Source organism: Medicago sativa, chromosome 3, assembly GCF_051527215.1.
Source record: "Medicago sativa cultivar Bolivia chromosome 3, Bolivia_mono, whole genome shotgun sequence".
Taxonomy (NCBI): domain Eukaryota; kingdom Viridiplantae; phylum Streptophyta; class Magnoliopsida; order Fabales; family Fabaceae; genus Medicago; species Medicago sativa.
This window is the reverse complement of record NC_140751.1, coordinates 62598607-62741910: the sequence shown is the minus strand read 5'-3', so window position 1 is coordinate 62741910 and position 143304 is coordinate 62598607. Positions and strand designations below refer to the sequence as shown.

Below are 143304 nucleotides of genomic sequence, written 5' to 3'. Positions count from 1 at the left end.
TTCAAATATTAAAATAACGATAGTACAATCAAATTGGCTATGAGTTGGAACATTTTCCATCCACATTATGAATAAGTTTTTTTCTTAAATCGTTTTGTTAAGGGATAAAACATTCTTATGATGAAAATCAAAAGTTACTTGGATTAGCTTTTGAACAAACACAAAATAACATACTTAATTTTCTTAAGAATCTGTAAATTATGTATATCAAATCAAAATGATTTTATAAAAAAAGAAAAATGAAAAAAAGCTAACACACAAACATAACAAAAACAACTCAAGCAAGAACACTTGGATAAAATGACATAGGATCAGCTTAATCAAATGTATTAAGTTTGAATCTAACGCTAGAAATAGTGACTTGGTTCAAACAAATAAACACATAACTTAAATATTGAAAATGAGTTTTAAGGATGTTAAACAATGTGCCAAATTGGATGTTAAAATTAAGTTAAGATAAGAACATATAGCTAAGTTTCAATTTTGGAGTTTTACTTTATATCAAAGTAGCCCAACTTGGGAGTTAAATATCAAAGGTCCTTTTTGGGAGTTAAATATCCTAATCGTACGTAATAAAATGGTGTTATGTACTATGAATATTACAAAAAACAGACATGTAGAACACATGTTAGAAAATAAAAAAAAATTAAGTTGGAAAAACAATAACCATATAATGGAGTACTGAACTCATTGTAATTGGTTACTACAAAATTGTCCTCCATGGTCGGCCGGCTACATGATAAATTGATAATGTATTCATTTTCTCTTGTGTACTTCTTTTTAGTCTATGGGTCCCTTCAAGTGGATGACGTAAGACCCTCAGATTAATCGGTCTTTACGTCGGATATCATGTTTTTTTTTAAAAAAGTATTATGTGATCACTCTCAAAACAATATCTTCCACTTAACTTATATTTATGATAACGATGAATGCATTAATAGTACTTACTAAAGATAATTTGTTACAATCTTTGTAAGTATAAATCAGTTGATATAAACATTGCAATATGCAGGTTCAGAGTTTAAACTCGAGATTTTTCACTTTTTTTTTTTATCTTAAGGAGTGAAATTCTTACAACTAAGCTGCTTAAAAAAAAAAGTTAATTTGTTAAAATTATTATTCTCTTTTTTTATTCATAGTTTTTTTTTTAAAAAAAATTGTACAAAATAATTATGTGTCATAATTACTAGAGAGCAAAGTAGAGAATTTGAATTACCACGTTTTTTTTGGGAAGGATTACCACATTATAGGTACAAATTTTCCATGTCTGAATTTTCTTTGTACGCAAGAGTTAGAGAACACATCCCTAACCACCTACTTTACTTAACAAGTGTAAGTCTCTTACCACTTAAATAAACTATGGACAATTGTTCTTTATTAGGCCAAGAAGATAAGATCACATGTTTATCATTTGAATCTTTTTTTTTTTCATTTAATATTTTCCCAGGTCCATAACAACTTCTCCTTAATTAAATTATTCTTGATTTGTCATATTTTTTATGGAATCCTTTTTTGTCATTTCCATCGTTCTTTTCTTTATAATTAAAAATGTTTCGCAATTTCTCATCTTCAACTCATAAACTAAGGGCGAATCCAACAAATTTAAGTAGTGAGGACAATATATATTTGTAACATTACATATTAAATATAAATACATTCTCCAATTTAATCTTTAAATTATATAAATATAATAAACAGTTCTGTAAAAAAATATAATAAATAGTCTTTGAAATATATAAAATTCATCCCTATCAAAAAAAGTCAATATACATCAATCCTTGTTATTAAGTAGTTAGAGACTAAATTGAAGAATTTTCATATACCTTTGAAATTAAATTGACGGATTTCTAAGACTCAAAAAAAAAAAAAAGACATTTTTTTTTGACAAAGAAAAAAAAAATATTGACATATTTCTTATACTTTATAGACGGTTTATTATTATATTTTTAGTCAAAAAAATAAACTACTTATTATATTTATATAGTTTAAGAACTAAATTGGAGAGAATATGTTAACTTAGAAACTGAATTTATGATTTATTCCACAAAATTTTATATTAAACTTAATTGCAGTTGTGGTCCTCTTATTTTCACCAAAAATAGTTTATGCAAAACTGTGATATTATTTTAAATAGGGGGACCAATTATGAAAAAAATAAACTTGGTTTAAGGACCAATTTAGTTTAATATTAAATTTAGTTTAAGAACCAATTTATTTGACACAAAGTATATTTTTAGTCCAAAAAAAAATACTTATTGATAGTTTTGGTCCCTCCATCAAATATTTGGTCTAAAATAATATATCATAGTTTTAAATGAAATTTTTAAGGAAATTTTATCACATAATTTAAAATATACCACATGACCAAATTTAGTTCAAGAATATGATGGAGGGACAGGGGCGGACCTGAGTAGGGCAGGGTGTGGCAATAGCCACACCAGCCCACGCCCAGCCCATACCTTTTTTTTTTTTTTTTATACAAAGCCTATCTTAAATAATATATAGCTTGTATTTAGTAACATATAGAATTCTACAGCCATAGCTTGGTGGTGTGAGTTTTGAGTACAAACTTGAATGTTTCAGGTTCATGTTTCTTCAGGTTCAACTCTCACTTTTCGCATTTTTTCTTAATTTTTTTCAAGTTCAACTCTCAACTCTCCTCTCGTTTGCAATTTTCTTTCTTAATTTTTTTAGTTAATAATATAAACAATATAAATTATATTTGAATATATATTAAGATTTTATTTTGCAACTTATGTCATGCATTATCTAATCTATAAATATATATATAAATGGGAGACCCATTTTTGGATTGAGATTTTTTACTCCGAATTTCACTTTTTGCATTTTTTCTTAATTTTTTTCAAGTTCAACTCTCAACTCTCCTCTCGTTTGCAATTTTCTTTCTTAATTTTTTTAGTTAATAATATAAACAATATAAATTATATTTGAATATATATATTAAGATTTTATTTTGCAACTTATGTCATGCATTATCTAATCTATAAATATATATATATATAAATGGGAGACCCATTTTTGGATTGAGATTTTTTACTCCGAATTTATTTAAATTATTTTATCGTTTTTATGATGTCATTTAAATTATAATTAGAAAGTTAAATTCACTAAAATATAAACAACTATACTACACAAGGAACAAAATGATTGACGATTTATTACGATTAATACAAATGTTATTATTTGTATAATTTATTTCATCAAAATTTTAGTCATACTTCTTTAAAAAAAAAAAAATAGCCCCACTAATAATTTAATCCTAGATCCGCCCCCGTGGAGGGACCAAATCTGTTAAACTATAAATAGGAGAATGCACTAGTATTATCAAGGAAATATTGTTGAAAAGAAAGTGGAGGCACCTGCACCCACAATTGACAATACTCTACATAGGTTCGTCCTTGTCCTCACAAGGGGTGCAAGTTGCAAGTTCAAATGAGTATCATCATAGTAAAACCCTTAACAAAGTGAACAAAGTGGTGTACCATCCTCACCAACATGGCGTTTATGTGAGAGTGTTTTAGCAAAGCTACACCTTAAGGTGTATTTAACCACTTTTTTTAGTTATTCACTTGCTAAAATACTCCTTCTAAAAAATAAGTAGGTGTATTCTAGCAAATGCCTATAGGATTTGCTAGAACACACCCACTTGTTTTTTTAGAAGGTGTGTTATAGCATCATACACCTTAAAGTGTATTTATTAACTTTTTAGTTATAACTTGCTAAAACACTTCCGTAAAAACTAGTGGGTGTGTTCTAGTAAATCTCAATATATATATATATATATATATATATATATATATATATATATATATATATATATATATGAGGACATATCTTATGAGAATGCTATTCTTATGAGAATGATGAGAATAGTTTTCAGCCTTCAGATTAAAATAGACGGTTTGGATTAAAAGCTTTATTTTAAATAACACATGTGGATCTCCACACTCTATCCAATCTTGTGAACCATTCCAATTCTCATCTTCTCCAATCCAAACCGTCACTATTGTTTCATCTTCTCCCGTCCACCATTTTTTTTCACTCTCTTCTCGAGAACACCTTCATCAGATTGTAAATCTCCAGAACACCTTCATCAGATTGTAAATGTAACATCAATTTCCCCTTTTCTAATTCTCAAATTTCTCCAATCCAAAAAGAAATAAAATTGTTTTTTAAACTACTAAAATTGAATTGAAATTGTATGGATCTCAATGTCAATCTATCAATTGGTAAATTTGTGTATTTGATGAGAGTATTAGACAGGCACTCAATTACTTCCCCTATTTTATTTACGATGTCTAACAAGTGGAAGTGGAAGAAGAAAATAAAATCTCATGATTCCAATGTTTATTACGATGCCAAGGGACGATTCAAAGATGTTTGCAAGTCTTTGCGAAAATTACAGGTTTAGATTCAGAAAGTGTGGAGAGCAGTGACGGTTTGGATTGGAGAAGATGAGAATTGGAATGGTTCACAAGATTGGATAGAGTGTGGAGATCCACATGTGTTATTTAAAATAAAGATTTTAATCCAAACTGTCTATTTTAATCTAAAGGCTGAAAACTATTCTCATCATTCTCATAAGATATGTCCTATATATATATATATATATATATATATATATATATATATATATATATATATATATATATATATATATATATATTCGTTGGCCTAAACCCTCTTTGAACTAGTGTTGGAGAAGAAAGATTTGTGTAAACTTCTGACGGAAAAAATGGAGCATTAACGTCATGTACCACTCTCTTCATAAAAGAACCAAACTAAAGTGTGCATCAAAGCCAGAAATTCCAGATTATATATCAGAATATTGAATAATGTTGCTGCACGTGGTTCATCAACATTGTTACTCAAAGTTAGTCTTTAGTCAATGAAAGTTATTTATTTGTTAACTCCAATTTCTAATTGGAATGAATATATAGCAATTTCTATTATTTTTTAATTTTCATTTTTTTAAATTTTTAATTTTCATATAATTGTATAAAATGGCATAATGAATGCATGCATAGGTGGAATGTGATAGTTTCTGCAATCAGCGTTTGACTGAACTTTAAGAGTGCAATTTTGCTAGGTTTTAGGTGATCAATATAAAGAGTACTATATTTGGTATGCAATTTCATTCTTCTTAGGTTGAATCATTTTCTGTGTTAGGCATAATCAACATATAACCATGTGTGTGTTGTGGTGTGCAATGACTTTGACATATTGACCTGTCGCTTTGATAACTTATTATGACTCTGGTCCCTATATGTAGTCACTTACCGAAGTTACTACCATTTCAGTCTTCAACATTTTGTTCTCAAATTCAAGCAAAATATAAGGTAGTATTAGTAGCACTAAAACCAACCGTATTCTAAGGCAATATCAGAACATCAAAACATAAAACTAGACAATAAATCAACAATACAGACTATTATCCATTAACTACCAACCAATGACACTAAACTAATAAACCAATAACACTGTAAAAACCAGTGACATACCAAGGCAATAGTCTCTTCAAATTTAGGGTTTTAATGAATTTTTTAAGATAGATTAACTTAAAACACAAAAATAAAGAAAAGGAAAAACAAAAAAAAAAATTGGTCATGAAAGAAGAAGAGGGGAGAGTGCAAAGGAGAAAAGGGGAGAAAAGAGTTTTCGAAAAAAAATTATGGATTTTACCATTGGAGGGAGACTTTCATTTTAGACTCCAAAATTGGGCATATGACATGATAACCCCATCCAGGACTCCACTTTGGTGTCATAGCTTGTGTGCCAGGATTTTCACACATCCCCACACACATCCACACACATCAATGGCTAGGATTTTCCCAATGGCACCAATGGCACACAAGCTATGTCATGGAAGTATTTTCCCCCATCAATGAGTCCACTTGAAGTTCAACAGGGCGTTTAGTGGCCGCATCAGCAGTTCAGACTGTGTCAGGTCAAGAGATATTACAGATAGACTAACTTGAGTACATTTAAGAGACCCGGAGTTATTTTAAATTTTTGTAACCTTAGGTACTAATTTCAGACCGCCTATATGGTCAAAGACCAATTTGGTGATTAACTCCTAAACACAACCTTAAATAACATAGGCAACTTTATATTATTTTCTAAAAATATTTCTACAACCATTTACATAACTTGGAATGTAAAGGAAAAAAAAATGCATGTTCTTTTCTCTTCAAAGAGTGTAACCAACATGCTGTTGATCCAAATGGTAAGGGGCTTTGACACCTCATGAGTTTGATTCCTGAGGCTTGGCATAAGGTGAAAACTCAGTTGAGAGGGGAGAATACAATGCCTAGGAGCAAATTTAAAAGACGGTGTTCATAAAGAATGCAGGCCAAACAATGTTTCATACAAGTTTTATCTGGCTAGGTGATCCATAGGACTTCAAATCAAAATAGGTAATATATCAGTCTAGAATAATGATATCTTACTAAAATACCTTTTTTATATACATATCTAACTTTAAATGCCAACAAAGGGCAGTCGAAAGATTAACATACCAGAGGATGCCAAAAGTCTGTTGTTATTAGAGTGTGTTAAGATTGCTTTTTAATTTAATTATTAAATGGCATCAAACAAGGAAGATACCAAAGGGATTACACAGCTCATTACTCTGATTATCATCTTACAGTAGGCAAATACAAACTCTTGGGGCAGAGATCAATCTGATCGAATTCCACCCATGAAGGTCCTCGGATCAGGACAGTTCCCACTAAATTGAGCTTGTGAAAAATCAAAACCCGGGTTCTGCAAAAGGCACAACATAATCAATAGAAATAGTAGATAGAGGCAATAACAATATCTAACTTTTAACCCATAGAATATAATGTGATTAATGGTTACTATGGTAATCTAACACAAGTTATAACTGTTGCTACAGACAGTTATTAACTTCACCATTGAATATGAATCCAGCGGTCCAGCCAAATTAATTCAGAAGCAACTATTGTAAATTTGTAATTTAACATCAAAAAGACTTTTTTTTTTTTGGTTGGGGGAGGGTAAAAATCTAACAATAATTCACCTTAAAAGGAGAATAATTCCAGTGGTGTCCAAAACAAAATGATAATAATACATCAATTCGGAATTCCCATTATCAACAAAGTTAGAAGTTATTAATATCGAAATAGTTATAGTGAAATTATCTGTCAAGTTCAAGGACTTCCTTCACATGAGCATGGCAAATTGGTTAACACAACCCATGCTAATAATATTCAAAAAAAGTTGACAACTGTAGGTGAGAAGAAACAAACAATAAATGGGAGCAGACCAACTTGCCAAACTGCACAAAGTGTAGGTAATCTTTAATATTAAGCAGAATTTCCATCTTAACATCAACCGTGTCTACCCACAGTAATCACCACATTAAAAGAAAGAAAAAATGAGTAAAAGTGACTTAAAAGAGATTAGAAACCTATGGTTACTGTAGAGAATGAGCGTCCTCTGACAAAAGGCTAAAAATAGCTACATCCTTAACTATCCCTTTGACATACGAATACTTTCTGAGTATACCCTCCCTAAGGAACCCAACCTTTTCCAAGACCCTCTGAGAAGCTTGATTCTCCACAGAAACAAAAGCTTGTATCCTAACCAAATCAGGGATATCCTTGAAAACTTGTGATACAGCAACTTTCACTGCTTGGGTGCATATACCTTGACCCCAATAGTTAGCAGCTAAAGCATAGCCAATCTCAGCCCTACACCTATCATCATCGTCACCAGATCCAGCTGGAGAAATTGATATGAATCCGATAGTTTGATTGTCAATGCATATGGATCGAGTCCAAGGGTGAGGAATGCCCACATCTTGGATGTAACACAAAGCCTGTTCCCTTGAAACAAAACTTTTCCGTCTAGTATAGTTTGTCACTCTATCATCACCTGCTACTAACATGAAATCGTCTACGTCACTCAATTCGAATGGCCGCAAGGTGATTCTTGACAAGTTCATCGCCATAGCTAGTATACTGAATGAATCCAATCAACCAATCATGTGTTTCTTTCTACCCTGTTTAGAAGGGATAACTACCTTATTTATTAAAATAATGTATTAATAAAATGGAGTATGGGACAGTGAATAAAAGCAAACAATAGGCGGAATCTTGTACAACTACAAAATATTCTTGGATTAGTTGGGCAGTATTTTGTATTGGCTCACTGCGCCCATGTTGCCTTGCCTGTCACCTCACCATATAATTGATTATTAGTGTATGATATCCTTATCTTCATTATACATATGGACCACATATATAGTTTATGATTTAATTTTTTAAGATATAGTTTATGTTGAATAAATCATTTAATAATTTACATATGATTATGTTAAACCATTACTAAGGCCATTGTATACAACCAACCCAATTATTATATACATCCTCCGGTCACTATTATAAGCAAAACTTTGCATTTTAGATTCATTCATTAAATGATGTATGTAGTCTATAATAAAGACCATATACATTATTAATTGAATGTATCTAAAATGCAAAGTTTTGCTTATAATAGTGACCAGAGGGTGTACTATAGAGGAACTTAAATTATCCGCAAGGAACTAGAATCAACCAAATTCAGACACATCCCTTCGTATCATGACCGAGTCCATTGAATCATCAGATCCCCCTCTCGTGTCAATATTATACAAATTTTAAGTAAAAGCTAATAATATCAACAATTAAAAAAAACGGTGAATTCATTTGTAACAGCCTTGACAGTTTAAAATCTAAAGTACAATTCAATAACACAATAAAAGAAACTTTGTTTCCTTGTGTCTTGACCAAGTTTGTTGAAAAAAAAGGGTATAAAATATGGATATCATCCATAATGAATATACTCTGGATATAGAGAAACAAAGCTTAGCAGCTAGACAAACAGATGCAATAGCAATACATGAATATAATAAGCATACTGACTAGTAATACAACAAATACTTGAAACAAAATGGAAAATGCTAAAGCTTATGAAAGAATGGTTGCAAGACAGTGAAGAAAATGAGGTGGCATATTGTGATTAGGTGAATCATTTTGTTAACCACATGTATGGTTATCGATTCACAACAGACACGTTGATATTCTTTCATTTCGTATGGGGTTTTCATCATAGAGAATAGTATTACTCAAACAAAGTTCATTATTTTTCATCAGCGTGTAGGATATACAACAATTGTATAACTTGTATTGCCTTAGCCCTTAAGACTTTGTTTGCAAGTTTGGAGGGGAGGGGAGGGCTTTGGAAAAGAAAAAAAAAAGGAACAAGTGGAAAGAATAGAGAGTTTTGGAAAGGGAAAGGCTTTGAGGGCTTTAGTTTTCTTCATAATACAAAATACCCCTAATCTGGGGGAGCTCAAAACATATACTGGAGGAGGATTTTAGAGGGTTTCGGAGGGTTTATATGCATTTTTCAAATTCAATCTATGTTGTTATAATATTCTTCAAATTAAAAATATATTAATTATAAGCATTAATTTACAGTCCTCTAAAGCAATACTCTATCAAAAAATGTGAAAGATTTCTCCATTTTTTCCTATATTTCTCACCACTCATAACCCTACCCTCCCCTTCAAACTGCCAAACAGAGCTTAAGTACACAAATTATTATCATCACAAAGGAATGATCGTAACTGGAACTCAAGATGATATAGCGGGAAATGAACAGGGTTAAAGTTAAACAAAAGAGTATCAGAATCAAGTTTCAGACAAAGGTTGTTTAGAAGCATATACTAAAGACATCATAAAATGCAAATGGATCGACTTCCTAATCCCATCACACGAAAAATATTACATTGAAAGTAAACCTTACCTCCTCTTGAAATCTCTGAAGCATGAGGCGTTTCTGTTCAAGATCGGTAGAGTAAGCATCCAACTGACCTTGACCTAATATGGGAGAAGGCCATGTTTGACCCTTGTCTCTCTTATTCAAAGTTATATGCATTATGTCGTCCTCTGCAGTTCAAGTTCGAAAATCAGAATCAATCAGCGAACATAACTTTTTTTTGAGAAGGCAAATAATATTACTAACAACTACACTAAGTACAAGGTGTACAAAGTGTAGATAAAAGGATTACAGCGAGCTAGTACAGGATCATTACAACATTAATCACCATATAAACCTTAAATACACAAAGCTTCCTAATCACCACCTGTTTCCTTTTCCAAACAAAGTAACAGAGCTTTCTAGCTTTTGATAACACATATAATACTACTGAAAATCGATTATACCAAGCAAGGTCACTCTCAACCCACCACAAGACTGGACCTCAATCACCCAAAACTTGTTCATATGCTGCAAAGTTCTGCAGGTTATGCCTCAGAAGATTGCAAGCCTTGTCTCATTGGTGCACAGTGCTAAATTCTGCAGTTTCCATCCAATCCAAACCAGCCACAATGATACAAAGGCAGACCACAGGCATATCAAGTTATGAACTTAAAATTACAGAAGAGGAACACCAAAATCTCTCTAGCACTCGAGAGAATAATTCAGTTCCAAACAAAGAAAGCTTAGCACCATCATTGATCTTCGATCTGATATAAATCCTACAACCATTCCAATACACCTCTAAAAAAATTCTCAGAACAGAAACGCTAAATCCAGCCTCCAGGTTCAAAACGCTCCAACATTTACACTATTAAACAATTTGATTCTGTTCCCCACCAACTATTTATCGCTTACCACCCCCAAACAACTCAGTGGATCCTCAAGCCGCTGATTTATTTCATAAATGAAATCCTCTTGATTTGGTTTTAAGAACCTTCCAAGATAGAATCTTTGTCCCCCAAACAACTTTCTCGTAATCAAAACCTTTCTAAGAAAAAACCAACGAACTAAACTTAACCAAACCCAAACTATCATATTATTTCATTTTCAATTTCATAAACAAAAACTTACCCCAATTAATTCGAAAACCAACTTATCATCATTCATAACACAAAAACAGTCACAAATATGAATATATTAGTTAAAGCAAAAACTTATGCATACCTAAAGTCCAAAAAGAAGAATCTGTCTTCACAGGGGAAGTAAGATCATGCTGAAAAATCAAATCAAATCAAATGAGCAACAATCATGACAAATTATGCAACAAAAAAAATTAAAGGAGAGTGAAATTAGGGTTACATTGAGAAATGGAGGATTGCCTTTGATACCAAGTTCAATATGCTTGGACTGAATCGTACAGTAAAATAGCTTGGAATGAACATTTGGAGGAAGATTGATGTAAATATTGACCTCATCTAGGGTTTGATCCCATTCGAACACTTTTTGACCTAAATTGAAGAAGAATAGGTTAGTTTGATTGAAGAGAAATGGAATGGAATGAAATTGGAAAGATGGAAAAAAAAGTACCGTTGTGGAGGAATATATGACGTTTTTCCGGTGCCAATTTTTCTGCCATTTTTGTAAACTCGTCTTTGATTTCTTCTTCTTCTGTGTTCAGTATCGATGATGGTGAAAAGAAGAAGAAAGAAAGAAGAAGAGCGTAGTGATTTTCTGGTAAACAAATGCTTCTTTTCAACTTGTAATATCAACCCTTGGTTTTTGTTTTTTCCACGTGTCAGATATCTATGTATTGAACAGGTAGAAATGGAGGCATCTTAAATGGAGGAAAGTTGCATTTCTATTGATTCTGGAAACATCTTATTTTCTATTTAATTTAACAAGATCCACAAGTTTTATTCCATTTATTTTATTTTATTTTATTTTTAGATTTTTTAGAGGATTTTTAGTTTTAGATATATTTGATTTTTTTTTGTTTGAAAAAATTATATTTTTGATTTGTTTGTGTACTCTAACTTAATTGGTAATATCGAAATGTTAGATTGTACAAATACTTAGCGATGATATATACAGCGAAAACATATTTCGAGAATTTCCAAAGCGCCTGAACCTTTTTTTTTTTTCTTTATTCTTTTTTGTAACAATACATACTGCATAAGGAGCTATTATGCACATGGTTTGTGTACAATATTTCCATCACCACCTTCTTCAATGTCATGTCTGCATAAGGAGCAAAACACAGGGACAATCAAGTTTGTATACAATTCCATCACATAGCACACTTCAAAACCAATATATAGAAAAACAATAAGTGTTTTTTCATATGCAAAGAGACAATAAGTGTTTAGAGATACATAATAACTATCCCTTTGAAACATTTCAAAAACAAGGCCTCTCAAATTTTAAAAACCTCACCGATGCCGACGACGGTTAAACCAAGTTTCTCAACTCACATTCCAAACCCAGTATCGTCGATATGCTCAAAAAATACAATTGCTACGATGAAGACCATGATAACAAGGCTGAGGGGACTGCTTGATCTCCACCTTAAATATGTTCATGTCGAATTTCCGTCGTGGTAGAACTATTCAAGTGAGAAAGTGATGTGACTGAGATGGTATTTTTCGACATTGTCTTCTTCCATCTACTGCATGCATTGACAACAGCCGTGGACTCCTCCTCTCTGGTGAAGTAGTCGTGGAAGTCATAGATGGAGGAGGATGAGGTAAATCTGTGTTTGCGCAATAATTTGAAGTTTCGTTTGCTAAGTTACAATCACACTCCCGAGAGGAACGAAAAATGTGGGACACGTCATTCGCAAGAGTTCAGGATGATTTTTGTTGCGACATTTAGCATTATTCATACTTAAAACAAGTCTCCGACAATGACATCATTTTGATAGTTGTAGATTTACCTGCCAAAATACATATATAGAGTTATCAATACTTAAGCCTTTGAATATCTAGTATTGTTTTAAGTATGGAAATAAAGTTGTTTGTTTCCAAGCATCCCTTAGGAAAGAAGAATAGAGATATAATATTGTTGGGATTAAGTTTTGTTAACTAATCATCTAATTTTCTTCCTTCATCAATTCATACATCTCCCTTCGTACATCTCAATGTCTCTTAGATAACGAAAGATCCAGTATATCCTGTAACTTTCGATGTATCACACATTTAGCTGATATAGTGACATTATGTTATGATAGTGTGTGTGTGTGTGTGTGTGTGTGTGTGAGAGAGAGAGTGAGAGAGAGAGAGAGAGAGAGAGATCTTATAAGGCTAGTCTAATGTCTCACAACTAGCCTATACAATGTCTTTACCATGTCTTTTACAAAGAAAGTTTATGACTAGCACTCCCTAAGTCAAATGATCAATTTCAAATTGCATGTTGGAAAAGCATTAGGTGCGGAAATAGAAACATCGATATAACGAAACAAAACTTATATATAATCAACCAGATAAAGCATCTTCATCAAAATCAAATATACTATACATAATCCTAACAATAGAGAAGATTAATGTGTGTGTATGTGTGTGTGTGTGTGTGTGAGAGAGAGAGAGAGAGAGAGAGAGAGAGAGAGAGAGATCTTATAAGGCTAGTCTAATGTCTCACAACTAGCCTATACAATGTCTTTACCATGTCTTTTACAAAGAAAGTATATGACTAGCACTCCCTAAGTCAAATGATCAATTTCAAATTGCATGTTGGAAAAGCATTAAGTGCGGAAATAGAAACATCGATATAACGAAACAAAACTTATATATAATCAACCAGATAAAGCATCTTCATCAAAATCAAATATACTATACATAATCCTAACAATAGAGAAGATTAATTATACATAGCCTTACAATACATAGAAAGAAGAAAAGAAATTTGATGTGGAATACGATGCCTCTTTCTTCTCTATCTTTAGTTTTCTCCTTCTATACCATTCCCTCTCCCACTGGTTTTATAACTTTAGAATGCAAAGAAGATGCCAAAAAACGGTGGTTCAGACTTTTTTTTTGGTAGATAGACGAAATGAAAAAGTCATTATAAACTCACACATACAAGTGGAGGTACCGGGGTTTGAACCCCGGTCATGGCATCCGGCCTAACAATTTCGGCATTTTGCCAGTTGAGCTAGGACTTCTGGATAGCGCAAATTTTCTTAGCGAGTTGTCTTCTCACTTAGTAAATTATATTTATTTTTTTTTTGATAGAAATGAGGGCGTAAGCCCGAAAACAAGGAAAAACTACATAGAAATTAACCGAGGGGTAGCAATCCCCATAATATCAGCTAAAAGTAAATGTCTAATTTGAGTCGGACATGACTCATATATCTTCAGATTATAATCCAAAGAGCAAGCAATGTTGGCTAAAGCATCTGCACACCGATTGGCCTCTCGATAAGAATGAGAAACAACAACGTTCCAATCCATCTCCAATAAACGACGAATTTTATTAACCAATGTTCTACCCAAGCGACTATCTGTCACACCTTCCTTTATAGTCTTCTCCACACTAACACAATCTACATTCAATTCAACTGCTGTATATCCCATCCTTCTCACATATCTCAAACCCTCCAACACTCCCCAAAGCTCCGCCACGAACGCACTACAATCGCCAATGAATTTAGCAAAACCACCAATCCATTCTCCATCACTCCCTCTAATAATACCACCACAACCAGCTATATTTCCACCCTTGCATGCGCCATCCGTATTTATTCACCCCTGAAGCAATTGTCAGTTCTATTCTCAAATCATCTAAAATTCGTTTAGACATATAAAATTCACTTAGCAAAAATTGTAGTTTAACCAAATTTTGGCGCTACGTCATTTTTCGACATTTGATTCTTCGTGTTCTTTGAGCAATAACCCTACAAAATATATGGAATTTGATCAAAGTAGTTGTATTGGCTCTCAAAAGCTAGTATACCGATATTTACAATATTTTGGGAATTTTTTTAGATAACTTGTAAAACAAGTCAATAAATCCCGATAAAATGTGTAAAAATATATACATTTGGCACTTATCAATGACAGATAGAATCTCTTAAAATTTAGATAGCAGATGAATTTTCGGTTGATGTCCTCAAAATTCCAAATTTCAATATTTTCTCAACAAACTAGTTACAAACCCGTGCTTCGTACGGGTTGAATAACGTATCTTGTAAAAAAATTGTTCCAAATGAAAAATGAGCAAATTAATGAATATTGCACAAACTCGGATATTCTAAATAAATCACTTTTACTGTATTTTTAAAAAACTTTGTTATAAAGGATAAATGGGCAAATTAAGAGAAATAACTGCATTTTTCTAAGAAATTGATGTCGTTCATAAATGTGAAAATCAAGCAAGCATATTGCACAAATCTCAGCTATATGTACATTTCTAAAACATTTACCAAAGCATTATAAAGATTTGCTGTAGAAAAAGAGCATGTTCTATTTTGTTCAAGAGATTAGGAAAACAACATTATAATTAACATGATACTAATTGGAACCAATGAAGGAACCAACAATGTGCAGATTAACGTTACATAATAGTTAGGTTTATAAAAGAAACTGCAAGTGTCATAGACTAACCAAAAAGAGATTTTTGCCAATATTTACATCAGACAAAATGAAAAGAACAAATGTCATCCCAAAGTCAAGATAGTTTACGATTACAGTCCAAAGCGATACGCCAAAATAGTAGAAGTTCAAATAGTTCAACGGCAAAGATCTACTTTGGAATAACTCAAACGTGCAAGTTCTTCAGTGACTTTTCGAGATCAAAGATGAGCTTACCACTTTCTTCCATCACACGTTCTCTACAGAAATTGAACCACTGCCCACCCAAGTATTTTTCATAGCTTGCTCTTTCGGCGGTAATGAGGCGACACTTATACTTTCTATGCGTCTGGTCATCAATGAGAGTGATTGTTTTGGGCTTTTCTTTCAAAATTGTTCTTGACACCTCGTTTGAGAAATGCTAAACAGAGAAATAACTGCAATATTAGTCTAATGCATATTAACATGGATAAGATGTATGCGAATATAGTTACATATAATTTATAAAATGAAGGTAGCATAACTCATTTTAAGCTAAAGAAAATGTACCATGACTTCTAATTTATATTCCTATAAGTCTAGATAAATGCATGCATGTGGATTATATGTACCCAGTTGGCCAATTAACATTGTTGAAACAAATGAAAATTTAACATCACTCCCGCATGTACATTTATAGCTAGCACCATTTGACATTGATGTCTTCGAATATTTGGTGCAACTCTCATAATACCATCCAAACTGGTTAGGATTGAATTTAGTTTTTTTCCAAATAGTGATGTAGTATGTATCCTAACACAAATTATGCACATGAAATAAAGAATAATGCAATATGTATTTTTAATTTGTGCGTAAAAAAACTCAAAGCATGTTTGTGCATAAAAAAACAGACCTTGACTAAGTTTATAAATTCAGCAATTGGCCTAACTTGAGACAGATTGAAAAAATCGTCGTACGAAGTACGTTGAGAAGAAATCGAACTCTGACTTAAGTTCTGACTGAAGCTTTGACTCTGAGCTTGAGAAGTGTTAAGGTCACGACAACAATTCAAGAAACATGATCAAAAAATAATCAAATCAGATTGTGAAATAATAAGTTACTCTAACATTGTATTGTGAAATCATAATGCAAACTTACTAAGTCTTAAACTTCTCAACAATCGGATGATGTAGGTTGATGAGCAACCTCAAACCTGACCAATTGTTACATATATTTGGGTTGCCATTGGCTACAAAATGGAAGCAAAGAACTCAAAGTAAATAGATGGTAAATGATAAAGCTACAAAGTATTTTTTTTCAATAGTGTTACATCAACCATATTCCCGCTGGATAAGGAAATACATCTTTCAGGTCATTATCAAACTTTAAAAAAATACTGTCATCTGATGCTGACAAATTAGAAGATAATACATTTTATCTTTCAACACAATGTTCATACATGGTTTCTTTCCAGTCCCAATTGGTTGTCTTGACAATCTCATGAAGAAGCCCGATGATTTCTTAAAAAAAAAACATCTATAAGAACATTATAATTGGAGAAAACACAGAAATAAAATAAAGCACATAATTATATCATATAAAACGTCAGTTTTGAATTTTCCATCTTGAATTTCCTTAAATGACTTCAAGCAAAATTCATGAGTAAGAACGTTAGTTAACTTGTCATATTTCTGCACCTTTTTACCAGAACCAAAAACAACCTAAAAAGGATTAAATGCAATGTCATTATCAAACTCATGACAATTATACAAAGTATAAGTCTTGTTATCCTCGATCAAAGTCTTCCAATGCTCCAATTCTCTATATCGAGTTATTACATGAACTCGATCACCCTAAATCCAAGAAAGAAACCAAAAAATATAAATAAATCAAAATGTACACTAATAAGTAACATTGATAAATCATAAAGGAAATTACAACAAATCTTAACTAACTCATCTAACCTTTGCATCACAAATAATGAGCTTCATATGTTGATTCTCATTACTACCAGTCACAATCCAAGAATCTAGCACTCCAAATCCTATTTTCCAAATGTCCAAATCATTTTTGAGATCCTTAATGTAGTCATAATCCATTGACATTGAAAGTCCTATACGGAAATACAATAATACATCATTTAATTTTATTCCCTTTGTTCATTCTGATATCGAAAGAAGCTAACATATTTCTATGTGATCAATTTTTGTATTATCAAATCAACTTGATCTTAAATGCACAAATTTCCGTATCATCAATTTTCTAGACCTCAATGATATGACCAAAACAAATTTACACCAATCAACTTTCTTACGGCTCAATGATATAGGAAAGAATAAACCAAATATGAAAATTGTTACAGCTTTAGGATTACTCACAAAAACAAAAATATCCCACATGCATCATTTTTTCAACTACAGTACCAGAAGCTAAAATAACAATTGTGTCAAAATCTTACCATGGCTAAAATTCAATCATCATGACACTATACTCCACATAACAAAGGAATGTTTTTCTACTGCCATGCAACATAACAATTTATGGTACATAATCCACTAACAATTGAAGAAAAAAAACAAAAAACTAAAACCATTAACATTAAAATGCAGAATCGTGAAAAAAAAAAGGAAGAAAACTACCTATGATGAAGAAAAAAAACTAAAATAGTGTCGAAAAATGAACCCCTCAAGCCATAAAAATCAGTCAACTCAAGTCATGCATGGTCTCAGAACCATGAAAAAAAGGAAGAAAATGACCTCTTATGAAGAAGAAAGTGAAACAGTGTTCCAAGTTGAACTTAGATACCGTTTGGCCAAGATTTTTTACGGTCTAAAAGTTACTTCAAAACAAAGTTAAAATAAAGGTCTTTAAGAAAGAAGCTAAAGTTGTTTGGTTTCTTTGTTTTTTTAGTTTTAAAGCTATTTTTAAGTTAAATGTTGTTTGGCAAAATATTGTACAAACTTTGATTTTTTTTTTTTTATGGTGTACGGGGTTCGAACCCCGGACTTGGCATATATTTATGCATTGTTCATATCAACTGAGCTAAGCTCACGAGAAAAAAAAAACTTTGAATTTATTATGAATTAACAAAATAAATAAAAAAATGTATAAAATATTTTCTGAAGGCTAAAAATATTAAAAAATAAAACATATTGTTTTTTACAAATACTATATTTACTCAATAACGTTTATTTTGTGTAACATGAATACAAATTTGTATGATCATATAAATGACTTGTTAAATATTCGAATAGAAGAAACAATTTAAGGAACCTGAAATAATAACATAAATAATATTAAAATAGTTGGTTTTTTCTATTTCAATTATACTCTATAACAAATTTCGTTATAAGAATACCATATTTTTGGTGTCTTTCAAAAATATAAGAATTTATATTATATGATATTATATTTGTTACATTGTTGGTGTCATGAAAACATATATGTTAAGTTTTTTTAATAAGAAAAAGATATGCATAGTTTGTTACAATATAAAAGTGCAATATATATATATATATATATATATATATATATATATATATATATATATATATATACAAGTATAATTTTTTTAGGCATCTATACCTTTTTTGAAGAAAAGACATCTACAATTTTACTTTTAATTAAAATCAAAATTTTATAAAAATAATCATATGTATTATGCAACGCCAAAAAAAATTATAAGCATTAGCGTAACAAAAAATAGACACACATAAAGTATTACTCTAAACGCTAATGTGTGTGTATATATTAGCGAGGTTGAAGAAAAAAAATAAAAATATTTGGTATCATTAAATGACAGCATGAATAAAAATATTTGTGAAGTTGTGATGATAAAACGATATTGAAATTAAATATATAAGTGATAAAAAGATAATAAAACTCCTTTGAAAAAAAGGTAATAAAATTAAATGAAACTTGCTTAAAAAAATTAAATAGAACGGTTAAAAAAAATTAAATGGAAGAAAAAACATATTTGAAATATAATAACAAAAAATAAAAGAAAAGGTTCCCAACGTGAATTGAAGAGAGATGCTTGTGAAATAAATTGTCGAGAAGTAGTTTTTTGAAGTAGCATTCAACAACTTTTGGCCAAAGCTCATTCCACTCAATTTTATACATTAAAAAAAGTACCTTTTTTAGTAAGTACTTAATTGATATTGTATTTGGTCTAACTTCTCCTTAAAAACGTAGAGAAGTTGGGAAAAAGTCGGGTCAAACAATACCTTAATCTTCCACAATGACAATGTAGAAACAACTGAATTTAAGATTATTTTTATTCTTATAAAATAAATATAAAATAAAAAAGAAAATAATATAAAATAAATATAGAATTATGAGGTGGTACTCTCCAAGGTTAATGAATTATGAAATTACCAAATTGCCCCTCCTAGGGGTAAAATTGGAAATTCTCATGACATCAATTTTAATAAATAGTTAATAGAAAAGTAATTTATAAAGCATAACATTATACATGTCACAATATTCGGTCATGTTAGTGCTAGAATAAAAACAAATGGTCATGTTTAAATCAAAAAGAGGAAATAAATCACACTACAACAAATTCAACATATAAAATACACAATAGCCCCCATTATGTCTACAACTAAATTATGGGTCTTGAAATTTTTTGATGATAGGGCTATGTGTAACACCCCGATTTTTAATATTAAGCCGTTTATATTAATATTAGATAAAATTAGTATTATTGTTATTATTAGTGTTGGTTGCTTGATATTATTAAATTAAATTATTCGTAGTTGTAGACTTTGTAAATAATGAAGTAGAAGAGTTAATCAGTCGCTTAAATAATGGGAGAAAAACCGTCTTAAGAAGAAAATAATGTTTTTAGCAAGGATAAGAAGACAAAGTACAAACTGAGGTGCGTTAACAAAATTGGGTAGAAAAGGGGTGTAAATAATAAATTGTGTAGTGTTTAGTGGTTTAGACAGAGGGTGGTGCAAGCAACAAGATTGTGTAGTTACATAAGAAATAGTAACCATGTTAGGGGTGCAGATAGCAAGTCAGTCTAAATATTATGTGAGAAACACTGAGCCCAAACAATAACTATAAGTAGAAGAGAACATGGAAGAGAAAATTACTTTTTTGACAATGAATACTTCCAATTGACACATGGAAATGACGCTTTTACCCCCAGCGGTAGTTAACTACCGCTGGTTAAAGGCCGACAGTTAACTACCGCTGGCTACCAGCGGCTGTTAACTGCTGCTGAGTTCTGCGATTAAACAAGAACAGAACCTTCATTTTCTCATTTTCCAGAAACACAAACACAAGAAAACACTCTTCCAAATTTCTCCAAACTTCATTTGATCGAATTTGAGCCCAATTTCTTCGATTAATTCACAAGTAAGTTCTCTTCTTCTTATTTACATGCAATGTAGTTTGTTTAGGGTGTTAGTTTTCATAATTTTGAGCAAAATGTTAGTTTTAGGTTAGGTTAGAAAATTGAAAAGTTACTATGATTTAGATGTTTTAATGTATTGTTTATGCTGGAATTGTTGTTTAGAGTAAGTGTAGGTACAGTGTAGTTGTTTAGATGTTCAAATAACACTAATTGTGCTCCTAATTTATAATGCACATAAGGTGTTTGACGAAATGCCTAAGTGAGAAATTGTTGCTTTTTTTGTGTAATTTTTTTTCAAGTATGTTCAATTTTATAATGTATAGATGTTGTAATTATTATAAGCCTGGATTTTGACATTTTTTGGCAAGTTTAAGAATGACATAATGTTATACGATACATAATTTTTTTTGATGAAATGCCCAAGTTGAATGATTCTAAGTTTGGATTTTTATGAATGCCTAAGTTAAATTTGTGATATGTTACATGTTACTTGCCTTAGGTTCAATGCCTTGGATTTTTATGATATGTTCAATGGCTTAGAATCATGTTACCGTAAAGTATACATTGCCCACGTATTTATGCCTTCTTTTAATTTGTGTTTTGTACAGATATGGCAAGGGATACGGATGAGCAGCAACGGGTTATTAGAGAGGATAGGATGCAGAGAGGTAAAGAGGCGAGTACCGCTAGTGCTCGGAGAGAAAAGAGGGCTGATGACCCGTATGTCCCTAAGACTCGGAGGTGCAGGGACCCGAAGACACATGGAGAGGGCTCACATGCACATGTGGATGACTCCTCCTAGGTGGTTAATCCGACACCAGCGCATGATTATGCTGGGTATGCGGATGATGGTTTTGTTGGCTATGATCGGATGGAGGAGGAGAGGATGTATTTTCAGCCGCCGCCGCAGGACGAGGCAAAGGATGAGGGTGAGGGGGTGCCAGAGGGGGTGCCAGAGGATGTTGTGGCAGATTATATGGAGGATGTTGTGCCTGAGCGTGAGCCTCAGCCACGACGAGGTGGTCGTGTTCCGCGGATACCGCCCTATCCTGCTGGAGAGGCTCCCTTTCCTGGAGGACCTCAGACCACAGAATTGTTGTCCGACTACGCGAGGCACGTGGCGAACCCTCTTTGGGTGAACCACAATAATGTAAGTGTTTAAATTGTTTAAAATTCTTTAAATGTTTTAATTAATTATATTAGGTAGCGTAAGTGGTTTAATTAATTACAATAACGTAGCGTAAGTTGTTTAATTAATTAATTAATATTAGGTAGCGTAAGTTGTTTAATTAATTAAAATAACGTAGCGTAAGTGATTTAATTAATTAATATAATGTAGCGTAAGTGGTTTAATTAATTAATATTAGGTAGCGTAAGTTGTTTAATTAATTAAAATAATGTAGCGTAAGTGATTTAATTAATTAAAATAACGTAGCGTAAGTGATTTAATTAATTAATATAACGTAGCGTAAGTTGTTTAATTAATTAACATAACGTAGCGTAAGTGATTTATTTAATTAAAATAACGTAGCGTAAGTTGTTTAATTAATTAATATAACGTAGCGTAAGTGATTTATTTAATTAAAATAACGTAGCGTATATTGTTTAATTAATTAATATAACGTAGCGTAAATGATTTATTTAATTAAAATAATGTAGCGTAAGGGATTTAATTAATTAATATAACATAGCGTAAGTGGTTTAATTAATTAATATTAGGTAGCGTAAGTTGTTTAATTAATTAAAATAATGTAGCGTAAGTGATTTAATTAATTAATATAACGTAGCGTAACTGATTTATTTATTTAAAATAATGTAGCGTAAGTGTTTAATTAATTAAAATAACGTAGCGTAAGTGATTTAATTAGTTAATATAACGTAGCGTAACTGATTTATTTATTTAAAATAATGTAGCGTAAGTGTTTTAGTTATTTAAAATAATGTAGCGTAAGTGATTTAATTAATTAATATAACGTAGCGTAACTGATTTATTTATTTAAAATAATGTAGCGTAAGTGTTTTAGTTATTTAAAATAATGACAATGTCTTATTTAATTTGAATTTCAGATGTGGCATGATGCAGTGGGTTATAAGTGCGTAAACGCGGGGAAAAGGTTGAAGGAGCTTGATAAGCCGGAGGCGGCTTTGAGGTGGTTTTATGAGCCTATGGAGGGGTCTGGCCTCTATGGTTTGATACACGTTGGGTATTTGACGGTGACCTATGCGATGATACGTGCTCTATGCGAGAGGTGGCACACGGAGACGAGTAGTTTTCATCTACCTGTGGGGGAGATGACGATCACTCTGGACGATGTGCATAATCTTCTGCACATTCCTATTTACGGCCGCATGTTGGAGCACGATGAGTCGATGGATCGGGACCGATCTATTGATATGATGACCAGGTTGTTGGGCATGTCAGATGCTGATGCCAGAGCTCAGGTTAGGGATGAATCTCCTGATCATATCAGTTATCCCGCACTGAAGCGGCTTTATGAGCAGCACCTGACTGAGGCTAGACGACTTGAGCATGCACAGTCGAGGGAGGAGATGCAGGAGAGAGTCAGGAGGAGAGCATGTTATGTGAGGAGTTTCCTTTTATATCTCGTCGGTTGTGCACTGTTCACTAACAAAACGAACAGACACATCGACTTGATATATCTGGATTGCATGGCGGACTTGGGGGCGATTGGGAAGTGGTCGTGGGGAGGGATGATGTTAGCCTACCTCTACGATTATCTGGATGATTCTGTTATCTTGAATAACAGAACGATGGCTGGCTCTGCGACTCTTTTGATGGTAATATTTATCTTAATTTCTTTATGAATTTATTTTATAAATTTTATTATCATGTCAGACTATTTTATAATGTTTTAGATTTATTAAATATTTAAATCAAATAATTATTTTTGTGTATTATTTATTTTGTTGCAGGGATGGATTTTGGAGCATTTGCCAGGTCCTAATCCAAGGAAGCGTAACCCGGATTGGGACCCGCGGACACCATGTGCTGGGAGATGGCTCACTAGCAAAGGTCATAAGAGTGTGCACCATTACCGCTCACGCCTGGATCGCATGGAGGTGGATGACGTCAGGTTTTCTACCTATGGTGATCGCAGAGACGTGCACCCATTTAATATGTTGTGCACTTACTCGGGATGGCTCATGTGCGGGAAGGAGAGGGTGTACCGTCATTTGCCTGAGCGGGTGAAGAGGCAGTTCTCCTTTGTCCAGGACGTTCCCAGACATCCTTCAGCTGTCCCTCTGGTGCCTACACAGATGCTGACTACTGTGTTGATGGACGCTGTTGCATAGTTAGTAGGTGGTTGGGTAGATGGGTGTTAGACACCATGGCAGCATGTTCCTGGCTACATGGCTTGGTATGCCAGAGTCTCTCACCCTCGCATTCTCCCACTTGATGAGGGATCCCCTCCCAGGTCGACGAACGTGGAGCAACTGATTGAGGAGGAGCATGTCAGGGAGATGCCTGACACACTGACCATCATCCGGGATGTGGCTCACATAGCCCGAGATATTGCGGCCAGGCATGGCGAGATGACCAAAGAGGAGGTTGTCCAGGAGGTCAAGCGGATAGTTAGTGCTACTGAGCCTGTCCTTACTTTTCAGATTTCCAGGCGGCGCAAGGGGCAGCAGAGGCAGGGTAGGCAGGGCTGATTAGTATTAGAATTTTTTATGTATTTTTTGAGTATGATGATCATGATGTATTGTTATGACATATGTTCCATACATTTTTCCTATTTCTATGACATATACGTATGTTCGTTTTATATTATTTCTTGCGTTTTAATTTTACCATGTTCCTGTTAAATATTGGATGAATATGTTTAGGTATTATTAGATGAAAATTTTAGAAGATTTCTCAATTGGTTATTTGATAAAATTTTTAGATGAAAATGAATATGAAAATGAAAATTGGTTAGGAAACCTTCAGGAAAATGGAAATGAGCTCCGGGAAAATGGGCAAGCACGTAGCGGCAGTTAACAACCACTGACTTCAGATTCGGCGGTTGTTAACAACCGCTGGCACTCAGCGGTAGTTTACTACCGGCGTGTTTCCCAGCGGCAATTAACAACCGCCAAGGGCAATATGGTCATTTCCATGTGTCAATTGGAAGTATTCTTTGTCAAGAAAGCAAGCTTCCATGGAAGAATTAGGGTTATAGAAATCATAGTCTATGAGTTGAGTGTGAGTGAGATTCTTGGGTTTGGAAACGCTTGTCACACATCTTGGGTAGTTGAAATTTCATTAGAGGAAGGATCAAAGCTTTTTTTTTTTTTTTTTTTCTCTTAGGATCTTTCTATGTGAGTTGAGGGACTTGAAAAATGAGTATATATTAGGGATAAACTTGTTTTTTTTTATTATGCTTGTGGATTTGTTTTGCACTTAATTTCTAGGTATGTTTATTGTTTGAGACTAATTATTGGTTACCATCGGTCTTTGTTCCACAAATCTAAATTTATTAATGTGATTGGAGTTCAATTTCACACCGTAGCAACCCATTCTTTGTTGTCATCCTAATCCGTGAACCCCAGACATGCCAATGATGCCTTGACCAATAATATTAGTTAGTAATAGAAGTATACTCCCCTTCTACCGACTTATGCAACAGAAAGAATCTTTGACAATTGAAATAGGAGAACAAAAGATGTGGTATATTGATATAGAAATTGCATATCAACGAAGTACTAATTGAAGAATAATCGCATCCAACTAACTACTAGTCTAATACGTACCTAATCACATATCTAACTAACAACTAACTGTGTAAACTAACAATCAACTAAACCTAACGATATTAAACTATTGTGATGTCCAAAATTCTTTCCATTGCCAAAAGACAAGTGTTTTAATTTTATACTCTAAATAAACAATATATAATAAAATAATGGTACCCTCCTTTCCATTTTATTTTCTTAGAATGAAGACTTATTTTAATCACAGAAAAAAAATGCCAAAATCACTTTGATTTCTCATAAAGATAAAGGTAACTTTTAACTAACTTTTAACACATGAGAAAAATAAGGAACAACTTGGTCCATACTTGGCTACTAGAAAATAGACAATTAAGTTCTCGACAATAATTAAAAAGAGAAAATCCGTTCTTTACCTTTTATCTCTTTTTAGTTATTTATTAAATGATGTAATTTTCAATTTCCTAATGGTGGTTTAACTAGAAACTATCAAATCAGGTTTTAAACTTTGTCAAATTATCAACAATTTAATTTGCCTCCTTCGATAACGAGGGATTGACTTATTAATCATCACAATTTTCACCGCTAAAGTGTTATGTACACACAAATGCAAGCACGAGTTGGAATGAATAAGATCTAGTAGAAGGAGCTAGTTATTTTATTGTGGTGAATCAAAGTTCGAATTTTAATAAAGATGTACCGTTTTAATTATCGGTGTCCCCTTAGGAGATGTTGACTTCACTGTCACTATCATGATACATAGTGAACCTACAAATAAAGTAATACATATAAATAGGTTGCTTGTAATTAGTTGTAACCACAGCGCCAACATTGCAACGGCCAGGGGGCACAAGCTGCCGGTTGAGTTTGGAACTCAAAAAACTCCTAATTGCCTACAACTATCTCCAATAACAAATTGAGTTTAGGTTAATTTTATTCAATCATATAAAGTACATATTTGTAACCATTTTGTATAACTCAATAAAATAACACACTCATGTCTCTTATTTTAACAACAACTAGCATCAATCCTACTTTGAATATTCAACTTAAACCATAAGTTTCATGCTACATATAACTATATGCCAGCCCAGAAACACTCCTCAAAAGAAGTGCATTAATAGTCAAATTGTATAGTTCACATTATTGTAACACACCAAATTCAAAATACAGATAATGAGGCACCATATTCATTCATTTATTCACTCCTATAAAAATGGTTCAACACTCATTACCATTCATATCACCCATTCATATCACCCCTTATGAAAATGGCAGCTACAAAGGAGAAAAATAATGTTGCCATAATCTTTGGGGTCACTGGACTTGTTGGGAGAGAGTTAGCTAAAAAACTAGTTTTAGAATCTTCTTGGAAAGTTTATGGTATAGCTAGAAAAAATCAAGAAACACAACCAAACATCCTTTCAAGCCCTAATTACAATTTCATCTCTTGTGATTTGCTTAACCCTTTAGAAACTCAAAAGAAGCTATCTTCATTACAAGATGTGACACATGCATTTTGGGTTACATGGGCTAGCCAATATCCATTAGACACACAAGAAAGTTGTGACCAAAACAAAGCCATGATGTCAAATGCTTTGGATTCATTGCTCACAAATGCAAAGAATCTAAAACATGTTTCACTTCAAACAGGTACAAAGCACTATGTATCACTTCAAGCCCCTTTTGATGAACAAAAGAAATTGTACTATTACAATGAAGAGTTTCCAAGAATAAGTAGAAGCTCAAATTTCTACTATGCATTGGAGGATTTGCTTGTCGAGAAATTGAATGGTAAGATTTATTGGTCAGTGCATAGGCCTGGTTTAATATTAGGAAATTCAATTAGATCATTTTATAATTTTATGGGTAGTTTGTGTGTTTATGGGTCTATTTGTAAACATTTGAAGATCCCTTTTGTGTTTGGTGGAACAAAAAAGTGTTGGGAGGAGCCTTACATTGATGGATCAGATGCTAGGCTTGTAGCTGATCAACATATTTGGTCAGCTACAAAAAGTACTATAGTTTCTACTAATGGAGAAGCTTTTAATTCAATTAATGGCCCAAGTTTTACTTGGAAGGAAATTTGGCCAATTGTTGGGAAAAAACTAGGGGCTATAGTTCCTCAAGAAATGTTTGTGGAAAATTTTTGGTATTCAAAGGCTATGATTGAGAAGCAACAAGTTTGGCAAGAGATTGTGGAGGAAAATGGGTTGGTCCAAACAAAAATTGAAAATTTAGCTAGTTGGGAATTTTTAGATGCTTTATTTAGATTCCCTATTAAACTTATGGGGAGTAGAGATAAAGTTGATGATCTTGGTTTTGGAGCAAGGTATAGAACATTGAATTCAATATTGTATTGGATTGAATGTATGAGAGATGAGAAGGTGATTCCTTAATTAGAGTCTTGTTGCACCATCTATTTGACTTTTGATTTGGAGTGTTTGGTATTAGAAATTTATGGAGCACCACAAAATGGGCATTTTCATAAACAAATTAGTAGCAACGTGTTGTTTGCATGTGCTTGTTAAAATTTCCCTTTATTGTTGCTTAGTTTTCTATATAGTTTTCTATAGTTTCTATAATTTAATAATGTATATACCTTCTTTTGCACGTCATTGTTCCCTTGTATGTAACTTAATTTTGTCTATAAGTGGAGGAATGGCTTTGTCTTCTCCATGCATTGACAATAATATAATATTTGGCAATAACTTCCCACAAATTCTACTTTTTCTTCTTTCAGCTGTATTCCTTTGAACATAATAAAAAAATAAATAATATAACCTAATTATACACGGTTTATTTATGGATACAGGTAGTATTTTTATTGCAGGGTACAGGACACATGTAGTTGTTTTTTTGTCTTTTCTTCTAGCCAAATATAAAAAATGAAATGGTTTTAAATTGGAGGTCAATGCCATTAGAAAAGTGAAAACCCTATTTTTTTTTCATCACAATACACATCATCTCCCCTTTGTATATGATTTAAAGTGTGTAGATTATGTTAAAGGGAAGTCTGTTTTGCTTTTAAAGTTTCACAAATTAATTGAATTATTTGCTGAAATAATGTTTTTTCCCTTTAGTCAATTTAGTTATGTTTCATGAGACCATACTACAACCCTCTCTAAACATTGATTTAGAATTAGGAACCTATAAGTAAACACAAATGATAATAATGCTGATATCCGCGAATATCACAAAATCCGCTAAATAGGCAAATATCAAGATAATCGTATAGTTATAGGAAACTATGTGTAATATTTTTATCCAAGCGAATAGCGGATATGCATGTATATACTAGGGATGGCAAAGCGGGCCGGCCCGCCCCATTTAGGCCCGCCCCGTCTAAGCCCGCTAAAAACGAGACGAGACGAGCCGAGTCAAAATTAGTGACCGATTCCAAAATCTCACCCCGCCCCGTTTAGTGGCGGACTTGCGAGTTGGCGGGCCGGCCCGCCAAACAAAAAACTTTTTTTGATTTTTCTTTTACAACTTAATTGTTACCAAAAAAAACTATGTTGTTTTTATAATAAAAAAATATAAAAGAATAGGTGGCAAATAAATTTATGAAAAACAAGATAATTAACAAATTATCGAATTCAACATTATAATTAATAGCAAAATAAGGCAAATGCGCAACATAAAACAAATCATAAAATAAATCCAACAACCAAATTAAATCCAAAAGGATAAAATAAGTATCAAAATAAATAAACTCAACAACCAAGATAAACCTAAAAACATAAAATAAGTTCCAAAATAAATCCAAAAGCATAAAATAAGTCTCAAAATAAACTAAAAAACCAAGATAAATCCAAAAGCATAAAACAAGTCTCAAAATAATCGCAGCAACAACATAATTCTTTTATTAAGTCAATCAACTCCAAGTCAATCATCATCTAAGTTATGAATATATGGTGCACATCCTCTTCCTCCTCCTGTTGTCGTCGTAACATAATTGTTTCCAACGAGTTAAGCGGGCCGCCCCGCCCCACCCCATGCCCGCCCCGCTTTTCAACGAGAAGAGCCGAGCCGAGCCAACTATAAAAAGCGAGTTCAAAACTTCGACTCAGCCCGCCAAAAATAGCGAGCCAAAAGGGCCAGCCCGGCAGGTCAAGCCCGTTTTGCCACCCCTAGTATATACTTTCATTTGTATATATCTTTACAAACTACTAGAACTACATTATAATGAATTCGAACAAATAATCATACAAATAAAACTTTGTTGTGTGGAGCAAAGAAAGTAGTAAGCCAACGAGTAAAGTAGTCTCAAGCAACAACAACAACAGAATATAATAGACTTAGATCTAAGTGTGAAGCAACACCACAAGCATATTCAAAATAACAAAAATAAGAAAGAAGAGAAGGAAAACAACACACCAATATTGTTTACCCAGTTCGGTCCAAAAAGGACCAACTTTGAGGGGAAGAGAACAACTCTCTAATCCATCTGATAAGAATGATACAAATAGGTTACAAGAAATTTGCTTAAAAGCTCACGAAGAACACACCCTAATTTCTACTCATTTTTCAAGTCACCCACTCCCACAATGAACCCTAAAAAAACACTAAAGGAAACTTTATGATCCTTCCTCTAATGAGATATCACTATCCAAGGTGTTTACAAATGTTTCCCAACCCAAGAAAAAACTCTCACCAAAGACACTCAACACTAAAGTTCCCTCCTTTGGTTTCCCAAGTTTCTCTCTCTTCTCGCTCTCACAAAAAAAAAAATGAAGTCTTAGATAGTGCACATAACCTGAGGAAATCGTGTCACTATTCCATTCCATCATGCCACGATTTGCAAGTTCGTACATAGTACGAAATGACCGTTATCCAAAAATGAAGTCTTAGATGCACATAACCTGAGGAAACTATGTGTAATATTTCTCTTCGTGTCACGATATTTGTCGAGGCAAACTTCAAATTCCTGAGTCAAATCGCGCCACGATTTCTCGAAATCATGATGATTTTTTTATGTACTTCAATCATCAATTTTGAGTCAATTACAACAGAATTAATATTACCATTTACAACTACACCTAAAATCATTTCACAGGGTTCTAAAGATTCTCTCTTATCTCTCATGTTTCAAACATTCACCCTTAACCAACCTCTCATTTAATTTGCATCAAATTCCAAAACGTTCACCTCTTTATGTTGGTTTCAGAACGAGAGAATCATAATCTTGTATACTATGTAGCATTCAATGATTACAATTTGACTCTACAAAATCATTAGAATTAAGCTAAAATTTCAAACAATTTACCTTTATAGAATTTCTTAAATTTCAACATATAATCTCGATATGCAAAATTTACATGTTTTAAAATGGTAACATTTCTTCATAATAAACAAGAAGAGAAAAAATATTTGAAAAATAACAACAAAATTTGGATCTTCTTGAAAGACAAATTGTGCATTCTGGATTCTTCTATATATACTCAAACCTTCCCTCTTTTTTCACAACTCTTTGCCACTCACACTTGCTTTACAACCAAGATTCAAATTCAAATTCAAATCCAAAAACAATTCAGAAGAATGGGTGATTTACAGATTCAACAAGAATCCATGTTGATCCCTCACAAACAGAAACAATCCATGATTATTCCAACATCATCAATGCTTGATCATCATCACACTCACAACAACTCTGTCAAACGCCGTTCACCATCATCATCTTCTGCTCACCAACCATCATCCAAGAAGCATTCTTTTGACGCAAGCAATCTCACCCGTAATGGCTTCTCCGCCATTACACTTCCTTTCAGTCTCCGTGGTAATGCTATTAGCCGCTGTGTCTCCGATCCATGCACCTTGCCGGATCAATCCATGCCGGTTAAAGGGTCGTCGACTGCTTTGCCGCATCTGCCTCCAATCAGCAGATGTATATCTGAAGTTATTGATCCTTCGGAGGTTAAAGAAGCAGTTGCTTGTTATTTGAACTCTACTGAAAAAATCACCCCTGAATCTGATTCAATGGTATGTGTTGAAACTTGTGTTTCTTGCTAAAAAAGTAATCTTTTTTATATTTGGAATCATGGGTTTTGTTTGTTATTTTTAGAGGCTTAAAAGGATGAAGGATCGGTTAAAAGAAATGAAGAAAGTGTGGGATGAAGTTATGGAAGACGAGGAAGAAAAAGAAAAAGAACAAGAACAAGAAGAAGAGCCCTCTCCTGATGCTGAAGATGAAAAAGATGGAAAAGAACAAGAAGAAGAGCACTCTCTTGACTCTTTTGTTGCTGAAGATGAAAAACTCATATCTCAGGTATATGTCTTGAATCTTGGACTGTGATTGTCTTTTCTATTGTAATCTTCAATGTATTTGGTTCTTTAATTGGTACTTACAAGTTATGCTCATAAATTTATCAACTTTTTCTTATTTATATGAATATCCTAGTTGCACTTACTTAATTATGTAGGATTTGGGGGTTATGGGAAGGTATTGAATTTGATCATAGTTTCAATTGTAATCATAGTTTATGTGCAACAATTTTAACAACTCAATTATGTAGGATCTGGGAGTTATGGGAATGTATTGAATGTTTCCTTGTTTGTTCACTTAATTTCTCTTCTGTAGTTAAGCAATAGTCATATACATTAATGCTAGTAAGTAGCAGTGTTGTCGATGACAGATCACGGAAAATAGTGGCACTGGTCTGTTCAAATTCGGATATGCTATAGTACTATAGCCGCTATTTGACAACAATTTGTACTAAATCACGTATCATAGAATAATAGTGTTTTATTCAGATTTTACTACGCTATATCGCCACTTAAGCCACTATTTGACATCTCTGGTGAGTAAGACTGTTTACTCACACATGCACAATTTTGTAGTAGGTTATATCAGAATGTCTGCACAAATAATGTAGTAGATTGTAATAAGTAGTATCTAGACTTTCTCTTATCAACATATATATCTGTGATGATTCTTGATATTTTGTGCCTGCAATTGCTGTTGCGGACCGGAGTTAAAAACCAATGTTTGTGACGATTCTTGATATTTTGTGGAAAATCACAATGAAGAGTGATTAATGCAGCTACAATTTCGGTGGCGATTTAGTTATTATGGCAATACCAAGTTAAAACTATATATATGACTCATGCTGAATGAATTCATTTATGTTTTTGTAGGATGAATTGAGAACTGATTATGAAGAAGCTGTTAGTGTAGAGTGGGTTGATAAGTGTTTAAGCCTTACTTTCAAGTGTCCATGTGGCAAGGGATATGAGGTTCTAATCAATGCAAACAATTGTTACTACAAGTTGGTGTAGAAGAATCAATATTGTTTAATTGATTCCTTAGGGATTGATCACTTTTGTTTTTATTCTGTTTTCTGTTGTAGCAGCATTTGATTGTCACTAGAAGAACCAATGTATATATTTGAACATCACTTACATTTGTTTAGTAAATAACTTGTTACATCACTTACATTTATGATACTATTATCAATCATAGTATCTTCTATTCTTATGTATCTATAACTACATTCTTCAATCATCTCCTTTGGAAATTGAATACTTTGACTGAGAAAGCAAAGCAACCAAAGAAGAGTATGGTGAAGCAAACAAGCACAATTGCTGATATCAACACTGATGAAACTCCATTAATTGTCTCTTCATATCCAAGAGAAACAGATAAATACTGTTTCACACTGCCCTTAAATCCTGGCCCTTCAATTATATCTTCTACATCTCCAAATTGAGATGTTAAAATACCACGTAGTGTCCAAGAAAGTGGGCAGAGATAATGGAACCAAAGCCAGTATGTAGGAATATACTGAAACATTGCAAGACTCGTTAGCATTAGGGCCGAAAAACTATTTTTTTTTTTTGTAAGTATAAATATTCAGTTTGAGATCCCTTGCGACCCCTACAAGGTGCAACGACCGTGGAGACTATTAGATCTGACGAGAGAAAACTAATGATCCCCTCGCGGTCACTACACCGTGCAACGGTTGTAGAGGATCCTTGTAATACTTTTATTTATTTTACTCACCGGTTTTGGAACCATAAAACCTGCGACAAGATTCCATAGAGAGTAAAATGCAGAAGAAGTTACAGCTGCGAGGTGTTGGGTTGGTGTAACACCAATAGCCATTATGCCGTAAAAGGTGAAATAGGTAAATGTGAGGAACATGAATACAAGATACATCAAAAACTTTCCTGCATTAGAGAGGAAGAAAAAATGTATCACATTAGTACTTATCGGAGAACGAACTTTGAGATACTTAATGAGAGAAAAATATAAATGTCAATGTAAAAGTTTCTTAATTCTAGGAAGTTTGAGAGAAAAATATAAATGTCAATGTAAAAGTTTGAGACAATTTAGTTCTTGAAATTAACGCAATTCTAGGATCCCTAAAATTCAAAATGATCGATCATGTTTGTTCTACGTGATTAAGTTCACTGATCCAAAAGGACTAATGTGGTTTAAGATTTTCAATTTCAATGATCATTTTAAAATTTGGTTAACTTCGTAATCAAATTGTCTTTCATAGACAAAATTGGTGATTCACTCATCTGTACACAACATCTTCTAACAAACCAAAAAGTGTTCACTCTCATGATGTAAGTTTTAGGAGGACCCCAAATACATGATGCAGGAAGCATTTCAACAGCGAAAATCGAGATCTTACCAACATTATTTTCAAAACCCATCATGAAATATGTAATTACACCATATATTATTGTTTGAACAAATTGGTATGGGATTTCCACCAGCCCCTGTTAATCAGATTAAGTAATGATTATATACAATATGCACAAGAGATTTAATCTTTAAAATAATTTTTGAATACATTGACAAAACTAGCTATATACCTGTGCTGCTGCGTACGCAATTGGAGAGTACATTCCAGCTGCTTTCTCTCTATAAAACACTGTCCTTTCAACTGAAACAACTGGTTGTATTGAAGTTGCATTTTTCACCCCAACAAACAATAATGAAGAAAAAATTGCACCCATAGTTACCATCACTTGTTGAGTTGATTCCCTGTAGAATAATAATGACATGGTTATTATCACCAATTTTGTTGTATTTTTCTTATAACAAATGAAATCATATATTTTTCATACCTTTTTACACCGATCCTCCAAAATATTGACCCTAAAACTAAAGCGCATATTATCGTAAACAACATCCTTATTGCATTGTATGATGGATTTCTCCAGTATAAAATATTCTGCTTCCATAAACACTTGTGAAGTTGTGACCATGTATTTTGTGAATATAATGTGTCAAACTTCAATGGTTGTGAGCCAGGAGATGGTTGTTCATATTTTTTAATCGATGCTTCCACCGTCCTAAGATAAAAGGATGTAATATAGCCATTAATCTCATATTATGATTTCTGTACATAAGGTCGTAACTTGTTAATTCGTTCCTTAGAAAAGACGTCTTTTATTGTCATTAGGACTCAATGAGAATAGATAAAGTTACCTGAATTGGTCGGAATTTTCGTAAACATTTGCAAAGTCTACACCGAGTTTTTCTTCAATAGCAAGTGTGGTAACCTCAAGCATCCAAGTAGCTGGATTGTAGTCACTAGGAATTGGGGAGATTCCACTGATACTCTGCATAAAAAAAAATGATGTTTTTAACAAAGAAAATTAGCTTAAATTCCACGAACATCGTTTCTACCTTAACATTATGATCCTTACAGAACTAGAAAATGAGAATGAATTAAGTTATACAAGAAATAATTGAAAGAAAATGTCACCTGAAAATATTTTATCATCACATCTGATTGGTTACCAATCTTCCCTCCATAGATAACTTGTCCTCCACGTTTCATAAGAAGTAACTACGAACAAAGAATTAAAGCTACTTAATTATCATTAATAAAAATATTAAATTGGTTAGAAAATAGCACCTTGATTGAACAACTAACCTCATCAAATGCTTCAAATATATCAATACTTGGCTGATGTATGGTACAAACCACAGTTCTTCCGGTATCAACAGTATTGCGAACAGTTCTCATAACAATGGCCGCGGCACGTGCATCAAGTCCGGAGGTAGGTTCATCCATGAAAATTATAGAAGGGTTTGCCACAAGTTCCACTGCAATTGTCAATCTCTTTCTCTGCTCGGTTGATAAGCCAGAAACGCCGGCCATTCCAACCATAGCGTGTCTTAAACTATCAAGTTCAACTAGTTTCATTACTTGTTCGACGAATTCCTGCAAAACAAGTACTATGTCAAACGAAGCCTACGCGATAACGCATAAGATAAGATATCTCGGGGAGGAACTTACTTGCTTTTTTTCTTTGCTCACTTCCTTTTGAAGCCTTAATGATGCAGAAAACCACAAGGACTCCTCAACTGTCATTTGAGGAGAGTGTATGTCATTTTGTTCAACATAACCCGCAATTCTGGCAAATGTGGCTTGCACTTTTGGATAACCAGATATTTTAATATCTCCCTCGATATATCCTCCTGTTTTCCTTCCTGCAAGGACATCCATTAAAGTGGTTTTCCCAGCTCCACTTGATCCCATTAATGCTGTAAGTACACCAGGTGCGAAAACACCACTCACATTCGACAAAAGCTTCAACCTACTTTCTGTTACACCTTGTTTCTTTATCTCCTGAAAGAAAGAAGAAAAAAAGTTCATTTAGAAACAGTTAGTGGAACTATCAACTCTTCTATTTCTTGCGTTCATATTTAAACAAACTCCGTCACCTGCGGCATATCAACATAATAATTGACATTGTGGAATGTCATTGTCAATGGTTCAAAAGGAAGAATCATTCCCTTGCTTTTGCTTTCTTTAGCATTAGATTTGGAACTTTTTGTTGATTCATTATCAACTCTATCGGAACTCTTTTCTGAGTCTTCAACTTCATCCTGAGAAATTGCTCTTGGTTTTTTTATTGCTGTAGCATGCCAAGATAGAGAACGTAAACTAGAAAGATAGGGTATCAACTATCAACAAATACATATACTGAACGAACTTGCATCGATAAAAATGGTAATATGAAGAAGAAATTGCTCTCAACTTACGGTCCAAATAGGTCAGCGCCAAAGTGGTAAAGATGTTGAAAACCAATGTGTAAACTACGAACATTCCCATACTAAGCCAATACCAGTAATCTTCAGTTGGTTGATTAAATGTCTTCAGTATATTTCGACCAACTGTGTCGTTCCCTAAAGCCGAAGGCTGAAATAGACAGTTTCCATAATTCCATAAATCTTCTATAAACTATATGCCAAAATTACAATGTAAAAAGATAAAATTTAATTTGCATGCATGATGTACCTCCGACCATCTTGTTGCAAGAAATTCATTGACTGAAATTGCTCTCTGTCCATAATTAAGAGGTGATAACCAGTAACCCCACTTCCACCATGGCTTAATCATGTCTGAAAAATTCAGCAATAATCACCAACAAAAACATAGCAATATGTATCTGCCTTTTTTCCAGTATTTCTTGATATAACCTACCTAGTGGGATAATAAATCCTCCCAATAAGAATAAAATCATCAGTACACCCGATCCACCTGTATTAGCAACAACCATATCGCGTCCAATAGCAGCTGTGAGCCGAAAGAGACCTAATGCCATTTGATGCACCATAAGCAATAAAAGCATGTAGCGGAAGAACCTGAAATATTAACCGAAAAGCAAAGAGTATGTATGAGTTTTAAAAGAAGGCCGGAAAAAAGTCATAAAACAGTATATGAATGTAAAGTAAAATACCTCCCAGGTGCAGGAGCAAATCCAATAATGTAGTACACAACACCAGTCCACGCAACAGATTCAACAATGGAATAAGGAAATTGAAGAATCCATGTGGACAATGTCCATGCCCATGCCGGATAAAATAAATTGCCTCTTTGTTTATAGAAGACAGGGAGGCGAAATATCAAAAGTGACAACTCAGTAGTCCCATTAAACAGCATGTGCACCAATGCATAAAATAGTGCCGACATGTAGAGATTGCCCGAAAGTTCGTTCTTAGGATAAGTTTTTACGTGAAGGTACATCGTGGAAGCGATCAAGCCAACAAGTATAACCTTTGACAACGTAAGAAATTTGTCGAACATCAAATTATTGGAAGAGACCATCAAAAAGTTATTAAAAGATACAAAAAGCACACACCTACAAGTATTATCATGAATTCTACTTGTATAAACATTAAGAAATAAAAACAATTTACTGAAGAAAGTGTCGGTGCACAAATGTTTAATCAAGTATATACGTACCTGACAAGTCCTAAATATGTAAAGAAAACTATTTCTACAGACCAAGGTCCATTCTCGCGACAAACAAGACTTAAAAAGATCCCAATTTGACACAGCAAAACGATTTTTCGGCAAAGCTGAAGGATGGCTTTTTGATTTATCATAGGGAGCAGTATACATGGCTTCCATAGACTTCCCAAATTTGGAATTTTTGAAGGCTTCTGCAATCTCTGGTACTGGAATAAATTTATACGGCTTTGAAGAATCAGCCCAGTATTGTGCTTGATCTTTTTTAGATGTTACCTGGTATAAGAAAATATCGAGTTAAGAAAATAAATTCAAAAATCATTTGATCAATAACCATTAAAGATAAACAATCAATAATCTAAAAATACCTCTTGAAGAAAATCTGCGACTCCCTTGCGCGGTGGAAGTTTGAAACTTAATGATTCAAAAAATTCTACCACATGTTCTATGGGGCCTTGATATACTATATGTCCATCTGACAAAAGTATTAGATCATCAAAGAGATCAAATGTCTCTGGCGCCGGTTGAAGAAGAGCCATTAGTACAGTAGCTTCCATTTGATGTACAAAATTTCTTATGCATTTTACTATCTGGAATGTGGTAGAGCTATCAAGTCCAGTTGATATTTCATCCATAAATAAAGCTTTTCTTGGTCCAACGATCATTTCTCCTGGAAGAAATGAAATGAAATGCAAAACTTTAGAACAGCAATCCCGGTTCAAAAGAATGAAGATGCTAAAAGCGCAAATAATGAACACATGATGTATGGTAAGAAAGTTCGATCAATTGTGTCTACATCTCCGACTGCTGAGTGACCAGTTTGTTTGTATCGTGATTTCAAGCTTAGGGTTTACAGTGTAGTGTACAACTTGTATTTATAATGAAAGAAGCAAAACAATGAAAGTCAACAATAATATAAGCGTTATTTTCATAAGCTATCATGAGTAGCTTATGAAAATAAGCTAAAAACAACTTTTGCACAAATCACCTGTTGTTACTCTCTTCTTTTGACCACCAGATATCCCTCTTATCATATCACTACCAACAACAGTATCAGAACATACATCAAGACCAAGCACTTTTAAAATATAATCTGTCATTACATTGTGCTTTTTGCCACCAACAGATGCTGCCTGTAGAGTCAAATCAATTTTAGAAACAAAGTATTTAGGATTTAGAATGCATGCATGCATCATTTAATTTTCATATACATTTGAAACCAACCTTCATAAATGCATCAATTTCTGGACTTGGCATCACCTTTTTTTCCTTTTCTAAGCTTTCCAGATTTTTCAACAACTCTGATTAAGAAATTAAGTGATTTAATTTAGTTCAGAAATTCAACTTAAATTAAAAATGTATATAATAAAGGTAATATTATAATGTACCTGCATCACTTGAACCTTGACATCTATTTGCAAAATCAAAAGTTTCTCTCACTGTTAATTCACCTATGTGATCATCAATTTGGCTAATGTATGCTGAAGCCCTTTGAATACAAAACTGGTTTTGCTCATGGCCATTGTATGTTATATTACCACTTTTCTGCAAAAATATCACACAATCAAAGGGTGTAATATAATTCTAACATGTCAGTTAGATTTTAAAGAATATTTCAGAATATTTGTTCTAAACTTTTTGGACCATCAAGTTTATATAAAAGATATATCTATAGTAAATATAATTTAGGCTCTATAAATTTTCTCGCATCAAGTTTAGTCTTATAAAAAAAGTGTCATTCATGTTTGAATTAGGAATGGAAGTTAGAGCAAAAAAATGTATCACTAATGCATTACAATATGTAAGGGTTGAAGTTCGAACCATGTATTCTTCATTTATTCACCTTAATGATAAAATTCTCGCAACTAGGCTACTTGGAAAAAAATAAAAATACTAGACACCCCAAATTGAAATTACTTTCATTTTTTTCATCTTCAATTTCCATGAATAACTCAACTTTTCCTTGCTATTTTCATAAATAAGATTTTTTTTCCAACCATGCTTCCTACAGTTCTATTTTGAATATGTAGTTAGTTACCTTGAGGTTACTTGCAAGTTTTCCAGCAAGAGCCAAAAGTAAAGTAGATTTGCCAGATCCTGGAGGTCCTAATAACAATGTCATCCTATGCAACAATACATTACATTAAGTTGGATAATGATCAATTAACATAACAAACATGAAACATGAAAGTGTCTTATTACCCTACCGTCATGATTCTTAAAAACCACTCAATCGAAAAATACCATTTTGTTTCGATTTATCTATTAGGACTCGACTCGCAAGAAAAACAATGTTATGTTCTTGTTTATCTATTCTATATATAAAAGTTGTCCCAAGCCAATTTTGAAGCCCTAATTTTTCCTAAACCCTAATGACTAAAATTCCTGTTTTAACCCTAACCTAAATCTTAATTACGAAACCTAATTTAAACCTAAACCTAACAATTTTTCCTCTCTTTCTCTCACGCGTTTCTTCTTCTTCCTCTTATCATCGTCACCACCGCCAACCCTCTCCCCCCATTCCTTATGCAATCACGTATTACCGCACGGTCAGTTCTCTCCCTCTCTCCTTCTCTCTGCGACACTGCTGCTGTGACCATGGCCTTTTCGATTTCTTTTTCTTTCTGCTTCAATCATTTAAGCGAGTTACTCGCTTGCACGCATCAATTTGTTGAACGCACAAATTGATGGATCCAAGACGGCGACCGAAGGGTGATTGTTTACGTTATGAATTTGTTCTGTTGAAGTTCGATTTGATTCTGATGATTTTTGTTTTGTGATTTTTAGGTCTGAATTCAGAGAGAGGTTTACGATAGAGAATCCAAGCAACAGATCCGTTGTTGTGGTGAGTTTTGTGAAGCGATATAGTTTTACCGTGAATTTGAATTAGGTTGGGAAAGCTGATGGAAAGAAATGGAATGGATATAAAGGTTGAATTAGGTTAGGATGTTGTGATAATTTCACCTCTGTTCCACTGAAGAAAGTTAATATAAATCTTAATCCGTGTTTTGATTTTAAATCATTTTTGTGATTTATGTGTATTTTAAGATCCGGGTCATTTTGAAGATGTGATGCAATATGTATTTGTTTATGGTATATTAAGAGGATGTAGTTGGTTCTGGAATACAAAAAGGAGGTAACAAAATCCTAAATTTTGTTGCACTTTTTCCATTCAAATTTGTATGTCTATTGTTTTTATTTAATTGTTGTGTCGTTCATGTTGTCTATTCATTCCATTGTTCAAAGAACTAGCTTCAATCATAAGCAAAAAAGGTACGAAAATTGTATTTTTTGGTTGTTTCATTGGTATCACTTCAATATCTTTTTATAAATATTATTTCATCTCACCAACTTCGCAATTTGATAGAAGTGATTTAACATGGTTTCAATTTTACTATTTCCTTCTCACACAATTTATGCTAGCATATTTTTTTTCTTCTGTTTCTTTAGGAGCTGTAACTTCTCTTATAGTTAGTGTGACTAGGTTTGAGTTCATATGTTGAAGATGATGATGGAGAGTGAGGCTTTGATGAGAAGGTGATGCTTTTACAGGTTTCTTTCCCCTTCAGGTTTTTCACTTATAGTTCTTTCCTTTTTGTGTCCTGCTTTTTGAAACATTGTATTTGCATCAGGCTTGCCTTGATTTAAAGCTATATATGTTTTGTTGTTCTCCACTTCTTTGTGTGTGTTGCTGATATTTGTTGTAGTATCTTGCTTGACAATATGTAATTACCTCTTAATTATTTAACATATGATTTTGGTTTTTGAAAGGAACATATGAATCTGCTATTATTTTTCATTCTGTGTTGCTAATCATTTGGCAAGAACATATGAAGTGTGTTACATATTTTTGCAAGTGTGCATACTTATGGAATCACATTGTAGCTTACTTTATATCAAGGTACTTTGCTATGTTCTTCTCTATTGACTTCAACCAAGGCACGAGTATTTTCTCATTTCTCTATAGTTTTTTTTTTTGAGGAATCATTTCTATAAAGGTGTTTGCTCATTATCTGTATCATTTTATGAAGGCAGAGTGACGTATGAGAACGATCAGAATCTTAAGGCGACTAAGCTTGGTTTGTGGCTTCTAGGGACAAAGGAAAATGAGGAAGAAACAACATTATCTATTAGAGTCTGCTCTACATGTGTAATGTCTTCCTTTTTCATATTATTTCAAGTTGCAAGTAATTTAAATTGAGTTTTAAGGTAGTTTTCTTTGACTGCTATAAGGAGCTTATTTCATAAGGTTATACTTAGATGTGTATATTTTTTATCCAAGCTTATTTTGGGTTTCTGTGGTGACTTTATCAAAATCACGGTGCGCCACCGTGATTTAGAAAAAATTATAGGGTGCAGCTTTTACAATAACCATTATTCTATCCTTTGTGTGCATTTAAAAAATTAACTAATGATTTGCCTAAAGTTTCTAATTTGTTTTACTGGTCTGATTACAGTCCCTCTCTCTGATAATTTTCTACAACTATCGAAGATTTGGTTGAATCAGCTGAGGTTAATTATTTTGTTCATGATTTTCGCAAGATTACTCTTCATTCTACTGTTTTATGCCAAATTTAATTTATTTTGTGTGTGTAACAATGTTGCTTCATAGATGCTTCAGTTCAGTGTTGGCAAGAACCTGTGAGTTTAAGACTGGTATAGGATGGTCTATCAGGCATACAGTAAATGTGCATCGAGAGTTATTACTATTATTGTGAAGATTTTATGTGAAAAATGACAAGGTCTGCAATTCTGAGGCAAGTTAAATAATCTCTAATTTTAACTTAAAAGTGTATTGTCGATAAGTTTATACTTTTTTTTTTCTACAATCAATGATTTAGGATACTACTGAAGGATGTTTTCTTTTTAAGCTTGAATCTCATGGATTTGATATTCGCTCTAGAGTAAACCATGTGAATCTGTGGATGCCTATTTTATCTTTCGATGAACAACAACGACATCCAATTTGAGTTTTCTATATCAACTCATATTTTGTATGTTTAAAAAAGATAGATATTCACCCAAATAAATAATGAAAATCCATTTTATCTTAATTTTATATATGATAGTAATTGCTATCATGATTCTCAATCTTTTTGTATGATGGACAACCAATTAAGTTAACAATCCTTAATCAACACATGGTTGACATTTACTTGCCGTGCATCGAAAAAAATTATGGTAAGCTAGAAGTTTGATCATGTCAATGTATATGGTTGTTGAATATATGGTATGGTAGACTATTATCCATTTTTACCCTCAGTTGCAGGGGTAATAGTTGCTGAATAAATTATGGTTGTTGAACTTTGGTCTGTTAGTAAAATGAGTATGTGGTAAAATAGCTATCAATGAATGTGGTCAGAGATTGCGCGCTTTCTGAATGGCAGTTTATCAGAGTTTAAAAAATATACATGAAAAGGACATTGAAAAAAGTTTAGTTTCATTAGTTTATACCAGATGTTATGAACAAAAACTCTTCAAAACAAATTCATGGAAACCCTTCAATCACATTAAGTCCTTATCTGTTGTATCATTAAATTTAATGATTGGATGAGTGAGGGTCATTCATGTTCTAATGTGAATGATGCAGAAATGGATACATGAGGATGCACAAATCATGTATATTGTAGGTGCCATAGTGTCATGGTTAAACCAGATGTCCATAAAAATGGCTGATATACCTGAGCCTTTTTTTTTGTCACATTTTTTTTGGAAATTAGGTTAAGGTTTTACCATCTACAAGCAAGCTCTTATATAGCAAGGTTATCAATCTGAGTGTGTTTATAAGGATGCCTGTCAATTAAATTCATTCATTATGATTTCAATTGGATGTGAGCTATAGGCTATCAGAAGGATATTTGCACAATTTGTTAAAATGACACAATGGACTTGCTTGCACGTTTTACCACATATTATGTAATTAGTGCACTCTATTCTATGTTGTCATAGTTTTTTATTTATTTAAGCAATCACGATTTCTCTTGCACAGGTTTATGTTATCAATGAGATAAGTACTCATCATTTATCTAAATACATGTGAAGGTGTTGGCATGGTTTGATTTCCCTTGAAGGGCGGCTGCATTCCCCCATACATAAGCCACTACCATTTTGGATAATCATGATTATCACTTCCTGTGATTGTTTTGTAAAACTTCAGGTAAAGTTCCTAAATCTTTAGTCTTAAAACTTTTATGTCAACTATAGTGTTTTTATATAAAATTCATCATATATTGATTTCAACCTCTGAAGTATCATGAACTCGATTCGAGATGTGACTATTTTTAGTAGTGAAATTGAGTAGTTGTGATGTGATGAAGTGTAGTATTGATCAAGTGATGTTGATGGAGTTTTGTGCAGAAATGAAGAAATTAATAGGGAATACTTCTATGATATGGCTGAGTTCAAGCAAAGGGGTCGACTTCATCTGAAATTATTGTTATTTTTATGAAATTGCATTGCAGGTTTGTGAAGATGAACCTTTATCAATTATATTAAAGGTGCAAGCACAAATGAAGATAGTTTTTTTGGTACCTGTGTTGAAGCTAGGCTCCCATAAAGGATAAGTATACAAGACTCTCAAAGTGGGTTGGAAAAGTGGGCAAATGTTTAAGTCTTCCATATAATTAGTGTACATAATGAAATTTTCTGTTATGTTGCTTTGATAGTGGATTGTACTAAAAATGAGGGGTGAACATCATGATGTGCTCTTACTTATTGCATGTAGGTGGGCAGTGGCTCTGTTGCTGTCATGACAGTGCAGCACCTGTTTTACCTGTTTTTTTTTCTGGTTCGGCACCTGTTTCTGCTGCTGTTTTTTGACTGATCTCTCTGCTTCAGGTGCTTGGGGGGTTCCGGTTTTTAGTGTTGCGATTTCCGCAGGTTGTGGCATAGTTATGGGTCTGAATTCCGGTGGTTATTATTGGATTTCAGTGTCATATCTTACACTATTTCGCTTCGTTTCGTTAGTGGGGCTGTTATGAATTTGTGTGGGATTATAGTTTTGGTTGTTTGGGTGGATGTTACGCATATATGCGGCCTCTTTGTTTTTATTTTCCACCGTCTCTTAGCGTCTTGCGAGTGTTTTGGTTATCCATAATATTTTGCTGATTCAAAAAAAACTTATTGCCACTTAAGATCCTTTTCACATTGATATTTTTTTGGCTATACTTAGTGTTTGATTATATTAGTGCACATTTGAAACTTCAATTTTTTTTAGTTTTTTTTTATACTTAGTAATATCTTTTGTAATTTTTTTGTTGATCCTTATTCCCTTAAAGTAAAGCATTTTTTCACTGATGTTAACAGTATGAATGCATGATTCAATGATATTGAAATCACTATAAAAAAATATGATATTGAAACCATTGTCCATTTGAAAAAGCTATTGAATGAATGATTATTTATTATTTTTTGCTAATATGAATGAATGATTAAATGACATAGCAAATCATTTATGTGATTGCTACTATTTTTAAGCGTCTTTCTAACAATTGCTTCAATGATCCATAAAATGAAAAATTGGGTTAAAAATAATTGTGTATTTTGTCAAGTAATAATTATACCATCTTTTCTTCCAAAAAATTACACCACTTTTCTTTCTATTTATTTTTGTAACAAAAAAAAAATTAGAAGCAACTATACATTTTACACATGTTTTACAAACATTTCATGTGTGCATCACAAAGACCTGTGCATCAATCGTGATCTTTCAAGTTTCAAAGACGACAGTTTCTTTTAGTTGTCTCATTTTTCGTGACAATTAACGAGAGCCAAGGGCAATTACTGTGACATGTTGGATTATATTTCTCAACGCCAGTATTTTCACATTGACAATTATATGTTGTTGTCTCGAGAGTTACATCCAGAGGAGGGCGATAACCAATGAAGATGGTGAAGATATTGATGTGACGTCTAATGTTGTGTACGAAAAAGTATTTCGAAATGTGTAATATTCCATAATATATGCTATGTTGTCATTAAAAACCGTTTATTTCTTTGGTGTAACATGTTTGGTTGGCAATACAATATTTATCGATATTGTAGCTTTTGTTTGGCGATAAATTTCATTTATGTAGTTTAATTATTTAAATTTCATTCCACTATATCTCGGTCTATTATATATCAAATTATTCTAACTCATAAGACCCGTGCGGCGCACGGGTCTGCGTTCTAGTATTGACAAATTATGAAGATGTCGTTTTAAAAAATTAGGCTTAATTGCACTTTTGGCCTCCTATCTTTCCAAAACTTGCGGTTACAGCCTCCTAACTAATTTAAATACAAAACAGCCCCCTAAGTATTGAATCTTTGGCGGTTTTGGCCCCCAAGGCCAAAAAAAAATAAAAAATGACACGTGGCACCTCATTTAGGGTGCCACGTCAGCGTTGGGGGCCAAAACTGCCAAAGATTCAATACTTAGAGGGCTGTTTTGTATTTAAATTAGTTAGGTGGCTGTAACCGCAAGTTTTGGAAAGATAGGGGGCCAAAAGTGCAATTAAGCCAAAAAATTATAAGGAAGTTAAAGTAGTTCCCAAACATGAAAAAATCGTTAAAGAGAGAAAAAAATTACCTTCCAGGTTTGATAACACCACTGTTACTATTCAAAATCGTTAAAGAATGTCTTTTAGGTCGACCTATCCCCAAACTGGTTAGAATTCCCTGGAAACCAACACCACCATGAATCAGAATCACTTTGCAAATGTATTGTAATATTACTAACAACAGTTGTGGACTAAACACAACAAAAACAATGGCATGTATATTTGAGGCCATATTAACCTATATGTACAAATTTTGATGTTTAGTCTCTTCCTATAATAAAGTGCACATATAATTTATTTATTGTATATATATGAACCTCAAGGCCATCTCGTGTGTAATTGGTCAAAGTTGGTAGAGCTCTTGTCCCAATTTGAACCTCAGCTCCAATTTTCAAGTTTGTGAATCTCACTTCAATGTTTGGAACCTCCAATCCAACCCTTTTGCATTCAACCACAAAAACAAATAATATTCAAAATAAAATTGAAGAGGAGAAATTATTAACTAAAGTAACAATAACAACCATTTTATAATGATTCATAATGATATTTGAAAATTTTCCCTTAAGTTTACAAGATCAAGTTCTTACCATTGAGTTGTCACTTAAAGATAAAATGATATTGTATCACAAACAATTAATTAATTTAAATATTGCAAAATCATATATATAAGCTTTCATGACATACCAATGCCATGTTAATGGAAAAAAAAAAATACGACTTCAATGCAAAATTAGTATAATTAAGAGAATCATCACATAACCACACACACTAGTATACTAATGTGAAGGACAAAATTTTAGTCAGCATGTGGTTACATAAATTTCAAATGTTAATTGTGATTGATGTGTGTGCAAAAATGGAAGAATGTTATTAATTTACCTATTATATCGTTCCTTGATGGCTGAAAGAAGCTTATAATTATCTTGTTCATTGGTAGCCAAGGCTTCCTTCACAAGATGTTCACGATAAACACGATTCAACTTTCTTACATCGATTTGTTCCATTCTACTTTTGGTCTTATTTGAAATTGATGAGTTACGACGAAATTCTGAAGATGGTTTCCTCATCAATGCCAAATTGACACGTTTTTCCATAGGTAACCTTAAGAGGGCAAACATTTGAAGTTCTTCTTCATCTTCTTCAACCCATTCTGCATTTGATGCCCTTGCAAATGAATGCTCCCTTGATTCAACCGCATCATAATCAACCCCTAACATATTGATTTTTCTTCTTCTTCTTCTTCTTCTCCTCTTGGTTTTAAATTAAAAAAAATAATACAATGTGTATTTCAATCCAATATAATGGAATCATAAAACTATTAACAAGAATAAAATGAGGCACCCTCTGCGAAATATTTTCTGGAAAAACACTCTATAGATCTATACACCACTCGTAGAAACTTATTCTCCTTCTTTTCTCACTCTTTCTCTTTCATAATCCAAAGAAGAAGGGTATTTGGTAAACGCAAAGTGAAGGGCTTATGTTCATGTCTATATATGGACGTAAATAACTAAGTTGCATGCATGACATGGCCAAGTCAATTAAGATAAAATTAGCTAGCTTCTATTCTAATTTTTTTTTGTCAAATTTGTATTCTAGATTTTAGTTATGATTTCATTTTTCTAGAATCATTACAGGGGAGTGATATGATACTCCTTTCTTTTTATTTTATTTTATTAATTGTTGGTTAGCTTATATTCTAACTTTTTTCTTGTTGTTTGTCTGTTTTCTAGAAACATTATAGGTGATTATTAGCAAAATAAAATAAAAAATACATTCTATGTGATTATGATAGTCCATTCGTATTTTTTTTTTATTACTTGTTGGTTTCTGAGGAACAAAATATTTATCATTTGTTTTCAAATTTCAATATATTAACTAATTTTTGTTAATTTTCACCCAAAAACACAATTACTTCATAAATTATTTTATACTTGTACTAACAAATAGAGAAAATAAAAACTTAATATAAATATAAAGTTTAACTATTCATTAGTTTCTTTTTATTTTGTACATTTTTTTATATATTATTTTATATGCGTATTAATCAAATTTTTATTTTATACATTTACTTTATAAATTATTTTTCAAGATTTATGAGGTAATAACATTTTTTAATTCTTTATATTACTATATCTATGTTTAAGGAAGTTCATGACATATTCTTGTTTTACCATATGCATGTTTAATTTATTTATATGTTTTGATTTGTAGTGATGACCCATCGACATATAAGAATGATTCAACTTTGAGCTCAACGCATTTAAATGGTTTTAAAACGAAGAGAAAGAAAATAAGCATGACAAATCAAAGACGATTAAGAAAAGTTTATGAGGTGTTTGTTTTAAGTTTAATGAAAATTTTGTAAAAAGAGTCTAAATTTTCTGGTTTGTAAATGGATGATCCAAATCTCTATCTATTGATTTTTCTTAAATGTTGTGATATTTTTTTTTTTTTGACAAATTAAATGTTGTGATATTATGAAATTAGATGGAGTGCTTAATGATATCATGTGGCTTAGACTTTTCCCTTTCTCACTGAGGGGTGAAGCTAAGGCTTGGCTTTTTTGTGTTTTGAGCAAGCAAGATAAGGTCTGGCAGACATTCCATGTCTCCTAAATTCATAGGAACATGGTATAAATTGAAACATGCATTCTTCACTAAATACTCCCTCTATTCAAAATACGTCAATGGGGAAACGAAACAATAACATTTTCAACAAAAAAAAATATTGAAGAGCCATTTTATGAAGCATGGAAGCATTTTAAGGAGATACTTAAGCTATGCCCTCCGCAAGGGTTTCAAAAGGGGGTCAATCATTAATGCCTTCTACAATCTATATTAATTCACTCCCAAAAGATGCGAAGGTGCGAAAAACATAAGAATGTGGTTGAATTGTGTTGGTTTTTTCAAAAAATCTTTAAGTGTTTAAATAAAATAGAGCAGGCAAGATAATAAGAGAGAAAGAGAAGAGAGACAACAAACAAGCAAATTATCCTGGTTCACCCTATAATTCGAGGTTAGTCCAGTCATCTTTCACTTTCAAGGGAGTTTTCATTATATTTATACAAGATTACTGATTAGACACATAAGTTTAAAATTTCCTTGTCTCATACAAGATGACTTCTATAATCAGAGTTTACAAAGATTTGTATGTGTTTACATTTTGTACTCAAAGAATGGTAAACTAAATTTAAAGTTCCAGCAACTTCTAACACTAGGAATATTCTAAGATATAAAGTTTATAAAAATTTCTAAGTGTTTGTACGCTTTTGAGTTTGACAGAGTTTTGACACTTGTAAAATATGTGAAACCAACATGGTCTTGATATCATTTTTAAGCCTTTCAAAACTATGGATCGAAACCGACATAGGGATGAGAAACAACGGAGAAGAAATGAGGTATTATAAAATATACTACTTTTTAATTTTCATTTTATTTTTAGCTTTCCTTCATATTAAAAGATGATACCATGAAATTGATTTATTTTCGTTAAATCTTTTTTCCCCGGTCAAAAGATTTTGTATTTATTTTATAGTTAAAAAATGAAAATATTTTTTTAGAGGAAAATGAAAATTTTCTCTAATTTATCAATGATCAAAAATATATATTTTAAAAATAAATAAAAATTTCTTGAAACGATTTGTTTTAAAAATTTCATTAGGATAAAAATATTTTTTTTCGAAGGAGGATAAAAATATATTTAACCATTGACTTTATCTATAACAATATACAAAGAGAATATACCCTTTTGGATTGAATTTTTTTTTTCTTTATATCTACACTTCATTTAAACTATTTTAACATTTTTATAATAGATGGACGCTTATAGAAAGAGAATAAAATATTTTTGACAATAAGATCAAAATAATATTTTTTTTATAGTGCATAATATTGTTCCTATTGTTGTTAAATGTTCCTTATATTGTCCTCATGAGCTTAGCTCAGTTGGTAAGACAATGCATAATATATGCAAGGTCTGAGGTTCAAACCCCGACCACCACAAAAAAAAATGTTATAAAGTAGTTATTAAAGTGCCGAACAATAGTGTTCCTTATATTGTTGCATAGTGTTCCTCTTTCAAAAATGTTCCTTATATTGTTGCATAGTGTTCCTCTTTCAATTAGATACAACTAAATTATTTAATTCATTGATATCATACTTTTTTTTGGAAGGAATCAATATCATAAAAGTTATAAAGTAGTTTAAATAAACGGTAAAAAAATGAAGAAAAATTCGGCCAAAAAGTGTATTTCCCATTATATGGTTATATATTTAAATTATCAATAAAAATAGGAACAATTATAACAATAGGATGAATAACCAACAACAATAGAAATAATATTAGAAACTATGAAATAAAACGTTATTTTGACTTTATATACAAAACATATACTCTCTCTGTTTTTTATTTTTTGATGTTTTAGATCTTGGCACAAGTATTAAGAAGTTATTAAAGTATATAAATATTTGTATGTTTTGGACTAGAAAGACCTTATTTATAATTAAATAAACATTTGATAAGCCAAAATTCAAAACTCGTTTAATAGTTTTATGGTGTGTTTTTCAACAAGGTTAAACTTGAGAAAAAAATATTAAATATATTAAAACATCAAGTATTTTGAAATATAGTTGAACTCCTAAAACATCAAAAAGAAAAAAAAAACGGAGGGAGTAGTATTTTTATTAAAAAAATTAAAGAGTTCAATTCTCAATGTATTAAATACACAAATATTCATAAAAATTTACAATTTAATATCCTTAATGAATACTCATAGTACTCGTTAGCAAACACAAACACGTGTCATTAAAACGCTTGTTAGCGAAACCCACAAAATTTTCTCCACTTCTCTCATTGTAAAAGTGAGAAATGTCATTAAGTGACTTAGAATGTCATCTTTAAGATGAATATGTGGTAAATCCGACTTTCGAACTTTAATCTATACATATAATGAAAATGTCTTTATTATATGCTCACCAAAACCCTTAAAACACTTTTTTTTAATGGCCTTAAATAATAACTTTTTATAAATATTCATGTATTCAGTTCATTGATAATTTAATTACTTAACTTTTTTAAAAAGTTAATTTTTAATTTAGAATCTTACGTGTTCTTGATATATTTAGATTAAATTATCAAATTAGTTGTTGTCTTTTAAGAGATTCTCAAATTAGTTCCTAACTTTATTAATATTTAAAACTAATCATTGTTTTTGCTAAAATTTCTCAGTTAAATCTATGTCTTTATGTTTTCGTCACATGACGAGAGACTAAATTGATATTTTTTTTTTTATAAAAACAAAAATTAGTCTAAAATATTAATAGAATCAAAGAGAGGGGTAACCTTGGCGCAACTGGTAAAGTTGTTGTCATGTGACTGGAAGGTCACGGGTTCAAGTCCTGGAAACAGTCTCTTGTGTAAAAACAGGGTAAGATTGCGTACAATACATCAAATGGTGAGACTCATTCCCGGACTCTGCGTATGCAGGAGCTTTAGTGCACCGGGTTGCCCCTTTTTATTAATAGAATCAAAGACTAATTTAATTTTTTTTTACAATGACATAAACCAATTTAATAATTTACTCATATTTATTAACAAAATCCATTAAAAATAATAAAAATATCTATTCACACATTTCTATGTCGGTTTTTTTTAAGGCCATTTCTATGTCAGTTACTGTCCATTTTTTAGGGATATTAAATTACTCATCTTTTTATCTACTAAACTATATAGGACAATTATTGTCCGTGCTTTTTACGATTTTGCCCTTATGGGGGGTATTTTCGTAAATTGGTAAATAACCATTTCCCTCCTATATATATGTTGTGGTATGATTTCATTCTCTTCCTCATTCCCACAACTTCCTTCTTCTCACACAGTAAACAAGAAAACGGGTTCTCTTCTTCCTCACACCGCCATCTCGCCGTTTCCGCCGTCGATCTCGCCGTTGAACACACCGATCTCCACCGTTTTCTTCTTTCTCAGTGTGCGACGTCTTCTTCGTTCTGCTTCTTCTTCCGTTTGTCTCTATCATCAATCAAAGGTTGGATTTTTAATTTTGATCTGCTTGCATGTCCCATTTTTTGGTGCGATTTTGTTCTTCTAATTGATTGAAGCATTTTTTCTTTTTAATCGATTTAGGTTTTTTGGTATGTCTTTGGTTGATTGCAGTTCTGAGATGTGTTTGATTTTGGTTTTTGCTTCGTGTTAAATTTTCGTTTTGGTCTTCATCAAAGGTAATTTCCTCTTCCCTTGAATCAATTGAAAATCATGATCAGGTTAATTTTTTGTGTTATTTGTTTAATCGCTGTTTTGTATGTTTGATTGCATGTCGAGATTTTTCTTTTTGATTCCTTGGTTTTGTGTTGTTGTTTATTGATTCTGTTTTGTATACATTAAGTATAAGTTTAAAAATTTGAGAGAAAAGAAATCCTGTGTTTGTTGTTAAAGAGAAATTTTTCTGTATTGTTGTTCTTAGAATCAAAGAGAAATAATTTGGTCATCTTGAATGGGCATCTGGACTGGTTTTTATGAGTTGAACAAATGTTCTTAAGATTTGTGTGGTTGTGTTACCAATTTATGATACGGAAAGTTTTTTCTTTGTGGGATGAACAGGTGATAAGTTTTATGTGTTTGTTGGTGAGGTTTAAAATTAGTGATTGACTGGGTTTGTTGATGATAAGTTTTCTTTGTGTACAAATGTTTGTTGGATACTTGAAATGAGTTTTCTTTGTGTAGAATTGAAAATTTGATTGATTTTTAATGAATTTGGTTGATGAATCTAAAATTTTTGGATGAGACGTAGGTTTGTGATTCTTTATCTGAAACTTTGATCAATTTTTAATGACATTGGTTGATGAATCCTAAAATTTTAGATGACAGTGAAAATTGAGATTCTTTATGAGGGTGTTGATCTTTTTATAGCAAGAATTTTTTTTTTCAGCGCAGTCTAATATGATGTTTTGTTATACACGAAAAATTGCAGATTCTTAACTGCCATGTAGTGTAATAACTATTTATAAAATGAGCATTATTTGGTTGAAGAAATGCATGCTTGTGCATTGTGATGCTATATGTTTTGTTGTATGTAGATCTTTCCCTAATACCTAAAGACAACCTTTGGCTCATTTTCTTAGGGCAATTGCTAAAGTTCCTGATGCTCAGATCATAACTGAACACCCTCCTATTAGGTTAGCTTATCTATTTTGTTTTGATTTGTTGATGTTTTGTCTGCATTGTTGTGAATCTGTTTGATTTATTAAAGAAATGTTTAAATTCCCACCCCTTTTTTACACCTCATTGTATACTCCAAACGATAGGACTCGGATTCATAAACTGATTATGCAAGATGCTATATCTGATGCTGCTGTTATTACAACAGGTAAGCTATTATTGAAGCAAATTGTGAAACCTTTGGTTCATTTCATCAATTCATAACCTTGAGCTGAATGGAAGTTTCTGATATTTAGCATACAGAAGAGGAGCTACAATTGGATATAAGGTATGCTCAGAAATTAAACCACCATTGCTAAAATTTACATATACACTTCATGCTATTAAATCAACACCAATTTCATTTTTTGTAGTTAGGAATGGAACTCATCTTATCTTCACTTTTGTACCGACTTTAGAAAATTTGCCAGTTGCAGCATACCAGGTGCTTCTCTTATCCATTCTAGCTCTAGGCAAAATATTTCTGCTGAAAAGTTGATCATATATTCAATTGATACTGCATTAAGCTATATACTCATAATAGAAGTCTGTCGATAATAGGCAAAGGTAACCCTTGTATTTAGAGTTGGGGCAAAAGTTTTATGGTTGCTTCAAACAGTTATTGATTGGGAATTTGTTTGTGTAGTGATCATATATTCGTGGTCCTCTGTAATTCTTCCAGTTTGGGAATCTGAACTGCATATGCTGTTTATTAGATTTTAACTGCCAAAACAAATTAACAAAGATTTTAAGTGCAAAGTTGCTCAATTTGAAGAAGCTTGGTTGATATTCTAATTTTACAGCATCTTTGAAACACTTTTATTGTAATAAATAAATTTTGGTAGTCTTTGTTGTAGAAAGATTAGTCAACTTTTTTCTTCATCTTCCCTTACCCATTTGCAAGGTCTGGAGCTTCGTTTAGAATGTGGAAAACACATGATAAGAAGACAAGAAGTTTAAAGTTGTCCATTAGAGAAAACCTTGGCTTACTTTTATGTGAATGATAAGATATATGTCTGAGCAGTTTGAAAACAAGTTTGCTTTGCTATATTACTTTAACCCCCTTTATTCATATAATCCTTCTTAATTCATGGAACAGGTTTCTGGTAAATATTCCATGATAAAAGCTGGCGGTGCTCTGAAAATGATCGACGAAGAAAAGGTCATGATGGAGTCATTGTTGTGTCTCCGACGGGCTGGTGCTGACATTATCCTTACATATAATTTGGAGGCAATGGAAAAGTTGCTTACATTGACACTGAAGAAACTTTGTATGCTTTTTACTCTTCGCTTTTAAAAACTATGATGAACTTCTAATTGATAACTTATGATTGTTTTTTCAATTGATATTCACTTACCAATTTTTTTTGGTTTATTTGTAATGTAGTCGACCTGACCGAATTGTCGCCATAGCTGAGAGGTTTGGAATGGATCCAGGGGCAGTACTGGACAATGTAAGTTTCCTTTGTTTCATTTATGTATCATAACCTGATTGTGAATATTTTGGTGCTGACTGGTTACCAGTTTCTGTTTGTTAATGCACTAGATTATCTATGCTCGTGCCTACACTTATGAACATCAGTATAACCTTCTCCTTGGTTTGGCTGCTAAAATGGCTGAAGAACCATTCAGACTTCTGGTGAGTTTAGAATAGCAATGTTCCGTAATTTGAACATTTTGGCTCTCTTAAAAGTGAGTTCAAACACACTTGGATTTTACCTGTCGTGTGTTGTAAGATGTGTGTGATTTTGAAATTATATGTTTTCATGCTCTCTCTATTATGATCATAATCTAGAATCGTTTTATATTGTAATAACAAAAAAAATAATTTTTTTCCTTTACATTTTTCTACACTTATGATGTTTATGTCTTTGAAAAGTGATTTGATTCCTGAGTTTTGTGCAGGTGATCTTCACTGGAAAGTTGTATCTGTATATATAAACAAAATGAATCAGGTGTGTTCTTTTTAATCTATTCCATAATAATATTGTGCTTTTATGCACCTTTAGTACTCAATAATCAGTCACTTAATTATTTGGGCATCAATTAGCGTTAACCACAAGTCTAAATTTGATCATGAAAAAGTTATGAAGTGGGGGCACCTTTAGTATGATAAAGTGAATGCATCAACTTTACTATCTTACAATATTTATATTTACCTTTCAAAATTCTTTATGTGAAGGTTACTCTAAAAATGAAGATGAAGATTATGATGAACTAGACACACTAGATTAATTGGGTCTATATGCTTCTGTGTTATAAAGATTATGAAGTTTGCTAATTTGCCTCTGACTGCAGCCTGTTTTGGAATTATTTAGAAAACATTGCATGTGACATTGGAGAATTTGACCTTCAATTAGAGCCATGAAAGTTATTGATGGAAAAGGATATCTTCAGATTGTCTCAAAAGAGAATACTGCAGTCGAGAAAATTTAAAACGAGTATTTGCAGTATCCAGATAACATCAATATGTTTCTACCTTTGAAACAGAACAATTTGTGAAGTTAGAGAAGCAAGTATTATATTGTATTTGTGTTGAATGTAAAGTTTATATGGCAAATTTACTTCAAAATTATTGAATTTATGCACTTCAATTAACACAGAACAATTTTATTTTTATTTTGTATGCAGTTTTGGACCTACTGAAACAATTGAGTCTTTCTTGGTGGTAATTTGAAAGGATAAAGAGTTTTACAAGGTGACTCTCTTGGTGGTTGCTTCAGCCACATGAAACGGTAGAGTTTTTATTGGTGGTTGCTTGAAAGGAGAAAGAGTTTTACAAGGTGACCTTATATTAGCAAGACATTCTAAAGAATGCAAGAATTTTACAAACCATGAAAATCTGGTGTCAGGGAACGTTCACATGAAATAGAATGAAAATTGTATACATGCCCTATTATGGCCTCTGCAACATTTAACTTTCATTTCATCGATAACATTTAACTTGCATGTAAGGGTTTCTCTACCCACTGTTTCATTAGCTTCGATTATGTAATTGCTTGATTTTGTAGTTTAAACTATGAGCTTTAAACTATGGACTTTGTCTTAGTGAACAAGTTAAAAAATAAAATAGTATCCTAAAATAATTTATTTTTGTAATTGCATGATCTTTATGAAGATTTGCTTATTGACATAGGTTATTAGTATCACAAGTATGTAGGCATGTAAGATCTGAGGGTATAAACAAAAATTTTTTCCTGATTGAAGAATTAGAAAATTTGCAGGTCCCCAATTGATCTCAGTAACCTACATGAGAAATATATATCACCATTAGAGCACAGAGACTAGGGAAGTGGGTCAAAGCTACCCTAGCTCCTATATATTTCATAAGTTATATGTATATGCTCTAATGGTGATAGAGAAAAAGTTCAGCAACATAACATTGCATAAATTTGACATGGAACCCTCCTCACACACCGACCTCTTCCCTCACTATGCATCTGTTGCCATGGAATCTGTCTTACCTATCCCTCTCCCAGCCTCAACTCTTTACGTTGTTTTGAAATCCAAAGTTGTTAATGTGTGGTGTGAGAGGGAGAAGTAACAACAATTTGACCCAAGGATGTCAATGCTCTTGGGTTTTATGTATATTGTGTTCAGAAAGAACCTTGGCAGTTGTAAAAAGAACCAAATTCAACTTTGTTTTTATAAACATCAGGAGGAGCTCATGAACTACGCATTATTTTAGCCGATGATGTTAGAGACACTACTTTGGATTGAAAACACTGTTGCGTGGTGTTGTTGAATTTGAGTGCATGAATCAAAGAGAGTATGATATGTGGACTCAGGGTGTCTAGCCTGCTTTCCATTGCAGTTGAGAAGAACAACATAAATAAATTTTGATCTCCTGTTTTGAGGGGGGTATAATTTAGACAATGGGGGACATACAAGGATCTATGGTGTCTTTAGCACTATAGATCTTTTTGATATATGTTGGGTTTTTTTTATCAATAATAAAGGAGGGTGTAAGCTAAAAACTAAAGGCAAAAGTTATGCCAGTTGGGGTTACTTTAATCTTGGGAAATATGCATTGGTTTTTAGAAAATAGCAAACCATTCAGACTTCGTTCTCAAATTTACGAAGAATAGCAATGTTCTGTAATTTGAACATCTCTCCTTTAGAGGAAATTTTTTAAAAAATACGTAATTCAAGCATGTAATATCTATGTTCGCAATCAGTTTACTTTTAAGCGTTAACAAATGTGATTGCCAACAAAATTATCCGAAGAAAAAAAAAAGCAATCAACCCCGTGCGAAGCACGGGTTGACAACTAGTTTTATATATAAATAATAAATCAAAAGGTCAAAACCGTCTTTCAAAATAGTCAAATCCACTCTCAAACATGGTGCCCCACTACACCAAAACCACTGTCCCTTATCAAAATCAGGAAGCGGAAAAGGGCAATATCGTCATTACAAAAGTCAAATCACATTTTATATGCATATAAATGTTTTGATCATAGCTTAGTGTGAATTTCATAACTTGCATGCACACACAAATTTCAGTGAAAATATTTTTGGGATATGGGAAAGAGTTTGTTTCAAGAATCTCTGAAAGCTCTAGAAGCTGATATTCAGTATGCTAATACACTGTATGTGTTTCTCTCTTCAAATTCACTTTTTTTAGGGTTTTTGCTTTAATCAGAATTTAGCTTCAGAAGCTTATGAATTATGATTATTTTTTTTATGCTTCCCAGATTAAAAATTTAATCTTTTTTTGTGAAGAATTTTTGGGTATGTTGTGATTTTGAAGTTTAAAACATGATTCATATTAAAAATTGAATATTTTTATGCCACTTTTGTGTTGAAGTCTATGCAGCGCCGATAGACATGTTTGTGTCTGAGACCGACACATGTGATTATGTTCAATTAATTCATTTTTTTTTCTTCAAATTTTTACCGATGTCTCGAGTTTGTGTGTCTCTGTTTGTGCTTTGTAGATTGAAGGTGTGTGTTGTGTTTTACGCCTTTTTTAATCAATGTTGATGAGTTTTTCATGTTTCATTGCATGATCAATTTTGTGATTTTTCTTGAAGTTTAGTGAGAATTTGAGGCTGGAAATTTGTTCAAATGAAGCTGTTTGATAAACTGGGCCAAAGAATTTGTATGATACTTGGGAATTAAGATACTATACTTTTCAATATTTAACACTTTTTCAGACAATTTGCATGTTTGTTGTATTGGTGGGATCTTCTGTTAAAATTCTTTTAGCAGAGTTAAGCACTTTTTTCATGTAAAATTTTATTCAATTAAACATTTTAGTGTTTTTTTTTTTGGTTGAAAGTACAATGTCTGATTGTGAAATGACATGCAATTTTGTCCTTGATGTGTTTGAGTTAGTTATAAATCCAAATTTTGAGATGTTTTTCACTGTTTTTCAGGGCATTAGGCCATCCAAGGGATAAAGAAGGAGGATGCTTTCAAATGAGGCTATCATATAGTCCAGTGGCCCCACTTTTTCTCTCTCTTGTTCAATGGACTGATTACCGACTTGCTGGTGCTCTTGGTTTGCTCAGAATTCTAATCTATGTGGTATATTTCCTAAACAATATACATACTTAAGTGTATATTGTTATCGAATAGCGTAAAAAAAATTGTTTTCAGAATTTGTACTTTCAGTGTTATCGAATAGCAGCTATAGCGACACTATAGTGCTATAGTGTAGCGCAATTTGAACAAATTGCTTTTGTTGTTGTGCAGGGCCGGCCTAAGGGTAAGGCCACTAAAACCCTTACTTTTATAAATTATTGGGCCGGCCCTGTTGTGCGGTGCGCTATTTAGTACAAAGTGTTTGTCAAATAGTAGCTGCAGCGGTGCTATGGCACTACAGTGTAGCGGAATTTGAACAAATGACTATATTTTAACGAGTGGCAATGCCAGTTCTTCCATAATTTCCGTTTTGTGTACTTGCATTGTCATTATCTGTTTTTTGATAAATTCTAAATATTTTAATCAACATTTATGCAGACATATGGAAATGGGAAGACTACTATTTCAATATATGAAAGGAAAGCAAGCATTAGACAATTTTATTGTAAGTTTAAGGTTGTTAATATGAATGTATAGTTATCTAGCTTTGTTTTGCCTATTGCTCATTCAGGGTGTTTATGGAATCCATTTTATGTTCTTGATGATAATAATCAACGCATACTTAACGTGTTTTTTCTGTTCTGTTTTTCAGCGATTATATTTCCTGCTCTATTGCAACTTCAGAAAGGTGTCACAGATTTGGAAGAAAGGAAACAGAAAGAAGTAAATGCTAATAGATATCAAAAGAAGACTGATTTCAAAGATAGAAGAGAATCTAAAATTGACATTGAAAGAGAACAGGAATGTGGAGTTTGCTTGGAGGTGAAAGCAAAGGTTGTGCTACCTAATTGTTGCCACCAAATGTGTTTCAAGTGTTACAGAGAATGGTACATACAATTCTTCAATTGCTTAATTTCACTTTCCCATCCTTAGATTGTTTCCAGTTATATACACTTGATCATATTTTTAACATAAAACTAAGTTTAATTTTTGGTTCATAAAACCAAGTTTTATATTTGACATTTTGTCAATCCTTTTGGTAACTAGAGTTGTAATGTTGCCATTTTGCTTTTAACATTCTGCTTTTAGACATTTATGTGAATATTTCTCTTCTAATTTTTCAATCAACTTTTTTAAAAGTAGGATCCTTTCCTCTATAGATCTTATTGATCACTTAGATGATATCAATGGATGAGTTTTTGCCACATTACATCTTTGATATCAATGAAAGGAACCTGAATTTCCTGTCTCACATTTTTAGTCAAAAAAGTTGAGATTGAGGCCTCATGAATTCAAAGATTGTTATCCGGTTGCTTTTACTTTATAAAAAGCTAAGCCATTGATTTTATATTTTTTCAACAATGTCATCCTCTTTACACTTTAGAGATTGGTTTGAGAAAAGTTAATTTCATATTTTCATTTTCTATCTACATTTCCTATTGTTATCTTGTTTCCAATTTGTTGAAGAAAATAGAAATAATTGATTTTAACCACACACATATCCGTCATGTCATGTCATGTCGGATGGATGCTGACACATCATCAGCAGCCAAATACGCTTTCAATATGAAGTGTTGGTGTTGTATGATTTTTCGTACATATCTTCGAAAACACTGAAAATAATGCAACAATTTTGTAATTACAAGGTGACAACTTGCACCCCACCTAACCAATACTTGTTTACTTGCATTAGTTGATACCTTGATATATTGTATCTTATACCAATTAGTTACTAGTTTATTCTCTATTCATTGTTTTAGACATGACAAAGCTGTTTTTTGATTCAGGTGTCTTAGGTCTCAATCTTGCCCCTTTTGCCGGGATAGCCTGAAGAGAGTAAACTCTGGTGACCTTTGGATTTACACAGACACAAGTGACATTGTTGATGTTGGGACAATTTCCAAAGAGAATTGTAAGATTCTGTTTCTTTACATAGAAAAGTTGCCTCTTATCATTCCAGACCCAAGACATGTGTCCTATGATCCATTTTTTAGGTAAAGGTTGTTATATTGCCCTTTCATTGTACTTGTAAATCCATTTTGGACAATAATTTAACTGTAAATATTCTAGTATACTTGTCTTCTTTACATTCAGCTTCAAGTTGGTATAATTTATTTCTAATTCTAACATAGAATTTAATAAGAGAAATGTTATTTGAACAACTCTTTTTTGAGACAACTTCTTGGACAACTAAAATTTACAAAGAAATTTAGGTAGTGTCACGAAAACCAAAGCAATAAAAAGAGAAAGTAAAAAGAGAATGTGAGTTTGAGAGAGAAAATTGTCACAAAAGTTGTCAAAAATAGGTTGTTCAAATATCATTTCTCAATTTAAAAATATCTTTGTTATCCCCAACCATAGGGGTATTTTTGGTTATTCTCTTATTATTCTAACATATTATAATAATTATAATTATAATAATGTTCTAAGGATTGAGATGAAGAATTAAAAAAGAATAGTAGCCTTATCCTTTAACTATGCCAATTGTGAGTCGACATGAGTAATAATTTGATTAATTTATCTATTATTATCCACTATGTGTACAAAATGACAATGATGAGAAAAGGACAATATCACATTTATCTAATGTGTAGGCTCCACCCATTTGATAAGATTCCTTCTTTTCATGATATTTTGGTGCATATTGAAGATAGCTTAAGCAATAGGTAAAATGTCCCTATCTTGATCCCATTTTGACTTTGATGCCCTTTTTTTTTTTCCTTCATGCGTGCCTTGTGATTAGTTTAGATATTCTTCATTTTTTAGAGCTTTATTACTATATTTTTAGATGTATACCATCATTACTACAAATGTGAGTTTTTGTGCACCTTAAGTTATGCTAATAGATGGGGACATCTAGGATTGAAAATTGTTATTCACCCTCAGATACACTTGCTTGGACACAAGCCTAAGCCTAAATAAAAAAAGGGTCTTGTTAATGAGTGCCTCTGAGACACTCTTTAATCATGCTAAATTAGGTAATTATTCTTTTAAAAGGGTAACCTGGTGCACTGAAGCTCCCGCATACGCAGGGTCTGGGAATGGGTCTCATCATTTGGTGTATTGTACGCAGTCTTACCCTGTTTTTACATAAGAGGCTGTTTCTAGCATTTGAACCCGTGACCTTACAGTCACATGACAACAACTTTATCAGTTGCGCCAAGGTTACCTCTCAAGTAATTATTCTTTTAAAATGTCAAAAATTTTAATTTCCAATGCACTGATTACACAAATTTTCATAAAAAGTTACAATTTAAAGTCCTTAACCAGTGCCTCGGGGGCACTGGTTAACATTTTTCAATAAAAAATATTTGAGCACACATAAAACTACACAAATTTAAAAGAGAATGAAGTTAAATAATATCAATTGATGTGATTAAATTATTTTTCTTTGCCCAAATAATATTGATTTGGGGTTGTGTCCATGAAAGAATTTCTTCTTCGATCCTTTTAAAATTGCTCATTCCCTTGACCCAGCAGGAGTTGACTCACGTTCGGCATTTTTCAACGGTAGTTAACTCACGCTGACGTTTTTTAGATTGGCTCAAACATTTTTTAAGTCGGGTCAACCAATCTTAAAAAGTGTCAGCGTGAGTTAACTACCGTTGAAAAATGCCGAATTCAAAATATCCATATTCTTTGCACTCAGTGTGTTTAAATTTTGCTGTCAAACACCTTGAAACCAAAACCCAAATTATAGTAATAGATATCAATATGTTCTTTTACAAATAAAGAGAGTTGAACCAAATAATTTAAATGCTACACAAAGTCTAGTTACTTCTACACATTACAAAATTACAAAATATTAACATGTTCATATGTTCTTATTATAAACCAAACTATGATTGGTCATCCTGCATACGAAGATAATCTCCATAAGATCTAGGATGATTTTCCTCTTGAGGAGCATAAGCATACCCACCATGGCATGATATATCAAGGCCAGCAAGTTCATCATCCACAGGAATTCTTAATAACCTAAGCTTGTGCAAGCCATAGAACATAGGGCCCATTGTTATACTAACAAATACAAAGATGACCAAAATTTCAATTACTTGAGCTCCAATCAATCCCCATCCACCTCCAAGTAGAAGACCATAGGGTCTTTTCACTGCCACCCCTGCATTATAGGTTTGAATCACAAACTGTTCTTTGGCAAACAATCCTGTAAATAACAAGCCCCAAAGACCACAGCCGCCATGCAATTGGGCTGCCTCTAATGGGTCATCATAGTTCAATTTTAGTGCTAAGATATTGAGACCGATTAACACCCAAGCTGCGACGAATCCGCATAGAATTGCAGCCCATGGCTCAACAACTGAGCACCCAGAGGTGATGGCGACAAACCCACCAAGCAAACCATTGCACACGTCTGTTGCATTCCAATGGCCTATCAATAATCGACGGCCGAACAAGGTGACGATTCCAGCTGTCGAGCCTGCCAGCGTGGTTGTCACAGCGGTTCGGCCTATTGAAGTCCAATTACCTTCATCGACTGTGCCAGGGTAGGACACGAGAATCCGGTCAAATGAACCAGGGTTAAACCCAAACCAACCGAACCATAACAAGAACGTCCCAAGCACCACAAGTGTTGCATTGTGGCCGCGAAAAGGTATGGGCTTTCCATAAGCATCAAAGCGTCCGACTCGCGGGCCTTCTATGACCGATCCCCAGAGTCCAGCGATTGCCCCAACCAAATGCACCACTCCACTTCCAGCAAAGTCAATGGCACCTGAGCCCAAAAACAAGTCACTTGAATTGGGACTAAGCCAACCACTAGATGACCAAACCCAATGAGCCACAATTGGGTACACAAAGCCAGTAAGGAAAAATGAAAAAACAAGATAAGCACTAAACTGTGTCCTCTCAGCTATAGACCCACTAGTGATGCCAGCTACAGCTATAGCAAATGCCCATTGGTAAAGGAAGAATCCATAGTCATAATTTTCATTTGGAATGTTAGCTAAAGCAAACAAATTGGTACCAATGAAAGGGTTGGAATTGCCATATGCAAATGCAAAACCAAAAAGGTAGAAGGAAATGCTACCTACCACTGCATCAACTACATTGGTGAGCATTATGTTCATGGCATTTTTGGCACGGACAGATCCTGCACATATCATGGCAAAGCCTAGTTGCATTACAAAGACTAAGTAGGCAGAGAAGAGAAGATAGATTGTGTTGATAGAATATGTAACACTTTGTTCCCATGTAACCTCCATGAGAGTGTGTTGAGTGATAAATAGGAATAAGATTAAAGAGGAATGAAAGGAATAGAGAACATTTATATCAATGTACATATGACATGATGATATATGGGAATTTGGGAATATAGGCTTTGATAATGTGTTTGTGTGACGGTGGTAACTTTGAATGGTAGCTAGCTAGCTACATAGCAAGTAGTTGTAGTTGCACAAGTTGGTTAATGTTGAGACGTTGTGCATTCTACTTCAACCATTTTAAGTGATTGGTAGCAAGATAGGATTATCAAAATTGAGAAATATATCCAAATATCACTTCTATGAATTAGGTATTATGCAACGGTTTGTGCAATCTGTCCCTCTTTTATTTGCGACGACGTTTTCCTGATAGGTTATGTAACGGTCACGGCATAAAGTTTATTGAAGTAGTTATGGTTAAAATAACCAAAAAAAAAAAATCAATGATCTGGTGATTATGACTAACCAACAATGTGGAAAACATTTACGATGGCAGAGTGACAGTGTATATAAATTAAATTCTTATTCCCTCAAAAAAAAAATTAAATTCTTACGATATATTATCATTTGTTAATGATATGAGAAAGAAAAATTATCGCATCAAAAAAAGAAAATGAGGTATACATAATTAGAAGTATGATAGATAAAAGAAAATAAATACTCCAATGAAATTCTAAAACAACATATAAAATAGGACAATTTTTTTTACTAGAAAGACTTGTATTGGGATGTGAGGGGGAGTCTATAACATCCTTATGAAAAAGTTGTAAGTTTTCTATTTGTGATCAACTTCAAAATTATCGCCTTGTGTATGTTGTGTTGGTACTAGAGATAAGAGAAGCAGAGGTGGTAGGCTTTGAAAGTGCTCAAATGGCTTCAAAGCTTAGGTATAGATTAAGTGGATAGTCTTATAGAGTTGGACTGCCTTCAGGTGATCCAAGGTTTAAGCACTAAAAATGTTCGTAACACTGAGTTTCGGGGATTGTGAATAAATCTAGAGCGGTGCTAGATAAGTAGATATGAAGTGTAATTTTGGGGTAATTTTTATTAGGAGACAAGCGAATCATAAATTAGCAAGGGTTTCTCGTTTTTATGCTAATCACCAAACTTTGGTTATCCACCTAGTACCGAGACTATCATTATGAATGAAATGTATTATGTTTGTTTTCGTAAGAAAAGTTTAGTACTCCCTCCAGTCCTTATTATAAGAAACAATTGACTTTTTAGGTTCATTGAATAATTAATGTATCTCGTTATAAATATAGACTAGATACATCACTTACACAATGAACCTAAAAAGTCAATTATTTTTTATAATAAGGACCGGAGGGAGTACTTTGGATTTCAAAGGCTCATTAGGGTTAGGGGAGGTCTAAAGGCTAAACGAATGATGATAAAAGTATCTATCAATAAGGTCTTCACATCGACAACGAAAATTGAATCCCACATTTGTGAACAATCACTAAACTTATCGAACTAAACTTGTTATCAAAATGATATCTTCTCTACAAGACAAACAAGTTAGTGTTGTGGCATGCATTAATTAGTATTTGTTTTTTTACACACAACATTAGATTTTTTTAGGAAGCATTCATTAACTGCCAATTACAGTACATTTTTTAAGAAGACAATCAAAGTATTTAGTTCTATTCAAAAGTACAAAATGACAAAACAATAGTCATTTAATTAGTACAAAATAGTTCGTGTAGAAAGTGATAGTATTGAGATTTACTTTATTAGTTGCCTAAATAAATTGCCACTAAACTACAAGTAGTTCTTGCTAGAGTGCAAGAAAGAAAATTTCCAAAGATGTGTAAACAAAGAAAAAACGAAGAAATTACCACAGACGAAAGTTAATAGCATATATAGCAAAGAAATCAAGAAGTACAAACAGGAACAATATGCCTCTATTTTGTGTCTTTCTCTCTCTTGATATTCTCTCTTAATCTTATCTCTCTCTCTTGATCTTCTCTCTAAAATTTAGAGAGAGAAAGACACAAAATAGAGAATGAGGGAGAATGAGAGGATCCAAATCCGGAAGGAAGAGGTAATTGAGTTTTTTTAGAAAATTTAGAATCTTAGGTAATTCAAATGATTCAATTAAATTACATTCTTTTTATAAATGTCTTTATTTGAATAGAGTAATAAAATAAACATTTTTAACAATTTTGGGTTATTTTGTAAATTATGTTTTTTTTTGGTCAAGTTGAAATTGAAAAAATAGGGGGCAATTTACAATTTTTGGAAATTTAAAGGGGTCAACTTTAAATATATGGGACCAACTTGCAAAATTTAAAAAATTACAAAAAGAAAGAAATTTGAGCTTTGGGTAATTTGGAAAATTTACAAAATTTAAACGTGAAATATAGAAGCTCCGATTTGAAGTTTTGGGCAAAACGCACGTTGTGTGAGGTACTCCACCGTAAAAACAAACACGCTATTAGACAAAATACTCTATAAATTTTCAATATTTAAAAAAATTCTTCAAATTATTATCCAAACAATGGAATCTACCCAAAAGGATTTAAATTCTCTCAAGGTCATGTATATTGCCACTAAACTAAAAGTAGTTTTGTTGGAGTGGAAGAAAGAAAATTTCCAAACAAAATGCGTAAACTAAGAGAAAAGGAGGAAATTACTACACACAATTTAGCATAAATAGCAAAGAAACCAAGAAATACAATAGGAACCATATACCAACATTGTTGAGAAATCATTTAAGCAAAAAGGAAGAAGAAAAGCTTTTAAATTTCATGGTTCCAAAACTTGTTTATTAATAAAACAAGCTCCAACTCCTATGACACTTGAGAAAAAACCTCTTCTTGATCTTCCTACAGCTGTTACCTAATTTAACCTTCAGCTTGAATATTTTGATTCTCAAGTATGATGGTTTTCTTCTAGAATCAGCTTTCTCTAATGTTTTGTATATTAAGAATTGTGCTTGTCTGTGTTTTCTTTCTTCCGAGTCTTCCTTGTCCATCGTTGAGTAACCATGTTGTGGCCTCCTTGAGAGAGCCATTTTCATGATCATTGTGAGACTTGTAAATTTGTAATAGATGAATGATATTGTAGAAGCTACACAAGCTATTTATAAGCCATGTATAAGACTTAGGTTAATATGGTATTTGTTTCATTTTAATTGTCGTATTGTAGAAAAATGTTAATAGTTATTATTTGTTTTTAAAGTTCAATACAATATTAATTATTATTTTATCGATAACACCATTAACTACTTATTAAAAAGAGATAAATAAGTGGAATGCGATAATAAGTCATTGAAGGCATTATTAGAAAATACAAATAATTTCATAAACAAAATTAATTGTCTCTCTATGTAAATAACCTTAAAAATACAACTAAAACGATATTGTGTCCGTTGTAAAATAACTATCGTCTTAGGTTTTTTCACATATATTAAAAAAAAGTTATAAATAAATTAAAGAATGTTGTAATTTTATAGAATTATCCTTAATAAATTTTAATTACTAGTTACTATCATAGATGTATAGTGGAGTATAATTAACAACAAAAAAAAGTAAACAATATTAATATTAGGTCAAATGCATCTAAAGGTCCTTTAAGTTTTTCGTTTTTCCCAAAGTGGTCCTTTAAGTTTCAAAAGTCTCAAACAAGTCCTTTTAGTTTTTGAATCGTTTCAAACAAGTCCTATTGTAGATAGCATAGTTGGTAATCGCTTCCTTGAACTCATCTTTGGTACCAAATCTGGCTCCTAACACCCACTTAAAATTAGTCATCTTTTTAGGTATGGCAAATGGTGGATAATGCTCTATGTTGCTATCATCTGAATCATCACCATCATCCTCTAAAATGACTTGTTTGAAACGATTCAAAAACTAAAAGGACTTGTTTGGGACTTTTGAAACTTAAATAACTTGTTTGAGACTTTTGAAACTTAAAAGATCACTTTGGGAAAAACGAAAAACTTAAAACATTATTCAAATCAACATTAATTAAAAGTAATGTAAACAAAACAACATCTATTTTAGATCATTTTATATATGCTAAAATTACATCTATTTTAAAATGAACCTAGTAGTTTGTAAATTGGAAGGAAGAGTCGATGTGGTTGGTTAGAGTGTGGACACTAGTAGGCCATATAGAGTGATGATATGATGCATCCAATGTGGATTACTGTTTTGGTGTAGACTTTAGTGTGTCCCTCATTTTTTCACACCGTTGAAATTACATAAAATAGAAAACGATGTTTTTGGTTCTAATAAAACCATACACCGAACAATTTGGTTCTCTATGACAGAAAAGTTGGTCCAATTTTACACACAGTCAATGTTGATTTGAATCATCCCTTTGATGGTTGACCGTATAATGCCACATGGTTTGATCTTAATATCCACCAAACTTAAAAATCAATTTGTTAGTCAAGTTAAATCATTTTCATGATGGCATGTTTCTTTCTTTTTTGAGAGGATGGTGATAAGTTTCTTCTTGTTGGGTCCTATTTTCGCAATCCAAATTAAATTAAGAAAAAAAAAGTTTAAAGGATATGCACTACTTTTGTAAATGTATTTTGCATTTTTTTCTCACAACTCTTTAATTTACAACATCGTATTTATTTGTTACGTTGGCAGACTTTTATTGGATGTTAGTGTAAAACAACTTTAAACCGACAGCCTACATCCTTTAATGTCTACGATCAATTGAAAATGTTTCTACATTTGCTCAAATCACCCATCTAATTGTTTTAAGAACTATGGTGAGAGCAAAGAAGCATGCTCATTTTTAACAATAACAGTCTTTTTTTTTTTAAAGATATAACATGGTCATTCTTAAAATTCACAAATTTATAATAATATTGATAACATGATTCGATAAGTTCATTCAAAACCATAATGTATTTTAAATAGGCTACATATATCCTATGGAGATTCTAAGTGGTTTCTAATCGATACGATCTTACTTCTGAATGAAATCAGCAAGTTTGACATTGAAAAACTGAAACATAGGATTTTAAGTGGTTATTAATAGCTAGCTCACTCAAGAATGGAACGATAGCTGTCCGCTAACAATCGTTCTAATCTTGGATGCGATACATTGAAATCCTAAAGCACCACCACGAATGCTGTCACATTTTGTCCTACAGTGAAGTAAGGCACCACCCTGGTGTGCCAGCAGGCAGCAGCCAACTCCAATGTGTCGACTTAGTTATCCACGTCAAGCCACGGTTCCCTTCCCCCATCAATGGAGAAGGGAGAGCTCAATTGATTATTATGAAGAAGAACGGAAGCAAAGTGTTGTGGCAGGGGACGAGAAATGAAACGGTTGTGACAAAAGAAATGGAAATTCCCAATGCTTCTCCAGACCCAACGAGATGGGACAGTCCATCCCAGTTATTTTAGCAACCTATCCTAACGCCTCTTCCCCAAGAGCTCTCCAATGACAGCAGAGGTACAAACTGCCTATTGCGAGGGAGCGACCTTTATTGTTCTTTTCTCCAGACGACTCGAGGAAAGAAAGAAGCGATAAATTTTGACAAACGAGATTCGTTTGTTTGTCTTATGGTGTATGCAGGACACCATCATCGGTCGCATGATTACAAAACCCTCCTTTCAGATTTTGATAGACAAAGATTTGTTTGTCTTTTGACGTAGGTAGGACACCATCATGATTACAAAACCCTCTTCTATTCCCTTGCGTCCAAGCATCCACGCCCCTTTTCCATCCGTTGGCACCTTTGCATTTGAAAAGGATGCAAAACCAATTTCTCATGAGATACAAAAAGGCAAGTGAATAATGAGAGGAAAATGAGTGTAGACAAGAGGAAAATGTTGGGAGGAAAATGAATGAAGACAAGAGGAAAAAGTTGGGAGGAAAATGAGCGAAGACAAGAGGATAAGTTGTGAAAGAGACTTGGAAGGTCTGTAGAATATCTATTGTATGGTGACTAAGGTCAGTAAACTCAATTAATCCAATTGCAAGATGGTCCAAAGTGGCTAAGTTGGAGAAAGAAAGAAAAAAACTAGTAAATTACTCATGGTTCAGCTACACATAATACATAATTACATAGTTACATACTGTTTTGTTTGAGAAGATGGATGTCATAGTAAAATATTTACAGAAGTTTCTTATTTTAAGAAATAAAAATTTACGAAATTAAAATTCTTGGTAAAATTCATTTCAATTTAAGAACAATCAACCACCCGGTGTGATTAATTAAGTCCATTACCAAATAATCTTTTTTACCATAACTAATCAGTTGTCTGGTTAATTGTTCTTGCACTGAAAATACTTTTACTAAAACTATTAGTATATCTTTCTTAAATATCATATGGAACAAGCTAAATGTCTATTCTATACTACTACTACTGCTACTATTATATTTACACCTCTAGTTGTGAATAAATTAGTAAGATTCCAACTGCTTTCGGGAACCTCCAACAGAAACTCTGCTGGTAAGGGAAGGCCTCATTGTGACAATAGCAGAGTCATTAGCACCAGCTTTAAGAGCAGCCTTTCCTGCTTCAAGAAACCTCTTCACTGCATCTTCTGCATATCTGTTTGCTTCTTTCACCGTCATACTTTTCCCGATATTTGGATAGGAATTGAGTACGTAATCGCCGTTGAGCTGAGATGCTAGCTGGATCAGTTCCATTTGAAATTCTGAAAGACTTGAATCTTCTTTTGGTCCAAATGGCCTTAGATTAATCTTCACTTCAGGAAGTGTTTCTATACAATATATTAGAAATCATGTTAATACATAATGCTGGAAAATAAATCACTTGCATCAAACGGCTTTAATTAATTAGAAAAAAGACAAACAAAGTTTTGTATATATATTTTGGACCCTTTTGTGATTAATAATTGGACCATTGGCATTTCAATATACTTCCAAACTAACTTTTGAGATAGAGACAGAAATGGAAACTTACTCATTGCTCATTGCAGTTAGTAAACTATATACAGGAAATTTCTATGACTGCACTCAGGTATGGCTTCTTGGACTAGAGTGGTGTCTATATTGGAATTATTATCATAGATGGTAGCTTGGGATTTGAATTTGGTGCAGTAACCGCGTCATGCAGATTTCGATCTCAACCGTTGGATCTTAAATTAAGGTCAAGATAGTTTCAAACTGATTTTATTGCTGTGTAATCTGAATCGTTCATATCAGATTAACGGCCGAGATTGAAAACTGCATGTAAGTGCATGCATTTCTACTGCAATGAATCCAGATCCTGGTAGCTCTGGTCTATTGGTCACCAGACCAGACTGAATAGATGATTTTTCTCTTTTTCATTCCCAGTAAGAGTAAAAGAACAAGATCAACGAGAACTATGATATTCGGCAGAATAACACAGAATGAACTAGAACAAATTGAAGTTAAATTTCTCCTATAATATTGATACAAATATATTTGGTCAGCAGAGAATGTTACTTTTATTAGGGGTCCAAACTAGAGACTACAAATGAATATACTAACATGACAGAGTTCCAAGATTTATTTAGTCAAATGTAATGATAGAAGAAGTAGATGCAAACCTGGACAATCATCACGAGGAGTATCTCGAATGTAAAAGTACTTCTCGAAGGTACCAGCCCATGCATCTCTCTTTGTTAGGAAATTGGATTTTAAATTGAAAAGCTTCTTTACTGTGGCAGGAATAGATGAATGTTCATATTGAGAATATGGCGTTGGACCATCCGGTTCATGAATCACTGCAAGAAAATAAGATAATTACATTAATGAAGAGCCAACTTATGCTCAAAAAAGGCAATCAAAACAAGAGGCCATAAAACCGGCACAGAAATAATAAAAACAATTTTTGGTTAGTAAGGCACAGCTTATGGCCCATCCAAACACAGTTACTGAGAATGAAAATCACTACAACAATGTCAGAACTCAGAAAGATTTCAAAAGACCATGAACAGAATAAACAATAAGAAGTCAACAACAACAGCATAGTGAAAACTAAAAACAATCAACTATCGTTTTTGAAATGCAGAAACAACTTTATACTGGCCAATGAACACTGAAGAACATTACTTACTTAGGTTGAGCACTGGAAAATATTGAATTACGGCATATCTTGGGGGGAGGAAAACAGTCAACAAGACTAAATGAGTAAGCTTCAAAGCTCAAATACTTAAATAAATTCCTAATTTTCATAAGTTGCAAAGAAGTAGAAACGGTTCTCATAATTATCAAATATATATTCCTAATTCCATAACCTGTCTAAATAAGCCACTTTCTTTCAACTCACTTAGTATATGTATCAATGTTCAAACCTGTTTATTACGTTTCACTCAAATTCACTCAAAACTAGAGGACAGCTTAATTTGATAAGTGAGAACTACAGTATACACAAAGATGACCAAAATCAGTTTTCAGTATACTACATAAGTACACAAAAGTATAACATTTAGTACATCACTTCAATACAATGCAAAAAAATTCAAATACACAAGGAAAATAGTACTTGAAACCAGATCAAGTGCAACACTCGTGTAAAACTAGACCAAAAAATAACTTCAACAAAGGCAAGTACAAAGCCACATGAAGTTATCAAATACTTATGTCTTCAAAATACCATCCTCTTAACAACCTAATAAATCTAAACATTCTATATGTACATCTTCAAATACCAAAGTATACTTCAACCAAGTCTAGAGGTACAACAAGAACTACCAAATTGGCATCAGATTCTAAAAGCCAACGATAAATTAACACTCACAATCAAAATCTGACAAACATAATTCCAAAAACAAAACAAACTTCCCAATTAAGACAACCTCAAAGACAAAGGAATGAACACAAACAAAACCATGGTTTCAAAAATAGATTCACAACTACTACAATCTAAGCCACAAAATCAAAGCTTTTGGTGTCTATGCTACCGCAACACAACCACTGCATAATTAAGTTGCATCAGTTGCAGCTGCAATTGACTGTAATTCTCTACAATATCAAAAGTCACTACTTCACACAATATCAACAAATCACAACTCAACATTAATTTAAAACATTAAACAACACTTCCAAAAACAAAAGAGCATAAAAATTCAAACTTTGGAAAACATACCGGTACGCCTATCAATCCAAGGCGAAATGAGAAAAGTCGGAACACGAACACCCAACCGATCAAACCTAAAATAATACGGGGTAGGCCCAATAATCCCATCCGGATTCGGAACACCAACAACCGGCGTAGGAACATGATCATAAAACCCACCATGTTCATCATACGTAATCAAAATCGCCATCTCCTTCCACTGAGGACTCTTCCTCAAAACCTCATAAACCTCCTTCACAAACCTCTGTCCTATAGCAACATCGTGCGAAGGATGATCATCGTTCGCCGGAGAAACCTTCACATCGAAATACCTCTGCTCAATAACAACATAATTCGGTAACTTCCCCTTCAAGGCATGTCTCTTAAACTTCAAACCATAGCTATGAAACTTCACAGAATTTTTCAACTTTCTCAAACTCTTGAAAAATAGCGTTGCAGGGATATTCTGGTAATATATACCAAAACTAACACCGTTATCGTTCAACGAATCGAAAATTGTACGCTGTGGAAAACCATGTATGAGATTTTTTCTCACATTACTCATTGCACCGTGTGAAGTAGCGGAATGAACGTAAAACCGGTTCGGTTGAGTCGAAGCGGGAACCGAAGCGAACCATTTATCAAAAACCGTGAATTCTTCAGCTAAAGTGTTGTAAACCGGAAGAAGCTCCGGTTTAAAACCAGACATAACGGTTTTCGACATTCCGGTTTGGGTTTTTTCGGCTTGTTGAGCGAACCCATTCATTGGAGCGGGGTTTGATTTGGTTCGATTTGAACCGAAGATTTGTTCACGTATGGCTTGGAAAGAGTGACCGGGATCGGAGTCGATGAAAACGGCGTCGTTTGAGACTGGGATTTTCGGGGAAGAAGGGTTTGAGACATGGATCGGGTTTGATTCAGTGCCGGTTAATCCGTCGATTTCGGGTCGGGTTTGTTTGAGCCAACCGAGAACGTGGTCGAAGGAGCGATTTTCCATGACGATTACTACGATGGTTTTGATTGGACCGGTGATTTTGTGTTTTTTGCGGTGGAGGTTTTCATCGGCGGTGGCGGTGAGGAGGAGGTAGAAGAGGAAAATAGTGAAAGGGAGTCGCCGGAAATTCATCTCCGGTGATCGGAGAATGGGTTAAGTAAGAATTTTTTGTGGTAAGTTAGTGGTGTACGCTTTTATAAAGTGGTGAATGAAATAAAATGAAATGAATACGGTATATGCTTTCAAAATAAGGATCCGTTGTTTATGTCTTTATCTTCTTTCTCTTTTCTATTGAAAAATATCTATCTATCTATCTAAAAATTTATTTGTGTAGGTAGGTTAGGTATACGAGGACGTGCATATTTCAGCAACCACAATTTTCATTACACAAATTTTTTTTTTGACTTACACATTTTTTTTTGTAACAAGGAAAAAAAGAATGATGATACTTAAACTAGAATCGAACAAACTCAATGATATCGGCTAAAAGAATAGATGTCATATCACAGGGGTTTTATGGAAGATGAAAAAATTGTCACTTATAACATCCTTGTTACTTGTAGGGTAGAAAGTTCGATGTAACATTATTCTCATGTAAAATGTGTTGCATATTAACTATCTAATCTTTAAGTAGAAGATGTTTGATAGCGTGTATCAAATTTTTAATATTTATGAGGAGAAATATTTAAGTATTATTTAACGAGCTCAACCACACTACTTGAGTCTGAGAGACATAACACTTGCTTATAATTAGAATTCCAACACAACTCCAAACCATATATGATACAAACCGAAGATCTAAGCATGCAGGACAGAGGGCTATTAGTGTTGTCGAGAAACACATGCAGAAAAGACCATGTATGATTACATATAAAATCGCCAAAACCATCAAAATGACACATAATTTCTTGATTCAGTACAAACATTTTTATTTTATGTTTTGGTTTGACACCTATTCTCGTAACGGTCTTGCATTAAATATGGGTAGGGATAAGTTTCACCTTCTCCGTTCCCATTGAATCCCATATGTATTTATATGTTACCTACCTGATCCCCGCCGGGGATAAAAAATTGAACCACAACCCAAATACTGACTGGTTTGGGTATTCTCGTCCTGTTCCCGCCACGAAATCATTTTTTTAATAAAAAAAAGTTTTTTTAGTCCCAAAGCTTACCCCGAACATAAAAAAATTTCACTCAAAATAAATTGTGCAACTACAATCGTAAATTAATTTTCACCACTTTCCTATTAATCTAATCAATTTTGGATAAGAAGATATCAAACAACATGCGTATGATAAAATCACCAATTATTAACATATACTTTTCGTAAAATCACCAATTGTCAATTTATTTGTCCAGGAAAGGTGGCTTTAGTTTAGACTTAATTGAAATGATGTGTATGATAAAATTCAAATAGCATCCACCAAAGTGTATATGTTATTTGTATTTATATGACTACTGCTAGCTTGGAACAATTTACATGGCCGAATGGCATATTCCTTCTTTGGTTTTTTAGTGGAAAAGTCAGTCAAGTTTGAAAGCGAGAGGCACTGTAAGTGAGTAATTCCAAATCATCTTTTATATCTAATCCTAGCAAACATGTTTACCCTAATTGTCAAACCTTAATCTTAATTTTTTGGCTCCAAATCGTTCTGACCGTTAGACGAATGACATTAGCATTAGCTGGACGTGGTACTAAATCCCACGTCTTATTTTCAATAAGAGCATCATATTCGTCTTTCATAGCCATTTTCCAGTTATGATCTTGTAGTGCATTTATAGGGTTAGTTGGCAAGGGAGAAATGATGGGTGAATTAGAAGTGTGGAGATTAAAAAGTTGTTGTGGTTTGAAAATGCCATGTTGAGCCCAGGTGGTCATTTGAGGAGATAATGAAGGATTGGCTAAAGACGAAGTAGTTGTGGGGATAGTAAGAGAGGATGTGGTGTTAGATAAGGGTTGGTGGATGATTTGCGTTGTTAATGGTATTGTTAGGTGTTGAATATGATGGGGGTGAGGGAGGTAGGGTGGAGGACGAGGGGATGGGTGGTGGAGAAGTGTTGATTTGTGGTGTGTTAGGTGTAGCAATTGGTTGTATTGATTGATGAGTGGTCGAGGTAGGTAACATGTGATAAGGAAAATGATCATTGCTTGTATCCAAAAATTTATAGCAAGAGGAGGCGGGTGCAAGTGAAGAAGAGAATGGAAAGACAGTTTCATCAAAAGTAACGTGTCTAGAAATTATGATTTTGCTACTAGACAATTCAAGACACTTATATCCTCTATGATTGGAGGGATAACCTAAGAAGACACATGGTGTTGACCTTGGTTGGAGTTTATTTCTATTGGTGGAAGGGATTAATGGGAAACAGAGACACCCGAAGACTTTAAGGTGAGAATAGGAAGGACGTTTTTGGTAAAGAATTGTATTTGGTGTTTGAAGAGCTAATTGTTTAGTTGGAAGAATATTTAACAAATAAGTAGCCATATGAAGAACATGATGCCAAAAAGAAGGCGGTAGGGAAGCATGTGCAAGAAGAGTTCGGATGATATTGTTAGTAGTACGAATTTTTCTTTCGGCTTTTCCATTTTGAGGTGAGGTGCGAGGACAAGAAAACCGAAAACTATTCCATTTTGTTTACAGAAATTATGGAAAGAAGTATTGTCATATTCTTTTCCGGTATCGCATTGAAAACATTTTATATCTCTTTCAAATTGTGTTTTAATGTGATTACGAAAATGAAGAAAAATGGAATAAACTTGGGATTTGTGTGCAATAGGAAAAGTCCATAAAAATTTGTAAAATCATCTAGAAATAAAATATAGTAACGATGACTGATAGACGATTGGCAAGTGTACCAATAACTATCGAAGTAGTAAAAATATCGATCCCACAAGGACTGTTTTAATCTCAATAATTCAATTGAGTAATAGAAATAGGATGTATAAAAGTTATTTTTGGATTGCCACTAGGCAGTAGATTTGGTTTGATTTTATGAAATCAAATAACAGAAAATAAAGATTGGTTAAGAAAATATGGAGATAGATGAGATCAGGTCTGTCGAATCCTCTATGGTTCCCCTAATTGGTATACTGCACCTATTATTACGAATGATTCTCTAGTTTCACGATAGTTAACAAATTAGCCCTAATCAATCCCTTGAGTTAGGACCCTCTTTTTAAACTACAGCCCCTAATTCCTTAGGTGGTATAAAAATTATCGAAGGTTTAAGCATGTTAACCTAATATCACTAACAAATGATTATCCATTCCTAGACTAACCATGTTTATTAGAACAATTCAATTAGGTCTAAGTCGAAAGCTATGGTCAGTAGTCATTCGTTCTCACAAAATCATATTTATATTTGATCAGGATATAAAAAGCATTAAGAACAATTGAATTGAATAAAAACTAGATTGTCATTCATAAATAATAGAGTTTCAGAGCACCGTAGATCAATTAGGGTTACATAGATTCATCTCTGACCTAATCTCTGAGAGATTTAGCTACTCATAATTGAGTTTACAAATAGCATAATCAATAGTGGAATCAAAACATACATGAACTGATAGATGGTTGAAGAAATCGCTCTCCTAGCCGTCTTTAGGTCTCAAAATCGCACTTTTCTGTCTCCAATTCGTAACCCCTGTTTCTTAGACTGACTTCTGTTTAAATAGGAAATATTTTCCTGAGTGCCAAATCGCGCCACGCCTGTACCAATCGCGTCACGATGGCTCAAAAAACCTCGAGTCATTCTGGATCCTTCTTCTTAATCGCGTCACGCTAACAATCCAACGCGTCACGATGTGAATAGCTCAAAATCATGTCTCTCTGTTTGCCAAAATCGCGTCACGTTGTGGACAAACGCGCTGCGATTAAAGCCTTCAAGCTTTTGATGTTTTCTTGCTGTTTTAACACTTCTGGACCCTTATAGTTGCTTGAGAACTTTATCAAATTGTCAAAATAAGTCCTAAAAATTACGTAATGACAGCATGTCATCAATGACCACCAGAACTAAGAGTTGGTGATGTCCAAAGATCACTATGCACAATATCAAACGGTAATAAAGTGTGAGACAAAGATTCATAAAATGGCATTTTTATTTGTTTTCCAAATTGACAAGATTGACAAACTGAATTGTGCTGAGACTTCTTACAAAAAATAAAATTATTTCTATGAAGAGAATTTAAAATAGATGCTCCCGGATGTCCTAAATGATTATGCCATAAATTATTGGATAAAGCAATGAAAGAAGTGGGTGTTGAGAGTTGAGTCGGCGGTCTGGTAGTAAGGGGATATAGGTCACCCGAGCTATCACATCTCATTAGGGGCATTCTTGTCTGAAAATCCTTCACAAAAAAACCAAATGGATCAAATTCAACTGAAACATCATTGTCAATGGTAAATTTTTGCACAGAAACAAGGTTTTTGATTAACTTAGGTGCATGTAGGACATGATTCAAAGTTAAGGGAGTTTGGGAGTTAGGTAATAATGCATTGCCATGACCAATAACTGGAATATTATGACCACTACCAACAGTAACATGATTACTTATATTGGAATAAGACGTAAGATTACCTCGATTTGCCGTCATGTGAGATGTGGCTCCTGTGTCCATGTACCACTGCTCGTCAGGAGGAGCCATAGATAAAGTCTGCATTGCAGCTTGAATGTCTGTTGGTGTGTACGCTGGTTGTGCTGAAGCCATGTGTGCCTGTTGTGGTCTTTTTCCAAGAATGCCTGGTTGACGGTTTGGAGCGACTAATTGCAGCAAATTACCGATGGTAGGATAAGGGCAAGGAGGAGTGGCCCATGGCTGCCACTGTGAAACCCAAGGAGGATATGCCCACGACTGATTCCATGTCCCGTTTTGATGATTTTATGATCGTCCGCCTCGACCACGACCGCGAGTTCGTCCACCATGATAGTTGCTTGAGCGACCAGAAACGAGTTGAAGAACCATACGTTCGTTGGAAACTGGTGCACCAACATTAGACAATTGATCAGAAAGAGACTTAATGTGTTGGCAGTATGATGAGGCATCTGAGAATTGCTCCATGGTGACACGAGAGAATTCTTGCTCTAAATAGAGTGCACGAGAATTTTCGTTGTCAAAGAAGATGTTGAAGAGACGGTCCCATGTTGTTTGTGCGGTAGAGTCACGCTCAATAATGGTATGGAGAAGGTCAATGGATATGGTACCATAAATCCATTGCAGAACTATGGCATCAAGGCGTTTCCATAGGGCTGGGTCAGTTTCTTTGAGAGAGGCAGAGGAAGAGGTAGGTTCGGTGGTGGGTGTAGGGATGATGTGGTCAAGAACCTCATAAGCTTGAGCGTGAATTTTAAATAACTCAGATCATGTATTGTATTGACTCTTTTCAATATCTAGAGTAATTTTGATGAAATTTGTGATATTGTTGACAGTTAGGGCAGGATGAATGGGGTGATTGGTGGTGGTGGTGATTGTGGTTTCGGGTTATGTGACTTCAGACATGATGATTCAAAATTGTTTGAAGAGAGAAACAATTAGGGGAATAATATAAAAGTAATGTTTGGAAAGAAAAGAAAAAAAAAACAAGGGGAGAAAGGTACAGTAGTGCCAAGAAAGTAGAAAAGGGATAGAATTGGTTTACGTAACAAGGGACAAAACAAATAATGCCAAGAAACAAGAATGTAATTGCAAGTTAAGGGATAGAATTGCAACTTGCATTCACAAACACCTCAACCGCAAATCAAAAAGAAAAAATACAAAGGGTGAAAGAAGAGTAGCGATTGAGAAAATAGGATTAAGGGGGAGAGCGGCACGAGGTTTAGAGATCGGTACCGAAGCTTACTGATACCATAATAGAGTTAATTCTCGTGAGTGTTTCATTATGCTTTAATGTGTATTTATACAATGATGTTGTCTTGGGCCTCAAGTATTTCTAACTTAGGCATCAAGTATATCTAACTTGTGCCTCAATTATCTCTAACTAATATACAATATATTAATAAATTATACAATGAATATTTTATATTCTAATATTCCAAAACCATCACCAAAGAAGCAACGAAGCCAAGAGATCAAAGCCTCAATTTCAGTATGACTTTAATTTTGTTGGTTTCTCTTTGGAAAAATTGTAATATCACCTTTAAATGTCAATGATAGAACCTTGTAATATCTAAGGGTGCATGAAATTGGCACGCTTAGGCTATAAATAGGGAAATCCTAAGAATGATTTCTCACCAATTGCATCATAGAAAACTCTGTTAATTTTTCTTTTTATTTCAATAAAGTTTTTTGTTTTTAATTCTTTTTTTGTTTGTTTTAGGAAGCTCATCAATGTGACGAGTAAGCAGTCGAAAATTGCTTTTTTGACATAGAATACTTCCAATTGACACAAGTAAATGATCTTAATGCCCCTGACGATAGTTAACAACCGCTGGGAAACACGACGGTAGTTAACTGCCACTAAGTGTCAGCGGTTGTTAACTACCGCTGAGTTCTGCATCTTAAGAACGCAAGCTGCAGTTTCTGGTTTACAGAAACACATTGCAACACAACTTCAAAAGCATACCAAATTCACCCAACAATCATTTGCACGAAAATCATCCAATTTGCTTCAAGTAAATCACAAGTAAGTGCCTTTATTCCTATTTACATGCAATGTAGATTGTTTAGGGTTGTAGTTTCATAATTTTAGCAAAATGTTAGTGTTTAGGTTAGGTTTAGAAATTGCAAATTAGTATAAAATTTGATGTTGTAATGGATTGTTTCTGCTGTATTTGTTGTTTAGAAACAATGTAGGTACAATGTAGGTACAATGTAGCCCTTTAGATGTTCAAATCACACCAATTATGCTCCTAATTTAGAATGCACATAAGGTGTTTGATAAAATGCATAAGTGAGGAAATCTTGCTTTTTTTGTGTAATTTGTTTTCAAATATGTTCAATTTTATAAAGTATATATGTTATAATTATTATAAGCTTGGATTTTTAAATTTTTTGGCAAGTTTGAAGCATAACATAATGTGGTATGTTATATAAAGTTTGATGAATGTGTTATATTAAATTTTATGAATGCCTAAGTTTCATTTTTGATATGTTACATGTTACTTGCTATGTTCAATGCCTTAAAAGTTTTAAATACATTGTATGAATGCCTATGTTCGCCTATGTTCAATGCCTTAAGTAAATGCTTAGATACATTGTATTCTTAAATACATTGTCAACTTATTTATGTTTTTTAAAATTTATTTTGTACAGATATGGCTAGGGATACGGATGAGCAGCAACGGGTTATTAGAGAGGATAGGATGCGGAGAGGTAAAGAGGCGAGTACCGCTAGTGCTCGGAGAGAAAAGAGGGCTGAAGACCCGTATGTCCCTAAGACTCGGAGGCGCAGGGACCCGAGGATACATGGAGAGGGCTCACAGGCACATGTGGATGACTCCTCCCAGGTGGTTGATCCGACACCAGCGCATGATTATGCTGGGTATGCGGATGATGGTTTTGTTGGCTATGATCGGATGGAGGAGGAGAGGATGTATTTTCAGCCGCCGCAGGCCGAGGCAGAGGATGAGGGGGTGCCACAGGATGTTATGGAGGATTATCTTGAGGCAGCTAATGTTATTCCTGATGTTGAGCCTGAGACTCAGCGACGACATCGTCGTCTTCCGTTGATACCGCCGTATCCGGCTGGTGAGGCTCCCTTTCCTGGAGGACCTGAGACCACGACACTATTGTCCGACTACGCGAGGCACGTGGCGAACCCTCTTTGGGTGAACCATAATAATGTAAATGTTTAAATTGTTTAAAATTCTTTAAAGTGATTATTTAATATATAATATAGCGTAAGTGATTTAGTTATTAAATATTATGTAGCGTAAGTAATTTATTTATTTAAAATAAAGTAGCGTAAGTGATTTAGTTATTAAATATTATGTAGCGTAAGTAATTTATTTATTTAAAATAATGTAGCGTAAGTGATTTAGTTATTTAAAATAATGTAGCGTAAGTGATTTAGTTATTAAATATTATGTAGCGTAAGTAATTTATTTATTTAAAATAATGTAGCGTAAGTGATTTAGTTATTAAATATTATGTAGCGTAAGTAATTTATTTATTTAAAATAATGTAGCGTAAGTGATTTAGTTATTTAAAATAATGTAGCGTAAGTAATTTATTTATTTAAAATAATGTAGCGTAAGTGATTTAGTTATTTAAAATAATGTAGCGTAAGTAATTTATTTATTTAAAATAATGTAGCGTAAGTGATTTATTTATTTAAAATAATGTAGCGTACGTGTTTTAATTATTAAATATAATGTAGCGTAAGTGTTTTAAATATTAAATATAATGTAGCGTAAGTGATTTATTTATTTAAAATAGTGACAATGTCTTAATTAATTTGAATTTCAGATGTGGCATGATGATGTGGGTTACAAGAGCATAAATGCAGGGAAAAGGTTGAAAGAGCTTGATAAGGCGGAGCCGGGTTTGAGGTGGTTTTGGGAGCATATGGAGGGGTCTAGCCTCCATGGTTTGATACACACTGGGTTTTCCACTGTGACCCATGCAGTGATACGTGCTCTCTGCGAGAGGTGGCACACGGAGACTAGTAGTTTTCATCTACCTGTGGGGGAGATGACGATTACTTTAGACGATGTGCATAATCTCCTGTACATTCCTATTTACGGCCGCATGCTGGAGCACGATGAGTCGATGGATCGGGACCGATCGATTGATATGATGACCAGGTTGTTGGGCATGTCAGATGCTGATGCCAGAGCTCAGGTTAGGGATGAATCTGCTGGTCATATCAGTTATCCCGCACTGAAGCGGGTTTATGAGGAGCACCTGACAGAGACTAGACGGCTTGAGGATGCACGGACGAGGGAGGAGCTGCAGGAGAGATCCAGGAGGAGGGCGTGATGTGTGAGGAGTTTCCTTCTATATCTCGTCGATTGTGCGATGTTCACTAACAAAACGAATAGACACATCGACTTGATATATCTTGATTGCATGGCGGACTTGGGGGCGATTGGGAAGTGGTCATGGGGAGGGATGACCTTAGCCTACCTCTACGATTATCTGGATGACTCTGTTATCTTGAATAACAGAACGATGGCTGGCTCTACGACTCTTTTTATGGTAATAATTTAATATTTATCTTAATTTCTTTATGAATTTATTTTATAAATTTTATTATCATGTTAGATTTATTTATAATGTTTTAGATTTATTGAATATTTAACTCGAATAATTATTTTTGTGTGTATTATTTATTTTGTTGCATGGATGGATTTTGGAGCATTTGCCTGGTCCTTACCCAAGGAAGCGTAATCCGGAGTGGGATCCGCGGAGTCCATGTGCTGGGAGATGGATCACTAGCAGAGGGCATACAGATGTGCACCATTACCGCTTAGCCCTGGATCGCTTGGAGGTGGATGACGTCAGGTTTTCTACCTATGGTGATCACAGAGACGTGCACCCATTTAATATTTTGTGCACTTACTCGGGATGGCTCATGTGCGGGAAGGAGAGGGTGTACCGTCATTTGCCTGAGCGGGTGAAGAGGCAGTTCTCCTTTGTGCAGGATGTTCCCAGACATCCGTCAGATGTCCCTCTGGTGCCTACACAAATGCTGACCACTGTGTTGATGGACGCTGCGGCATGGTTAGTACCTGCTTGGGGAGATGGGTGTGAGACACCATGACAGCATGTTCTTGGCTACATGGCTTGGTATGCCAGAGTCTCTCACCCTCGCATTCTCCCACCTGATGAGGGATCCCCTCCCAGACCGGCGAACGTGGCTGTCATTGAGGAGGAGCATGCCAGGGAGATGCCTGACACACTGACGCTCGTCCGAGATGTGGCGCACATAGCCCGAGATATTGTGGCCAGGCATGGCGAGATGACCAAAGAGGAGATTGTCCAGGAGGTCATGCGGATAGCTAGTGCTACTGAGCCTGCCCTTACTTATCAGATTTCCAGGCGGCGCAGGGGGCAGCAGAGGCAGGGTAGGCAGGTGTAACATCCCATACTGCTTACAGGATTGCCGACTAACCCCACAAACCAACACGAGTCTTTTCAGCATGCTTTGTCCTCACTCACATGCTTACCGGGAAACTTCCCGGTAGGTCACCCATCCTAGTACTACTCCAAGCCAAGCACGCTTAACTGTGGAGTTCCTATGGATTGAGCTCCCGAAAAGAAGATGCATCTTGTTGATATGGGTAGTACCTAACAATTCTTATAAGCCTTCCTTCAACCATGTAGTCCCATACCTACACGGCCTCTGGATCCCTCTCATTCCGATGTGATTCGGTTCCTCATATCAACGTGGGGTCATCCTGTAACAGCCCGACTTCCCTGGGCTACCCGGCCATGGCCGACTTCCACTATGGGCTACCCGGCACTGTTACTGGGCCACGTTGTGGGTGTTACAGCAGGGCTGATTAGTATTAGGATTTTTTTATGTATTTTTTGACTATGATGATCTTGATGTATTATTATGACATGTTCCATACATTTTTCTATTTCTATGACATATACGTACGTTCGTTTTATATTATTTCTTGCGTTTTAATTTTACCATGTTCCTGTTAAATATTGGATGAATATGTTTAGGTATTATTAGATGAAAATTTTAGAAGAATTTTCAATTGGTTATTTGATAAAATTTTTAGATGAAAATGAAAATGAAAGTTAAAATTGGCTAGGAAAGACAGTGGAAGATGGAAATGAGCTTCTGGAAAATGATAAGCACGTAGCGGCAGTTAACAACCGCTACCTTCAGCTTCAGCGGTTGTTAACAACCGCTGAGTTCCAACGGCAGTTAACTGCCAGTGGCTTACCCAACGGTAGTTAACTACCGCTGGGGGTAATTTGGTCATTTACTTGTGTCAAAAGGAAGTATTCTATGTCAGAAAAGCAATTTTCTAAGCAGTCTTGATAGCAAGTGGCCCATTAGACTAAGCAGTCTTGATAGCAAGTGGCCCATTAGATTTTGGAGAGACTCTGACTCTGATACCATCTTAGAAATCGTGGTTGGACCTAACACAACCCCACAAAACCGGCTTGTGAGGTGAGGATTGCCTCCACTTATAAACACATTGTCAGGCCATCACCTATCCGATGTGGGACTCTTAACACTTTGTTCATACTTGGGATCATGGAAACTAGTCCTATGATAAACTTTATGTAATCTCTTTCTTTTCTTTTGTTGTGGGAATTTAAAATCCTAATCTAGCCTTAGTGTTTTTTTTTTAAAAAAAAAAACCAAGGAAATATCCTTTAATGAAAAACAAGGACATTGCTATAACTATAAGGCCATACCAAGGTCTTGAAGCATGAAAATAGCCTAAATATTTTCGGGATAAAATAGGTATTGGGGATCAATGAGTCTTACCGACATAGAAACCATGAGAATAGGGAGCTATATTGATAAGTAAGTTCTTTTGTTATTTGAAAGAGAATAGTTGATGTTTTAGAGTTCTCTCAACCTTAGGCAATGAAATCCATTGATTCCAACATGATTTTATAAATTATATTTTCAAAACTTAAATTAATCATCAAACTCTCTTAAAATATAAGTATTAGCAAACTTACTATTAATAGACGACACACACAAAAACCATAAAAATTATCATGGTATAGGTACATGAAAAATAAATTAATCAACAAATAATACTCCCTCCGTTTTAAAATGAGTGTCGTTTTAGCAAAAAAAATTGTTTCAAAATGAATGTCACTTTCGGTTTCCAATGCACTATTAATTAATTTTTTCCAATAGTACCCCTTAATTATTACTATGCACACTACTTCCAATGTACCACATTTTACTTTAATTTATAATGATGAGAAATGCACCAATAGTTAACAAGGCTATTTTAGTAAAAGTGACATGTCTATAAACAACATTATTGCATTTCTTAATATGTGTGTAATAACTTAAAACGACACTCATTTTAAAATGGAGAGAGTAACTTATAAATTGAAATATATGGAGTAATTATAATATATTGAGAAATTACGAGAATTACATACATGGGACGACTCTTGCGGTTATGAAGTTGACCAACCTCTTGTCAAAAAAAAAAAGTTGACCAACCTTACATAAGAAATGATTCTTCGTATATATCTCAAGTCACAAGAGGTTTGGCATGCAAATTTATGAAGGTGAATAATATGAGAAATGATATTTTGACAACCACTTTTCGACAACTTTTGGACAACTTTCTCTCTCATACTCACATGATGTGTTATCCTCTCTCTTTCTTTTTCTCTCTCCATTGTTTTTGACCAATAAGAAGTGAGAAAAACAAGGTTGTCAACAAAGTTGTCATCAAATGGATGTCAAAATATCATTACTCGAATAATATTACTATATTCAATTTTATTCACACATTGAATCTTTAGCTTCAATTTATATTTTGTTATTGCTTGATGTTTATTGGGACTAATATCTCACGGGTGACTCACATTTCAGCGATCTAGGATAAAGTTGACAAAGTATTATATGTAGTTTATAATATGCAAGTTAATGTTTGAGTTTCTTAAATGATTATTACATGGTTGATAATTTAAGGTATATGTCATAGTCGTATGTTATAAGTTGAGAGGACTTTTCTATACCTAGGATGGACAAACTCGGGTCAACCCGAAGGTACCCGACCAACCCGATACAATTTGAAACATTCGGTTCGGGTTAATACGGGTCACGGGTTGCTCGGGTGAATTTTTAGGGTTATAGTGGGTTTATTAGGGTCGGTTCGGGTGGTTGTTTTGAACCCATGTGTACCCGAACGAATCCGACCAACCCTTTATTATTATTATTATTATTATTATTATTATTATTATTATTATTATTATTATTATTATTATTATTACTACTATTATTAATTTAATGTTTATTTTCACTATTATTAATTGTTACACCTCCCAATTCTGTTTCTCAGAGGCCAAAATTTCAAATCCTATCTTGGCCCAAACCGAAACTTACCCAACTATAAAATGCAATGATTCAAAGGATGTAAAATAACCCTAGCAGCCGTATATCAATTAGGGGAGGGTTCTAATTGGGTTAACGTTAGTTCTTAAAATCTTCAAAGAATATTAGATCACCTAAGAAATTAGGGACTGTAATATGAGAAGAGGGTCCTAAGTCAAGGGATTGATCAAGACTATTTTAGTTAACCATTGTAAAACTAGAGAAATATTCATGAGAAATAGGTGTAGTGTACCAATTAGGGGAACTCAGAGGATTCGAAAGACCTAGTCTCATCTCTCTCTATCTTTTCTAAACAACTTTATTTTCTACCATTTACTTTTTATGCACAACAAACCTACTGCCTCGGCACTAAAATAAACTTTACACGTCCTATTTCATAACACTATTGTTTAATTGAGATTAACACAATCCTCGTGGAAACGAACTTAATTGTATTACTTCGATAGTTTTTAGTACACTTGCTAAATATCTATCAACACCCCACACAAAAACGATTACGCAAATAGGAAAACTCTCAATATTTAGTCAATGCAATATGGCCCGAGAGAATTCCTAATCCATAATAGCACTCACAAGATAGATCAAACTTGATTACAAATATATAAAAAAAAAAAAACAATGTGCATAGAAACTATAACAAGGAAGATAATTTACAAAATAAAACTCATAATCTCTCTTAAAGAATGTCAACGAAAACCCATATAACTAAAAAGTTGGAGAAAGTTATTCTCATGCATATATTTGAAGTTTGATATTATAATTCAAATAGATCTTAAAATGATCAAACCTAACATTTAAACATGCATAGAACTATCACTTCAAAATTTCATTTATGACTTTTAAGTATATAGATAATAACAATATTATTTAATATTTTCATTATTTCCAATACAAATTAATTTTCATGTCACATATCACTCTTATGATAAATTATTACTTTATATAATCTTATTAACTTTATTTATACAAGTTTGATTTTGAAATGGAAAAATATATTAATCAGGGATTAGTCTAAAGCATAAGAAGACTTAGAGAAAAAGGAAAATACCCACACAAGAAGACTTAGAGAAAAATCAAGGAAGACTTGGAATTTAATCTTTATTTCGAACCATTATCTGATTTATACAAGAAGTTTCTCAATTAACATACACATTACAACAAGTGAAAATTGAGTTCAGCAGCAACATTTGGTACAATGACATATGATATCATCTCATACAACTTTTTATTGTTTATATTACAATATTGGCTCTATTTTGAAAATTATATCCACCATTTGCATAACATTGCAGGATCTGCCATATGGATAATGACCTGATAAAATATGCAGCAAATGAAATGGTCAAATGGATATAAGTTTTTCATAGAATTACATATATAATAAAACAAAATACGCTGATAAAACATGCCATATGTAAATTATGAATAGAAAAAACATGTCATACTATGGGTTTCACTAACCTTAGCTAGCAGGGTGCCTGATTTCTGCGAAAGTGGTTTAACTTTACGATCAAAGTAACATAGAGGTTGTCACCCACTCCATTGATAAACCGAAAGTATGCATGCCTCCATTTCCTAATAAGAAACAAAGAACCACAAATCCCCCAGAAACCTACTGCAAATCCAACTCCCAAGCCTAGATACAATGATTCTTTTATAGAGTCATCATTATCTTCACTATCTGTAGATGGTGTTGCATTTTTAGGATTTTCTTCTTTTGTGGTACACTTTTTAAGAGGAAGTCCGCATAATTTTGGATTGCCAATGTAGCTCGATGCATTAAAACTTTGAAGTTGAGTTCCTATTGGGATTTTTCCATCAAAATTGTTGTAAGATAAATTCAAATAACTCAAAAAGTTTAAGAGAGCCAGGCTTTGAGGAATTCCACCACAAAGCTTGTTATTTGAAAGATCGAGAGATTCCATATTTTTCATGTCTCCAATCTCTTTTGGTATTGTTCCAATGAAATTATTGTGAGATAAGTTTAATGTTTGAACTTGAACAAGCCGAAACAATTCCAACGGCACTTCTCCAGACAAGTTATTGGCTGAAAGGTCAATAGTTCGCCTTTCCGGTCCGGCTTCATAAACATAATCTTGACCTTTTGTAAACAACTCAATTGTGGTACTATACAAATTAGTATAATGGAAAGCAACCATATCAGTCAAGTTGTAGTCACACTTTGGCAAAGATCCTGAAAATTTGTTATGTGCAAGGTCTAAATGAAACAAATAAGTGAGATTGAATAGTTGTGGTGGAATATTCCCTTCAAATTGGTTTGCTCTCAATATGACCACTTCTAAGTATGGTGACATGTTCATTGGCATGGTTCCAGAAAATTCATTTTCTCCCAAGTTCATGGTTTCCAATTGTCTCCAATCAGAGAGGTGTACTAGAACTTCACCAGATAGCCTATTATTCCACAAGTTAATGTATTGTAAATCTTTCAAGTTCTTCCAACTATGTGGAATTGATCCTGAGAAGGAGTTGTAAGACATGTCAACTATTTGGGATGATATATTTGGAAGTCCTCCTGTGAAATTATTGTGATTCAAATCTATCCATGAACAATTTAGTGTTAGTTTAGATATGTCTTCAGAAATCGAATTGTTTGACAAAACAAGAGAACCAGGTATTCTTTCAATCAAGCTCGAAAACTTATTTCTATCTACCGATGAAATTCCCGAGCTCGATAAGTCGAGGTCTTTCAGTGACTTCTGTCTATATATCCAAGAAGGAAAGTTTGGGCCTTGATTTGTATTTTTCAATGAAAGTTGAGAGAGTTGAAAAGGAGGAACCCAATCCGAATCAAATTGGAATACAAAAGTTGAATTACTCAAGTCTAGTGAATCTAAACTAAAGAGTTTGGAAAAAGTTAATTTTGAAATTGCACCAGAGAAGTTATTAGAGCCAATAGTTAAGGAATTTAAGGATGATAGGTTTCCTAGAGTTAAAGGAATTAAACCAATTAACATGTTAAAGGAAAGATCAAGGTATTGAATATTTGGTAGTTGGCCTATTCCATCTGGAATTGGTCCCTGTAATTGGTTATGAGAGAGATCAAGGTGTCTCAAATTTTGAAGGTTTAGCAAGCTTGAAGGTATGTCACCATGTACATTATTAAATGAAAGGTCAAGATACGTGAAATCTTTTGAGAGATTAAAAAAACCATCAGGTAAATGAGAGGTGAAGTTGTTGTAAGAAAGATCAAGAGTTAAAAGTGATGACAAATTCAAATACCCAATAGATGATTTGGTCATGAAGTTGTTCAAATCACAAGCTTGCAAGTGCAACTCTAATAGTGAAGAAAGAGTAGACACTGCTTGAAGCCAATTAGTTTCCTTATGAAGATCAATTGCATTGAGGTTGAGATATTTTAAGGAAGATAATGGAGAAAGCCAATGAAGATTATCCATGTGAAGAGTATTAAGGTTGAGGGGGGATAAGTTAAGGTAGACAAGTTTAGATGAATGTGTAAAGTTGTGTTGAAAGGCTGGAATACTTATGACGTTAAATACGTTATCACTTAAATCCAAGTAACTGAGAAACTCAAGTTCTAGAACACATAGATTCATCTCACCTTCCAATTGACTGTAGTGGAGATCAAGTTTTGTAACTCGTCCGGTAATGTTGTCACAGACGACACCTTCCCATGCACAACAATCTTTTTCAGTTGACCACGTTGAAATCATACCAAGACTATCATTGATGCCATGTTTGAAGGTTAACAGTGTCTCTCGATCTTTCTCATTGCATCGAACCACGGTCTGATTGCTGCACATGCTTTTGTGGAATGTGGTTATAGAAAAAAGTAGAAGTAAAACAAGTGACATTTGTGTCGTAAGAATGGTCATCATGAATGATGTTACGAGATTCTAGTGTGGTTATCTAAGATGTTGGGTAAACTGTTTGGATCAGAGAAGAAGATCTAACTTAAATGGCAGTATGATTTGTTAAGAGATTCTAGTGTGTTTATATAAGATGTTGGGTCATGGGAAATTAAAGCTTGAAAAAAGTAGGTGATCGAGGACTTGGAAGGTTGAAGCCTGTGATTTGTTAAAAGATTTTGAATAAAAAGGGAAGACTTGGAATTTTAGAATTGGTGCGAAATTATCGACCCTTGATAGAAGTTTTGAGACTAACAACGAGTGAATCAGCTTGTGCTAGACTATACCTGACTTAAAATTTGTTCCCACCATTGTAATAACATTTTTTGTGACATGAAATTCCTAGTTCTGTATTGGCGGCAACTGGTACATTAATTGTTGTTAGGTATTGGCGGCAACTGGTACATTAATTGTTGTTAGTTCTCACAAAGAAAAAGCCTATGAGAATGTGTCATCTATGGTTCTCTGTCGTATCTTGTAAACAACGTATTTGGCGTATGAGGAGAAAATCTTGTGTGGACTAGGACCAAGAATTTTGGTTTGGTCACACACACAAGATTTTCTCCTTCTCTCTCTTCTCTTATCTCTTCTACATTTTCTCTCTCTTCTCTTTTCTCTCTCTTCTCTCTTCTCTCTTTGTGTGTGACCAAACCAAAATTCTTGGTCTTGGTCCACACAAGTGTTTCTCGCGTATGAGAACAGCAAGATAAAATAGGAAATATTCAAACAAGACTTGGAAAACTTACTTGAAAGACTTGAATATTTTCTTTTGAAGTAACTTTTATTATTATTATTATTATTATTATTATTATTATTATTATTATTATTATTATTATTATTATTATTATTATTATAACTACTAGCAGAAAGACGGACATTACCGTACCGTCTATCCGCTCTTTTTACTACGTTAATATGTGTGTATATTGTTGTGAATTCGTTAAAAAATCACACCAATAAAATACTTGATGTGTGGAGCACATTAATCAAGCAACCAAAATCAACGTGGATGATAGTTATAAACACAAGCAAAAATTGAACAACAAGAGAGAGAGAGAGAGAGAGAGAGAGAGAGAGAGAGTATGAAAATATGTTTACCCAGTTTGGTTCAATACTGACCTACTATGGGGGAGAGAGCAGTCATCCATTCCACTATAATGATGAGTAACTTTATAAAGAGATATCAAAAGAGGTTACAATAATTAATCTTCAAACCTAATTCTACCCAAAGTCTCAATCTCTTCCCGTGACCAAGAGATTCAATCCTAATAACGTTTCTTCAAGGTGAATCAATCTCAACCCTAGTGTTTGTTGCCAAGAGCAAACTCTACAAACCCTAGTTTTAGTGTTGGCTTCTAAACCTTGTTTTATGGCACTTTACTCGCCTCTCTCTCAAGTTCACATATGATACAAGGTCTATATTTATAGTAAAAGAATCCCTAAAAAATTGGAACAAATCTCAGCCCAAAAATACGTTTCTGTTTTATTTGCTGCTGACAAAATCGGGCACCGATTTTTGCCGAATGAAAAAGGCTGAAAAACACTGAAAAATCGGGCATTCATTTGTCCAAATCGGACCCGATTTTGCATCCTTCAGAACTCCAATTTTGAGTCATACTACAACTTTCTCCACCTTGAATCTAAATTTATGATGATGCAAATTTAACCATCAATCACTTTGCTTCTCTCTCCATGCTTCATCTTCCCTTGCTTCCAAATACACCATGTAGCTCCACAAGCTTCCAACCAATCTTTTCAACCATCGGAATACCTCCCGCCTTCTTGAAGACGATCCTTGCATCCAACTACACTAGGAATTTTAGGTAGTTCCACAAGTCTACACCATAACCTCTTCAACCATCAGAATGTCTTCTTCCTTCTTGAAGATTCACTTGCTTCCAATTACCCTTGGTCTTTTCCGGTAATCCCACAAGTCATGCCATACATTCTTCAAACCCCGAAATGTCTTCCGTCTTCTTGAAGAATTCCCTTGCTCACAACTAGACCATAGCACCCAAGGTCTCCATAGTCTTACCATTCCCTGTGTCACTAACTCCACCTCAAGTTGAGCTTTTTCTACCTCAACTTCCAAATGAGTACTTCCATTATGCCTTTCACCTTGCATCTCCACCTGAAAAGCTGATCACGAGTATTCTTACCTCCGCCTCTTCAGACTGACCATGAGTATTCTTCCCACCACCTCTCCATGTTGATGTTGAGTGTTTAACGTCTCTCCAAACAGCCACCTCTCCACAAGGCATCATTCCCAAGGTGAGAAACATCACCTTCTTCATCTCCCCAACAAGACACCATCAAATCATCCGCATCCTAAGGATGCACCTCAATGTTCTCCATGTCATCAAGGATTTTTTTTTGAACTCCGTAAGTTGCTCCACGATGGCCTTTGACTCCACTATCTTTAATGAGTAGAGTTGTTGCTTTAGGAATTGCCAATGAGTCAAAAACTTTGTCATATATAAAGACTCCAACTCTGACCTCATCGATGTCGTGGTTGGTTCCTTCGCTACATCTCTCAAAACTTTATCCCCGAGGCACAAGACAATGGCACTCCTGACCTTGTCCACCATCTCGGTCTTCTCCGCTTGTGACATGGTGACTGGTAACGCACCTTCACCCTTCAAAGCTTGCGCACAATTTTGTTGTATTAACATCACTTCCATCTTTACCTTCCATAACCCAAAATCATTATCTCTGGTAAACTTCTCAGCATCCCACTTTGAACCCATGTACGTGATTATTGTTTGATCCTTGCCCCATGGTGGCTGCCAATTGTTGTGAATTTGTTAAAAAATCACACAAATAAAATACTTGATGTGTAGAGAAAATTAATCACGCAACCAAAATCAATGTGGGTGATAGTTATAAACACAAGCAAAAAGAGAACAACAAAGGAGGGAGGGAGAGAGAGAGAGAGAGAGAGAATTTATTTCCCAGTTTGGTTCAATACTGACCTACTCTAGGGGAGAGAGTAGCCCTCCGTTCCACTATAATGATGAGTAACTTTACAAAGAGATATCAAAAGAGGTTACAAGAATTAGTCTTCAAACCTAATTCTACCCAAAGTCTCAATTTTTCCCGTGACCAAGAGACTCAATCCTTATAGTGTTTCTCCAAGGTGAATCAATCTCAACCCTAATGTTTGTTGCCAAGAGCAAACTCTACAAATCCCACTTTCAGTGTTGGCTTCTAAACCTTGTTTTCTGGCTCTTTACTCGTCTCTCTCTCAGGTTTACATCTGATACAAGGTCTATATTTATAGTAAAAGAATCCCTCAAAAATTGGAACAAATCTCAGCCCAAAAATATGTTTCTGTTTTATTTGTTGCTGACAAAATCGGGCACAGATTTTTGTCGTATGAAAAAAGCTGAAAAACACTGAAAAATCGGCCACCAATTTGTCCAAATCAGGCCCCGATTTTGCACCCTTCAAAACTCCAATTTTGAGGCATACTACAACATATATTTTATTGTGTTTGTTTGTATAATTTTGATTACAGTTTTGAAATTTTTAAATATTAATGGAAATTATTCGTACATCGATTTATCTACAAATTATTGTCGAAGCATATAACAAAATTATTTATCAACTTGACGTATTTTGGTTTGCATGTGTATATAAAAGAAAAATAAGATAAGTTATTTTGGTTTGCCTGTGTATATAAAATAAAAATAAGATAAGTTATCTTAGATAACGACCGTTTATTGTTTATTCTAATAATAATTAGTAAAATGATAACATAAATGTATAAATGTCTTGTTATGTAAAGGAAAAATCATATGATAGTGATAAAGAATATCTTTAAAAATTACATTTTTTGTAAAGTCTCCATCTTCTCCTTGTATTTCTTTGATGAGAACTTTTGTTAAATTTTGAAAAACTCCTCTTGTAAAAGATACTTATAATTGATCATGGTTGAAAACATGTCGTAGAAGATAGATTTTAAATATACCAATTATTAATACTGCTAATTTGTCTTGGTATATGAAAAGTTAACATTAAATATATATTTAATTAAAGGTAATCTAGTAATAGTTAAAAACATTTGAGGCGATTTTACTAGTCCAACAATTTTTTTTTTAACAAACAACAACTTTTCTTAATATCAGTGATTTTTGTAAATTACTCATGTAAAAAGGAACGGATGAAGTACTACAGTAGTGTAAAACCATTTGGCCAACCAATTAGCTTCGGAAATATGCAATTTGACTAGAACTTACTTCACATATGAATGCTTTGATAAAGGATGTTTGATCCTCCCCTCTCTTTTTCTCTTTCTCCCTCCCTCTACTTATTAAATGCTACACCACTTAACTACTATACTAACTACAATCAATAAAAGTGTTTTAATAAATTATACTCAACCAATCATTTCTTTAAAAACAATGAACAATGCTAAAATTACTACTAAAATGAGACAGACTAGGTAATTACTCTTAATTCCACCAACCAGTATTTTTAATATTCTTGCTCATAATAAATAAAGGCACAATTGAAATTTAACATCTAATTCATAGGGCCCTTTCATACAAATTAAAATAAAAATGATTTTAACATTAAATAATTTATAGATTTTTTTAGAGATTTTATAAATAAATAAAATCAAAATAAATTTTGTGTCTGTTTATCATAATAAAATATATTTTTTTTAAAAAATAATTAGTTTATTTTGATAAAGGGAGTTTTTGTTACAAAATCATCTCTATCATTTGACAATTATCTTCTCTCTCTTCTAAATATGATTTTTTTGTTACAAAAGACACAAAATGATTAAAATATGCTTAAGTGTCAGATGATTAGGATAGGGGAAATTTGTGTTTTTGTTGGTCATTAACTAACATATCCAAATTGACTTCTTGTTTTTGTTAACCTCCAATTCTCATGACTGTGGTTTTAATAAGTGTAAAGCAAAATAAAATTGATTCATCTTATTTGTAGAATTTCAAGTCTTATTGAAACGATTATTATAGGTAATAAAATTTTGTTTAAATTTGTAGATTAGAAAAAGAAAAAAAAACTTACTTTCTTTAAACAAAAAAACAAACTTGAGTTTTCCAAATAGGTAGCATTAATTATTTTATTGAAAAACAGTAAGTATGAGTAATCTTCATGGAATCATTATTATAGATAACAAATTTTGTTTAAATTTCCATATAACAAAAAAACAAACTTTATTTAAAAAAATAAACAAACTTCAATTCAAGAAATAGATGACATTAGTTAGTTTTATTGAGAAAAGATGAGTAGGAGTAATCTTTACGGAACCTTTATTATAGGTAACAACTTTTTTTAATTTTTTTTTTTGCAAATAACAACAAATAAACTTTGTTTAAAACAAAAAACAAACATGAGCTTTCCAACTATATAACATTAATTAGTTTTATTGAAAAAGTGATTAAGAGTAATCTTCATAACACAACTGTCTGTTTTCCAAATCTAGATAAACTTCATAGTTTGTGAATCATGAAGCAAATAAAAAGAAAATGAAAACATTTTTAGAGTAGCGTTGAGATTTGATTAAGATAACATTTTTGTCACCAATTGAGTGGATTTGTCACCAAAGATAAGGAGAAACTTTTTTCAATGAAGGATTTGTCACCAATTGAGTGGATTTGTCACCAATTGAGTGGATTAAGATAACTTCATAGATAAACTTTTTTAATGAATATGGATTTGTCACCAATTGAGTGGTTGATTATTTAAAGTAGCGTTGAGATTTGATTAAGATAACATTTTTGGAGAGATGAAGATGAAATTAGCTTGAAGATGAGATTTTTTCAATGAAGGGACTGTTTTGGAAGTGTTAATACAAAAAATAAATTATTTGGTCGAAATCATGATTATATTTCGACAAGTCAGATGGGTTATTTCAACATGCTGTAAAGTGCAAAGGGATTTCGACCAATAACATACAGACTTCAATGTACCGCAATTTCGACCAAGTGCTTTATTGTGTTTCATGCATATATGGTTTTCGACCAAAGATAAGGAGAAATAATCTGAAGTTATAATTGGAGTGCAATAAGGCAAAGTGGAGCATCGCAGCAGACAAGGTTGATGTGCATAGAAGTTATTTCCTAGTGTCTTAGGAAGTTATAGGAAGTTGTTTATACTTTTAATTTAGACCGTAGGATTTAGTGATAGTTTTTCCTACAAGGTCTATATTTATCAGTTTGTAATAAGAACAAATGGTTTCTTGATTTCTAAAAACTCTATGACACCCACGACATGGGAGCAAACTGTAACGCCCCATTTTTGTTCTAATATTTTAGTAGATGTGTGGGTATTTTTATATGATTTTATTTGTTATATATATATATATATATATATATATATATATATATATGTGATTTTATGTGAAATATATGATTTATGTAGGTGTATATTATTTAAATGAATATGGCTTTATTATTTGTGGAAATATTAGGAGAAATAAAAATAGGAGTAAAATATTAATATTTTGGTTAATGGGAGTTAATTAGTAATTATGTGAGTTTAAGGGAGTTAAGAAAAATAAAGGAGAGGTTATGTTTATTGGGAAATAGAATAGAGAGAAGTCAGAAACATTTTTCACGTACAAAAGAAAACATAAGTTTTTTGGGAGAAGAAGAGAAAACCTAGAAGAGGCAAAGAGAAGAGGAGGAACAATTCTGTAAGCTTTTGATTCATCTAAACTAAGGTAAGGGTGGGATTCCTTTCAATAATCATAATATATAATTTGAAAATTGATGAATTAGGGTTTGAGGGAGTTTGAGGATTAATTGATGAAAAGTTATTAGATTAATGAAGAGACTGTAATTAGACCTTAGATAATCCCCATAATGATTATCATAAGTAATTTTGAAGCTAAAACTATGTGATTAGATGAGATGTCGGCGAGTTTAAGAATTAGGGTTGTGGGGTTTTGGAAAACGATTTTTTTGAGTGGTTTAAACTTGAATTTTTCTGTAGAGTATGATAGAGCTTAGTGTCAGGAGCGCATGGGCGAAAACGACATCGAAAACGGATTAACGGTTTAGGTTTTACGCACGAAAACGTGAGAGGTAGAAATTCTGATGTTGTCTGTCGAACTATGAACGTGCCACGATGGCATCCCAACGTGCCACGATTTTTCCAGGAACGAAACCATTTTTAGGCTGTCCAAACGTGCCACGATGGTACCTTAACGTGCCACGATGAAGTATTGACTTAGACTATTTTTGACCTATTTCTATGCCTCTAAAGGGGTCCTAAGATGTATAGTAAGGCCCCAAATCAACAAACTTAAGTGTTAGGGATTTAGTCGAGGTGTTTTATGGATATTGGCTTATGTTCTATTGATCAAAACTTAATTGCTTTTGAAGGATGTTTTGAACTTTGAGATGAATGCAATTGATTTTATATATATATATATGCTATGTTTTTGATTTCCGTTGTTGACGTTGTTGTATCGTCTAATGTCGAAGTTGGGGAGTGTGTCATAATTGTTTTAGGCACATACGTTGTTGCTGTTGTCGTCGTTGTTGAAGTTGTATGTTGATATACACAAGTTGAGTCCATTTGCATACTCACATCTGTTGGGGGCTCATGCCCTGGAATGTTCATCATTCAACCGTTGGGGGCTTATGCCCTGGAATGTTTATCATTCACCTGTTGGGGGCTTATGCCCTGGGATGCTTTAACCATCCAAATTGTTGGGGGCTTATGCCCTGGAATGCTTAGCATTCAACGCGCGTAGATTGGTACCGCCTGCATGATGCATTAGTTGTTGTTGTCGTAGCATTGTTGAGTTTTTGTTGTCGTAGCATTGTTGAGTTGTTGTTGTTGTAGCATTGTTGAGTTGTTGTTGTCGTTGTAGCATTGTCGAGTTGCTGTTGTCGTTGTCGCGTTGTCGAGTTGTTGTTGCCATTGTCGTATTGTCGAGTTGTCGGTGTTGTTGTTAATAATGAAGTTGTCGTTGTTGCTGCTCCTTGTTGCTGAAAATGATTATGTTGTGGCTATATGTATTCTTTATATACATTATTAATGATGCATGTTGTGAATATGTTGTTGTTTTCATTAATTTGATGAATTATATATTATTATTATTGGATAAGTTTCTCACCCCTTCTGCTTGAAAATGTTGCCCTTCGTATGGGTAACTTGCAGGTAATGATGGCTTGTAGGTTTGGTCGGCTCAAGTGTCTAGGGCTCTGATACATATTAGGATGGGGAATCGTCGCGAATGTCTTCTCATTTCTTTTATGTATCACATATTTTGGAAAAGACTTGTCATTGGAGTTTATCGTTGTTGAAAATAAAGTTGAATTATGTTGAGGCCTTTGTGCCAAGATTTTCATTGATGTTGAATTTGGTTGAAGTTATATTTTTAAAGAATTATTCCGCTGCAGTTTATTAAGATATTCTAAATGTTGGTTTTAAATAAATGGATATCATCTATTTATGAAATTTTGAAGAGTAGTGTGACACTCCGTTTTGTGATTACTCTGATTAAATTAATTAATATTTACGTTGTTGGGAGAACGGGGTGTTACAATTGGTATCAGAGCAAGTCGGTCCGTCCGGCCAATTAGTAGAGTCGTGTCGAGCCTAGTAGTGTTGTGTGACAATTTTGTATTGTCCTTGTTGTTCTGATTGTTGATTGCTATGTAGAGAACCAATACCTGGTATGAACTGGTTGGAGTACAACCATGTTCGTATTAATTGTTTTACTAAGTCGCTGTGTTTTTCTTCTGCCGAAGAAGAGAGTGGAGCAGAATTGTTATCTACTAAGCAGCTGAAGGAGTGAGAACATGATGGAGACTTGATGTTTTCTTTAATGGCGTATTTGTCTGTGGAAAATCAGTCGGTAATTGATAGATTGCCCGTTGTGAATGAATTTCCTGAAGTTTTTCCTGATGAGATTCCAGATGTACCACCAGAGAGGGAGGTTGAATTTTCAATTGATCTAGTGCCGGGTACGAAGCCGGTGTCGATGGCTCCTTACCGTATGTCAGCTTCAGAGTTGGTAGAGTTGAAGAAACAATTAGAAGACTTGCTTGATAAGAAGTTTATAAGACCAAGTGTGTCACCTTGGGGAGCGCCTGTGTTGCTAGTTAAGAAGAAGGATGGTAGCATGAGATTGTGCATAGATTACCGTCAGCTGAATAAAGTGACGATAAAGAATAGGTATCCACTTCCGAGAATTGACGACTTGATGGATCAATTAGTGGGTGCTCGAGTGTTTAGCAAGATTGACTTGAGGTCAGGTTATCATCAGATTAAGGTGAAGGATGAAGATATGCAGAAGACGGCCTTTAGGACACGGTATGGACACTATGAATATAAAGTGATGCCTTTCGGTGTTACTAATGCGCCTGGTGTGTTCATGGAGTATATGAACAGAATTTTTCATGCTTTTCTAGATAAATTTGTGGTTGTATTTATTGATGATATTTTGATTTATTCTAAGAATGAAGAAGAGCATGCAGAACATTTGAAGATTGTTTTACAGGTGCTGAAGGAAAAGAAGTTGTATGCAAAACTGTCAAAGTGCGAGTTCTGGTTAAGTGAAGTAAGTTTCCTTGGCCATATTATTTCTGGTAGTGGTATTGCAGTTGACCCGTTGAAAGTTGAAGCGGTATCGCAATGGGAGACTCCTAAGTCAGCTACGGAGATCAGAAGTTTTCTTGGTTTGGCTGGTTATTACAGAAGATTTATCGAAGGATTTTCGAAGTTGGCACTTCCATTGACTCAGTTGACCTGTAAAGGTAAAGCTTTTGTGTGGGATGCTCAGTGTGAGAATAATTTCAACGAGTTGAAGCGAAGATTGACGACAGCTCCAATTTTGATTTTACCAGAGCCGGATAAACCTTTTGTGGTATATTGTGATGCGTCTAAGTTGGGCTTAGGTGGTGTGCTTATGCAAGATGGAAAGGTAGTATCTTATGCTTCGAGACAGTTAAGAATACATGAGAAGAACTATCCTACACATGATTTAGAGTTAGCTGCAGTGGTTTTTGCGTTGAAAATTTGGAGACACTATTTGTACGGTTCCAGATTTGAAGTGTTTAGTGATCATAAGAGTCTGAAATATTTATTTGATCAAAAAGAGTTGAATATGAGGCAGAGAAGGTGGCTAGAGTTGTTGAAAGATTATGATTTTGGCTTAAATTACCATCCGGGTAAAGCTAATGTGGTTGCAGATGCCTTGAGTAGGAAAACGTTGCACATGTCGGCTATGATGGTGAAAGAATTTGAATTACTGGAGCAGTTTAGAGACTTGAGCCTTGTTTGTGAATTGGCACCTCAGAGTGTGCAGTTGGGTATGTTAAAAATTAATAATGATTTCTTGAAGAGTATCAAGGAAGCACAAGAAGTTGATGTGAAATTTGTAGACTTGATGGTTGCTAGTAATCAGACTGCAGATGGTGATTTCCAGGTTGATGATCAAGGAGTGTTGAGATTCTGAGGCAGGATTTGTATCCCTGATAATAATGAATTGAAAAAGTTGATTTTAGAAGAAAGTCACAGAAGTAGCTTGAGTATCCATCCGGGAGCTACAAAGATGTACCATGACTTGAAGAAACTGTTTTGGTGGTCTGGGTTGAAGCGTGATGTCGCACACTTTGTTTATGCGTGTTTGACTTGTCAGAAATCGAAAGTTGAACATCAGAAGCCTGCTGGTTTGTTGACGCCTTTAGATGTGCCGGAATGGAAATGGGATAGCATCTCTATGGACTTTGTGACGAGTTTACCAAACACTCAAAGAGGGCATGATGCCATTTGGGTTGTTGTCGATAGATTGACTAAGTCAGCACATTTTATTCCGATTAATATCACCTATTCAGTAGCTCAGTTGGCGGAGATTTATATTCATAATATTGTGAAGTTGCATGGTGTCCCGTCGAGTATTGTGTCGGATAGAGATCCGAGGTTCACTTCGAGATTTTGGAAAAGCTTGCAAGAAGCTTTGGGCTCTCAGTTGAAGTTGAGTTCAGTGTATCATCCGCAAACGGATGGTCAGTCAGAAAGAACGATTCAATCATTAGAAGACTTGTTGAGGGTGTGTGTACTTGAGCAAGGTGGAGCTTAGGACAGTCACCTACCATTGATAGAGTTCACGTACAACAATAGTTACCATTCGAGTATTGGTATGGCACCTTTCGAAGCTTTATATGGTCGAAGGTGTAGGACTCCTTTATGTTGGTTTGAGTCGGGTGAAAGTATTGTGTTGGGACCTGAAATAGTTCAGCAGACTACGGAGAAGGTCAAGATGATAAGAGAGCATATGAAAGCGTCGCAGAGTCGACAGAAGAGCTATCATGACAAGCGTAGGAAGGACCTTGAGTTTCACGAGGGTGACCATGTGTTCTTGAGAGTCACTCCTATGACCGGTGTGGGTCGTGCATTGAAGTCCAAGAAGTTGACTCCGAAGTTTATTGGTCCTTATCAAATATCTGAGAGAATTGGCACGGTGGCTTATAGAGTTGGTTTGCCACCACATCTTTCGAACTTGCTTGATGTGTTTCATGTGTCGCAACTTCGGAAGTATGTAGCGGATCCTTCACATGTCATTCCTAGAGATGATGTGCAAGTTAGAGACAACCTTACGGTAGAAACTTTACCTTTGAGGATTGATGATCGCAAGGTGAAGACGTTGAGAGGCAAGGAGATACCTCTAGTGAGAGTTGTTTGGGGAGGAGCAGCTGGTGAAAGTCTTACTTGGGAGTTGGAGAGTAAGATGCAGGAGTCATATCCTGAGTTGTTTGCTTGAGGTAATATTTCGAGGACGAAATTCTCTAAGTTGGGGAGAGTTGTAACGCCCCATTTTTGTTCTAATATTTTAGTAGATGTGTGGGTATTTTTATATGATTTTATTTGTTATATATATATATATATGTGTGATTTTATGTGAAATATATGATTTATGTAGGTGTATATTATTTAAATGAATATGGCTTTATTATTTGTGGAAATATTAGGAGAAATAAAAATAGGAGTAAAATATTAATATTTTGGTTAATGGGAGTTAATTAGTAATTATGTGAGTTTAAGGGAGTTAAGAAAAATAAAGGAGAGGTTATGTTTATTGGGAAATAGAATAGAGAGAAGTCAGAAACATTTTTCACGTACAAAAGAAAACATAAGTTTTTTGGGAGAAGAAGAGAAAACATAGAAGAGGCAAAGAGAAGAGGAGGAACAATTCTGTAAGCTTTTGATTCATCTAAACTAAGGTAAAGGGTGGGATTCCTTTCAATAATCATAATATATAATTTGAAAATTGATGAATTAGGGTTTGAGGGAGTTTGAGGATTAATTGATGAAAAGTTATTAGATTAATGAAGAGACTGTAATTAGACCTTAGATAATCCCCATAATGATTATCAGAAGTAATTTTGAAGCTAAAACTATGTGATTAGATGAGATGTCGGCGAGTTTAAGAATTAGGGTTGTGGGGTTTTGGAAAACGATTTTTTTGAGTGGTTTAAACTTGAATTTTTCTGTAGAATATGATAGAGCTTAGTGTCAGGAGCGCATGGGCGAAAACGGCATCGAAAACGGATTAACGGTTTAGGTTTTACGCACGAAAACGTAAGAGGTAAAAAATCTGATGTTGTCTGTCGAACTATGAACGTGCCACGATGGCATCCCAACGTGCCACGATTTTCCCAGGAACGAAACCACTTTTAGGCTGTCCAAACGTGCCACGATGGTACCTTAACGTGCCACGATGAAGTATTGACTTAGACTATTTTTGACCTATTTCTATGCCTCTAAAGGGGTCCTAAGATGTATAGTAAGGCCCCAAATCAACAAACTTAAGTGTTAGGGATTTAGTCGAGGTGTTTTATGGATATTGGCTTATGTTCTATTGATCAAAACTTAATTGCTTTTGAAGGATGTTTTGAACTTTGAGATGAATGTAATTGATTTTATATATATATGCTATGTTGTTGATTTCCGTTGTTGACGTTGTTGTATCGTCTAATGTCGAAGTTGGGGAGTGTGTCATAATTGTTTTAGGCACATACGTTGTTGTTGTTGTCGTCGTTGTTGAAGTTGTATGTTGATATACACAAGTTGAGTCCATTTGCATACTCACATTGGGGGCTCATGCCCTGGAATGTTCATCATTCAACCGTTGGGGGCTTATGCCCTGGAATGTTTATCATTCACCTGTTGGGGGCTTATGCCCTGGGATGCTTTGACCATCCAAATTGTTGGGGGCTTATGCCCTGGAATGCTTAGCATTCAACGCGCGTAGATTGGTACCACCTGCATGATGCATTAGTTGTTGTTGTCGTAGCATTGTTGAGTTGTTGTTGTCGTTGTAGCATTGTCGAGTTGTTGTTGTCGTTGTCGCGTTGTCGAGTTGTTGTTGCCGTTGTCGTATTGTCGAGTTGTCGGTGTTGTTGTTGATAATGAAGTTGTCGTTGTTGCTGCTCCTTGTTGCTGAAAATGATTATGTTGTGGCTATATGTATTCTTTATATACATTATTAATGATGCATGTTGTGAATATGTTGTTGTTTTCATTAATTTGATGAATTATATATTATTATTATTGGATAAGTTTCTCACCCCTTCTGCTTGAAAATATTGTCCTTCGTATGGGTAACTTGCAGGTAATGATGGCTTGTAGGTTTGGTCGGCTCAAGTGTCTAGGGCTCTGATACATATTAGGATGGGGAATCGTCGCGAATGTCTTCTCATTTCTTTTATGTATCACATATTTTGGAAAAGACTTGTCATTGGAGTTTATCGTTGTTGAAAATAAAGTTGAATTATGTTGAGGCCTTTGTGCCAAGATTTTCATTGATGTTGAATTTGGTTGAAGTTATATTTTTAAAGAATTATTCCGCTGCAGTTTATTAAAATATTCTAAATGTTGGTTTTAAATAAATGGATATCTTCTATTTATGAAATTTTGAAGAGTAGTGTGACACTCCGTTTTGTGATTACTCTGATTAAATTAATTAATATTTACGTTGTTGGGAGAACGGGGTGTTACACAAACAGGTTCAGGAGTGTATAGGTTGACATATTCCAACCACCATTTACATTCCCTGCAATTTAATATTACTTTGTTCTTGTTTTATTTTCCTTTTTCTTTTGCAATTTGCAGTTCTGTTCATCTTTCTTTACTTTCCTTCCTTTTGAATATGCTCACTTGAGCATTTTTCTATCATGTTGTCATGAGACAACTTGTTATTAAACGATGTTGAATGCAATTCAAACATTAATAAGAACAATAATTTTGTTCTTAAAGAATACATGAAGTGATATCATAAACCGCGAGACTTGAACAAACACTTTAAAAAAGACATTTATCCGGTCATAAACCATTGATGGATAATGAAGTTTACATTCCCAAAAATCGGTGTAAATAGGAAGGGAGTCGCATAAGAGAAGTTGATGAAGAAAAAAGACTTGAGTCTTTTTGTATATAGAGCGCACAAGTGAGTAAGTTTGTTTTAATTATTGAAGATTAGAAGTGGAATTATATATATATATATATATATATATATATATATATATATATATATATATATATAAACAGGATCCGTTGACACCAAATCTCAACCATCAATTTTGTCTAATCCAATGGTCCATAATTATTGGTTGAACTAACTTTTGTATCTTTTTTTCCTTATCTCACCTGATCCCATGCCCAATGCTTCATCTTCTCCAACACACGTCAAATAACCCATCCAATATCGATCAATGCAAACCCATCCAAAATTTAGAAACACAATTTTCATGTTAATATTTCACCAATCAAAGCAATTTAGAAATTGAATAACTCAATTTCAAGAATAATTGTTCAGTCTGAATTTCAAGAACTCAATTAAAAGTGGTGAAACTCAAGAACTCAATTTAAAAAACAATTTTTTTGGCCTCTTCAAAAAAAACAATTTTTTTGTTTGAATTTAAAGAACTCAAGAACACAATTAAAAGCAATCTTTGCTTCTCACATATCTGAATTTCAAAAGTCAATTTTCACACCTAGAATTCCACCAATCAAAGTGAAGCCATCCAAAATACCATGAATTCATTTGCTTCCTCTAATTCAAATCGATTTCATGAATAAATAAATTATCTGTATAGGTTGCAATTTATATGAGAAATAAATCAAGGAGTGGATGTGGTGGAGAGCAGCGCATTGTCCAGAAAAAACAATTGAGCATCATTGTGATTTTTTTTTTTGTCAACAAACATCATTATGATTTTAAATTGCCATCAAAAGTAATTAAGTAAGGATATACAGTTAAAACTCTATAAATTAATAATGTCAGGACCGGAGAAATTTATTAATTTAGAGAGTTATTAATTTATCGATAAATTAATAATTATTAATTTAAAGAGTTTTTAAGTAATTATACTGTACATACCAAACAAAAAGGCAAATTAGTCTATGCCTCTTAGAATTACGTTGCAGCGAACCTTGGAATTCAACGTAAATTAGTAACTACTGTGTTCATATGCATTGGAAATCAATAATGACTTTTGAAGTACAGTAAATGTAATCAAGAGGAACAAATGTGTTCAATGTATTCTTAATATTTTTTTTTCAGTTTCTATGAATTATTAATTTATGATTTTCTTGGGACCGAAAATTATAAAGGGATCTCCCGAAAAATTATTATCTTATTATTTTATCGAGTTTTTCAATTTTTTACATTGGCCCAAGTCTGGACCGGACAAATTTATTATTTTAGAGAGTTTATTAATTTACCGAGTATTAAATTAAAGAGTTTCTACTGTACATTAGCGTGAGTCAATTTAGAGAATCTTATTAGCCTTTGATTAAAATAGATTTACGGTTGAGATTTGGTGTCAACGGATCCTGACTTATATATGTATGTATGTATGTATGTATGTATGTATGTATGTATGTATGTATGTATGTATGTATGTATGTATTGATTGGGATTAAGATTTCGTTAATTTGTTTTAATTGAGTGAGTTTGTTTTAATTAATTTTTAATTGAGTGAGTTTGGTTTAATTTATTTTTAGAGCAATGATATTGGTACATCCATTTATTGACAACTTTAGTGACAACCTTGCTTTTCTTTCTTTTTATTGGTTAAAAACAATGGAGAGAGAAAAAGGAAGGGGGATAACAAGATCATGTGAGTATGAGAGAGAAAGTTGTTCAAAAGTTGTCATAAAATGGTTGTACAAATATCATTTCTCATATTTTTAAAGAGAGAACAAATAGGGAATGGTTGAAGCAAAAGACATAAAAAGATATAATTTTGATGACGTGTCAAAAAATTAAAAAGGGGCAGGATTGTATTTTTGGTAGTCATTAAGTTTCATATAGAAAATAGAAATAGATAGTATTATATATCGAGAACTTCTACGGTACACCTTACAAATTGAGGTGTACCAGTACTCTTACTTCATAAATTTATAAGTTAACGATCATTTTATAAAATAAAAAGCTATTTGTAAATATTTATAATTTTAGAAAACATCGTTTCATAAGAAAAAACAACATTTCATTGTTTATAAGAATAATATTAAATTTTTAACATTTTCTCATAAAAAATAATCAATATTCTTTGGTATGAGTAATAAAAATAAAAATAAAAAAGTATATTTTATTTCGTCGACACTTTTGGTAAATAGGATTTAATTATTATAATTGTCGATGATAGAAAATAATTATTTTTCTTCAAAAAAAACTAATTGAATTAATTAATTTAATGATTTGGTGTACCGGTACACTCAAATTTTTGGATGTACCATAGAATTTGCCTTATATATCCGGCAATATATTATTTCGCGCAATTTCCGGATCAGTGGATCATGCAAAAGCAATAGTTTTGGAGTAAATTGCACTCCCCTCCCCTCAAAGATGCTTGAATTACACTCTCCTTCCATCTTATGTTAAAATATACACTTTCCTCCCTTGAAAAGTAAAATTTATACTCCCCTCCCCTATAAGATGCTTGAATTAGAACATCATCCCTTGGAGTACACTTTAATCTATTTTAACATAAATAAATATTTTTATATATATATATAATAATTCTGAATCACCATTTTAAAAATATAAATTTGTTTCTTTATAACCTAAATGTCAGTGCCAATTAAATTTAAATATTTTGTTATTAATTTTATAATTTAGAGTATAAAATTCACTTTTAAATAATCATACTTAATCGACTTTAGTAATTTTTCACATATTTTAATTTTATTTTGGGTTGTTTCATATTTTATAATAGGATTTAAAACTATGTGATCGAAATTGTGAATAAAAAATAGAGAAAAATATGTATTCAAAATTTGATTATATTAAAATGAACCCGCAATTCTATTTTTCTTTGAAGTGTGTTAGATTATTTTTTTGCTAGATTATTAGAAATAAAATAAAAAAAATTATTGAGGGACTAAAGCGTAGATTTTAACATAAGAGAGAGGAGAATGTAATTCAAGCTTCTCTCAAGGGAGGGGAGTGAAATATTTTCTAATGTGTTTTGAAAAAGAGGGGAGGGAAGTGTATTTTTTAACATAAGAGGGGAGGGTAGTGTAATTCAAGCATCTTTAAGGCGAGGGGAGTGTAATTTACTCTTAATTTTGTCTATAAATTTGTGCATGCAAGAAATGAACCAATGCAATACAAAGCTAAGCTCATAATTAACAAACAATAGTATTCTCTTTTGATCAAACAATGGCTCATGTTAAGGTTGCTCCTTTTGCTGCTGTCTTCTTTCTTGCCGCGTTCTGTATGTATTTTTTAACCTATACCATGCATTTCTATTTATATGATATATATTTTAGAACTCATGATGAGAAATTAATCTATAATAATGGTACTATGACTATCTACTCTCCTAAATATTGATTTATGAAGTACTCCCTCCGTTTCAAAATGAGTGTCGCTTTAGTCAAAAAAAATTGTTTCAAAATGAGTGTCGCTTTCAGTTTTCAATGCAATAATAACTTTTTCTTTTCAATTGTACCCTCCAATTAATACTCTGCACACTACTTCCAAAGTATTACTTTTAAAACTAACCAATAGTTAATAAGGATAATTTGGTAAAATAATCATTCTCTTTCTCTTAATCATTGCATTTCTTAATATGTGTGCAAACACCTAAAACGACACTCATTTTGAAACGGAGGGAGTATATGTTACAACTTTGAAGCCACATCATATGTGACATGTGTATATGCTTGCGTCCGTCCACTACTAAAAAAATTATATTTTCCACAAAACTTAATTAAATGAAGGAAAATATGAAATCATTTTTAACTTAATTTTAAAATGGAAGTGATAAATTTCACATTCTTTCCTATCTAAAATTGGTCAGTATTTTTTTCCTTCTAATAATGGTATGTGTGTTTTGTTCAAACTTCAATTAAATTTTCCATTTACAGTGATGTTCCCCATGAAGAAAGTAGAAGCTGCAGATTGTTTGATTAGTTGCAGCCCAGATTCTCCCCATTGTGATGTTGGTTGTGAGTGCCACATCACTAGTCTTTTTTCAGGTTCATGCCTTTCTAAATCTTTGGTAGATCCTAAGAAGATGGTTGAGAAACATTCTAATGTATGTCAGTCTCATGCTGATTGCACAAAGAAAGGTAGTGGGAGTTTTTGTGGACGTTATCCCAATTCTATTTTGGAATATGGCTGGTGTTTTACCTCTGAGTCTGAAGCAGAAGACGCATTCTTCAAGATTGCCTCGAACTCTAAATCCTCAAAAGACTTCTTGAAGAGGCCTATTACTGCTTAATATTGATATTTCCAAAAAAGCCACTTTAAATAAATAGTCTTTGTTTCCGACTAAATAATTGAATTTTAGATATCCATCCAAATTTCAATTAATGATGTATGTGCATGGATGTGGCCCTTTAATATATTGTGTTACTCCCTCCGGTCACTATTATAAACAAAATTTGACTTTTTATATACATTGAATAATTAATGTATGTAGTCTTTATTATAGACTTGATACATTAATTATTCAATGTATCTAAAAAGTGAAATTTTGCTTATAATAGTGACCGAAGGGAGTACTTTATAAGTTGTGAATCATTCGTTACTCGTGTTTTGGCTTTAATTCATCCATTGTTTAAAATTCATTATGATATGTCGTAAGATATAGAAACAAATCATCTCTATCTTTTGACAATTATTTTCTCTCTCTTTTAAATATGATTTTTTGTTGCAAAATGATTAAAATATGCTTAAGTGGCAGATGATTAGGATAGGGAAAAATTGAGTTTTTGTTGGTCATTAACTTTCATAATCAGAAAATAGAAGTTTTTTTTTAGAAGTTAAACTAACATATTCAAATTGACTTTTTTTTTTTTTGTTAACCTCCAATTCTCATGACTCTGGTTTTAATAAGTGTAAAACAAAATAAAAATTATTCATCTTATTTATAGAATTTCAAGTCTTAAAGAAACGATTATTATAGGCAAGGCCGTCTCCGACAATTCGGAGGCCCGGTTATGGACTTGACAATTTTTCATTTAAGAAGAATTGAAAAAAAATCCAACACTATTTATAGTGATAGACAATTAAGTTGTAGTTAAATATATGAGCAATGGTTCAAACATGACCTTTACCTACAAATATATAGACCTTTACTTAGGGGTGTTCAAATCCAAACCGATCCAAAATAAAACCTCAAACCGATCCAAAAAAACTGAAAACCGCAAAAAACCGAATATTTTTGGATGTGTTTGGATGTTGTTTTGGAAAAACCGCTATGATCGGATAGGATTTCGGATTGCTTTTTCAAAACCGAACCGAACCAAACCTAACCACAAAAGTAAATTTTTATACTTATTTATTATTTTATTAGTATTATATAATGCATTAATATATTTATTATTGGTATTTAATCTTATATATTGCATTAATTTAATCTATATTATTACTACTTCTTCTATTTCAAATATAATCAATCATTTTCATTGTGTAATGTTAACTTTTTTTAATAAATTTATGTCATATTTTGTATCAAACCTATTATTTTACGATGTATGAGTAATATTAATATTAATAAAAAAAATTACATGTTGCACTTTGGATATCCAAAAACCGATCCAAATTAAACCGCATATATTTGGATCGGATTGGTTCGGATTTTTTTAACATAATCATCCAAACCGAACCGAACCGCACGTGATTTTTATTTTGGATCGGTTGATTTTTTACCTCAAAACCGATCCAAACCGAACCGCGGACACCCCGCCTTTACTTATGAACAATTCATAATTGACAACAAAATTGCTATCTTACAGACTTTTTACCTACAGAAAAGTGACATTTAGCGACAGACTTTGTCCGTACGTACAAAAAAATAAATCTTTTTTTAAAAATTTTGGGACCCTCTAATTGTGAGGCCCTGTGCCAACAGTCTTGTTACACTTGGCCAGGGCCGGCCTTGATTGTAGGTAATAAAATTTTGTTTAAATTTGTAGATTAAAAAAAACAAACTTGATTTTTCCATATAGGTAGCATTAATTATTTTATTGAAAAACAGTAAGTATGAGTAATCTTCATGGAATCATTATCATAGATAGCAAATTTTGTTTAAATTTCCATATAACTAAAAAAACAAACTTCATTTTAAAAAATAAACAAACTTCAATTTAAGAAATAGATGACATTAATTAGTTTTATTGAGAAAAAGATGAGTAAGAGTAATCTTCACGGAACCCTTATTATAGGTAACAACTTTTTTTTTTTGAGGATAACAACAAGAGCAATGCTATCCACAGTCTCTTAAACACTCTCTTTTTGTCACTTTCTTTTTCATTGGCCCACGTCAGTCTCCTTTCAAAACCCATTAACCGGTAACCGGCAAATTAAAGCCACTATACAGACCGCTGTTCTTTGTGCCATCTGAAACGTTTCTTCACCAGCTTCGACGAGATGCGCCGCCATCAACGTTGTGATTTGCATTCACGGATTCAGATTCTATTTAATTTATGGTGGTTTATATGTGAAAAGAAGAAGAAAAAAATATACTTTTGAAGACCGTAAAACTGAAGCTTCTACTGGGAATATAACGACTCTTGGTTTGCTGTAGAACAAAAAATTCCTTGTAAATTCGTCTTTTTTATGCTTTCATTTGAGAAAGGCCTTATTATCACCGTGTGGAGATATGTCTTGTTAATTAGGGTCTTGCACCATTGAATTTGTTGGGAAGGTTCTGTTTTCTTTTTCCGACGAGTTTGGGTGTTTCCCTTTCATGTGATTTCTTTTGAGTGTGAGAAAAATGAAAAATTCCAGATTTTAGAGTATGTGTGAGAATTTTTTTTGTTTAACGAGATTGGCATGTGTTCATTGTTCCATATCTGAGAAAAATAGTAATTAAAAAGGTGTTTTTCCCCTAAAAAATAAAAAAGGTGCTAAAACTGTCTAAACAGGCAAAATGGGTTACCCGGTAAAGGATTTAAAAACATGATGACGTGGCCCAATAATTGAGAGAGTGTTTAAAGGAGAGTGTGTGAGAGACTGTGGCTAGCATTCCTCTAACAACAAATAAACTTTGTTTTAAAAAAAAAAAACTTGAATTATCCAAATATATAACATTAATTAGTTTTATTGAAAAAGTTATTAAGAGTAATCTTCATAACACAACTGTCTATTTTCCAAATCTAGATAAGGAAACAAAATTACAAAAGGGGATTAACAAAATTACAAAAGGGGATTAATATATTCCATGAAACCTTATTACTTTCATCATGAATACTTTGTTTGCACTTAATTTGACTGTGACCTACACTAATCGATACACTTGAAAAGAATATAAATTTGTGTATAATATAGTCTCCATTTTCAAGTGTACTCCTTCTTGCATACAATTGAAGACATATATATCATTGTAAGCTTAGCTCAATTGGTATAAACAATGCATAATATATCAAGGTCCAGGTTCGAACCTCGGTTACAACAAAAAAAACAAATGAAAGCATATATAGTATCATCCCATATGATAAAATGTGATTCAACAATATACCTTTACCGGCTCTCAAAGAAAACTTTGGTTGTTTTCGGGAACAATTTTTTGAAATGAGATATTATTTCTCACTAAAAGAAGGAAACTTCAATCAAACAGTACTAAAGATAAAATGTTTATTTACCTTTTAATTACAACACACTTCTATCATATATATGTAAAAAAGAAGCTGATCACAGACACAATAATACAATTGACATATTGTTTATATATCACAAAAAATAATTTCTACTATTTTACTTTAAGAAGAAAAAGAAGGGTAAATACTTGGATATATAGAAGCAACGGTGATTGGTTCACCGCATTTTGAGTGTTGAATATGGATTTGTCACCAATTGAGTGTTGAATATGGATAACATTTTTGGATAGATAAAGATGAAATTAGCTTGAAGATGAGATTGTTTTGGAAGTGTTAATACAAAAAATAAAATATTTGGTCGAAATCATGATTATATTTCGATAAGTCAGATAGGTTATTTCAACATATATGTTGCAAAGGAGTCCAGATAGACTCCCTTTCATGTCACCTATAATTTTAAATTTAAGTTCAAATAAAATATCAAACTATTTTTGTCGATTGTGATTATTTTTATACAAATAAAAATCCGCAGGAAAATCGAGAGTTTCTAGTAGTGAACACTTGATTATTCTGCAATGCAGGATTAAGTCCGGAGTCCAGAAGTTCTAATATAATAAAGAAATCAATGCAAGCTAAGAATTAAGATATGTTACTATCATACAAATAATTCAAACATGTAAAACGGCATTCAAAGAATAGTAATCAAATAGATTGTGTAACTCTCCATAATTTCGCAGAACTTGGAATTGGTATGTCACAATGCCAGCCACTTGACTGTAAAATGCTCAACCATAATTCCATTCAAATAAACCAATTGATGACAGTTTTCTGTCATGACAACATCAATAAAGAGACTTTTCTTATTCCTATGGCATTATGCTGCTCAAGTAACTAGGATGTCCAAAAATTAAGAAGTTTGATGAACAATTATTTTCACTTAGGCCTAAGAATTTTAACTAATTTTTTTTCTTTATTCAGGTTGATGACTATAGTCTAAAGCATAAGGAAAAATGAACTTGATTCATAGAGTTATAGACCAAACTGTTAAATTGGAGATGGCAGGCTAAAATAAAAAATCAATTAAAATCTTCACAATTATTGAAGTAGATTATTATATTTCTTGTAGTAACGTTTTAGTGTTCCATATCTTTTAACAACGAACCAAATTTCCAAAGTTGTTAAAAAAAATTAAATTAAAAATAAATATAAATTGAAGTGTTAGAAAAATCACAAGTGTAATAATATTATGACATAACTATAAAATGATAGGCTTATAAGTTAAAAAAAAAAAAAAAAACTACTTTTCAATTTAACTATTAAAGATGTTCTGATATGTGGTAGGGTAAGAAAGAAAACGTTATACTCCCTCCGTCCCTATATCTAAGCACCTATTTATTAGAGGTAAAGGGTGCTTACATATTGAAACGGATGAAGTATGTTTGAATTAAAAGCAATGAAAATATCACTTGGGATGACAATCATTTCTAAGACGGCGAAAACCAATCCTGCGTACAAGTTTCACAAAAGTTTTACTTGGGATAACTTTGTAAACATGATTGCGAGGTTATCCCACGGATGAATTTGTTGAATGCTTATATCAAATTCTTTTAAAGATCATGAGTGAAAACTAATTTAGGAGATATATGTTTTGTTCGGTCTCCTTTATTCTATCCTTCTTTCAATTGAGTAATGCATGTTGTATTATCTTAATAAATGATTGTTGCATCCATTATTCCAAAAGATAAACCACAATTATTTTGAATTAATTATATTAACCAAACATATTCTCTACTTGCCTCGTGTAGTGCCAAAAGTTCTGCACGATTTGTTGATGTTTTTTATGATCTGCTTCACATATCTTCATGAAATGGTTGTATATCCACTTGTAAACAAGTAACATACTTGTGATGTACCATGATGAGGATCTTACAAATAACTTGCATCTACATAACCAATAAATTCTAGTTTGGGTACTGTTAGACTGTATTTTATCTTGTGTATATTTCGACAGGTAAAAGAAGGTTTAAAGCTGCAAAATTCTCTTAAGTCCATGATTGGAAGTTGCTGAGTTCGACATATACTAAGGCTCTGTTTGGTAAGCCCACCAAATGAGCTTATAGCTTATAGCTTATAGCTTATAAGTTCGTTTGACAAAAAAAGCTCTGTTTGGTAACGATCTTTTACCACGAGCTTATAGCTTATTTCACGAATTTCCACGAGCTTATAAGCTATTTTTCAGAAGCTACTTCAAGTAGCGTTTGAGCTTATAGCTTATTGTATTTTATTCCACTTTTGCCCTTGCTATTTTATCTAAAATCCCTTTTTACCCTTTATAATTTATTACAATCTGAAATATTTTTACGTTAATGCTGAAACAATTTTCAATCCCATTTTTTTGTCACATGATTTTTCAATCTGAAGTATTTTATTCCACATGATTTTTCTAAAATCCCATTTTTGTCGCCTACAACATATGGATTCGATTTTTCTTTTTGTTTTTAAAATAAAAAGAAATTAAGTATTTTGACCAAAAAATAAAATATTAATTTATTAATCTATAAAATATATATATTAAATTGATTAATTTAAATTATTAAATATCTTAAATATTAATTTATAGTAGTATAAATTTTATATGAATTAATAATGTCCTTTTATGTAATTTTACATTTATCAGCTAGTTCAACCGCTATTTTTACCAAACACTTTAATTAGCTTATCAGCTATAAGCTATCAGCTAAAAGCTATCAGCTAGCTTATCAGCTAAAAGCTATCAGCTAGCTTATCAGCTAGCTTATAAGCTATCCGCTATTTTTACCAAACAGAGCCTAAGAGTATTTGACAAAAGCCACAATTTGACAAGCAGTTAATTTAGTAAAAAAAGTTGGTTTCAAGTGTCCAAACACGTGGAAGGCATGCAGTTTCTAGTCGAAGAAATGTAGTTCTTAGCAATTTAGTTTGCAGTTATTTCTTCTATGTATATATAGTAGTTTTTCATAAGGAAAAAGGGCCACAAACCACTTATAGAATTCTAGCACTCAAAGTACCAGCGTCTAGAGAAAAGAGTCATAGAATTCTTTAAGTTTCTGCATTTAAACTTTCAAGTCTTTTACTTGCTTTTTCTACATTGATTTCTGTCGAAAGACATTTATCTTCATACAAAAAAAGTTTTCTTCATCTTGTTCATAAAGCAGCATATGAATATGATAAACATTCATATATTTTCTACAAAAAGATTGCACAACATGTCCTAGGATTTCTGGTTTGATAATACTTGTAATAATCAAAACTAGTCCTATTGTTTACCAAAAACACCGGTAAATAGGTACTTTGGGGTAAAACAAGCTCATATCCATTGAACATCGAAGGTAGCCAAGTCCATGCTTGACCCCATTCCAATGTCTTCATGTAGGTGAAGAACTATATATTGACAATAGATTGACAGAAAATGATATATCATGGCGTGTATAATTAGCAAGATACACAAATGCTCGTATTGCATTGAGATATGGTACTTCAAGACCAAGTATTTCTTCACATTCTTCTTGAAAATACAATTGTAATGTTATATGAAATTTTAAACATTGTTGAAAATATGTTGTGTTTTAACCTTTTAACTTGATTTTAATGTTGAAACAAAAAATTGTATTATCTTGAAAAAAAAATCGCACTAACCGATCCAACCCAAATCGTATTGGTTTGGTTTAGTTCGGATTTTATTTTAAAAGTCAACCAAACTAAACCACATTTTTTTGTTAGGGTCATTCTAACTTGCGCCTTTAGGGCACATGTTAAGCATTCCTTAAGAACACAAGTTAGCATTTTCCTTTTTTTTTTTTTTTTTATCTTACAGTTCAAATGACTTTTAACGTCAAAATTGAACTAAATCGCATCACAACACACCTAGTATTATAAGAAGCACTTTGATGGTCAAAGAATCAAATAGGTGATGATGTGTGTTGAATTAGTTTCTTAGTTTGTTCACATCGTTGATGATGTGAAAGTGTGTAGAAATTAAAGTTAATATGGTCCACGTATTATTTATTTTTTTTATAGGAAATATGTTCCACAAATTTACAAGGACTAAATACAAAAAACATAATTTTATTTTCATAGTATATTAAAAAAAAAATCGCATCATTGCAAGTAAAAACAAGTGTATTTGCAGATACAAAAAATATATTTGGGCATTTATTATCTTTTAAGGAAAAAACAGTACAAGTTCACATGCCCCCAAAAGTATATCATCACAATAGTATATTTATGAAACAAAATGAAAGAATAAATATGTAGTAAGCTATTATTCACGCATGCATAATACACTCACGAGGTAAAAATTGTATCATGCTATATATGGTGTTGCAATATATATAATGCCAGAAAACACATGCAAATATGTTGTTTGTTGTCCATCCTCTAAAATAGATCCAGTGACATCTTCAGCTTGTTTTGTTTCCATCTAGGGAGTTTGTAGAAAGCTGATTTTGGCATTCCAAATTTTTCATGGAACTCTTCAGGAGATAAATATGCCTAGTTTCATCACAATAATGCAGATAATTATAACAAAAGTTAAGGTTGAGTGAAATGCGAGAAAAATGACTGCTATATTTAGTTAAGGAGTTACCTCTCTTTTGGTTAAATTGATGCCTGTTACTGGATTCGGAGAAACCACTCGAAGTTGCTCGTAAGGGTATATCGACAAACTCTCATCATTGACATTTTTGTCTTTTGCAGTTAAACTTGCAGCCTCATTTGAGGAGCTCAGTTCTGTTGCTGAAGAATCGGACAGTGGAATTGTTTGTTCTGCGGATGAAAGGACATACATTAAAAACCAATTAGCTAACTCTCTCGAGTCTTGTTTAGATAAAAAGTTTAGCTATCCACGTATCATGTAAGCGCTTACATATATATATATGGGTTATGATAGAAGACACCTTTTATGAAGGTGTCTTTTATCAAGTTACTCTATGAGCATTTGCGAAAAGACACCAACTTACTTTTAGGAAGGTGTCTTTTATCAAAGTTATAACTAAAAAGTGAAAATCACACCTTAAGGTGTGACTTGATAAAAGACACCACCAAAGGGTGGCTTGTAACATAACCATATATATATATATATATATATATATAAGATAAAATAAAGTTAAACTATTTTCATACTCCCTCCGTCCCTATATGTAAGCACTCTTTGCCTCTAATAAAAGGGTGCTTACATATAGGGACGGAGGGAGTATAAGATATAAGTTGTTTTCATAAGCTATCTCAGAGAGCTTGTGGAAATAAGCTAAAACAGCTTATGTTGGACATGAGATAATCTGTTTCTCTAAGCTCTTCCAAACAGTCTCACAAGTGCTTATGCTAGTTGATAAGCTCAAATAAATCAATCCATACAGACCCTAAATTTCACATCATAAGTTGATAAAAAAAGATTCTTGTTACCGGCACTGTTATTAGCAGGAGATCCTTCAAAGAGCTTCTTGGCCGCTGCAGTAGGGCTTGAAAAAAGCCGATTGCCTGATTGCCTATAGTCTGAGCCTGCACTCCTAGGTAGAGGTGAACTACTTCTTCGACGGCCATTGGAAATGATAGAACCGCTTTTGTGACCATTAGGGGTAGAGTCCCTGGAGTTTCCTTTCAGAATTGCAAGCTTTCTCTCAAAAGAATTACCAATATTCTGCAACAATACCATTTAATCCAGCATACTTAATAAGATATGACAACTACACTGAAAACTTCTTAAAGTCAAGAATCACGGTATTATGATCATTGATCGGTATTTATAACTTCGAACGGAGAAGACTTACATTTGCTTTTGAATGATCCCACGAAAAGAAACGAGTGAAAAATGGCGGCTCGTAACCTTCCATTACAACATAAATAGGGACTTCTAGCGATAAGCCTTCAACAAGGACATCCATTTCCAAAAATTTCTGCTTATGACAATTTCCATGGGAAGAAAACCATATTTTAGCAAAGAATGAGTCCATAATCCATACTACATTGAAACTTGCATATTTTGACCTCATTTTATTCATCAGTAAATAAGTTATGAAGATGGAGCTATCGAACCATTAGTGAATATTGAATAATGGAGACAGAACTAGCAAACTTGACCGACGAAGGTGGAAAGCTAGCAGACAACTTACCAAGCCGAGGTTGAGAGCTTCTTGTTTCGATTTGATGACCGAATGCAATCCAACCCAAATATAAATCTCTCTTTGGCAATCAAGCAATAAAACATCTTCGGTAATTAAGTCATCCTGCGTATAATTGTATATCTCTTTCACCTGAAATATTACATCAAGGCCACATTAAATTAACCGAATTCAATTAATAAGTGGTAATGAAAATTTTGAATTTGTCGAAGTAATATATACCTTGAAGTCTCCTGAGTTGAAGTTCCAATAAATTTGCGTGAGAAACAGAACCATCAGTTTTCCCTGTCATTTCACCGACGATAATTCTAAACCAAGTGAGATCTAGATTATTTTTCTCAAAAGATTGATTTTGTTACCTTTGGTTATTTTCAATGCAAACAAATGTGGATCATCTACGAATCCTTGAATCTCCTTTTCTTTTGGATATTCCGCCTTTCCTCCAAGAACATCCCAGAAAATATCAGGTTCATTCCCTTCCCTCACAGATACAGGTAGTTGTGTCGGCTGCAATTCGCATCAACAAATAACAAAACTTGTTCTTAAATGCTTCCTATGAAGATATCATCTAGATAAAACTTTATATCACATTCTTCATAGTAACGACATACGTTAAGCAGTTCCACCATTCTATCAAGAAGAGTATGGTCTCTTGCTGAAGAAAGGCTTCCAATCCATGTATACATAGCTGCTTCAGTTTGCAGAATATAGCAATAGGATGAATTCAGAGAGCTTGCAAACTACAAAAAATTTAATAGATGATAATCAATATTTGATAAAAGCTTACTTTATCGACCATGAATAAAATTTAAGAATCGTTAAACCATACTTGATCGACTTGGATGGCTTGCATATTATCTTGACTTGTACCTTGAACTCGAAACAGTGCTACCAGGTTTTCATTTTGAGTTTCATCCACCGTACCGTTTTCTTCTATACGCTTCTTATATCCTGAATTGTTTCCCCCCTTGAAAAAATATATTTTTTTAAGAATTGGAGCATGTTTTCTTTTGTAATATTATACAAACCTTATAATGAGATCATAGTGAGTACATACCTTGAATATGATTAACCTTTGGAGTATTGAGAAAAACTGAGGCGGCTCCTTTCCCTCGTGAATTTGAGCCTGAAAACGCATGTAAATCAAATTGAATAAACAGTGAGGAGTAAAGAAGGAAAGTTAAATTTCTATTATACGGTAACAGATGTGCTTAAGATGCTGTATAAATAAGAACCTAGCAATTGTTGACAAGATAAAAAATTTACATATATTGTCCAAAACAAAAATTTGAATGTTGCACTTGCACAGATTTAATAAATATCATATTATGAAATAGTTAGCATAGTAAGAACAGAAACTAACCATAACAGGATTACTTCTAGATGAATCAGCCATAGTATTGATGTGGGAAATGGCAGCTGTTTTATCCTCCTGTGAGACAAAACCATAGAAAAAGGGGAACCTTGTGTTAAAAGTTATCAAGTGAAACATCAACTAAGCCTAATCCAACTACATGAGATTGAGGTTATTATGAATCAATACAAAAGTGAAATACCATGTACATCACGAATGACAAAATTAAAAATTTCGACAGTTTTTGGATATAAATTTTCTTTTCTAAATTTTTATATATTACGCATACAGTTTGACTATTCTATAGCAATTTTTTTTAGAAAAAAAATATTTTCCAGAAAATAATCTAATAATGATAGATTAATCCATTTTTATGAATTACAGGTAAAATATCTACCCAGCGGAAGACAGAAAACTTTGCTTAATGCCTACCATTACACATCTACTGCCAAGCCAAGCATAAAACAGTGTCTCGTCCCTTCCATTTCCTGGAAATGTATACTGTACTACATAGCAATCTCCACTGTAAAGTCTCGTGTGTTCGGTAACTGAAAGAAGGGACAATTCATCACCATCGACTCGCCAAACCTGAAGTTTTTCTAGTCAGTTAACAGTTGGAATAGGCATAAGAAAATATGATCATGTGACAGCAAGAAACAGCTAGATTTTGAACTAGAAGTTACTTTTATTGTGCCGCTGCGATCTATAGATGGCTCATCATCCACTTCATCAGGAAGCTCTTTCACATCATAACCCTGATGCTTGAATATGGCTGAGACAGGAAAAAGATTACATAAAGAAATGAACTATAGATGACACTTGTTAAACACTTCTTAAACACAATTAAATAGTGAATGGTACTAAACCTGCTACTTTTTCTCGTCCTTCTTCGTAAAGCCTAGTCTCAACTGTTTTAGGCCAATTAGTAAAGTGCGACCTAAAGTTGGTACTTTCCAATCCTTCTGATAAAAATGCCGTATGAGTCTTGTCTGATCTTCCTTCATTTCTGACAAAATCCTAGTAAAATGGAGATGCAGTCAGCATAAGTAAATCCCTTAATGCAAAGCTTTGCGAGGCGACATGCATTGTTGATTTATTGTAACCGCGTTTCATATAGTTATATTTTCTAAGACATGTGAGCTTCACTAATATTTACTAAAATGAAATTTGGCTCCAAAGCTTATAGAATTAAAAGAATTTTGAGGATGTATAAACGATGGCCCTTCAGACCGAGAAACAAGAAACTCTTACTTCTGTAGCTTTGATCGCTGTTCTTCTTTCGGTCAATAAGGTCTGCCTTCCCATCCACACAAAAATTTCATTATCACAGTCTAACATATAACACTTGTCTGACTCCAGCATTTCTTTGCTGAATGTATTGCTTCCAATTGGACAAAGTTTTCCCTGTAGATTTATCCTGTCGAGGAAGTGACAACAACCGCTCCTTAGTATCAAGGAACAAAAGTATTTATTGAAGTAAGAGAAATAAAGTGGAGCAAGGATGGATTATCAAATAAAAGTACATTCACAAAGTATTGTGCAAACATGTATGAGCCTCACCAAAATAGCTTTACAATTGGAGCCACGGATTCCTGACTAGAAGGCGGGTCTCGAGGAATTGGAGCATAACCACCAAATAAACTCCAGAACTCTCCGACATCAGAATCACCAACAAATTTTCCATCCTCTACAATAATTGTGATATAATTACTATGACTTGCATTATCATTCCCTCATAAAACAAATATAAGCTCTAAAAGAGGAAGGGGGAAAAGTAGTATATATTCCAACCTATTGTGGCCACCTCGCATTTTCCACCATGCTTATTCTCCTTGATATATTGAACAACCTCCAAACCTTTGGCTCTTTCTTGAATGGTAGAGTTGCATCCACTGAAGAGAAAGATTTTTAACGCAGTGTCAAGTATGAATACATCTTCATGATTCAACGATGACCTCAGAAAAGGAACCTAACAAAAATATAAGCACAATAAACTCTAGTGAATACTCAAACATTCAGATTACGTGTGGAAACAGAACAATTCATACTATCAGATAACAGAAGATGTTAATAATCAAACTTCTACACACAACGCACCTCTTTCACGTGGACAACATAGTCTCCCTTACATGTGTACAGGCTGACTTGGTATTCGCCATTCAAATTCCCTTGCTTTGAAGTAAACACTCCTTCAATCGGTATTAAACAAGGCTTGAAGTATGATAGAAACTTCTGTGATTCTTGGCCTTGAATTTCCCTATATTGAACGCTGCAGGATCCTAAGGCTGCATCCAACTCAAGTGCCTTGTCTGATGCCAAGCTTGAATCCACCTGCAATTACATAACTCCTGGTGAAAAATGCAAATCATGTTGTCTAATCTCTGTAGTGTATAGGAAGCCTAAAAACTGTTCATGTGGAGAGTTGACATTGATATACCATTACAACGTATATGAAGCCTAAAAACTTTTCATCTGGAGAGTTGACATTGATATACGATTACAACGTCTATGAAGCCTAAAACTTTTAATGTGGAGAGTTGACATTGATATCCAATTACAACCGCAAGCAAGATAGTAAACCAAGAAATAGTACAAACCTTCTTTGTGTCATTTCCCAGCCAATAATGAATGTCATAATGAGGAGGGCCATTTTTGGGAAAAACCGCCTGTTTCCGAAAACATGTAAAACGCTCGAGATCAATGACATTTCAAAATAAATTAAATGAAAATAAAGAACTCCATTATAATATATGATGATGATGATCTTTTGAAATTTTGGATTTTAATTGAGATATTAGTCATCAGCTTCTTCATATATTCAAGTCATCAACTTCTTCATAGGTTTAAGAGGATCAACAGAACAATAAAGTCAGCAACATCTTACATTGAGAACTATGTATGCACTTCCGGTATAGAATTTTCGAAGGTCTGACTCTGATACTGGCACCAACTGCTGGTTTTCAATACACCAAACTTCCAATCCACTGAGAATATAAAGTTAAGTGTACAAAGCAGAGAACTTGAACTAAGAAATATGATATATTTTAAAATAAAATTCATTTCTGATGCTGAATCAGAAATTTGCAAAACTAATAGACGTCCTATTTTATTTAATTATTCGATTTTTATCGATGTAATCAATAAGACATTCATTCAATCTAAAAGGATGACCTAATGCAAGTTGAATTAGCCCGACACAACTTGTAAGGCAATTTCAAAGAAAATCATTATAAGGATACGGATTCGCTCCTGCAGTTTGGAATGCGGGATCCAAGTCTTTATTGATAATAGGCATTATCTTTATGGATATAATACTCCGCCAACTTAAAGCAACACTTGATTATTCTGCAATCCAGGATGAAGGTTTGCAGGCTAAGATATATTCCAGAAGTTTTAATATAGTAAAGAAATCAATGCAGGCTAAGAATTAAGATATGTTACGATCATGCAAATACTTCAAACATGTAAGCACATAATGTCGCAATGCCAGCTACTTGACTGTAAAATACTCAACCATAATTCCATTCAAATAAACCAATTGATGACAGTTCTGTCATGACAACATGAAGGAGATTTTCTTATTCCTATGTATTAAGCTGCTCAAGTAACTACGATGTCCAAAAATTAAGAAGTTTGATGAACAATTATTTTCACCTAGGCCTAAGAATTTAACTAATTCTTTTCTTTATTCAGCTTGATAACTTTCAATTTGAATTGCAAGATTTGAAATCATCATACATCAAATTTCAAATATCTACATGGCCTTGTTTGGATAAACAGCTTATTTTGCAGCATATATAGCATAAGCTCTTATCATATAAGCACTTATGAATAAGCTGTATTTCTATAACTGATAAAATAAAGTCAAACTGTTTTCGTGTAATCTATAGCCTATTTTCATAAGCTATCCTAGAGAGCTTATGAAAATAGCTTATGAACATTGCCATAAGCTGTTTTCATAAATTATCTCAAAAGAGTATCACAAAAATTGGAAGAAGAAAGGCAACTGCAGCAAGAAATCTAAACTGTTGACTCAGAAAAGTTGCTTCAAGAAATAAATGAACACAAAAAAATAAAGCTAATATGAAAACTAACAAGTAATGAATGATTATCTGAATTATGGAAGCAAAAATAAGAATCTAAAAACATGATCCTGATACATGAAAAAAAGTCAAAGGGTATAAGATAGTTTGACAGATATCAGATCATAGTCATACCTTGGTTCTACAGAAAACTGAGAAGGATTCAAAAACTAAGAAGTAAGAGTGATGGTGATCCTACAGACAAAGAAAGAACCAAATATTCTCACATTCACATTTGCCACATAGTAAAGCAAGAATGGTCATTTATATTTGATGGTAAAATGTCATTTTAAGAAGAATAATGATAACATTGTTTGGTAGAGAAAGTTATATAAGGAAAAGCAATAAAAAAGAAAAAGCACGTTTATCTTTATAGTCCAAGTTGTAATGGGGTCCACAAAAGTTGCTTTTTTAGTTGTTCACTTTCCACTATGTTTGATGAAAAGAAAATAAGATGATGAAAGAGAAGTAGTTTGGTCCCTTGTGTGACTGTTGTCACTTGTCAGAGAGAACTGAGGAAAGGTATGGTCAATTGGTCATAGATGGAAACAATCAAACAAACCAAGAAACTCATAGATTTATAGAGATATTTTCTTGTTCATGTGAGTTTCAACATTCAACAGTTTCTGACATGGTAGCTCCTAGTTACATGTATGTTGTGTCTTTTTTTTTTTTTTTATGGATGTATGTTGTGTCTTTACCACCAAATTTAGACATTTTTAAATGGTTAAAACACTTAAATTAAATTAAATGGTTGAATACATATGGTTAATGAATATATCAGATATAATATCTGAGTAATCATTTGATCTAAAAAGATCTCAGGAATCATCAACATAACATAATATACAACGAATTTAAACGTGGTTAACCACAATTTTTACGTATTCACTTACATGCACGGTTAATTGCATGTGAATTCGTGGTTAATGAGGTTATGTTGATGGCAAATGGCTTTTAACATCTAGTATTACTATCTTTTGTTGGTTATTTGCTGAATTTTTTTTTTTGTCTGCCCTATATTGAAAAGCAAATTCCAAATTTGCCCTACATGAAAAAGAAAGTCCAAAACTGCCCTACTTTTTCTCTTTCTCTTTATTCCCCGCAAAACAGGTTTGGGGGGTGTCCTTCCCAGCAATTTCGTTTTGGGGGGAAGGCCCTGTTTTTTTGTCTTATTATGTTATTCCCCGCAAAACAGGTTTGGGGGTGTCCTTCCCCGCAATTTCATTTTGGGGGGAAGGCCCTGTTTTTTTGTCTTATTATGTTATTCCCCGCAAAACAGGTTTGGGGGGTGTCCTTCCCAGCAATTTCATTTTGCGGGGAATAAAGAGAGAGAGAGAGAGAGAGAGAGAAAAAGTAGGGCAGTTTTGGACTTTCTTTTTCATGTAGGGCAGATTTGGAATTTGCTTTTCAATATAGGGCAGACAAAAAAAAAATTCGTTATTTGCTAGTGGCTACCTAATATATTGATTGATAATAATGAAAGTAATTAACCATCCATTTATAGTGTTAACTATTAAATAGTTGTCGCAAAAAGGATGATCGTTCAAATAACGCATTTTCTGTAGTTTTTTGAATTATTTTTTCTATTTTCAAGTTCTTTTTTCCTAAATTTACTATTTATATCTATGGATTTTAAAAAAAAAAACAGAGGAAAAAATAGTTTAGGGGTTGCATTAAATTTGTGCCCTGACATAATAGATTAGAAGAAGGTGGAAAGGTATTCCAAACTCAATACTCCCTTCGTCCCGGAATAACTGACTCATTTTCTAAAAAAAAGTGTCTCAAAATAACTGATTCATTTCAATTTTCAATACAACTTTCATCATTCCCAATATAATATAACACTAAATAATACTACTTTTATCATTTCCAATACAATATATTCCACTTTGCCTTTTATTTATACATTTTTCTTAATATGTGTGAAAAACAAAATTGTGTCAATTAAATTGGGACGGATGTAGTAATAGTATTGTGTTGGTCAAAGACTCAAAGTCTATTTATCAAAGTCAAGGCCATGGACCATGCATTATGCCTTTTATTAATTTATTACTATCTTTTGTTTATATTTTTATCTTTTTGACAAAAAAAATATTTGTGTAAAAAAAACATATATTTTATCGGTATCATTATTTAACATATCAAGGACAAAGATCTAATCTGTGTTTTAATAAATTTCATATGAGGAGTAAGCAGTAATCATGTACTAGTTTTATCTTTGGTCAAAGTAAAGCATCAAGCATGGAGAAACACTTGTGTAGACCAGGACCAAGAATTTTGGTTTGGTCACACACACAAGTTTTTTCCTTCTCTCTCTTCTCTTCTCTCTTCTCCATTTTCTCTTTCTTCTCTCTTCTCTCTCTTCTCTTTTTTCTCTTTGTGTGATCAAAGACCACTTGTGTGGATCAGAACCACACAAGATTTTCTCTCAAGCATGTAGCTTTTTCTTTTTGACTGACATAAGCATGTAAATTTTCTATATTATGTAGTTTTTCTATATATTTTATATACTCTGATGTTGATCAAATAAAAAAACATGTTAGTTTTTTTTTCAGGGAAAAAAATGTATTAGTTATATGCTACTGCTAGTTTATCTTTTTCCTTAAAATAGTGTAGTTTTTCTATATGTACAAAATGATCTTGTGAAAAATAATAATTGCATTTCTTTAGTGCAATTATAATTATAATTGGTCAAATGATAACATGCTTAAAGGGTAATGTTGGTTGAGTGACTGAAAAATTAATAAAAAAGTATTTTATAAGTACATATCTAGAACATTTAATTTTTTTCAATGCCTTAAATGCTACTCCCTCCGTCCCGGAATATCTGACCCATTTTCTAAAAAAAATGTCCCAAAATAACTGATTCATTTCAATTTTCAATACAACTTTCATCATTCTCAATACAATATAACTCTAATTAATAGTACTACTTTCATCATTCCCAATACAATATATTCCACTTTCCCCTTTATTTATACATTTTTCTTAATTTGTGTGAAAAACCAAACTGGCTCAGATAAAACGGGACGGAGGGAGTACATTTTTATGTATGTTTTTTCATGGCTAAAACATTTTTGGTCTCTTATTTTGTTTTGGTTCCTGACTTTTAAGCATCAAACCTTTGTTTTCCAAGGTTGTAGTGACCCTCTAAACCAAGAAGTATTTGTTAGACCACCCCCAATGGTTTTTTTCTTTTAACACCCTTCAACACTCACTTTTTCAATTTCCAACACTCCACATCATTTTCTCTCTCTTGTTCAACACTCCTTCAACTTTTACCCTCTCCAATGGTTTTTCATTCAAGACTCTACCCCACCACTTTTTATTTCTTATTCTTATTTAATTTTTGTTTTTATAATTACATAAAATTATAATTATCGATTATAATTAAATTAAAATAATACAATTAACAATTTATTTTAGTTTTTTTGGAAAAACAAAATTTTGTAAAATAATTTATTTTTATTTTCTTAACTTAAAATGCAATACAACAAACTACGCACGCGACACACAAATAACTTAAAATTCAATACAACAAACTAAGCACGCGGCACACAAATAACTTAAAATGCAAGACAACAAACTAAGCATACAACACACAAGTAATTTATTTAGTACGATACAAATCATCATCAATCACGATACATTCCAAACTTTGTCCATATGTGCTTCACTAGATCTGCTTGCAATTCGAGATGAACATTTGGATCACGCAACTCGGATCTAGCACGCACATGATTTGCAAAAGCTGGTAACACCTCGGTCGAGTATGGTTGCGGTGTACTAGATCCACTTCCCCCAGGTTGCTCAAAATCGGTCCAACGTTGAGCATATGTATCTCGTTCATCCTCAACAATCATATTATGTAATATGATGCATGACCTCATGGTGATACCCAAATGGGCTATGTCCCACAAGCAAGCTGGTTCACGGATGATTTTAAATCGAGCTTGAAGCACTCCAAAAGCACGTTCGATGTCCTTCCGGCATCCCTCCTGATGTTTTGCAAATAACTTATCGGGTTCACTTTGAGGAAGTCTAATTGATTTGACGAAATTTGGATAAGAATGGTAGATACCATCAGCTAGATAGTATGCCATATTATAGGGACGTTGATTCACAAAGTAATTCACCCTTGGAGCCTTTACCTGTTCCACATCATCAAACACTGGTGACCGGTCTAGAACGTTTATATCGTTCAACGTTCCCGGACATCCAAAAAAGGCATGCCAGATCCATAGATCATGAGATGCAACTGCTTCAAGAATAACTGTGGTGGTTCCCTTATCCCCCCCTGGTGAATTGACCTTCCCATGCTTTAGGACAATTTTTCCACTCCCAGTGCATGCAGTCAATACTCCCGATCATCCCTGGGAACCCCCGCATTTCACTAACATGTAGTATTCTTTGCAGGTCATCTTGGGTTGATGCTCTCAACTACACTTGCTCATACAGTCGTATGATTCCTTTGCAGAATCTAAGTAATTAAGCACTCCAATGTTGTACTACTTCCTATTTTGATGTATTCATCGACCGCATCTGCTGCCACACCATATGCTAACATTCGCATTGTTGTGGTACATTTTGCTAACGGTGATATACCTTCTTTATTGGCTCATCAACTCGTTGGGTGAAGTAGTTATCACTACTAGAAAGGTCTCCAACAATTCGAAGGAAAACGTGTTTTTGCATACGGTACCGACGACGAAACATTGCATCTTCGTACGTAGGCTCATTGGCAAAGTAGTCGTCAATTAGTCTTTGGTTTGCCGCTGCATGATCTCCATTGAAATATTTTCTAGTACGAGATGCACTACCTTCCTTTAATTTTTTTCGACGCTGAATAAATCGGTTGACGATATAAGTGTCTTTAACATCACGTTTATGGAAGTAGGCTTCGATATCAAAAGGGTCCATTGATAGTTTTTTTGGAAGTAGATATGAATGAGATTTGTGAAATTGGAAGTAGATATGAATGAAATTTGTGAAATTGGAAGTAGATATGAAGGAGATTTGTGAAATTGGAAGTAGATATGAGTCCCTATATATAAGTACATTGTGTGGTGGACACTGACAGATTCGAAATAAGTTATTTTATTGTATTAAAGCAAACAGTGGAGATAATTATTAAAGCAAATAGTATGTGAAATAATGGGCACACAGTGGGCATAATTATTAAAGCAAATAGTAGGTGAAATAATGGGGACACAGTGGGCATAATTATTAAAGCAAATAGTATGTGAAATAAGTCACGGGGGACTAGACAACACTAGGGACTATCACTGAGGACTAGACAACACTGACAATTATTAAAGCAAACACTGGGGACTAGACAACACCGACAATTTTGATCAAATGCAAACAAATATTTGATTGAAATTAATTTCAAAACAGCTCACGCTCCAACTTTTCCAACAACTCTTTTTTCCGGTCATCGAGATGCTCTTCGGAACTTAACTTTATATACAGTTTCATTTTCTTCAATCTGTTTTTCTCCTGTTGCACCAAGATGAACTCTTTCAATTGTTCAATCTCTTGCACCTTGATTTCTTTGAATTCAACCCACTCCTTTTCCACCTCCTCCAAGGCAGCAGCATCCTTGCTTTTCTTTTTACCTTTTTTTTTAGCTGCCTCCCTACCTATTGGACGAGCACTAGATCCTACAGAGTCCTCGTGAGATCTCTTAGATCCACTACTTCCTGACCCAACATTTCCTCCTATTTGACTACCATAACGTGGTTGATCACGGAGAGCGTGCCATTCTTCCTTTAAAGTAAATTGAACATTCTTCCCACATGCAACATGGTCTCCCTTACATGTGTACAGGCTGACTTGGTATTCGCCATTCAAATTCCCTTGCTTTGAAGTAAACACTCCTTCAATGGGTATTAAACAAGGCTTGAAGTATGATAGAAACTTCTGTGATTCTTGGCCTTGAATTTCCCTATATTGAACGCTGCACGATCCTAAGGCTGCATCCAACTCAAGTGCTTTGTCTGATGCCAAGCTTGAATCCACCTGCAAATACATAACTCCCGGTGAAAAGTGCTGATCATGATCTTTAATGGCTGACATTGATATAAGATTACAACCACAAGCAAGATAGTAAACCAAGAAATAATACAAACCTTCTTTGTGTCATTTCCCAACCAATAATGAATGTCATAATGAGGAGGGCCATTTTTGGGAAAAACCGCCTGTTTCCGAGAACATGTAAAATGTTCGAGATCAATGACATTTCATAGGTTTAAGAGGATCAACAGGACAATAAAGTCAGCAATATCTTACATTCAGAACTATGTATGCACTTCCGGCATAGAATTTTCGAAGGTCTGACTCTGACACTGGCACCAACTGTTGGTTTTCAATACACCAGACTTCCAATCCACTGAGAATATAAAGTTAAGTGTACAAAGCAGAAAACTTGAACTAAGAACTATGATATATTTTAAAATAAAATTCATTTCTGATGTTGTACCAGAAATTTTAAATACTAAGGGACATCTTATTTTATTTAATTATTTCGATTTTTATCGCTGTAATCAATAAGACATTCATTCAATCGAAAAGGATGACCTAATGCAAGTTGAATTAGGCCGACACAAATTGTAAGGCAATTTCAAAGAAAATCATTGTAAGGATACGGATTCGCTCCTGCAGTTTGAAATGCAGGATCCAAGTCTTTATTGATAATAGGCATTGGCTTTATGGCTCTAAACACTCCACCAACTCAAAGCAACACTTGATTATTCTGCAATCCAGGATTAAGATATGCAGGCTAAGATATAGTCCAGAAGTTTTAATATAGTAAATATATCAATGTAGGATAAGATATGCTATGCAAATAATCTCAAACAGGTAAGAATTGTAATCAATATAGTGTTAGTGTCTATGAGACATGGACACCGGATACGACAAACACGCCGACACCGGTAATAATTATAGAATCAATTAATTTAATGTAATCATATGTGTCAACGTGTATTGTACACCGGACACAACTTCAATCAGAAGTGTCCGTCTCTATAGCATCGACACTTCTAATTGAAGACGTGACTGGTGTCCAACATGTGTCAATGTCCGACACTAACACGACACTGACACATGTGATTACATTCAATTATGTCATTGTTTTCTAGTAATTACCATCGTCGATGTGTGTGTGTCAGTGCTTCATAGGTGTCCGTGCTACGGATTGGAATCGGTATGTTGCTATGCTAGCCACTCGACTGTAAAATACTAAACCATAGTTCTATGCAAATAAGTCAATTGACAACAGTGTTTTATTATCACAACATCAAGAACAAGTTTCTTATTACCATGGCATTATGCTGCTCAAGTAACTAGGAAGGGCAAAAATAAAGAAGTTTGATAAACAATTGTTTTCACCTAGGCCCAACATCAATTCAGCTTGATAACTTTCCATGTGAATTGCAACACTCTTCAAGATTGAAATCACCATACATCAAATTTCAAACATCTACATCTACTGGGAAAGTGGGAAGAAGAAAAGCAATACCAGCAAGAAACCTAAACTGTTGACTCAGAAAACATACCTCAATTTTCAGAATTTTTTCTTTTACCAAAACAAAAACTAGCCTAAGACATAAAAACACAATCCAAAGTCAAGAAAAGTGATGATCTCAAATTTGGAAGCAAAACTCAGAATCTCAAAACAGTAAAACATGATACTGATAGATGAAAAAAAGTCAAAGGGTATAAGTATAACATAGTTTGACCAGATATGAGATCATATAATCATACCTTGGTTCAACAGAAAACTGAGAAGGATTCAAAAACTAAGAACAAGAGTGATGGTGATGCTGACAAAGAAAGAACAAAACATGGATATATTCTCCCATTCACATTTGCCACATAGTAAAGCAAGAATGGTCATTTATATTTGATGGTAAAATGTCATTTTAAGAAGAATAATGATAACATTGTTCGGTAGCAGTGAAGCACGGATACGAGATACGATACGGATACGATACTGCACCGATACGGAAAAATTTCAAAAATCAAGATACGATACGGCTGGGATACGTTAATAAAAAAAATTATATAATTAGATGTACAATATAATTATAACCATTTTTTTAATATGCAAATATATTAACAAACAAAAGAAACAAGTCATAGGCTCGTAGCACATCAACATAAATATAAATAATATTGACGATTAAGAGAGTGATGATTAGTCAATTACATACACAATATATCCCAAAAAAAAGCACCATAAGTGCTATACTATATCCAAAAGGAACATTGTTAGTGCTATACTACGTCGATTCAAAAAAGAAGCACTATACTAAGAGTTAAGTTATTTTAGTTAACATTAATTGGGAATTATTGGGGCAAGTATAGGTGCAGGATAATTATAAGATACTCTCCTGATACGTATTGGAAAGTATCGGATAATTATTTTTTTAAAAAATAAAATTTAAACTTCGAATACTCTTCTGATACGTATCAGAAAGTATCGGACAGGTATCGGTGCAGGATACGCAGGGGATACGATACGTCATTCATTTTAAAGTATCGGGACTTCATAGTTCGGTAGAGAAAGTGATATAAGAAAAAGCAATAAAAAAGAAAAAAACTTAAAAGTAAAAGCACGTTTATCTTTATAGTCCAAGTTGTAATGGGGTCCACAAAAGTTGCTTTTTTAGTTGTACCCTTTCCACTATGTTTGATGAAAAGAAAATGAGCAATGATATATGAACAATCATTAATAGACAACTTTCATGACAACTTCATTTTCCTCTATTTTTATTGGCTGAAAATAAAAGAGAGAGAAAAAGTAAGAGAGAGAATAAAAACATACTCCCTCCGTCCCATATTACTTGACATAGTTGACTGTGACACAGATATCAATGCATATTTTTTATATTTGATATTTTTAATTCTCTATTAGAAAAAATTATGAAAATTTAATATTTTAAAAATACTCATCGAGACGAATCCAACAACATCTTACATGAGTATTGTTTATCTTTGTATATTAGTAGAAAAATACGGTCAAAGTATGTTAAGTCAATATTGTACCTTGTCAACTAGGTCATCTATTTTAGGACGGAGGGAGTATTGTGAGTATGAGAGAAAAAGTTGTCAAAAAATTGTTGGCAAATGGTTGTCAAAGGTGGAGGCTAACATGAGGGAGCCAATAGGTCCCTCATCTAGTGAGGGAGCAAAGATGCTTTTTTTTAACCTTAGGATTAAATAAATGGATTGGATCTTCTCCACCTCAGCAAGAGAGCACAAGTACTTCTCCACACTCAATCAAAATAGACCACACATTTTCTGCATATGATTTTCTCTCCCCTCTATCACTTGCTTATCTTCTCTGCTATTTCTCTCTCTTAAGTTTCTTCCCCATAAATCATATGCATACAGAGACTGTTCTCTTGCCCTCATTCTCACCTTTCCTCAAGATACTTCACTGTTGCAATGAATTGATAAAAAATGGCAAAAATCAAATTAACTAGTTTACATAGATACATGAGTTATAGCAAAAAAATTATCACTTGCATCTTTCAGGAAGAGTTATAGCAAAAATGGCAAAAACCCATATCACTTGCATCTTTATCTTATCCTCTTTCTGAAGAAAATTAGTTCTCAAATTGATATGGTTTCATGGTTTCATGGATGCTGAATCGAAATTGTCCGATGTTATAGCGAAAAGTTGTCAATTCGGTGATATAGAAAGATTCAAATGCGTTTTTCTTTTTAAGAACCAAAAAAAAAATCTGCGATTAGCTTGTGGATTTGAAAAATAAACCTGTGCATTCTTCATGGCATTCAATTCCGATCAAAAGTGCGTAAAAATCGTTGAATTTCATTGTGTACCATGGGAGATCCGGCCGGGTTAATTCGCGGGTCAAAAAACCCGTTTTACAGTATACGGGTAAAGAAGATGACATTAAAAAAATTAAAAAAAAAATATTCCCTCTCCAGGAATCGAACAGGCACCCTATGACACTTAAATCCTAAAACACAACCAACTACACTACGTATGGAATTGCTAACATTTTAGATTTTTAGTTTATTTATTTACTATTACCAGTTTTGAATTGTAAGCAAAAATCAATGATTTAATTCATTTTATTTTAGGTTTCTATATAAAGCAAATCTTATATCGATACAAGTCTAAATAAAATTTATATGAACACACGTACATTAATGATAAAATTTAAAAAAGAGACGATATTAAGTAATGTGACTAAATTTTATTTTTTTTTTAAATCTTATCATCGTTGTGTGTGTCCGAATTTGTTTATATAAAGCAAATCTTACATGAATTGAGAGAGATGTGAAATTTGATTATTTTGGCATAAGAGGGAAAGTGAAATTGAGTAACATGATTCGGCAAAAAAATAATTAAAGTGGCATTAAATTTTTTTAGTTAATATTCAATTCATTACATTTTTTCAAAAAATAAATTATACCCATATTTATTTATTTTTTTAAGAAAATCACACCCTTTTATTAGTAAATAATTTCGTTTCACATAATAAATAATAGTAAGTCAAACGTATTTGTCCGGTATACACGTGTCTGGGATCGACCAAACATGTTTCGGTTCCAATGTTAGACACGTTTCAGTCACCGGGGAGTTGTCCTTCCTAGTTGACTAGGCTTCTAAAGGGATAGTTTGTCCGGTAGACACGTGTCCGGGATTCCGATCAGAGAAATTCCAGTTTCTACTTCCTTCTAACTCTGCGAGGGTCACATCCAACGGTGCGATCTACCAAACATGCTTCGGTTCCAATGTTAGACACGTTTCAGTCACCGGGGAGTTGTCCTTCCTAGTTGACTAGGCTTCTGAAGGGATAGTTTGTCCAGTAGACACGTGTCCGCGATTCCGATCTGAGAAATTCCAGTTTCTGCTTCCTTCTAACTCTGTGAGGGTCACATCCAACGGTGGGATCGACTAAACATGCTTCGGTTCCAATGTTAGACACGTTTCAGTCACCGGGGAGCTGTCCTTCCTAGTTGACTAGGCTTCTTAAGGGATAGTTTGTCCGGTAGACACGTGTCCGGGATTCCGATCTAAGAAATTCCAGTTTCTGCTTCCTTCTAACTCTGCGAGGGCCACATCCAACGGTGGGATCGACCAAACATGCTTCGGTTCCAATGTTAGACACGTTTCAGTCACCGGGGAGTTGTCCTTCCTAGTTGACTAGGCTTCTGAAGGGATAGTTTGTCCGGTAGACACGTGTCCGGGATTCCGATCTGAGAAATTCCAGTTTCTGCTTCCTTCTAACTATGTGACGGCCATATCCAACTGTGGGATCGACCAAACATGTTTCGGTTCCAATGTTAGACACGTTTCAGTCACCGGGGAGCTGTCCTTCCTAGTTGACTAGGCTTCTGAAGGGATAGTTTGTCCGGTAGACATGTGTGCGAGAATCCGATCTGAGAAATTCCAGTTTCTGCTTCCTTCTAACTATGTGAGGGCCATATCCAATGGTGGGATCGACTAAACATGATTCGGTTCCAATGTTAGACGCATTTCAGTCACCGGGGAGCTGTCCTTCCTAGTTGACTAGGCTTCTCAGGGGATAGTTTGTCCGGTACACACGTGTTCGGGATTCCGATTTGAGAAATTCCAGTTTATGCTTCCTTCTAACTATGTGAGGGTCATATCCAACGGTGGCATCGACCAAACATGATTTGGTTCCAATGTTAGACGCATTTTAGTCACCGGGGAGTTGTCCTTCCTAGTTGACTAGGCTTCTCTATGGATAGTTTGTCCGGTAGACACGTGTCCGGGATTTCGATCAGAGAAATTCCAGTTTCTGCTTCCTTCTAACTATGTGAGGGTCATATCCAACGGTGGGATCGACCAAACATGTTTCGGTTCCAATGTCATACGCATTTTAGTCATCGGGGAGTTGTCCTTCCTAGTTGACTAGGCTTCTCAAGGGATAGTTTGTCCGGTAGACACGTGTCCGGGATTCCGATCTGAGAAATTCCAGTTTCTGCTTTCTTTTAACTCTGCGAGGGCCACATCCAACGGTGGGATCGACCAAACATGCTTCGGTTCCAATGTTAGACACGTTTCAGTCACCGGGGGGGTGTCCTTCCTAGTTGACTAGGCTTCTCAAGGGATACTTTGTCCGGTAGACACGTGTCCGGGATTCCGATCTGAGAAATTCCAGTTTCTGCTTCCTTCTAACTATGTGAGGGTCATATCCAACGGTGGGATCGACCAAACATGTTTCGGTTCCAATGTTAGACACGTTTCAGTCACTGGGGAGCTGTCCTTCCAAGTTGACTAGGCTTTTGAAGGGATAGTTTGTCCGGTAGACATGTGTGCGGGAATCCGATTTGAGAAATTCCAGTTTCTGCTTCCTTCTAACTATGTGAGGGCCATATCCAACGGTGGGATCGACTAAACATGATTCGGTTCCAATGTTAGACGCATTTCAGTCACCGGGGAGCTGTCCTTCCTAGTTGACTAAACTTCTCAAGGGATAGTTTGTCCGGTAGACACGTGTCCGGGATTCCGATCTGAGAAATTCCAGTTTCTGCTTCCTTCTAACTATGTGAGGGTCATATCCAACGGTGGGATCGACCAAACATGATTCGGTTCCAATGTTAGACACGTTTCAGTCACCGGGGAGGTGTCCTTCCTGGTTGACTAAGCTTCTAAAGGGATAGTTTGTCCTGTAGACACGTGTCCGGGATTCCGATCTGAGAAATTTCAGTTTCTGCTTCCTTCTAACTATGTGAGGGTCATATCCAACGGTGGGATCGACTAAACATGATTCGGTTCCAATGTTAGACATGTTTCAGTCACCGTGGAGTTGTCCTTCCTAGTTGACTAGGCTTCTGAAGGGATAGTTTGTCTGGTAGACATGTGTCCGGGATTGCGATCTGAGAAATTCCAGTTTCTGCTTCCTTCTAAGTATATGAGGGCCATATCCAACGGTGGGATCGACCAAACATGATTCGGTTCCAATGTTAGACGCATTTGAATCACCGGGGAGCTGTCCTTCCTAGTTGACTAGGCTTCCCAAGGGATAGTTTGTCCGGTAGACACGTGTCCGGGATTCCGATCTAAGAAATTCCAGTTTCTGCTTCCTTCTAACTATGTGAGGGTCATATCCAACGGTGGGATCGACCAAACATGATTCAGTTCCAATGTTAGACACGTTTCAGTCACCGGGGAGTTGTCCTTCCTGGTTGACTAGGCTTCTAAAGGTATAGTTTGTCCTGTAGACACGTGTCCGGGATTCCGATCTGAAAAATTTCAGTTTCTGCTTCCTTCTAACTATGTGAGGGTCATATCCAACGGTGGGATCGACTAAACATGATTCCGTTCCAATGTTAGACACATTTCAGTCACGAGGGAGTTGTCCTTCCTAGTTGACTAGGCTTTTGAAGGGATAGTTTGTCCGGTAGACACGTGTCCGGGAATCCGATCTGAGAAATTCCAGTTTCTGCTTCCTTCTAACTCCGTGAGGGCCACATCCAACGGTGGGATCGACCAAACATGATTCGGTTCCAATGTTAGACACGTTTCAGTCATCGGGGAGTTGTCCTTCCTAGTTGACTATGCTTCTGAAGGGATAGTTTGTCCGGTAGACACGTGTCCGGGATTCCGATATGAGAAATTTCAGTTTCTGCTTCCTTCTAACTATGTGAGGGTCATATCAAACGGTGGGATCGACTAAACATGATTCGGTTCCAATGTTAGACATGTTTCAGTCACCGAGGAGTTGTCCTTCCTAGTTGACTAGGCTCCTGAAGGGATAGTTTATCCGGTAGACACGTGTCCGGGAATCCGATCAGAGAAATTCCAGTTTCTCCTTCCTTCTAACTCCGTGAGGATCACATCCAACGGTGGGATCGACTAAACATGTTTCGGTTCCAAGGTTAGGCACGTTTCAGTCACCCTGGAGATGTCCTTCCTAGTTGACTACGCTTCTAAAGGGATAGTTTGTCCGGATGACATACCTCTGGGAACCCGATCTGAGAAATTTCAGTTTCATTGAGCGATAAAAATAAAAAATAAAAATCAATTTTGTTTCATTGATGATTTTGGTAAATAATATTTAGTTATTATTATTTTAAAAGATAAAAAAATCATATTTTTCTTTAAAAAGAAACTCATTTAATTATTAATTTAAAGGTTTGATGTACCTCTACACTCAAATATTTTGGGTGTATCATAAAAATTACCTTGTCTCTATGTACGACTTGCTTTAATATGAAACCCAAAATTAAATGAATTAAATTAAATATTATTTGCTTTAAATTCAAAACACATAATAATAATTAAATAGAATACAATTCCTGTAATTTAACAATTGGGTGTGTAGTGCAGTTGGTGTTACAGTGTTTTAAGTTTCCGCAGGTTGCCTGTTCGAATCCGATTCCTGTCACGGATTTTTTTTTCTTTTTTGTTGTTTTTTTAATCTCATCTTCTTCGCCCGTATTTTGTAGAACGGGTTTTTTGCCCCGCGATCCGACCCGACCGGATCTCCATTGGTATACAATGAAATTCAACGATTTTTATGTAGTTTTGATCGGAATTGAAAAAAAATGAAGAAGTCACAAGCTTATTTTGCAAATCGACAAGCCAATCACAAATTTTATTTTTTAGGGTTCTTTAAAAAAAAACAATATTAATCTGTGAATTTTAGAAAAACTCGTTGATTAAACAGACAATTTGTTTTGCACAAGCAAAAACAAAAATCATAATTAAAAGCACACCACATCAATGGTTAACGTTAGGATCATCACTTCTTTAATTTTGGGTTTGGCAAATTGAATTAAGTAGAAGCCAGCGAAGAAGAAGGTAGGATCAGTGGTATATGTGACTAAGAGATGTCATTTGTGATTTTAACAACAACAAGAATTGTTCATTTAACTTGAGGCAAAACAAGAATTTTATAACAGCAACATAAGAATTGGGAGAAGAAATGGAGCTTGGACGGCGGAAACAAGCGAGGGGCTGAGAAGAAAAATGACGGTAGAGGAGTTAAGCCGCTGGGTTGTAAAATGAGGAAGAAATTTAGAGAGAGAAATGGAAGAGAAGATAAGCAAGTGATAGAGGAGAGAGAAAATCATATGCAGAAAGTGTGAGGTCTGTTTTGATTGAGTGTGGAGAGGTGTATGTGCTCTCTTGCTGAGGTGGAATAGATCTAATCCAATGTTATAATCCTAAGATTAAAAAAAAGCATCTTTTGCTCCCTCACCAGATGAGGGACCTATTGGCTCCCTCATGTTAGACCTCGCCGTTGTCAAAATATCATTTCTCAAAGAAAATAAGATGATGAAAGAGAAGTAAGGTTGGTCCCTTGTGACTGTTGTCACTTGTCAGTGAGAACAGAGAAAGGTATGGTCAATTGGTCATAGATGGAAACAAACCAAGACATATAGATTAGAGAGAGATTTCTTTGCTCATGTGAGTTTCAACATTCAACAGTTTCTGACATGGTAGCTCCTAGTTACTTGTATGTCGTGTCTTTTTTTTTAGGATGTACTTGTGTCCACCAAATTTAGACATTTTTTAATGGTTAAAACACTTAAGGGCCTGTTTGGTTTGGCTTCTGAGAAGCAATTCTAGTCCAAAATCAATTCTCTACAGTGCCAAAAGCAATTCTAGCCAAAAACAACGTGTTTGGTTCAGCTTTTCAGAATTGCTTTTATCCTCCAAAAGCAATTCTCCATGAAGCTACAAATCCTAGCTTCTAACTTTTCTAGAATCAATTCTCCTTGAACAACGTGTATAGGTTTGTATATTTTATTATTACAACATGTTATTTTACTTTATTGCCCTTTATCAATTCTCATTCTTTATCAATTCTCCTTTAGCTATGTCTATTTTAGTAATTATACATTCAAAAGCAATTCTACATAATTGCATCCAAACATAAATCATTTTGTTTAATCAATTCTATATAATTGTATCCAAACATAAATAAATTCTCTCAGAATCAATTCTGTCAGAATCAATTCTATCAGAATCAATTCTCTCAGAATCAATTATATTCAAAGCTGAACCAAACGGGCACTAAATTAAAGAGTAATGATATTTTGACATCCATTTGATGACAATTTTGTTGACAACCTTGTTTTTTTCACTTCTTATTGATCAAAAAGAATGGAGAGAGAAAAAGGAAGAGAGGGGATAACAACATCATGTGAGTATGAAAGAGAAATTTGTCCAAACGTGGTTGTCAAAATATCATTTCTCTAAATTAAATGGTTGAATATTTAAAATATATGGTTAATGAATATATCATATATAAATTTAAGAGCATCCACAACAGAAACACCCATTTTTAAGTTCTTATATGTGTCTCACGTGTACACATCACTTATTTATAATTTTTTAATAGAGTACCTAATAAGCACTCAATCACTCCAACCCAGATCTCACACAAAGTTCTTAAATGGGACTCACTAATCAACTATCAATAATTTTATATCATTATATTTCAATTTTTTAATATTAAAAGAGTGCAGATCCCGTTTAAAAGTGGGGGTCTTAAGTAAGACCCAGAGTCTTATAAGACCCTGAAAAAGATTCTCCTCATTGAGGGTACCTAATAGGTACCAGATCTTAAATAGTTAAGACCCTCCCAATGAAGATGATCTAAGTAATCATTTATTCTAAAAAAAATCTCAATAATCATCGACATAACATAATTAACCACGAATATAAACGTGATTAACCATGATTTTTACGTATTCACTTATCTATACAGTTAATCTAGGGATGGCAATGGGTACCCTATGGGTAGGGTACTACAGTGCCCTTCCCCATACCCGCATTTGCAAAAAATACCCGTACCCGTGTCCGTACCCTCGTGGGCAACAACTTTAGTCCCCTTCCCCATACCCTATGGGTACCTAAGTGCCCATACCCGCATCCATTACCCGCACTTTAACTATGAAAAGACAATAAAAACATCACAAATGAAATAAAACTACAATCCAAATTTTTTAAAATTAACTCATAAAATAGTACAAATCATAATATTTAGTCAAATAAGAAACATCCAAAATATCCCTAAAAAAAAATTGTACACCGGCATGATGAAGTTGTTATTGTATTAAGTAGTTTTTTGGTTTAAGTTTAGGTTTAGGCTTAAAGAGCTAAATAAATAAATTAATTATACACCAAAAATAAATAAATTATTTATGATATTTATATAGATATGTATATGCGGGGTTGCGGGTCTGGGCAGTATAGTACCCTTACCCGTGTCCATATCCATTTAAATTTGTGGGTATTATCCGGACCCGTGCCCAAACCCATAAATGCGGAGTTTTACCCTACTCATTGTGGGTATTTTTTGCGGGTACCCATAGGGCCTGGGTCCAATTGCCATCCCTAAGTTAATCGCATATGAATTCGTGGTTAATGAGGTTATGTTGATGGCAAATGACTTTTGACATCTAATATTACTATTTTTTGTTGGCCATTTGCTAGTGGCTACCTAATATATTGATTGATAATAATAAATAGTTGTCGCGAAAAGGATGGTCGTTCAAATAACACAAATATTTTTCTAGTTTTTTGAATTATTTTTTCTATTTTCAGTTTCTTTTTTCCTAAAATTTAATATTTACATCCATGGGTTTACAAAGAAAAAAAACGAGGAAAAAAATAGTTTAGGGGTTGCATTGAATTTGTGCCATGACATAATAGATTAGAAGAGGTGGAAAAGTATCCCAAACTCAATAATGGTATTGTATTGGTCAAAACTCAAAGACTATTTATCAAAGTCAAGGCCATGGACCATGCATCATGCCTTTTATTAATTTATTACTATCTTTTGCTTATATAACATATATTTTTATTTTATTAAATTGTTGATGAGAGTCACGGAGCAGTCAGAAGCAACTATGAATATTTTGGTGGAAAAGACTCAAAAATGAAGAAATTGAATGGAGACAGGGGCGCCACACTCTTTCTAATCCAAGAAAGATTGATAAGCCGGTGGATGTGAAGATCGCCACAAGAAAAGAATTTCTTGATAAGATCAAGGATGGTTCAATCCAGAATCACAAGAGACAAAGCTCTCAATACACATAAGTGTAAATTTCTACAAAATTCAACTTATCTTACATATCATTTTCGTGCTCTATTTATATGAGCTTATTACATGATGATTTTGACTCTAAAACTCTTAGAAAATGAAAGGAAATGCAGCCACTAATTGCAATAATGTTTTGGTGACTGATTAATGCATATTAAAGGTTACAAAATGACTTTAAGGTGGGGGGTGGCTGCAACAATGCATGGAGATGTTATACATTCATTTGCTTCTTTAATCATCATGGCTGAATAGTTTAGAGACATTACACTTTCATAATTAAGCTCCATTTAACCTCCATTGTGCTTCTTTAATGTGTTGTTTCTTCTCTTACATCAGCCCATTCATCAAAATCACTTCATCCAATTCATGCTCATTTTACACCAAGAAATATTCCGAATTTGCTCTTGAGTCCAACAGACGAAATGTAGAGAATATTCTAAGCTTTTCAACACATTAAATATCACCTCAATTGGACATTCAGAACTCTAGATATGAGAAAAACAAGATAGCTATATAATTGCCTACGAAAATAACACTTGGAACCAAAATTAACTTGGTTA

At 33.6% G+C, this 143304-nt stretch overlaps 14 protein-coding genes, 2 long non-coding RNA genes and 2 pseudogenes across 69 annotated transcripts; 8 read left to right on the top strand and 10 right to left on the bottom strand.

Annotated features, from left to right (window-relative positions):
* Nucleotides 1-6464: 6464 nt before the first annotated feature.
* On the bottom strand, nt 6465-8138 carry LOC146939000 (uncharacterized). Its single transcript, XM_085752830.1, has 2 exons — nt 7454-8138; nt 6465-6786 (listed from the first exon to the last, which is right to left on the bottom strand). Exon 1 carries the CDS (start codon nt 7994-7996, stop codon nt 7460-7462), a length of 537 nt encoding a protein of 178 aa, XP_085608956.1. The 5' UTR covers nt 7997-8138; the 3' UTR covers nt 6465-6786; nt 7454-7459.
* Nucleotides 6465-11525, bottom strand: LOC146938999 (HSP20-like chaperones superfamily protein). The gene is made up of 5 exons (XM_085752831.1): nt 11377-11525; nt 11149-11297; nt 11014-11062; nt 9835-9977; nt 6465-6786 (listed from the first exon to the last, which is right to left on the bottom strand). The coding sequence occupies exons 1-5, from the start codon at nt 11423-11425 to the stop codon at nt 6700-6702; spliced, it is 477 nt and encodes a 158-aa protein (XP_085608957.1). The 5' UTR covers nt 11426-11525; the 3' UTR covers nt 6465-6699.
* A 14874-nt stretch (nt 11526-26399) lies between these two features.
* LOC146938998 (NAD(P)-binding Rossmann-fold superfamily protein) lies at nt 26400-28151 on the top strand. Its single transcript, XM_085752812.1, has one exon. It carries the CDS (start codon nt 26676-26678, stop codon nt 27807-27809), a length of 1134 nt encoding a protein of 377 aa, XP_085608938.1. The 5' UTR covers nt 26400-26675; the 3' UTR covers nt 27810-28151.
* Nucleotides 28152-30951: 2800 nt separating this feature from the next.
* LOC146938997 (uncharacterized) lies at nt 30952-32746 on the top strand. The gene is made up of 3 exons (XM_085752811.1): nt 30952-31392; nt 31475-31678; nt 32548-32746. Exons 1-3 carry the CDS (start codon nt 30952-30954, stop codon nt 32686-32688), a joined length of 786 nt encoding a protein of 261 aa, XP_085608937.1. The 3' UTR covers nt 32689-32746.
* An 18-nt stretch (nt 32747-32764) lies between these two features.
* Nucleotides 32765-47540, bottom strand: LOC146938994 (ABC transporter G family member 31-like). The gene is made up of 23 exons (XM_085752810.1): nt 47051-47540; nt 46489-46609; nt 46201-46289; nt 39670-39754; nt 39020-39176; nt 38856-38932; nt 38620-38764; nt 38000-38301; nt 37626-37907; nt 37120-37436; nt 36864-37024; nt 36678-36781; nt 36422-36578; nt 36101-36294; nt 35673-36005; nt 35307-35597; nt 35136-35219; nt 34856-34989; nt 34492-34719; nt 34237-34408; nt 34053-34140; nt 33413-33579; nt 32765-33193 (listed from the first exon to the last, which is right to left on the bottom strand). Exons 1-23 carry the CDS (start codon nt 47386-47388, stop codon nt 32912-32914), a joined length of 4308 nt encoding a protein of 1435 aa, XP_085608936.1. The 5' UTR covers nt 47389-47540; the 3' UTR covers nt 32765-32911.
* On the top strand, nt 39952-40650 carry LOC146938996 (uncharacterized). Its single transcript, XR_015033419.1, has 2 exons — nt 39952-40343; nt 40419-40650. It is a non-coding gene; the product is annotated as an uncharacterized LOC146938996 (long non-coding RNA).
* On the top strand, nt 41008-44680 carry LOC146938995 (uncharacterized). 4 transcript variants are annotated; one of them, XR_015031472.1, is made up of 6 exons: nt 41008-41532; nt 41667-41781; nt 42089-42143; nt 42244-42388; nt 43674-43788; nt 44093-44680. It is a non-coding gene; the product is annotated as an uncharacterized LOC146938995 (long non-coding RNA). The 4 variants fall into 4 exon arrangements; XR_015031470.1 differs by having other exon boundaries at nt 41492-41532; nt 41663-41781; XR_015031471.1 differs by lacking the exon at nt 41008-41532 and having other exon boundaries at nt 41594-41781; nt 43989-44680.
* Nucleotides 47541-52021: 4481 nt separating the features above from the next.
* Nucleotides 52022-56482, top strand: LOC146938993 (putative delta-aminolevulinic acid dehydratase 2, chloroplastic). Of its 50 annotated transcripts, XR_015031492.1 has the most exons (12): nt 52022-52214; nt 52343-52407; nt 53308-53361; nt 53491-53552; nt 53641-53672; nt 53758-53828; nt 54483-54654; nt 54771-54837; nt 54908-55022; nt 55289-55338; nt 55566-55899; nt 56015-56482. XR_015031492.1 is itself a non-coding variant. In XM_085752828.1 (10 exons), the coding sequence occupies exons 4-7, from the start codon at nt 53513-53515 to the stop codon at nt 54794-54796; spliced, it is 270 nt and encodes an 89-aa protein (XP_085608954.1). In that variant the 5' UTR covers nt 52022-52214; nt 52343-52407; nt 53308-53361; nt 53491-53512; the 3' UTR covers nt 54797-54837; nt 54930-55022; nt 55289-55338; nt 55566-55956. The 50 variants fall into 50 exon arrangements, 9 of the variants coding, with proteins under 9 accessions (XP_085608954.1, XP_085608953.1, XP_085608955.1 ...); XR_015031511.1 differs by lacking the exon at nt 52343-52407 and having other exon boundaries at nt 54930-55022; nt 55702-55899; XR_015031510.1 differs by lacking the exon at nt 52343-52407 and having other exon boundaries at nt 54930-55022; nt 55682-55899.
* A 1378-nt stretch (nt 56483-57860) lies between these two features.
* LOC146938992 (RING/U-box superfamily protein) lies at nt 57861-60983 on the top strand. The gene is made up of 5 exons (XM_085752819.1): nt 57861-57974; nt 58764-58914; nt 59350-59416; nt 59564-59798; nt 60699-60983. The coding sequence occupies exons 1-5, from the start codon at nt 57907-57909 to the stop codon at nt 60907-60909; spliced, it is 732 nt and encodes a 243-aa protein (XP_085608945.1). The 5' UTR covers nt 57861-57906; the 3' UTR covers nt 60910-60983.
* A 1604-nt stretch (nt 60984-62587) lies between these two features.
* LOC146938991 (ammonium transporter 1 member 3-like) lies at nt 62588-66779 on the bottom strand. Its single transcript, XM_085752818.1, has one exon. It carries the CDS (start codon nt 64209-64211, stop codon nt 62751-62753), a length of 1461 nt encoding a protein of 486 aa, XP_085608944.1. The 5' UTR covers nt 64212-66779; the 3' UTR covers nt 62588-62750.
* Nucleotides 66780-66808: 29 nt separating this feature from the next.
* LOC146938990 (uncharacterized) lies at nt 66809-67161 on the bottom strand. Its single transcript, XM_085752820.1, has one exon. The coding sequence runs from the start codon at nt 67159-67161 to the stop codon at nt 66904-66906; it is 258 nt and encodes an 85-aa protein (XP_085608946.1). The 3' UTR covers nt 66809-66903.
* A 2943-nt stretch (nt 67162-70104) lies between these two features.
* NPC1 (non-specific phospholipase C1) lies at nt 70105-74360 on the bottom strand. The gene is made up of 3 exons (XM_085752817.1): nt 73187-74360; nt 71646-71822; nt 70105-70832 (listed from the first exon to the last, which is right to left on the bottom strand). Exons 1-3 carry the CDS (start codon nt 74280-74282, stop codon nt 70510-70512), a joined length of 1596 nt encoding a protein of 531 aa, XP_085608943.1. The 5' UTR covers nt 74283-74360; the 3' UTR covers nt 70105-70509.
* Nucleotides 74361-81404: 7044 nt separating this feature from the next.
* LOC146938988 (uncharacterized) lies at nt 81405-83070 on the top strand. Its single transcript, XM_085749716.1, has 2 exons — nt 81405-81932; nt 82558-83070. The coding sequence occupies exons 1-2, from the start codon at nt 81405-81407 to the stop codon at nt 83068-83070; spliced, it is 1041 nt and encodes a 346-aa protein (XP_085605842.1).
* A 5143-nt stretch (nt 83071-88213) lies between these two features.
* LOC146938987 (receptor-like protein EIX2) lies at nt 88214-91098 on the bottom strand. Its single transcript, XM_085752809.1, has 2 exons — nt 88613-91098; nt 88214-88465 (listed from the first exon to the last, which is right to left on the bottom strand). The coding sequence occupies exon 1, from the start codon at nt 91006-91008 to the stop codon at nt 88618-88620; it is 2391 nt and encodes a 796-aa protein (XP_085608935.1). The 5' UTR covers nt 91009-91098; the 3' UTR covers nt 88214-88465; nt 88613-88617.
* Nucleotides 91099-108697: 17599 nt separating this feature from the next.
* Nucleotides 108698-109763, top strand: LOC146938986 (albumin-1 pseudogene; annotated as a pseudogene).
* Nucleotides 109764-117246: 7483 nt separating this feature from the next.
* Nucleotides 117247-124913, bottom strand: VLN1 (villin-like 1). The gene is made up of 22 exons (XM_085752814.1): nt 124812-124913; nt 123834-123939; nt 123479-123578; nt 123192-123260; nt 122692-122925; nt 122386-122563; nt 122155-122281; nt 121846-122011; nt 121461-121611; nt 121278-121366; nt 121027-121182; nt 120604-120672; nt 120298-120366; nt 120070-120207; nt 119852-119980; nt 119600-119747; nt 119463-119473; nt 119232-119372; nt 118890-119015; nt 118525-118759; nt 117710-117888; nt 117247-117615 (listed from the first exon to the last, which is right to left on the bottom strand). Exons 2-22 carry the CDS (start codon nt 123887-123889, stop codon nt 117502-117504), a joined length of 2685 nt encoding a protein of 894 aa, XP_085608940.1. The 5' UTR covers nt 123890-123939; nt 124812-124913; the 3' UTR covers nt 117247-117501.
* Nucleotides 124914-128217: 3304 nt separating this feature from the next.
* On the bottom strand, nt 128218-129702 carry LOC146938984 (uncharacterized; annotated as a pseudogene).
* A 124-nt stretch (nt 129703-129826) lies between these two features.
* LOC146938983 (villin-1-like) lies at nt 129827-132552 on the bottom strand. Of its 2 annotated transcripts, XM_085752816.1 has the most exons (6): nt 132447-132552; nt 132239-132281; nt 131327-131433; nt 130971-131070; nt 130811-130879; nt 129827-130700 (listed from the first exon to the last, which is right to left on the bottom strand). In XM_085752816.1, exons 3-6 carry the CDS (start codon nt 131380-131382, stop codon nt 130068-130070), a joined length of 858 nt encoding a protein of 285 aa, XP_085608942.1. In that variant the 5' UTR covers nt 131383-131433; nt 132239-132281; nt 132447-132552; the 3' UTR covers nt 129827-130067. The 2 variants fall into 2 exon arrangements, with proteins under 2 accessions (XP_085608942.1, XP_085608941.1); XM_085752815.1 differs by lacking the exon at nt 132239-132281.
* Nucleotides 132553-143304: the final 10752 nt, after the last annotated feature.

Coding starts and splice junctions, on each gene's coding strand:
- LOC146939000 (XM_085752830.1), bottom strand. CDS start 7,996: ATGGCGATGAACTTGTCAAGAATCACCTTGCGGCCATTCGAATTGAGT.
- LOC146938999 (XM_085752831.1), bottom strand. CDS start 11,425: ATGGCAGAAAAATTGGCACCGGAAAAACGTCATATATTCCTCCACAAC. Junction 11,063..11,148: donor GCAATCCTCCATTTCTCAAT/GTAACCCTAATT, acceptor TTGATTTTTCAG/CATGATCTTACTTCCCCTGT. Junction 9,978..11,013: donor TTCTTCTTTTTGGACTTTAG/GTATGCATAAGT, acceptor CTTGAACTGCAG/AGGACGACATAATGCATATA.
- LOC146938998 (XM_085752812.1), top strand. CDS start 26,676: ATGAAAATGGCAGCTACAAAGGAGAAAAATAATGTTGCCATAATCTTT.
- LOC146938997 (XM_085752811.1), top strand. CDS start 30,952: ATGGGTGATTTACAGATTCAACAAGAATCCATGTTGATCCCTCACAAA. Junction 31,393..31,474: donor CCCCTGAATCTGATTCAATG/GTATGTGTTGAA, acceptor TGTTATTTTTAG/AGGCTTAAAAGGATGAAGGA. Junction 31,679..32,547: donor ATGAAAAACTCATATCTCAG/GTATATGTCTTG, acceptor ATGTTTTTGTAG/GATGAATTGAGAACTGATTA.
- LOC146938994 (XM_085752810.1), bottom strand. CDS start 47,388: ATGTTAGGGGTTGATTATGATGCGGTTGAATCAAGGGAGCATTCATTT. Junction 46,290..46,488: donor ACACACGAGATGGCCTTGAG/GTTCATATATAT, acceptor GTTGGTTTCCAG/GGAATTCTAACCAGTTTGGG. Junction 34,141..34,236: donor TTGCGTACGCAGCAGCACAG/GTATATAGCTAG, acceptor TCTGATTAACAG/GGGCTGGTGGAAATCCCATA.
- LOC146938993 (XM_085752826.1), top strand. CDS start 53,438: ATGTTTAAATTCCCACCCCTTTTTTACACCTCATTGTATACTCCAAAC. Junction 53,553..53,640: donor TGCTGCTGTTATTACAACAG/GTAAGCTATTAT, acceptor TCTGATATTTAG/CATACAGAAGAGGAGCTACA. Junction 54,655..54,770: donor ATTGACACTGAAGAAACTTT/GTATGCTTTTTA, acceptor TTTGTAATGTAG/TCGACCTGACCGAATTGTCG.
- LOC146938992 (XM_085752819.1), top strand. CDS start 57,907: ATGGGAAAGAGTTTGTTTCAAGAATCTCTGAAAGCTCTAGAAGCTGAT. Junction 57,975..58,763: donor ATTCAGTATGCTAATACACT/GTATGTGTTTCT, acceptor ACTGTTTTTCAG/GGCATTAGGCCATCCAAGGG. Junction 59,417..59,563: donor AAGCATTAGACAATTTTATT/GTAAGTTTAAGG, acceptor TCTGTTTTTCAG/CGATTATATTTCCTGCTCTA.
- LOC146938991 (XM_085752818.1), bottom strand. CDS start 64,211: ATGTACATTGATATAAATGTTCTCTATTCCTTTCATTCCTCTTTAATC.
- LOC146938990 (XM_085752820.1), bottom strand. CDS start 67,161: ATGATCATGAAAATGGCTCTCTCAAGGAGGCCACAACATGGTTACTCA.
- NPC1 (XM_085752817.1), bottom strand. CDS start 74,282: ATGAATTTCCGGCGACTCCCTTTCACTATTTTCCTCTTCTACCTCCTC. Junction 71,823..73,186: donor TTGGATTGATAGGCGTACCG/GTATGTTTTCCA, acceptor ATTTTCTTGCAG/TGATTCATGAACCGGATGGT. Junction 70,833..71,645: donor TCCTCGTGATGATTGTCCAG/GTTTGCATCTAC, acceptor TATATTGTATAG/AAACACTTCCTGAAGTGAAG.
- LOC146938988 (XM_085749716.1), top strand. CDS start 81,405: ATGGCTAGGGATACGGATGAGCAGCAACGGGTTATTAGAGAGGATAGG. Junction 81,933..82,557: donor TTTGGGTGAACCATAATAAT/GTAAATGTTTAA, acceptor TTTGAATTTCAG/ATGTGGCATGATGATGTGGG.
- LOC146938987 (XM_085752809.1), bottom strand. CDS start 91,008: ATGATGACCATTCTTACGACACAAATGTCACTTGTTTTACTTCTACTT.
- VLN1 (XM_085752814.1), bottom strand. CDS start 123,889: ATGCCTATTATCAATAAAGACTTGGATCCCGCATTCCAAACTGCAGGA. Junction 122,012..122,154: donor CCAATTGTAAAGCTATTTTG/GTGAGGCTCATA, acceptor CTTCCTCGACAG/GATAAATCTACAGGGAAAAC. Junction 119,748..119,851: donor GAATGGTGGAACTGCTTAAC/GTATGTCGTTAC, acceptor TGCGAATTGCAG/CCGACACAACTACCTGTATC.
- LOC146938983 (XM_085752816.1), bottom strand. CDS start 131,382: ATGCCTATTATCAATAAAGACTTGGATCCTGCATTTCAAACTGCAGGA. Junction 131,071..131,326: donor CAAACTGCAGGAGCGAATCC/GTATCCTTACAA, acceptor TTATATTCTCAG/TGGATTGGAAGTCTGGTGTA. Junction 130,880..130,970: donor GTGCATACATAGTTCTGAAT/GTAAGATATTGC, acceptor TCTCGGAAACAG/GCGGTTTTTCCCAAAAATGG.